We start from the raw sequence: 144,179 nt of genomic DNA on the forward strand, positions 1-144,179 counted from the left end.
CTGGAGGCGAGGAGTGTGTTTGTGTGTGTATGGTAAACCCCCTACATTTTTTCATGTGGGATTTACTTGGTCTGCAGTTAATAGGTGATAAAGTTCAAGGGGGGGGAAGAGTGGAGGGATTAAAGATGGAGTGTCATTAGAGTGCAGTGGGGGTGTGGGGGGATAGAGTGTTTATCCACCCACTGACAGACAGACAGACATGCAGACAGGCTGGGGTACAGTGGTGTTGATGGTAGGCTCTATGCTCACTGAGGTTAGCCAGGGTATGTTGAGATAATGTCAGACCGCTGTTATTGTCTCTGTCTCTCTGTCTTTTGATGAATTGGACTGTGATTTTTCAGGTCATCTAAATCTTTTACTTGGCATCAGATGACAGAGTTCAGTAAGTGCTTTCCTTTGCTGGTTGTGATCAAACAATACCAAACCACTGACATATCTTATAGCCACAATGAGGAATATACAGTAACAAACCAATGAGATTCAATTCAATTTTCAATTCAATTTTATTTATATAGCACCAATTACAATCAAATTGTCTCAAGACACTTTATAGAACCCATATGCCTGACCCCCAGAGCAAGCCAAAAGGCGACAGTGGCAAGGAAAACACTCTTTTAACAGGGAAAAAAAAAACCTCGAGCAGAACCCGGTTCTTTATGTGGGGGGACCCATCTGCCTGCTGGCCGGGCGGGTTGAGAGGGACAGAAGAGGTAGAAGGGTAGAGGGGTGGAGGTAGAGAGGTAGAGAGATAGAGGTAGAGGGATAGAGGTAGAGAGGTGGTGGTGGTGGTGGGGGGGGGCATGTATCATGTCTTATCATGATACATGCATGATAAGACAGATGATACATGCAAAGTACAACTAACATGGAAACTGATTATAGTTTACTGCTATGGTGTACGGCTCTGGCATTAAATATACTACATATATAGCTGGTGGTAAATTCAAAAATATGTTGATGAGCAAATTAGGTATAGTAAGGACAATGTCGAGTAGATTGGTGGAAATGGGCAGATGGAAGCAGTGGGCCGGAGGAAGGTCAGCAGCAGCATCCCACAGGTGGAGACTAGTAGGAGTATCAATACCATGGTATCGATATATCGATACCCGTACATCACCAATTTTGGTATCGACTACTCCATTAAAGTATCGATTACTAATAAATAAATGCTAAATAAAAGTGTGTGTGTCAGTTCTAGATATTTTTAGGTGTCTTACTCTGGTGTTCTGTGCTGAAACACCCCCCAGCCCGCAGCATATTGAACTGGTCCATCAGTCATGTGACCAGAAGAGCCGCGAGTTGTGTGTGTTTACCCTGTTAGCAACAACACGGCACGGCCTGAACAGGTGAATTTGAAAAAACGGAGAAATGGCCAACAAAAAGAAGCGTTGTATGGACATATTTTTCGCCAGCTGATAAAACTTCAGCCAGGTGTGAATTGTGTCACACGAGAGTTCAACACAGCAGCAATACAAGCAATCTATTTAAACACCTTAAGTGTGTGCATCCAGAGGCTCATGCCAAAGCTGAGAAAAGGCAAGAAGAAGCAGAATGCGGCACCTGCACCCACGAGGCAAACAACTTCGAAAGAAAGTTTTAAAAAAGGCAAAGTCTATCCAGGTAAGGTAATGTGTCTGTCTGTGTCTGTCCCTAAATACAGAGACATCATGTGTGTGACAGGACGCTTTACTGACAAGGACTGGCAGATGCAGTCCTGCAATCTTGCAGCAATCCATGTAGCTGTACAGCACCCAGCAGACAACATTTCTGAGCTCCTCGTGACAATCACTGATGACTGGGACATTACTAGTAAAGTTCAAACTGTTGTGACAGACAGTGGGGCTAATATTGTGTCTGCTGTGTGGAAAACTTACTGGAAGCACATTCCATGTTTTGCACACACACTCAACCTCATTGTAAAGGATTCCATAAAGGCAGACACAAGTCTTGAGTCCATCTTGGAGAAATGTGGTGCTATTGTTCGGTTCTTCCACCACAGCACCAAAGCAACTGACAAACTGAAAGAGGTACAAAGTCAGTTGCAGTTGCCACAGCACAGACTAATGCAAGCAGTGGATACACGGTGGAATTCTGTGCTGTACATGCTGGAGAGACTGTATGAACAGCAACAAGCCAACACAACTGCATTTTGTCTACTTGGAAGAAACAGCTTGTGCCTGAATGGGGAAGAGTGGTCCCACATTACCCAGGCCATTGAAGCACTAAGACCTTTTGAAGAGGCCACTAAGGAGGTTTCAGCAGAGCAGTATGTGACTATTTCCAAAGTCATCCCTCTGGTCTGTCTTCTTCAACATTCTGCAGGGCAGAAGGATAACACTCTGGCTTCACAACTTGCAGCACAATACCAGCGGCGCTTTCAAAACATTGAACACAACCACACTCTTGCAGCAAGCACCTCCTGACATCGGAAATGTGGAAACAATTAAATCACGAATCATCAGTGATATGCAAGGCATGGGCTGCAGTGAGAGAGAGATGTTCAGCAGTGAAGCCTCAACATCTGCATCTGTTACTGCATCAACATCAGCAGAGTGTTCACCTTCCCAGGGACGATTGTGGCAGGAGTTTGACCCTCGGTTTTTGGCTTCTCAGAGCAATCACACAGCAAACACAGATACATACATTGAAATGCGCGGATACATGGAAGAAAAAGAGATCCCAAGGAATGAGGACCCTTTGCTTTGGTGGAAAAAAAATGAGAGAGCATTTCCACAATTGAGCAAAGTGGCAAAGAGATACCTCGGAACTGTTGCTACATCTGTTCCAGCAGAGAGGCTGTTTTCTAAGGCAGGAGAGACAGTTAGCCAGAAGCGCAATCGCCTCAAACCTGAGAATGTTAATATGTTGCTGTTCATAAACACCAATCTGAAGCTGTAAAGACAGTGTGCACTTTTTTTTTTTTTACAATTTTATTTAATTCATATTTATGTTATTTATTATATTATATTGATGACAAACATTTTTGTCAGGATCATTTTGTGAAAATAATGCTGCTCAGCCAAAATTCAGAGTAAGTTCAAATGTGTTTTGTTTATTTATTTTATTTATTTTTTATTTATTTTATTCATATTTATGTTAATTATTTGTTTAACTTTTGTATTTTGAACCATGCACATTAAAGTTGTTATATGGCCAGTATTTGACGTTATTTGTTTTTAGGAGAACTAATAGTACGATCGAGAAAAAAAAAATCACCAATAAGAAATTACCAGTAATCAGTATCGGTAATTGGTATTGAATATTTTATGCAAAAAGCAATCAGTATCGTATCAAATCTTAAAAGTGTGGTATTGCCCATCACTAGTGGAGACTAGGCCAGTTGGTGGGAGAACAACCACAGATCTGAAGCATCCAGCTCTGGGACCAGGGACACTCGGAGAAAGGACACAGAGATAATGGGAATAGTAATAATAGACAATAATTTTTATCTGAATTGTGTGCGCTTGTTGAAAATACTGGTGTTTAGGGGTTGAAAGGCTACTCAAACACAGTTTTGACTAAAATTATAGTACATTTTTTGGAATGATCTACATGCAATATTTGCCACCATGAGTATTCCAAAGAGAGGACGAATTAGTTAAAACTGCTGTGATAGGAGTAAAAGGACTGAGTTTTCTTATCTCACAGTCTGCACTGAATACTGCCATCTGATTTGAAAATATCTGACAGCCCACTAGAAACGAATGGACAGAAGTTGGAACTCTAGTTTGGATGCTACTTGCTCACATGCTGTATGTAAAGAGCTTTTCTGGATATCTATTTTTTCATCCCTTCAGCAGGAATGAAAACTGATACGTAAAGTGAGTGCATATAGAGCGAGTACTTTTGCTCTGGTTGTACCAGGAGAATATTGTTGACTGAAATTATATGAAAGGAAAATCTTCAACAACTTCAAATGAGCTCTTTCACAGCATTTCATATGTTATGAATTATTAACTGTTCATTTCATTTTTTTGTGTGTATGGAATATCAATTGAGGACAAAAAAAGTATTACAGCAAGCTTCGTAGGGGAAAATGTGTTTTTTTGTTGTTTTTTTGTTTCTGCTTTTTACACTGCAATCTTCAGATATTTCTAATGCATAAGACAGGAGATTATGCAGTTTATAATCTGAATGTAGCTTTTTGAAAGTCACTACCTTTATGTCTTACTTTGACGGATGTTAAATTTTTAAATATTGCTTTGCATATTATTCTGTTTCTTTTATTTAGAATATTTATCATAATTCTGGAAAAGCAATATTACACAGTAGTAGTCATTGGTTGGAAACTCAACACAAAATATATAGCATAAGGCTTTGCTACTTATGCTGCTTTATAGAAAAAAAATCTGTACCAGGACAGTGTTCATTTTGTCAACAAAAACTATGATAAAAAATATTCTTTGGCAACCATTTTTTCACACTGAAAGCAAAACAAACTCAATTTAAATTATTTTTCAAGAGAAGAATTATGACAAAATGTACCATCTTGCTCCAAATAAAAACTAAATGTTCAACACAGAGAAATTAACAAGTCAGCTAATCACTGCTTTAATGAAAAGAAGGCCTGAGTGATCAGACTATAAATGATAAGCACTGGTGACACTCTTCATCAATAGTAATAAAATAGTTCAATAGTAAATGCAAACTGCCATGGATCAGTCTGGTCGCATGAACAATCTCCAAGCATGTTCCCTCCGTGGCTCATAACCTGTCGCATCCATTGATAATGAAGCCCCTTTATCCTCTGTCACCTTCCCTAGTACAGACTGTGGCTAGTGGGGTTTGGTGGTTGCCCCCATTGGATGGGCTTTGTAGTCAGCAGCCACCTACCAGACCTGATGGACTTGACATTGGGGTGCGTGCACAGTCTGGTGCAGGGGACCCCATCTGGTGACACCTTGTTCTACCAGTCCCTTTACCTCAGTACTGTGCTTGCAGCTACACCTTGGTCACCCTACATGTACTTACACATTTAATTGTTGCAGCCTGCTCCACTTGCTACAAGCACAGCCCAAAATTGTCCACCTGACGATTATGCTACAAGGGCAATAGTGCACATGCTCAGCAGTAGTGTGTATGCACAAAATAATTTTTTAGAACCTACTGCACATGTATGGAATAGAATCTTTCAAGCATACTCACACAAGCAAGAAAAAATAGCATAAAAACATCAGCTGCCTGTCCATAGTTGTCTGCAGCTGTCCTTGTGCACATCCGGAGTATCAACAAGTTGTGTCTTTGTAGCAGAGGGAACAGGTAGCTGCTGCATGGCTAAGGTTAGGTGAGCAGAACAAACACACAGAGAGATTCTGTTCTAACAGACATATTCTGGAAATGATAATGTTGAGTGGATAACACTAAAGAGAGTCCATCTGTTGGATAGGTGCTGAGCGGAGACGCGAGGACACTGAGCCTTTTCCACTCACCATGGATCAGAATACATATGCAGACATGGAAACTGTACACCACATGGTGACAGATGTGTCCTCAAAGGACACAGACTTTAAAATTATACTAAATGTCACTATTGAATACTAGTCTAACATGGCTTTTGTTTTTGTTGACTAAAACTAGTCTAAAGCAAATAAAAATCAAATGACTAAAATTTGACACATCAGATGCCAAAATTAACAATAATCTGCCCTCACAGGCATCCAGCATTTACCTGTTTGAAAATTACACTGAGAAGTCCTGGCAAAACACTCAAGTGAACCAAAGGTGATATGTTTGTGAGTTGCCATAAAGGAAGACAGTGCAGGACAATGTTTATTACTCTGCCAAGGAATGTAGCACAATTATGTGATGATTGGAGTATGTTTACGGACTAATGGATTTGTGTGAAATTTTCAGGGAAGGTCAGCAATGACACAAGGACCAAGTGGTTAGATTTTGGCAGTGATGCGGCTTACAGTCTGGATCTACAGATTTGTTAAAGATTTCTGCATCATTGCAAAATAGCGGCACGGCGTCACTGTAACTATGACAACAAGTGAACACAGTGGAGCTGCCTGCTGACGATCACATGATTGTGATCCTACTACAAATCCACCGCTGCGGACTTATCCAGTGGAAATCATACAACAGCTGAGCAGTAACAACTGTGCTCTCTGAGTGCTTTTCTTGTTTCTTGCTAATTTCCCCTTTTGGGACTAATAAAGGATATTCTATTCTATTCTTACTGAGGCAGTAGCAAGACAATTGTTGCTTTCCAATTTTGCAATCCTGCTGGATTAGCTTTAACTCAAAAATAAAAATTCTGTGACTTTTTATCATCCATTCTGTCCTCGCTACACTCACTGGTCTGTCTTCCTACTCAGTTCAGTTTGTCCTGCCATTCTCCTAAAGTTCCCCCTGTTCTTGTGCTTTCCACATCCTCCCCACAACCCCTCTTACCCTGGAGTCTCTCAGTCCATCCCCTCTCGCTTCTGCCTGCTGCAGGCATTGGATCGTGTCTCTGGGTGTCACGGTGGACTGCTGGACATCGTGATGGTTGGATGTGCCGGGCAGCCCCTCTACTGCTACTACTGATCCTCTCTGCTGGTGATGATACCTGCGTGTCATCAGTCCTGGCACCCTCTGCAAACTTCACAGGGAGGCTGAAAATTAAACAGGGGCTCCCTTCCCTGTCTGTGGCCCAAGGAAATGTGTGTGTGCATGTGTTTTCAACTACGTGAGTGCTTTTATATTGTGAGTAGAGGGTACATGTGGATGTGTGAGTGTGTAAAGATTCATTTTTGGCCTTGAGCCTGCACAGCCACCTTAAGTATGACTTTTACTTATTTCTGTGGCATCACACAATAAATGCTAGTTGTAAGCATTCATGAGGCCTTGTTGTGAAGTGCTAAAAAAAACAAAAGCCTACCCATATACCTCACTTTCAAACCCCCTCCTTTCTTACTCCATCCACTTGGCTTCGGTGACCTCCAACACTTCTCTGCACACAGCGAAAACACCACCAACTTGTCAAGGAACACTGGCAAAGAAAACACAAACACACATGCATGTTGTGCACATGCACACACAGCAGGCTTTTAGCTAGCCAGCACAATAAGCCAAAGCCACACTTCACACCTGGGCTGGCTGGCATTTATTGGGTAAGCTCCCACCCAGCGGGAGGGGAGGGAAGAACAACACCTCACCACTGCTAAAACAATCTCACAGCTCGGTGACTGGGAGGAAAACAAAGGCAGCAGTGCAAAAAGTCAAGAAACAGCAGCCATTTGCCAAATTTGTTACTGGTTAACAGAAAATTGGTCTGAAAATGTAAGCACAGTGTTGGGCAGCAATCCTTGGCTGGCTTATGTTGGTCAAAGACTCTGTATAATCTCACAGCAGGAAGTGGGTTCAATCATCGTGTCATTTTTTTTGTCAAATTTGCAAGTTTTTATGAATCTCGGGTTGACCAAACAATGTTACATAAGAACAGTAAAATCACAGTGTTTGGTGTGAAAGATTTCACTCGTGTAGTGATCAACTTACAGATCTTTATTTATTTATTTTTGGTTTAAAATATTTATCTTATTGTGTTGACCCGGTTTCCTGGTCTAATACAATCTAATACAAGATTTAGATTTTTGCTATGTCCCAGGCCAAGATTTTCTCATCCCATTTAAACAGTAAGCAAATGTGAGATCATTAAAATACCTCCTAAGATTTCTGATGCCCAATAAAAGGTTAAAAATAGATATTTTTGTAACTCAATCATGGAGTTCCATACAGTTTCTCACAAATGAGACTAAAGCCCTATTTCCACAGGACTAGTATTGCTAGTAGTGGTGTAGAAATTACCCTTTGTGCTCTGTGGGGTGGTGTCATTAAGCAGGTAGTCGTTAGTGTTGACAAGTGAAATCTGCGTTTTTCTTAATTTGCTGGGCATTACTTGTGGATAACATATTTAGAGGCTGTGAAACTGTCTTCATACTGTGTAGTGACACTGGCATCCTGAACTTGCCCCCAAATGCTGTTTAAACATTCTGCCTATTCTGGAGTCAGAACAAGAAGAAAGTTGCAGAGAAAACAGAAAACCTTGCTAAAAATAAAAATCCAAAATGACCTCAGGTCATTGAGATTATGATTTAGATGGGACTAATACTATCATAGGACATTTGTGTTTGGCAAAATATTGTGGATAATTTGCAGTGGATTTTTTTCCACAAATTACATGATAGAGTCACACAGGTCAACATGGTTGGTATCATATGAAAGTAGGCGGTTTCCCATTTCCAGCCATGCCAAGCAAAACACAATGTGAGTAAGACAGCTGTTGAAGACCAAACAATAGTGGGAGGGTAAACTTTATAGCAACACAAACAGAAACATATGCACTTGATTAATGCTTTTTAAGAAAAGAATGCTCATATACTTAAAGTGCATAAGATCAGTGCTCAACATTCCTCTGTGATTTTTCTGCTCCAAATGTTACTGACTGATTTCACTTTAGTGATGTCAGAAATGGTTTCTGATCCAGGCAATTACTCTGTTAAGCATAATGTAATCACCACTGGTTTAAATGAAAGCAAAAGCTACACTTTTTTTTTATTATTCATTACATACTTTAGAAAGAGCAGTTTAATAAAATAATCCTAAAATAATCCTATCCTCAATCCTCAAGATTCACTTTTGTCAATCTCAGACTATAAAACTGTCACACATCAATCTCTCTTCTGTCTTCAGCAGTTGATAATGCAGACATTGATACTCTGTTACCTTCTGGATCCAACTCCTCTGTCTCCCTCATCGGCTGTCACCCACTGCTGTTCTCTATTTCTTAAAGCTTTGGCCATGGTAACATCTTGTAGGCTGAGTTTGGCATTAGTAATTTTTCCAGTGGTTTCTATCATTTACATATTATTTGTTCCCATGTGCTGGGTTTAGAGGGAAACAACTGACACTGCTCCGTGACAGATCCAACAACTCTGCTGACCATAAGATACAGGTCCAGAAAGAGTTCAGTAGAGGACTATGAGTTTAAAATTATTTTGTCAGTTCCAGTGCTGTAACTGGAACTCACTCAATTTTGTACACCTATCTTTGGGAAACTAGATGATTTTGGGTCACTTCGTAAAGGTCAAAGTAGTTTTCCTATAGCCTCTACTATGAGTAAAATGTGCACATTATCTCCAAGTGCCAAGACATCTCCATAGTCCTCAAAATGGATCCAATTTGCACTTCCCACTCAGCACTTTATTTTTTATACCCATCCCTTGAGAAGACAACGGTAGAATGTATTAGAGCTTTTATGCAATGGTTTGAGGAGACTTAGTTGTCAAAAATCCTAATATAACACTTGCTCTGATGGAAAATTCACCATAACAACGCCAAGTAGTTTGAAGGTGACCTGTGTTTTATCTATGCTCATTCTCCCTTTTCTTCATGCTGTTGTATTGGAAATGAGTTATGGCAGGGATTGGGGAGAGGGGCGCATGAAGAGCAGGGTATTAACGGGCCTGTGGAGCAAGGACAGGAGGTCTAAACAAAAGAAAGGTTGAAGGGCAAAAGGCACAAGTAGGCAAGGAAATGGGTTGAAAATGTTGTGAGGCTCACAAACAGGTCAAGCAATAGAGAAAGAATGGCAAAGGTGTTAGAACTAATAGAAGAGCTTTGGACTGTGCTGTGTCTGGAGAAAAATGTGCAAATTAAAATGACTCATAGTTGCACCTGTGTTTTATTAGAACTGATAAAATACTAGTATAAAGTCTGACACATGATTAAATCACTGGTAATTTCTTTCAAATATCTCTACCAAATCTAAAAGCATGTTAAAGATACCTATAGTTTCCATGTTATACTCATCAAAAGCTTGAACTGTAATTGTGCCAACTGTTCATGGAAATAAAGACAAACTAAAATAGGACAAATTCAAGTAATGCTAGACTAAAGCACGCTGAGTAGCGCAATCTGAACAATCATTGTTTAAATAGCTTCTTTTTTATGTACAAGTATTGGACACTATGGATGGTTAGATTCTTTCAGCATTTTGGAGTGAGTCCAGGTTTACATGAACACACTGACACCAACTAAATCCACAGAGGAACTGTGGCAAGTTCTAAAAGATGTCTGGAACAATCAGCCTGCCGGGCATCTTGAAATTGCATCAAGGAGAACTGGTGCTGTTCTAAAACATATTGTTGATTAGATTCAGGGTTTCTGCAATTTGTATGAATTTAAGTTACAAAAAAGGTTATGCCATTTTTCTGGAAAATCTCCTCACTTTGATTTTAGTGCCTCAAACTTTTGAAGAGTACTAACTTCTCTGATAGCTTTTACACTGGGGGCCTTATTAATCACACTGTAGAAATACAAATAGATGATGTAGAAATAGCTCTAAATCTGTGCATAAGATAAGCCAGACAAGGAAACTGGTATATATTAGGAGCACATATGGATAGGGTATTCACAGCTCTGTATCATCAATGATGATAAATTCTAAACATTCTATTTGGATGTCCAGTCTCAATTATGTGAGCACACACTCAAGATCAGCTTTATATGGTATCACATTTACACTGAAAAGTCCCATATGGTGAAGACCCATTTTAATCCATTGTGTTTTGTGGTTGTTATAAACTAAGAAGTGTGGAATAAAAGATCTTTAGATATGAAGACGTTTACTTCTGTTGTCCATCAAAGTAAAATAGCCCATTTAGAACAGCCCTTAAACCAGGGGTCATACGGTCATGAAATGAAACATCATCATAATTGTGAGCAGAAGAATTTGAAGACACTTTGTGGAGACTTTGAATAAATTGCTGAAAAGTGTCTCAATGGGGAACCTTCAAATGGTCAATGGCATACTAAGAAAAGAAAAGAAAAATAATTCACTGAAAAGATAATGGTTTTATTTGGCACATTTCCGTAGGACTATCAGAAGAGAAATGGACATGGCCTGCATCCAAGTGGCAAAATAGGACACAGCAACAAACCTATTGTAACAAGAGGAGTTGCAGGTCAGACAAAAGGTATAAAATTAAAAGTTAGTATTTATTAGATTAGTATTTAGGCCAGTGGGTGTAAGTACAATGTTCTGGACAGTCCAACTCTACCTTTTTTAAAATAGTCAGTTGATCAATACCAGACAGAGTCCGCGGAAAATGAAAGTTTGATGGCTGTGTTGTAGCTATTAACCAAATTAAAATATATATTTAAAAACAAAAAACACAGAGGAGTGGAGTGAATTTACAGTAACACTAGAAACACGTCTGCTCCTCTTGGACAACCCAGACTTCAAATACACCACCGCAATTAGAAACAAAACGAGGTGAGCTGTCACTGAAAAATACTCAGACTGACCCTTGTGTACAGTCAACAATAAACTATCTTTTCTTCAGCTTTTGTTCTTGCTTTTTCCTTGTCTCCTTTGCTGCTGCTGCTGCTGTGTGTGTGTGTGTGTGTGTGTGTGTGTGTCTGTGTGTATAACAAGGTCTCTCTAAGTACTAAAATGACTTGTTGTGTGATGTTTACAGTGGCCTCAGAATCGGAGCGACAAATTACACTGTCAGGGACACATCCATGTTGGATGAAGAGGAGGAGTAACTTCAAATGTTCACCACTGAACACCCTCAATGGCTGGTAATACAAGAGGCGTGGCTGCTCCTATTAAAATGTGTGCCTGAATCAATAAGAGGCATAATTAGAGTTGTTAGAGCAAATTATAACATGGCTATTATGTGGCTGTACAATGTTGCTCCGTAAACTGTTATTAAAGGGGGAGAAGCTTTGTGTGTGTGTGTGTGTGTGTGTGTGTGTGTGTGTGTGTGTGTGTGTGTGTGTGCGTGCGTGTGTTGTGTGATAGAGTGAGGGTTTGGGAAGTCGGTTAGAGATGGAGGATTAGATGTGATAGTTGCCTCTTTCTACTCTAATTACTGCTCCCTTTATTGACAGAATGCTCACTTTTCTCTGGCTTTTGTCTAAACTACAATTTCCTCCTTTGTACAGTAGTAATTTTGAAGTGTATTTCTGCAGCAGCGGTGCCTCTTTTTCACTATTTGAAAGTGTTGCTATCCTCACCTCACATAAACAGTAAGCTTCTGCAACTGGCACACATAAACATCTTTCAGTCATTGAGTCTTTAAACATCCACTCTGTATGTACATTGTGTGACAGTGACATATGCTGGGAGTATAACATAATTCCTACATAAAAAGTATTTCTTGATATACTCTCAGTTACTGACTTACCTCTCTGGGGACAGTTGAGACTGTTACTGAGGGGAAAAATATTAACTGTTCATGTCTTATGCCCATAATAATCCACTTGCAGCCAGTAATCAGAGAAAGGCATTACTCTACATTCAGATGTTTAAGTGGGTTGCGTATGGCGCTGGTCTTCCTCCACGGCAGAATCCAATTAATGGTTGAAGATCCCACATTCACTTGAAAATGCTTTCCCTGGAGCCTGTTCTGACCAAACCTGATCTGTCAGACTGAAGAAAAACAAAAACTCATTCTACTTTTGTCCTTCGTGTTCCTCTTTTATTTCAGCTTTTTGGGAAAATGATCCTCTCTGCACCATGTCATCATAGAATCCCTGTGACATAAGTGTTGCCAATGGACCACACAAAAAATACATATGTTGAATGTGTCACAGTGAATACATCAATGCAAAAGATAGATAGATTTGCCTTGGTGAAAATGAAAGACACAACCCTTCCTACACACTCACAGTTAATACATTACCCTTTGTCCTTAATTCTGTCAATTATATTAATATTAATTATATATTATTATTATATATTATGTTATATTAATTATATGCAGCAAAAATGTGTAGCCTAATGCAGCTGTACCGCATAGTTGTAGAAACTACACTTCATGATAAAAACCACACTCATTTATCATTTTTTTAATCTAGGCCATCTATGAGACCTTTATCAAGAATATTTCAAGTTCAATAATCATTGATTAATCAGATCTACTTGTATTGATCAGTCTCATAATCAAAAGTCGTAAACTCTGATTTCATTGACCTCTAGTTCCCAAAACAAAGAAACGCACAGTAGAACCGATAATTTTAGACAAGATAAGATAAGCCCTTTATTTCTCCCCACGCCAGGGGTAATTTACATTGTTACAGCAGCTTATGTAGCAATAGATGTAGTGATATGAATAAAATAATAATAGAACAGTAGTAATAATATTTACAATGTATACAGGGGTGAGAGATGAGGATGAAATAGTATAGTATTGACACACAGACAATGTAATATAAAGTGGCTTAAAAAAAATAAAGTTTAAAAGTGCAAAGATGTAGCAGTGCAATAATGTCTGTGCAAATTTTATGGTTTGGGGTGGTAATGATATGAGTCCAGGTTATGTTAACATCAGCCAGTGATGCTGATGTTGTAAAGTCTTACAGCAGATGGAATGAAGGACCTGCGATAGCGTTCCTTCTTGCAGGGTGGATGTCTCAGTCTGCTGCTGAAGGAGCTGCTTAAAGACCCCACAGTGTCATGCAGTGGGTGAGAGGGATTGTCTATGATGGATGTGAGCTTTGCCAACATCCTCCTCTCACCCACCTCCTCTATGGAGTCCAGGGAACAGTCCAGGACAGAACCAGCCTCCTGACCAGTCTGTTCAGTCTCTTTCTGTCCCTTTCAGTGCTCCCTGCTCCCCAGCAGACCACTGCATAGAAGATAGCAGACACTACCACAGAGTCGTAAAATGTCCTGAGCAGAGTCCTGCACACTCCAAAGGATCTCAGTCTCCTCAGCAGGTGGAGACGACTTTGGCCCTTCTTGTACAGAACCTCTGTATTGTGTGACCAGTCCAGTTTATTGTTGAGGTGAACACCCAGGTATTTGTATGTGTCCACCATCTCAATGTCCAAACCCTGGATGTTCACCGGTGCAGTCTGGGGTGTCGTCCTCCTGCTGAAGTCCACGATCATCTCCTTCGTCTTACTGGCGTTGAGCTGCAGATGGTTTCGCTCACACCAGTCAACAAAGTCAGAGATGACCGTCCTGTACTCCCGCTCGTCCCCTTCAGATACAAACCCCACAATGGCTGTATCATCGGAGAACTTCTGAAGGTGACAGCTCCGTGAGTTATAATGGAAGTCCGATGTGTACAGGGTGAAGAGAAAGGGGGAGAGCACTGTCCCCTGTGGGGTCCCCATGCTGCTGACTACCACATCAGACACACAGTCCTGAAGCGTCACGTACTGTGGTCTGTTGGTGAGGTAGTCGATGGTCCAAGCAGCCAGGTGACAGTCTACTCCCGCTCCTTCAAGCTTCACCCTGAGCAGAGAAGGCTGGATTGTGTTGAAAGTACTGGAGAAGTCAAAGAACATGACACTCACAGTGCTGCCGGGGTTCTCCAGGTGAGTCAGCGATCTGTGCAGCAGGTAGACGACTGCATCATCCACTCCCATGTTCAGTTGGTAGGCGAACTGCAGTGGATCCAGATACTGGCTCACCTGGGGATGGAGGTTCCTGAGGACAATCCTCTCCATGGTCTTCATCAGGTGAGAAGTGAGGACCACAGGTCTGAAGTGGTTAGGCTTCCTGGGGTTCCTGGTCTTAGAGACAGGAACCAGGCAGGAAGTCTTCCATAACAGAGGAACCCTCTCCAGACTCAGGCTCAGGTTAAAGATGTGCAGCAGCACCTGACAGAGCTGGTCTGCACAGTCTCTAAGGAGTCTGGAGCTGATTCCATCAGGACCTGCAGCTTTCCTGATTTTGATCTTTTTAAGCTCACTTCTCACCTGATCAGCTGTTATGGAGAGGCAGGGGGTGGTGGAGGAGGGTGGCAGGGGGAGGGGTGATGGTGGTGGTGGGGGGTGAGACGAGGAGGGGTGATGGGGCTGTATGTGGAGTCTGGAGGTGGTAGAAGACGGGGATCGGAGGAGGGGTGCTGTTGGTGGTGGTGGTAGAGAGCTGAGGTGTGAAGAAGAAGCTGGCTGGTCGGTGCTTTGATGAGAGGGGGGAGGAGTGGGAGCAGAGTCACATCTGTTAAAGAACAGATTCAGCTCATTGGCCCACTCCTGGCCAAACATGTATTTACTAATAATATAAACAATCAATAAACAACAATGAGGTAACAACAACAGACAGTAAATAAATGAATGAATAAATGCAGATAAATTAATTGGCTATGATCATCACTGGAAGCAGTTGGTAGAAAGGTGATGAATTTAGAACTACTTTGGAATTGAAAAGCCAATTGTATTTTGTAATTTCACCAGTGTAGCAGAAGGAAAATGATACTTGTGTAGCCTTTAGGAGGGGAAGGCTGCTGTAGGATGTGAAGCTGTGATGATCAGATGGATGAGTTGATTCAGGAATGCAGAGACAAGGAGTGTCACGGCGTGGGGGTGAACCCGAGCAGAGAGCACACAGACGAGGAACTGAGGCAGGAACAAAGGTGGATTTGTTGGTAACAGAGGCAGAATAATAACGAGGGACAGGTGGGGAGAAACTAAAAGTCCAGGATAATGGAGGTAACGTTTAACAGGGGAGGGTGAGGGGTGACTTTGCCGGGAACCGGCGGCCCGGTAGGCTTCGTCCATTGTGGGGGTGCTGGTCGGCGGCGGAGAGCGGGCAGGAGTGCCTCGTTCCAGGGGGGGGCGGCAGGCAGGATGTTCCAGGGACGAGGGGGACATGGCAGGCAGGGACTTCCAGGGCAGGTCAGGGAAGAATAAGCCGGACTGGTGAAACCGGGCAGCTGGGCCAGCGGAACTAAACAGGGAGAACAAGGTTAGTCAGGAAAAACTCTTCTTAAGAGTACACACAACAGCAGAGTTTACTATCTCGCAGGGTATGGAGTGTGAGACCAGCTTTTATGACTTGGATGATTCACAGGTGTGCTGAACCACAGCTGCCCGGAGTTCTGTGGATGAGAGTGATGGCAGCTGGGGAAGAGCAGCTCTGCCAGGCTTCAGCAGGGGGATGGGGAGAGGGAGAGGAGGAGCAAAGAAGAAAATAAGAGGAAAATAATATGAGGAAAAAAGAGGGAGGATAAGGGAGGTCAGGTGGAGGCTGAAGCTGGGATGGAGGAGGGGGCCCTGACAGTACTGGTGTACTGCAGAGGGGTTGATTATTGATTCTATTTCAAAAGGTCCAATGAAATGGGGAGCCTACTCTTTGGAGGGGACACGGAGTGGGAGATCCTTGGCCTGGAGCCAAACACGCTGTCCAGGGTCATACACGGGGGCAGCAGAGCGGTGACAGTTGGCCTGGTCCTGTATCCTTCTTGAAGACCGGAGCAGGGCGGCATGGGTTTGGCGGCAGGTACGGGCGCAACAACGGAGATGGGCGGCTAAAGAGGGAACGGCAATGTCATCCTCAAGCTTGGGGAACAAGGGGGACTGGTATCCGTGCACACAGTGGAAGGGAGACAGCCCCGTGGAGGCATTGGGGAGTGTGTTGTGTGCGTACTCCACCCAGGGGAGCTGGGAGCTCCGGGAGCCAGGGTTCTCGGATGTGATGCATTGGAGGGCGGCCTCCATCTCCTGCTTCAGCCGTCCCATCTGGCCGTTGTTTTGGGGGTGGAAGCCTGAGGAGAGGCTGACCGAGACCCTGAGCGTTGAGCAGAATGCCTTCCACACTTGAGACGTGAACTGCGGGCCACGGTCCGATACGATGTCCACCGGGATGCCATGGTCGCGAAAAACATGGGTGACAAGGAGGTCAGCCGTCTCTCTGGCGGTGGGGAGCTTGGGCAGGGGTAGGAAGTGCGCCGCTTTAGAGAAACGGTCGACCACTGTCAGGATCACGGTGTTCCTATTGGAAGGGGGCAGTCCAGTGATGAAGTCCAGTGCGATATGGGACCACGGTCGCCTAGGGATGGGCAGGGGCCTCAGGAGTCCTGGGTTGGGTTGGGTGGAGGTCTTATTACGGGCACAGACGGAGCAGGCTGAGATGAAATCCCAGGTGTCTTGGTCCATGGAGGGCCACCAGAACCTCCGACGCAGAACTGCTAGAGTCCTGGAAACCTGTTGGTGGCAGGAGAGGTGGCTGGAGTGGGCCCACTGGAGGAATGTGGAGCGCGTAACATCTGGGACGAACAGGGAACCTGGGGGGGCCCCCTCCTGGAGCCGGCTGCTGCTCCTGGGCCTGGCGGACAGTAGTCTGAATTTCCCAGGTCAAACTCACCAGGTACTGGGATGATAGGATGGGCTCCGGTGCCTGCTGGGCCTCTCCTTTGGCATGAACGTGGGACAGTGCATCTGGCTTGACATTCCTGGATCCAGGGCGATAGGAAAGGGAGAAATTGAAATGACCAAAGAAGAGGGCCCACCTGGCTTGCCGGGACTTTAGGCGCTTGGCTGTCTGGATGTACTGTAGATTTTTATGGTCAGTCCAGACCAGGAACAGCTGCTCGGCCCCCTCCAGCCAGTGTCTCCACTCCTTCAATGCCAGCTTGATGACCAGGAGCTCGCGGTTGCTGATGTCATAATTCCGCTCTGCAGCTGACAGCTTCCTGGAAAAGAAAGCACAGGGGTGTAGTTTACCATCTCCGGGTGCCCGTTGAGACAAGACCACCCCTGCTCCGGTATCAGAGGCATCCACCTCCACAATGAACTGCTGGCGGGGTCTGGTTGCATGAGGATAGGGGCCGTGGTATAATGGGTCTTTAGTTCTCTGAAGGCCGAGTCGGCCTCAGGGGTTCAACTGAACTTCCGGGCCATGGAGGTAAGTGCAGTGAGGGGCCTGCTATGCGGCTGTAGTCCTTGATGAAGCAGCGGTAGAAGTTGGCGAACCTGAGGAACTGCTGAAGCTGCTTGTAGTCCTCGGGTCACGGCCATTCCTCCACTGCTGCCACCTTAGCAGGGTCCAGAGATGATATACTCTAAGAAGGAGACCTTCGGCACATGGAACTCGCACTTCTCAGCCTTGACAAAAAGTCAGTTCCGGAGAAGGCGTTCCAGGACTTGTCAGACATGCCGATGGTGCTCCTGCAGGTTGCAGGAGAAGATCAGGATGTCATCCAGGTACAAAAAGAGGTACTCGTAATGCCCTAGTGGTGTGTTAAACGCCGTCTTCCATTCATCCCCCTCTCTAATACAGACAAGGTGGTATGTGTTTCTGAGGTCCAGTTTGGTAAACACGGTGGCTCTGTGTAGGGGGGTGAAAGCCGAGCTGATGAGGGGCAGAGGGTACTTGTGTCACGGCGTGGGGGTGAACCTGAGCAGAGAGCACACAGATGAGGGACTGAGGCAGGAGCAAAAGTGGATTTTATTGTTTAACAGAAAGTTGAGAAAATACTGGACGGGATGAAAAACTGATAACCGGAGTAACTTAACTAATAGGGGAGGGTGGGGGTGACTGTACCAGGAACCAGCAGCCCGGTTGGCGTTCTTCGTGGTGGGGGTTGGTTGGTGGCGGAGAGTGGGCAGGAGTGCCTAGTTCCAGCGGGGGCGGCAGGCAGGATGTTTCCAGGGACGAGGGGGGAGCACGGCAGGCAGAGACCCTCCAAGACAGGTCGGGGTTCCAGGAGCAGATGGGGGTCAGCTCCGCTGACAGGGGAAGAAGAAGGGTGGATTAATCCAGCTGCCTGGGAGTCTCAGATATAAGCCTCCATCGCTGCGGCTTGGACAGATTATAGAGCCACCCACTAGGCAGGGAAGCTCCATTGAGCAGCTCAATGGTACAGTTGTAGGGGCGGTGTGGGGGGAGGGACAGGGCCTGGTCCTTATCAAAGACTGGAGCGAGATCATGATACTCTGGAGGCACGCAGGACAGGTCTATTGGCTTGGGTGGGGCAGCTGGAGCAGGATTACCGGGGCCTGGGGCGGAGTGCAGACAGGTATTGTGACACTGGGTGCTCCATGTTAGGATTTTCCCCTGGGCCCAGCTGATGGTGGGGATTGTGGAGCTGGAGCCAGGGGTATCCCAAAACTAGTGGAGTGTGGAGGTTCTAGAGTACACAGAATGATAGGCGTTCTTGGTGGTTGCTGGACAGAAAAATGGGGATGGGCATGGTTTGGAGGTGTACCTGGGCCAACTGCCGACCGTTCAGGGCTTTTGCATACAAAGGGGTGGAGAGTGGCTCCTTGGGAATCTCCACCTGGCGGACTAGGGACTCATCTAGTTGCACCCTCTTCACTTCCCTCATTTCTGGAACACCGGTAAATCTGATGAACACTCCAGCCCAGTAGGTGGCGGTAATGAACCTAAAGTCTGTTTGTAGCCATGAAGAAGAAGCACAGGAAGCACTGAGTGAAGTCAGGCATTGGTGAACAGTGAAGGAAGACGAGATTGAGCTTGTTGGGCAGAAAGTTTTCTTTTAAAAATCTTCCCGATAGCTTGGATAAAAGCCTGGTTGTGTGCAAATTGTACAACAAAGAGTTTTCTGATCATTGCGTCACTTCAAGCCGACAGTATCACATCAATGTAAAACATGTTGCTGTTAGCACCAGAGCTAACGTTAGCTATGAGTCATGCTAACAGCTAACAGTGTAACCATCCCGTAATAGACCACTTTTCTAGACAGTGCTTGAGTTTACAGAAAGTCTTAAAATGTTGAATAAAATCGCTATAATTGCACTTAGATTTGCAATAATCTGTGAATGTAGCAGACAGATGAAAAATGCAGATAAATAGAAATTAAACATTTTTGTGGTTTAAGTTTTTACTCCGTCGAGGCTCTGCCTCCTTGGCGGAGGAATAACCTGAACAACAAAAATATCTCTTTTAATAACTTCATTATAAACTTTTTTGTTTATAAAAAAAATTACACATATAAAAATTTATATTCCTAAAAAAAAGAACCATCAAAATTACACCATTTATCAGACCCAGAAAAGATGAAAACAGAATGAATCTCTGGATTTTCAACTTTCTGAAGCTCCTTGAACTACTTATGCTGATTTTATGTGCCATACAGTGGAAAAAAACAATTAAATTCAGGCTTTAACTCATCAAAATCACTTTTTTCTATATGTCCGATTTTCCTTTTTTAAATAAATTTTAAATTATAAACACGCATATGTCTATTCATTGATTCAACTGTCAACCACAATTTTATTTGAATTCAAAAACTTCACTTATTGTGTCAAATATTGCTATTTGACAAAACTACAGTTAAAATTGCAATTAATTACAAAGCCTGTAATTAATTAGATAAATGTTTTTAATCGCATCCCACCACTAATATATATATATATATATATATATATATATATATATATATATATATATATATATATATATATATATATATGTACATATATATGTACATATATACATATATATATTTGTGTGTGTTTGTGTGTGTGTGTGTGTGTGTGTGTGTGTGTGTGTGTGTGTGTGTGTGTGTGTGTGTAAGTAAAAAATAAATAACACAGGGTGTGCAAAACAGTGCCATATATTGAAAAGAATGGACATTTCTATAAAAACAAATGTAAACAAGAGAAGTTGTGCAATGAAACAGTGGCATACATTTACAAGACGGGACATTTCAGTAGCCTACCTACACTCTCTTCATGTTATGTGCCAGGAAGATGAGCATATCTATATTTTCGGCTAAGAGTGAACTCTTGGTTTTGTTCACAATGTAGTCAGCCTTCGAGAAATTATACTCCGACGGGGTGGAAGTGGCCGGAATTTGGCTGCTAATGCCAGTTCAGAATAGGGGGGTCACAGTTTTGTTTCCACAATCGAAGTGGGCCAGACTGGACTCTACTGGAGTCCACCAAATACTGCTCCATCTCTCACTTGGCACTTTAACCCTGCTCCTGGGTGTTCATTGTTGGAGTCCGACAGCTGTAGCATGGATATCTCCGTCTTTGGCATTTTGTCTTCTGTTTACAAACAGGGGCGAATGAAGCGTGACGTCAGAATTAGTAGGTCCGCGTGATACAGTCAGCCAACTGGCCAATCAAAAGTAACGCAGACCCCAGAAGTCACTGCAGTCCACAAGACTGAGATATGCTTCATGATGGTAAAGCAGCTACTTGGGAGGCAGGGGGAAGGTCCAACTATTTGGATCTCAAAATTAATATTTGGATACCACCACAATGACCGAATATTCAGATATTAGGGTCCAGCCCTAATTAAATTATATATTATATTATTAGTTTTGATGTAAATTTAGCCAAAGCCAAGGACAACATTGTGGTATTGTGGGCTGATGAAAAAGTTCAGTTGTCTCCTGGATGGCTTTATCAGATTTATTTACAAGAGAAAAGTTTAGTGTGCACTTCTCAAATTACAATACTTGTAACAAATTAACTGTCTTTGACAATTTGCCAAGGACAACAAAGCCAATCAACCACCATTCCCAACCAGAACATGATACAGGACAACATGCAGTATAATTGTGGAGTGCTTTCTGACAGAAATCAATTTGATGTCTGCTAATAGACATAGTCCTCCACTGGAGAGTGCTCTCATTGACTGGTATGGTGTTTTATCAAGTACCAAGCAAAGTTGGAACAATTACAGTAATCTGCGTGTGGAGTGATGGTCCTCCATGTGGAGTGGGGCTGAGGTGAGTGGCGCTCAGACCTGATCAGCCTTCAGTGACAAAGAGAGCAGGAATAGCAAATAAGATACGACTTGGTAAAGTGTATGATGGGATGCTAATGTTTAACAGAGACTGAAGATATGGACTGAGAAGACTGGCAAGGACTAAAATGTTAGCTCTTATCAAAACTTAAGTTGACAATCAAAAACTAGAGGAGGAGAAGGGTTGTCGTAGCTGGCCAAGTACTCATGTCATCAAAAGTAATTTCAATCAAGACAGTTGTGGGAGAAATGCACAGTCCAGGTTTCTAAAAGACCTCAGTGAAAATGTCCTTACATCGATTTTGTGAAGTTAAATCACATGAGATTTATACATAGTACAGGCCTCTGTTAAGCATAATCAGCTTATTCCTTCCATATAAAGAGTCATATAATAATAGTGCACACTAATGGTTTAAAACAGCATGACCAGAAGATGAAGCAAATCATTGTTAACATTGAATTAGCTGTTTATGTTAAGATCTGTGACATTTTGGGCAGCCAGGGAACAGTTCTTCATGTCAACATGTAGGATGTACGAGAACATGGCAGGTGCGAAAACCTAGAAAGTCTGATAAGGGCCCCATCATTATGGTCTGGGTAGGAGCTTTAACTTAGTGAAGGTCAAACAGTGAAATTTTGTCAGAATTAGAGTATAAACTCTTGAATTATGCCCAAAACATGATTTGTAACATCACAGTAATCTTTCACTTTTGACCACCAAAATCTAATCATTTCCTCCTTGAGTCCAAATGAATGTTTGTGTCAAATTTGAATAAATTCACTAAAAACATTCTTATGAGGATGGAAAAGATGGATATATATATACAGACAATAAAGAAACTTAATGCCACCGGTTACAGCTGACTCTATCATAGTGGCATAAAATAGTACAGAATATGAAAAATGCTCACGTGTAACAGAGTGCAAGTCCTACTTAAAAAAATACACAGTTTAGTACATCAGTTTCCATAATACCTAATGACTATCAGTGATTAAAAGTTATATAAGTTATAAAAAGTTTTATATACTATGTTTTATAAGACCACCACCCAGTGTAAGGTGTTTGCTACCACTGCCATATATTAACAGTATTACTGATTACCAAAATGTGTTTTATATTTCTGTAACGGTTAATCCATATGTGCAAGCTCTTTCATCAAATTGATATATTTAATGCTATAATATAATTATTGTTGTTCTCCATGAATTCATTGTTACACAAAAAAGCAACAAAAAAAGTAATGCATGTTATTATTTTTTGATTGAGATGCCAAATTACAGTTAATTGTTTGCATTCCTAAGCAGATATTTTTTTTTTTTTTTTTTTTTGTGGTTGTATGTTGTTCTAGATTAATTTCTGACTTCTCAGACAATTAAAGTCTGCTGGCTCAAATTTGGGTATAAAACCATGAACTCAGTTTGAATTGACTCCTGTTCAAAATGGTGACGCCTAAGGAACTCTCTGAGAAAGACAGAGTCTGAATTAAAGCCCTTCATGATGCTGAATGGTCTTTATTTCAAATAGGGAAAGACAAAGTGTTCTCACAGTGTGGTCAAGTATACCTTGCACTCGATTGCAGAGACTGCTCCTTACAAAATGCCTCAAGGAAGAGGCCAGAAGTAAAAGCTAACTGAAGCAGATGTCAGGCACCTCAAGATTTTAAGTACTAGAGACAGAAGGAAGAACACTGCTTATTTTCAGGCAGAGAATAATGATTCTACATCAGAATCTGAGAAATTCTCCAGAATGACCATAAGCAAACAACTGAAGGAGCAAGGCTTTAAGGTTTAATCTAGAGTGTGGTGTGCCACAGGGCAGCTGCCTTGGACCACTCCTGTACTCCATTTTCACAAATGACTTGCCATCTGTTTTGCACAAAGCAAGTGTACAAATGTATGCCGATGATTCTACACTGTATTACGCAGCAAACGCTAGCAGAGAGCTAGACGATGTTATGACTTCTGAGTTAGGTTTGGTCTTTGATTGGAAACAATGAAACAAGTTGGTATTGAACATCTCAAAGACCAAATCTATTATTCTGGGATCAAGTCACAAACTGTCATCTAGACCTACAATGAGACTGAACTTGTCTGAACTTATAGAACAGGTTGATAAGGTTAAATTATTAGGTGTTATTATAGTCAATTGTCATGGTCAGAACACATTGACACAATAATTAAGAAAATGGGTAATGGCATCTCTATGGTGAAAAAATGCCTTCCTTATGTTACTGAACACATTTTGGGTCAGGTATTTAAATCTTTAATTCTAAGTCACCTGGGCTATTGGTCACCTGTATGGTTCTCTGCATCAAAAGGTCTGCTGAACAAATTACAAATTGCCCAGAATAGAGCCGCCAGACTTGTTTTACATTGCCCCATCAGAGCAAACACAAAGTATGCATCGTAAACTCTCATGGTTAAAAGCAGAAAAAAGGCGTTCTTTAAAATACAGTCACATTCTATAGTAACACCGTTTCTTCCACCAAACCTTTTTTACACAATCAAATTATCAGATGTAGTCAGATTCATTGTCATTTCACTAGATTAGCAGATGATGGCCAAATTACACTACCATGCCTAAAATCCAATGCTTTGAAAAAGGCAGTTATCTATCATGCCATCAAACTTTGGGATAGTGGGCCCCTTCACAAATGACAATCTAACAGCAAGGCTTCATTCAAATACCATCTTAGAATGCATTACTTAACGGCTGAGCAATAATCTCGTCCGACAAGTACAATGTCCTATTTCTGCGTTGTTTCTTGTTCTGTTGTTCCTATTGATTGATTGCTCTGGAGACTAATATCAACTTGTTTAAATGTAATAAAATGTAAGATTACACAGCACTGATATGCTGTTGTTAGTATTACCATAAACACGATGTATATTAAGATGTATATTTTGACTGATGTGATCTGGAAATAGGACCTTTTGATGTAAGGTTGTTTTATTTCTTCGGACCCCAGGAAGACTAGCTGGTGCCATTGGCATTGGGATCCTTTTCAATAAAAATAAATAAAGGGAAGAATAGCAGCTAAGAAGTCATTATTGAGGCCTGCAACCATCCAAAAATGCCTCAAATTTGCCAGGGAGCACAAACACTGGACTGTAGATGACTGGAAGAAGGGTATCTGGATGGAAGAGTCCAAGTTTGAATGTTTAGGTGAGCATCATTGTGTTTATGTCTGCAGAAAAGCTGCAGAACCTTTTGATGCTAGAGGCATTACACCCACAGTGAAATGCAATGGAGATTCCATTATGGTTTGGGGTTTCATTTGGGGAAATGGCATGGGCAAATTAGTTAAAAATCAATAGCATCATGAACAAAAACGTCGACCACAACATCTTGATACATCATGGAATCCCTTCTAGATTGAACCTGATTGATACTGGGTTTATAACAAGAAGATAATGACCCCAAACTTTCCTCAAAATTGTGCAAAGACTACAGGACCATGAAAAATAATCTGGAGGTCTGGAACTGATGGACTAGCCAAGTCAGAGTCCAGCCTTGAATCCTATTGAACAGATCTGGGATTTATTGAATTCAAAAATAGATGGCACAAAAGTTTCATCCAAAGCAAGTCTCTGGGAACGGCTAGAAACTATAGGGAACTCAATTAAAAAGTTTTTGACAGATTTCTAAAATATTGTACAGTATATATATTAGGGCTAGAAGTTTCACACATGAATTTCAATTATTTGATTACAGAAAAAAATAATGCATTTAAAACAAGAAAAGTACTGAGAAAGCGCAGTACTCCACCAAGGCTGCTCAGTTGACGTATCATTTCCAACGGATGAAATCTTTAATAAAAAAAAATGACCTTGTGCTGAGCACAGGCATGTGTACATAGCATGCATGTGCATGTTATGCATGGACCCCAAATTGCGTGTAAATTACTCTTTTAAAGGTCTGTTGATCAGTTCATCATTTTTGGCAAGCCTTTGTTTTGCTAGTGTTAAAATAACCATTCCCTCCAGGCTTTTATATTGAAGGTGTATTTTTAATGGTACAGGCTTTTATTTTTTCACCATTCCAGCGGTACAGGAAGTGTTTATCTAAGAAGCAGTTTCTTGACATGACGGAGATGCTGCCGAAAAATTCACGTGAAGATGAAAGAAAACGGTTCCACGCTGTTGCTGTCTAGCAAAGGATGTGTATAAACTTTTAAGCACCTAGCTGGAATGGGGACAAGCTTTGATGGTGAAGAAAGGAGTGAAGGAGAGAAAGGTGAATTTGTGTTCAAAATAAGGCTGACGGCTGAACATAAATAAAGGCTTTGTGAAACATCAGGAGCTTCACCATTGTCTGGCTGTGGTTTGCTACATTGTGTACAAGTATGTAGTGGGCGGCAGGAATTGATGGGACTCAGAAACACCCCACAGTTTAATCAATTATTCCTTGTATGATTTCCAACTGATAAAACACAGACAGAGCAAGCTGAGATGTACTCACGGGCATCGTGATCCATTGTGGGCCACCAGAACCTCCAGTGCAGCACTGAGAGCGTCTGTGATACCCATGGGTAGCAGGTTAGCTGGATAGAATGAGCCCAGTGGAGGACGGCGGAGCGGGTGGAGTCTGGAATGCACAGGGTGTTGGGGGGGCCTCCTCCAGGGTCCGAATGCTGCTTCTGAGCCTGGCAGACTGTCGACTCAATCTGCCATGGCTAGGTATTTGGATTGGAGAATGGGTTCTGGTTCCTCTGTAGTCTCCTCTTTAGTATGCAGGCAAGATAGTGCGTCTGGTTTCAGGTTCCTACATCCATGGCGATAGGATCATGAGAAGTTATACCAGCCAAAGGAGAGAACCCACCTGGCTTGACGTGAGTTGAGTCGTTTGGCGGTCTGGATGTACCGGCTTTTATTGTCAAGGAGATGTGACAGGTGTGCTGCATCGCAGCTGCCCAGAGTTCTGCTGATGAGAGTGGAGAGATTGATTATGACTAACAGCAGCCGCTGCAGAGAGCGGCACAGGAGAAAGAGAGAGCAGAGGGGACAGAGAGCGAAAGGGAGGGAGAACTTAGAGGAGTAGAAAAAGGGATGAGCAAGAAAAGAGGGAGAGAGGGTGAAAAAAAGGGAGGTCAGGTGGGGGTGGCTGCAGGGACCAATGAGGGGGCCCTGGCAGATATTGCCTTGGACTGGTTTATGTCATACCTCTCTGGAAGGACCAAGTATGTCAACCTGAGAGGTGCTAAGTCCCAGACACCTCCTGTCACCTGCATTGTCCCCCAAGGCTCTGTCCTCGTTCTAAACCTATTCATTTTATATATGCTCCCCCTTGGCCATGGCATCAGCCAGCATGGGATCTCTATCTATTGCTACGCTGATGACACAGAGCTTTACCTCAGGACTGTCTCAAACCCATCTTCATCATCATTACCATCATCATCATCAACTTCATCAGCACTGTCCATCCTGACCACCTGCTTCAAGGAGACAAAGGTCTGGATGAGTCAAAAATTTCTGCAGCTGAACAGTTCAAAAACTGAAACCATTCTTGTCAGCACTCATCAGGTCCAGTCATCCTCCATAACCACCATCACTGTTTAAGGACAAGACATTCCCCTCTCATGAGCAGTTACCAACCTCGGTGTGAGACTGGACCCTCACCTGACATTCAACAACCACATTAAACATCTGTGCAAGTCTTTATTTTTCAACCTCAAAAATATTACAAAACTCCCTCACCCTCCCACCCTCACCCTTTTTGATGCAGAGAAACTCATCCACGCCTTTGTCTCCTTCAGGCTATATACCCACTGCTGTTGTTAGCTTTTGTTTCAATGAATTGTTTGAGATGAGGAAATCATCAAAACATGCACCTCTCATCACAAATTTCTGTTTATTCATCCAAAGTGCAAGAGTAAAAATACAAAACAGGTGAAGTTAAATAACTAAAAAGTAAAAGAATCTACAAAAAATACAATTTTTTTCTAGAAAAGGCAAAAGAATGCAGTTTATTTCTGTGACAGTCGCTCCAGCACCGACACCGTACGTCCCATCAGTCCAGCCAAGGTGTTTGAATTTTCATCCGTCCTCTGGATGTTCTGGAGCATGGCAGTAGCCAGTTCTTGGTCTCTTCTGATCTGTTCCAAGAACTGTTCCTCTGACCTCTCCAGATACTGCAGCAGATCCACAGTAGGATCCCGCTTCCTTTTTCCTGCATTAAAGCACCCAAAAAGGTATTAGTTGTTAGTAATTACTTTCTATATTCATAAACACAGTTAACTTCAAATAAACGTTCTGTTTTGTGATTTTAGGATGGGCCGAAAGATAACATACTGATCATGTCTGCAGAGTCTAAACAGATCTTACTTGATTTGGTCTGTAGAGAGGAGGACAGCGTGGATGAGCCACAGGACAGGACCGGTGAGCTGCAGAGTAGCGTTCCTGGCAACTGGACCTCATCATCCAAGGCTGACAACTAAATAAGAACAAGACATGCTGTTGATAGCATCTGTAAAACAAATCATTTTCTCCATTAACTGATTAATTGCTTCGTCCATATGATGTTAGAAAATATTACAAAAAATACCTGTAATAATTTCCAACAGTGCTAAATGTCTTGTTTTATTTGAGCAACAACTAAAAACCACCAAAAACATGAATATGAGAAGTTAATGCATTGAATTTCCACATCTGCAAAGCTGAAACCTCAAGAACAATCAGCATTTTACCTTGAAATTATGAAAATAGCTGCAAATTACCAGTACTCTTTACTTCACTGTGTTAATTTGATCATTTGAATCAGTGTTTTAGACTTGTATTAATGATACAAAACATAATCAACACATAAATTAGAATGTGTTCGCAGAGTTCCTTGGTTCTTCAAGTGAAATTTCAATGATTACCATATAGTTCAGTAATATGATTAAATGGGGCATTGTGTAACCTGTGTGAATACAGGTCTTGTAATGAAATATTGCTGCTGCTTTTCTGTTTTATAAGGCATTGTTTAATAGTTGTTAGTTGTTAGCTTACCAGCGGCTAACTGACTAGCAAATAATAGTTCAAAGCCAACCTTTGATCACCTATACTCTGCCCGGACCACATTAGCTGGGGTAACATTCCTATAGTTTTATGAGACGTCGCAAAACTTTCTCGGGGTCCTTCCTTTTTGGTTTTTTTGCCATGTCCCTTCCGGGGCTCCGTAGGAAAGAAAGTCTGAATATATATATAATTTCACTCTGAATATATGGAGTGTAAGTCTGAATATATATAATTTCACTCTGAATATATGGAGTGTAAGTTTGAATATATGGAGCGTAAGTCTGAATATATATAATTTCACTCTGAATATATGGAGTGTAAGTCTGAATATATGGAATGAAAGTTTATATATATGTGTGTGTGTGTGTGTGTGTGTGTGTGTATAATGAAAATCTGAATATATATAATGAAAGTCTAAATATATATAATTTCACTCTGAATTTATGGAATGGAAGTCTGAACATTATATATTTTCAGACTTTCATTCCATATATATATATATATATATATATATATATATATATATATATATATATATATATATATATATATATATATATATATATATATATATATAAATAAGTGTATATATATATATGCATGTGTGTGTGCAGTCAAACGATGAACATTTGTAATCAGATTAATCACATGGTTACTTCGGATTAATTTCGATTAATCGCGATAGATATCAATCATTTTTAATCTATATTAATTGCATTTCATTTTGCATGAGCGAACAGATTCATTGTAGAGTGTGCATATTACTGTAAGTTGGTGGACTCATCCGTCTTTGGGTTTTTTTTGTATTCAAAAAGAGGGCCAAGATGCTGTTTAGCGCAGGCGTATTCAACTTCAATTCAAAGTGGTCCAGTCAGAGAAAATGTATTAAAGCAAAGGTCCAGAAAATCTTAATGTCTAACTTGAATTATTGTAATATATGGTGATGTAGCCTGGTTGTTTTATTAGTGTCTGCATGTAATCAATAACTGACTGTCAAGTCAAATAAATTCAGTACGGTTCAAAAACATTTTGACTGCATTTATTAATAAATAACTTTTGATATAACTGTACATCTGAAAATAAAGTGAAAAATAATGACTGATCAACCTGAAACAACTTATATACATCTTTAACGATACCTAAATCTAAAAAAAAATTAAACAGTTAAACACTTTTAAATTTTTTTTTTCTTATATCACTCCCCTTATACTCCTGCTGCTGAATGAGAGAACAGAGCTGCCAGTATTCTGAATCATGGTCTGAATGGTGTCAGGGTCGTTCTCAAACACATCTGGAGCTCATTGGTGAGTCTGGAACTATATTTAGTTTGGATTATATTCATAGTTGAGAAGCTGGCTTTCAGCTGTATGTTGATCCAAACATTGTCAACATGTGCAGGGCGACTTTCCTCTCAGTGTCGATTTGTTTATTACTCCGCCAAGGAACGCGATGGAGTTATGTGACGATCGGTGTACGTTTGTCAGTGAATCTGTCTGTCCGCCTGCAACATTACTCAAAAACAGATAACGGATTTGGATGAAATTTTCAGGGAAGGTCAGAAATGACACAAGAACAAGTTCCTTAGATTTTGGCAGCGATGCGGTTTATAGTCTGGATCCACGGATTTGTTCAGGATTTTCCATTGTGAGATATAGCGGGTAGCATGGCGTCGCCATATACATGACAACAAGTGAATGCTGTTTCAGTTCCCTGCATCAATTTACTTGACCCGTTACATATTTCGGTCACGCAATTTGGTATCTGTACTGCATAACGTACGCATGTATAACACATTCCTGTGCTCACACAAGTTAATTTTGTATTTATTTAGTTAGTTTGTGGGTCGATCTATTAAATGGCCAGATTCTATGTTGCCGTGATTTCTGAATACAGAAATTGAGGAATGAACAGTCTTGGTGGAGCACTGCACTCTCTGAGTGCTTTTCATGTTTATCTTTTTGTCCTTTTTCCTCTTGTCTGTCCCTCACCTGTTTTCTGAACTCAGCTGTGATGTTTAGCGACTGGAATGCAGAGACCAGCTAATTGGCTGAGTAGCGTCACATGGGATGGCTGAACTCGTATCTAATTGATCTGTGTGTTTCCTGAGCTGATAAACTAATGCCGTAAACACTGGAAAAGCTGCGCTGGTAAAATAGAAGCGACCCATCAAATTTAAAATACCCAAAATGCGCTGCCAGAGATGTTTCAGGGATTTTGAGTCATTCTGCGCTGCAGATGCATTAATTTGGTGAAAATCTTTAATCTGATTAATGTGATTGATTTTTTAATGGATTAATCTAATTTTGACAGCTCAAATATATATATGTACATTTTATATGTATATATATATATATATATATATATATATATATATATATATATATATATATATATATATATATATATATATATATATATAAGCAACTTGCAGCCAATCAGACTTGAATATTCCCTGCATCTATTATAGACACTAATTATGAACAACCTGTATTTTTAAATAGGGTTCTGCATGTTCTGTGTTGTCAAAGTTAAATTGTATTTTGTCACATTGACAAGAATTATTTTCAAATTCACATGAAATATGAATAAATAGTGAACTATCAATGAAGGAATCACCTACATTCCAACTTCTGATTTGCCTACTGTATGTACAAACACTACTCATTCTGCCTTCCTTCCCTCCTGTTACTGGTCCTGTTCTAACTGACGACTGTATCATACTCAGCAGATCAAGGCTCAGCATATAGAGGATAAACAATGCCACTGTCAAACCCATCACTGGGCTGCATCCCCAAATCAATTCCTCACACTCTTCCTGGATTAGCCATGGATGACTTAATTGATTTAGCACAGTCAAGTGATCTTCAAACAAACAGGCTTTTCCAACTTGAAAAGGGAGTGACAGCCACCAAACCTGAACTCTCTGTAGATGACAAATCATTCCTGCAGGGGATAGACGTTATTCTTAACAATGGTGGCTGGCTGCTGCTGGAAAGATATCTCCCCATCCTACATTCCTATAGGCTACTACATAAAATGGGCGAAGAGCGAATCAGAACTGGCGATGGGTCATTGCTGCCGTTCACTAATCGAGAAGTCTTGAAGATAAATTTCTGCGATAACGGATACGCCTCATGGTTGGCACGTGCCTCCGAGCTGTCGGCAAGAGTGAGACAGAGAGTCTTTTTAGGGGTTTTCCTGACTTTGCTTTTACACTACAGTTTAATCTTGCCTTAGAGCGATGGGATGACAGACAGAGCGATTAACACAAGTTCTATCAGAGTCCAGTTAAGCAGCAAACACACTCAGTGGACTTATTGTGCCCAAGCCGTACACAAATACTGTTCTCAATGTGATGCACAGTGAATTTAACTTATTCCCAGGAATATTTCTCAGCTCACTGTCACTCCTCGTGTTCTACATTCAGTACATGGAAAATAATAACTTGATATTATCATATCTGGGTCTCACTGTATTGACAAATCAAACTACATTTCCAATTTCCCCCACAAAATGTAAAAACTTGTCTCAAAAGGAGGCTTCGACAGAGTCCCGGGAAGTGAGTGATATGTATCCACAGCTCTGTAGAATATCATTAGACAGGAAACAGGGAAGTGTTTACTGCTCTGCCAGGAGGATGTGCTCAGACAGGTTTCTCCCACAGCGGGCAGACTGAGCTGGGAGATTGCAGGGGGAGGTAGGAGCTGGATAAAGACGATGTGTCCCTCAGAATCAGCAGCAATGGAAATACTGTCAAAATATCCTCAGACACAAGTAGCCTTACTTTGCTCAAACTTCATATAAGTACAACTGAATTAGCTGGAAGAGAAAAATTGAAAGACAGTCAAAGCCAGGTTAATTTTTTCTCACTATGAACTAGTCTGTGCATAAAAGGATTTTCACTAAACTTTAACTACTACTACTACTACTACTACTACTACTACTACTAATAATAATAATAATAATAATAATAATAATAATAATAATAATAACAACAATAATAATAATAAACATTCTTTCCAGACATTAGTATGATCTACATAAAGATCATTCAACCTGTGCGGACAAAATCTGAACTGCACTTTGACAGTAATAAATCATTTGTACAATTTTCAGGTTTAAATATTTAAATGCTTTTGATATATGCTTTTGATACTATATATGTGTAATTTTAGTTAACATGTGAATAGGGTTTTAATGTGACAACATACAGTATATGTATGGTTACAACATTAGAAAGTGATGATATCTGTTTGACTTGCCTAGCAAAATATCTGAAAGGCCACTACTATTTCTTATTTTCAACTTTTGCTCACTACATAAAATCAATTTTTTGTTAGTTGTTGCATTCACATTTTCACAGCTTTATTTGAAGTTAATTAATATGTAATAAACAATAAGACTCCCTCCCTCAGCCATTCTCATTCTCCCTGGCTCGCATGTTTCGATGAAAACTTCTATGCACAGACGGACGGATGGATGGACGAACGGACTGATGGATGGATGGATGGATGGATGATGGATACAGCTTGATGTCATTCATGTACAGGAGGCGGCTGATGATCATGCTATGTTCGAATCTGTATCTCTGGTCACTCTTTGGAATAATGTGGTTCAGGCCTATACAAAACCACAGCAGGCACAGTGCACCACCTTGGCATATGTTGCACTATGTGCACTAAAATATAAACCCAGGTGTTTTAAATTTGACACAACTTTAAGTTTAACAAGTGTGTTAAACAGTAAACTAATAAAACATTTAAAAGTATTCTAAAGTATCAGTCTTTAACATAGTCTCAGATGTGTTGCCCTTCTGACAGTGCTTTGGAGGAAATTTATAAATCACTGAGCCCAGCCTTAACTATGTTGTTACATAAAGCATTGTGTTAGGTCCCAAATTCACTCAACAAATTGAAAGTAAAAATTTCAGGTTGCATGCTTTGACTTTAGTTATCACTAAATAAAACAAATCAGTGATGGGACTCTTGTTTCTGTTGCACGGCTACACATTCTAGATCATCAAACTTGCTGATTGTGATAATACTAAAAATTAATTCTTATCAAAAATACATGACCTTAACAAGAGAAATACATGTTAATTTTTTCCCCCGTCTGAACTGTGGTGCATTCCACTTTCTGTGTTTTATTTTTGCTGAAGGTTCGGTCCTGGTTCTTCTACAGACATCCTGATTGGTTTCTACTTAATGGAAATCCACTGATTAGCTATTTTTTGCTACTTGGTGACTAAAAGTTTATCACCTTCACAAGAGCATGTTGAGAATGGTGACCATTTTGGGCAAGTATTTGCACCAGCTGGGCCATTCGTTGCCTGACTCATTTTTCAGCTGCTAGATCCCTTAAAATTGTCACTGGTGAGAACACACTGATTGAGGTTTTGAGCAAGTTACCATATCTGTTGGCCTTGTCAGTATTTTGTGGACAAACAATGCCTTCACCACAAAAGTGTTAGTCACGTATGTTGTGCCACTAATGTGACAATGCCTCCTGTTAAGGAGGCATTCAGTAACAGGTGAACATTTCAAACATTTCAGTTCTTCTCTAGTTAGAGTTTGGATTCTAAATAATGACTTATTTTGCAACATTTTTCTTCAAGTGAATCTTTTATTCATCTATTACACAAGACAATCATTTTAGACACACACACACACACGCACACACACACGCACACACAGACACACACACACACGCACACACAGACACAGACTGAAATGAAGCAGGGCAGCAAAGTGACTATCATACTCATTTTAGACATACTCAAGGTATGGAGAACACTGATGTATGACTTGTCCTCATACTGGTTTATGAATATGTTTTCACAAATAGTGCCAAAACTGTTATGTCATCTTGTGAAATACACATTTATACCACTTCTAAATTGTTATTACAGGTAGTGATTTGTCACGGTCTAATTTCTAAAATTATTTAAAGCTTTATCATGTCAGTATGCTTTGAATTTAAAAAAAAAAAAAAACTGATAAAAAAAAATGTCACTTTGGCAGTGCTGTTTTACAAACAAAATCATGCTGATCAAGTTACTGAATTAGGAGCCAAGAGTGGATGGATGCTGTTGACAGTCAGAAGAAAGACTTTACAGAAAATTGGTAGTAAAAAAATATAAAAATCTGGTTGAGCAATGGAGGTAGAAAGGTGAGAGCATCAACATGGGCAGAGAAATAGAGTGAGCTAAGGTGTAGAAAGAGGGAGTGGGTGATAAAGGGGAAGGAGGTGGTGGTGGTGGGGTTTAGTGTGAAAGGGGTTAATAGCAAAGTGGAGGCTCAGAGCTGATCGAAATGCAGAGCGCGTCCCCCCAGCCCTGTGCTCAGTGATGAGTTGGAGCTGAGATCTGGCGCCCGCTATAAAGGAGCTCATTGAAAATAATTCAGAGTGACGGCTGTGCAGGAAGGGAAACAGGGGAAGAGGGGGGCAGCGGTGGTGGTGGCGGTGGGGATGGAGGAAAGGGAGCAGGGGGTGGGAAGAGGAGGAAGGAGGGAGAAAATGGTATAGCTATGAAAGGAGCTATATGTTGAACGAAAACAGTAGAGAGGAAAGAAAGAGAGGTGGAGATTGAAAGCTGAGGGGAGATGGGTATGGATGGTCGTTGATAAGGTGAGATGGGTCAGAGTTATGAAGGAGTCAGGAAAGTAAAAAATTACAATCACTATGTGGGGACAATGTAGCTGTATGTGTGGGGAGGTGTATGATGCCACAGAAATTGTTCAGAACTGCATGTGACACCTGCTCTCAAGCCAAAAGCAAAAACACCACCAATGCAGTCTTATTCAGTAAGCTTCTCATATGGGTTGCTAGATGTCAATGGGAAAGACCCCCATGCTTACAATGTCATCAGACAGGTCAAGATGGCAGCTGCCACTCTTGTCAGGCTTCTGCATTTCAAGCAAGTCCTCCAACCTAAATGGCCAAATGGGCCACAACATCTGATGCAACACATAGAAGCATTTACTGCTCCTACAGATGTGTTTCACTTCTAGTGGGTTAGCTCAACCAAGACCAGTTCATTGTCATAGGCATAGTAACAAGCATGCGGTTGAAGTCCTGGAACTGTCATAGTAAAAAGAAATGCAGACAATGATGAGTTTGAAATGGCCATTCTCCTGACCAACCATCCAGACCTCCTTTGTAGCACTACAGTCCCGTCATCTCATGTTTTCCTTTGCCCATTAGTATGTCTACTCAGGGGTCTTTTTAATGGGAGGACATTTTAAAAAAAACATCAGTTGGATCAGCATCAGTTACAAGTCAAGTCCCTCTTTTATAGGACACCAAAATCAACACAAATGGAGGTAAACATTTTAAGCCAGCTCTAAAAATACTCCACTACTCCACTCCACTACTATTCATTAAACTATAGAGGCACTAAAGGCATAGGCCCCATTGTGCTTAGACAATAGAACAACTAAGACAGAACAAGGATTCAAAAATCAGACATGTAACAAAGTGCCAGTCCCTTGAATTCCTTTAAAACAAACAGTAAAATGACTTTTGATAGATCTGGCGAGCTAGGAATAAGAAAAAATAAATACTGGCCTTCCAGTTTCTGCTATCTGTAAGACTGTACTTAACGTTCTTTGAATCATGCTGTTAATTTGGTTTTAGCATCAAACACATCTGAATGTTCTTGCACATAGAAAATATATTGTTTAGAAATGAGTAATCCATGAAGGGACGAGTAAAACTGAAAGACAACAAGGTCTGGGATGGTTCCTTGAAGAACCCCACTCACAAAATTACAAGAACAGACATGAGAAAGGCCAATCAGGTATATAAGAAGAGCTGTATATCAGATACATTGTGAAATCACTTCTCGAGTCTTACGGTCTTGCTTTCAGCTATTCTTACATTTTTGATTTCAAAATAAAGTGGCTACATACATACATGCTGCATTTATTCGCTGGTGGCTGTCTGCTAAGTTTTTGTTGAGATGTCCTGAGGTGGACCAAAGTGGTACCAGGTTAAGAAATTTGAGTATGTAGCGTATAGAACTGAGCCACAAACTGTGCTGCATCAGGTATGACCACCCTTGTGTATGACAGTCAATCAAGCAAGGAATATCAATGGATCTGAGCAGGAGTAACCTGAAGTAACTTGCTAAAACCAAAGGTCTCTCAGTAAATTCCTTCTTTAACACTATGGCCCATGTGCCAAGGGCTCTACTCAGATGGAAGCTCCAACATATCTGCACAGTGCTGAAAGCAGCACAAGTCGCCACCTTAGTGTGACTGTTTGACCATGGCTGTCAACACACAGAGATGAGAGGAGAAAGCTGTAACCCAGCTGTGGGGTTAAAGTTTGCATTGCACCGCCAGTGTGAAGATGGTCATGTCACCACACCACCAAATGACTTGTCTCGAAAAATAAATAAATAAATAACGAGAGAAAAATGGAGGGAGACAGGGTGTAGGGGTGGGGGGAGTGGTAGGTGTAAGTCATGGCCTCCTCTCAGCGGCCTTACTATATTAATGTGGACTTCTTCAAGACCTCTATTAAACTGTGCAAAGCTCATCTGGAGGAGCAGGCACATCTTTTACGCTAACGCCACTGTGTTAAGCACACAGGGAGCCTGCAGAGAGGCAGGCGGGGGGTTAATGGGGCTTGATGCACTGCAGGGGGGTGAGATGAAGATAGGATGGGTGAGGCTGGGAGATGGGGGGACCACAGCTACACCTCGCTGGGACTTCAACCCCTGTTCCAAAGCTTTTCCCCTCTATAATCATAACTGCTGTGTACATGCTGATTTGGAGAAAGTAGATGGGGGTGGCTTGGATTTGATGCAGAATTAATGACTAATTTTGGTTTAATACTATCATTTTTGTCAGTTATTATTATTATTATTATTATTATTATTATTATTATTATTATTATTATTATTATTATTATTATTTCTTCTTCATGCTAATAAATTGTGTTGGGTGTTAAAAGCTTTTTAAGGTTTCCACCTGTAAAGTTCCTCCTTTCATTTTATGGAAAAGTACACATAATGATTCTAAATATTAATTAGATATGTGCATCAAAAATATTATTTTAAAAAAAATTCAATATAACCGGAAAGGTAATTGTAGGTACATAATAGACACAATAACATTGCACTGAACTTATCAAGTTTCCACTTATTTTTTTGCACTATATGAGATTTAATCAAAAATACATTTGAAATTGAATGACCTTTCTGATGTTTAAAGCTGTGTTAATCTTTTTTTTTTTTTTTTTTTTTGGCCATGTGGGATCAGAAAAACCCCAAACATGCTGAAAAATACATCTAAGCATCCTGAAGAAGTAACATGTTATCTAAATGTTAACTATTTATTTCAAATTGGCCTTGTGTTCACTTGACAAATTTAAGTCCAGTCTCCTTACTTTGACCTTAGTCTCCACCAACTCTGAATGGAAATATGTGGCTCTCTAGCTGTGAAATGGCGCACTATGTTTACCAGCTAATTTCTAACCATGCTTTCCTGCTGTTTGATGCTGAGGGGGTCATGGACATTGGGGTTTTCCACTGAAAACATGTGCCTACTTGTACTGGAAACACAGTAAGTGTGGAATTTGCTGGCTGTGAGGTAAAATGCAGTTGAACTAGTCTTAAATGCTCCATATGACTGTAGATTTGCCTGTTTATTCTGTGTGAAATCACTACATTTCAAAAATATGTTTGTGATATTACAAATACTCATTTCAGTCATTTGAACCATTAGGACATTTAAAGGCATCTTAAAGTAAAATGGACAAATGACAGAGCTTATTAAACATGAAATATCTTTAATTTTTTTCATTAGTAATTCTAGCATTTGGCCCATTTTTGTTGTAATACTTGCTTCTATAGAAATGCTATCATATGAGTAAGCAAAGCACATGAAAGATAATAAAGTACATTTATTGACTTAAAATGCAAATGTAGAGAAGCTGTTCAATCACAGTAATGACAGTGAATTTGCTTTAGCCACAACATTGAAACCTTCTCCTTGATAGTGTGCAGGTCCCCCTTATGCTGGCACAATAACTCTGACAGGTTGGGACATGGACACAGGCTGTGAGATTGTCCTGTGATGTCTGGCACTGAGGCCTTGGCAGAAGATCCTTCGGGTCCTGTGAGTTGAGGGATAGGGCCTCTGTGAATCAGGGTTATTCATCTCATGGGTGCTTGATTGGATTTGGATCTGTGGAGTTTGCAGTCAAGTGCTAGACTTTAAAAAATCTTCAGCAGGGTGTTACATGTCAAAGTAATGTCCACATGATTGCCAGGAGACAAGGTTTCCCAGAATAATATTGCATTGTAACATTGTAACATGATCAGTGTTATGAATGTTACCTGTAAATGTTTTAATGTTGTAGGTGATCATCTGCTTGGCTGCAGCTGTTACCAGACAGGTCAGTGTACACTGATACTACAAGTATGTCTCTATTCATTCAACTGCGGGAACTTTAGCATCTCCGACAAATGAACCATGCTTCTCTTTAAACTGTAAATGGCAAAACGCATGCAGGACTCACAAAAGCACATATTCATAAATCAGTGTACAATGATGCATTCACTGGTCAGTAGGAACACCATACACCCACTCACACAAAGCACGTACACCTACCGAATAGATAGTTGAGCCTTGGCTCACTGCTTGGACCACTTTCTGAACACTACCGCAGCTATGATGAGATATCGAGCTGGGGCTTCACATGGCACTCTGATTTATAAAAGACCATCTCGGAGTATGCCGACATCCTTGCTGTGTATTTCACCACAGCCGCTTTTCAACTTTGAGAGGCGAGGGGAATTCACAAGGGCTGGGGGAAGAAGTGGGAGTGAAGGGGTTGTCCAGAGAGGAGGAAAAAAGTACTTGGAAGTTTACAAATTTGAACTTGGAATAAAATCAGATTAATTCCAGTATAAGTCTAACAAATCAAATCAAACACTTGAATACACCAAACAACTGACAAGCAGCTTTTTGATAGAGATGAAGAAGGGAGCGGGGTTGCATCCGAGCCCCCTCTCTGCAAGTGGAATCAAATCACAGCAGCCTGCTTTTCTTTTTTTTTTTTTCTTAATAGCTGATCAATTTAGCACAACTAGAAACATCGCGGTAAACATCGACAGAGTGATTTTCTGGCATATTAATGTTTACATCCAATCAGCAGGATGTGGGGGCGGCCTAATTAACTCAATCAACTGGAGGAATGCACCAGCAAACGAGAACCCCACCTAGGGACCGCACACAATTGATCACTTCAACTGACTCTCCACTCAATTGTTTCTTGACAGCACTTCAGACTACCTGAATTAGTGTGGGTGCATATGGTGATTAAAAAAGCTATTTTTTTCCCCTTTTCTCATAACCATGTTTGAAAGAGATACTGCCAGCATCATAATCTAAGTTTGTGGAGGGAAGAAATAGTTGGCATAAGGCAGCAGCAGCAAGCAGGGCAATAATCTTCTCAGTTATTCCACCCAGCAGTTTAATTACAACTGGAAGAGCACAAATGATCAAACTGAATATGTTCTCCATTTTGGAGAAATGATTTCTTTCTCTGGCATGAAATTGATCAAGAATTGATTTGGGATGGGATGTGAAGGTGGGATATGGATGATTGCAGACTATCAGTGAGTTACACCAAAGTAATGCTTTTTTTTTTATTTTGAGCTCACCTATCAGCTTCTCTTATGTAGCTCAGCCAGAACATACTGTGTGTGTGTTTGTGAGTGTGTGTATGTTTTATGGGGGGAGGATGGGAGGGGAGGGGAGGGGAGGCTGCAATATCAGACCAAGACAGAAAAAAAAGTCTGAACCCAAACACAATAATAAAACCCTGCTGTTATCTTCTACGTTCCCAACACACATCACCCCTCTGCCTCCATCCTGCCCATCTCTCTCTGTCTTGCTCTCTCGCTTCTTCTTCTTCTTCTTTTTTTTTAAACTAGCCTTGCTTCCTTTTCTTACCACCCTCCCTGCGTATGAAAAATCAGCAAATAAAAAGTTACATTAACCCCGCAATGACCTTTCCCACGTAATACACTGCGCCCTGATGGGCCAACCTGGGAGCTTCATCGAAAAGCTGTCATTCTCTGCTATCCCAAGCACTGCCTGGGGAACATTTACCGGATAATTAATATATTAAATGCATGAAAAATAGTTACACAGGGGCCCCTTTGTCAGCTCTTCCACCGCATGGGGGAAGAGGGATACAGCCTGTGAACCATCAATATACAAGCATCCTACTTCAATGGGCCATCATAAAAACTGCTCATAATTTTATGGCTTCATTCACGGCCCCCGCTGTAAAGGAAGGCCATATTTCCTCGTAATTCACTGGAGCTCGCTGTGGCTGTTTTATGATTTGGGGGGTTTAAGCTTCCGCTGCCGCCGCAATTATGGAGGTGCTCCTGGCCCCGGCGTGAAGGACGGGCAGGGGTCAGTGGTGAGCAGAGGCGTGACGGAGGAAAAACACAAATACACCACCTTTGGCTTCCCGCACCTTGGTGCTGATGCTGTGCAGGTGACACACTGCCGGTCAGCACTGTTGCTGTCCACTCAGTCATTAGAGTTCCAAACATATATTCGCACTAGACTCCAGTGTTAAAGCCAGATAGTTTGGATTCTATGCCCAATTCATCTCACCCACAGGTTAATCCACCTCAATAGTCATTTTGTATTGGTAGATAATAGTTTTAGAGGTGAAAATAACGTAACCACATTTTCTTGACACATTAATGGCACCTGTCAGGTTTTATCTGTACTGTGTATGTGTATGTATTTCAACATGTATTATACATACATACATATTAGGGCTGCGACATTAATGCGTTAATTTCGATTAATTAATTACAGCGGAAAATAAGGCGTTAAAAATAGTAACGCGATTAATTGCGGCCTCCTCAGTTCCCTCATTTCTGGCACACCGGTAACTCTGACGAAAACTCCAGCCCAGTAGGTGGCGGTAATGAACCTAAAGTCTGTTTGTAGCCATGAAGAAGAAGCACAGGAAGTACTGAGTGAAGTCAGGCACTGGTGAACAGTGAAGGAAGATGAGACTGAGCAGAAAGTTTCCTTTTAAAAATCTTCCCGATGGCAGCTTGGATAAAAGCCTGGTTGTGTGCAAATTGTACAACAAAGAGTTTTCTGATCACTGCGTCACTTCAAGCCGACAGTATCACCTCAATGTAAAACATGTTGCTGTTAGCACCAGAGCTAACGTTAGCTACGAGTCATGCTAGCGGCTAACGGTGTAGCCATCCCATAATAGACCACTTTTCTAGACAGTGCTTGAGTTTACAGAAAGTCTTAAAATGTTGAATAAAATCGGTATAATTGCACTTAGATTTGCAGTAATCTGTGAATGTAGCAGACACATGAAAAATGCAGATAAATAGAAATGAAATATTTTTTTGGTTTAAGTTTTTACTCCGTCGAGGCTCTGCCTCCTTGGAGGAGGAATAACCTAAAGAACAAAAATATCTCTTTTAATAACTTAATTATAAAATTTTTCTTCATAAAAAATTACATAAATAAGAATTGATATTCCTATAAAATGAACCATCAAAATTATACCATTTATCAGACCCAGAAAAGATGAAAACAGAATGAATCTCTGGATTTTCAACTTTCTGAAGGTCCTTGAACTACTTATGCTGATTTTATGTGCCATACAGTGGAAAAAACAACTAAATTCAAGCTATAAGTCATCAAAATCACTTTTTTCTATATGTCCCATTTTCCTTATTTTCCTTTTCTAAAATAAATTTTAAATTATACACACGTATATGTGTATTCATTGATTCAACTGTCAACCACAATTTTATTTGAATTCAAAAACTTCACTTATTGTGTCAAATATTGCTATTTGACAAAATTGCAATTAATTGCTATTAATTAATTACAAAGCCTGTAAGTAATTAGATATATTTTTTAAGCACGTCCCGCCACTAATATATATATATATATATATATATATATATATATATATATATATATATATATATATATATATATATATATATATATGTATATATATACACACACACACACACACACACACACACACACACACACACACACCATACACACACACACTACCGGTCAAAAATGTTAGAACACCTAATTTGTTCCAGGTTTTTATTGGAAATTATAAATTATGCATGTTAATGTCTTACTGTACTCTGAAATGAAAGCATAGAACAAATAAGTTTAAAAAAATTACATTTCTACAAGGGAAATCAAATATTCTTCAGAGAGTTCTTCCCAACTCTGTTGCAGAAGTTCCCATAAATGTGCAGCACTTGTAGGTGGCTTTTCTTTCACTCTTCTGTCCAGTTCATCCCAAACCAGCTCCATGGGGTTTAAGTCTGGAGACTGTGCTGCCACTCCATGTTTTCAAGCTCACCGTCTTGTTCTTTTTCCGAAGGTAGTTCTGGCACAGCTTGGACTTATGTCTTGGGTCATTGTCTTGCTGTAGGATGAACCCCTGACCAACTAGAAACATACCAGAGGGTACTGCATGGTGCTGCAGAATGCTGTGGAAGCTGTTTTGGTTCAGGCTACCTCTCACCAACCCCTGAATCCAGCAGAACAGCCCCAGACCATCACGTTGCATACAGAAATCCTGCTTGATAAACCAAACATTTCAAATATTGATTCATCAGTCTCTAATATCTTCATGTCTTCAGTAGTCCATTGGTGGTGTTTCATGGCCCACTACTTTTATGCAGACAGAGGGGATTGGAAGTCATCAAGAAAAGTTGGAACACCTGTGGGATTTGGTAGCACCAACTTTCAAGGTTTGGTCAACCTCCACTGCTGCAGAACAGCTTTAAGCTTGTATATATATATATATATATATATATATATATATATATATATATATATATATATATATATATATATATATATATAATTTTTATATATATATATAATTTATATATATATATATATATATATATATATATATATATATATATATATATATATATATGTTAGTGGTGGGGTGCAATTAAAAAAATAATAATCTAATTAATAAATTACATAGTGTGCATTTTCTGTTCCTCGCTGACACAGTGCTTCAACACCTGTCAGTGAGCAACACTGAGTACAGGAGTACAGAGTATAGGACTTTTATGTATAAATGAGCGTCAGTTTTTGAGGCCCTTGTGAAATGAGTTCACACAATGCTGGTTAAGCACATCAGTATTAACAGTTTTGCATTTGCTTTCTATGGTGACATTCTTCTGCTGGCACAGTGGCAGCAATGTGTTGTGATGAATGTTTGCCCGAACTTAAGAGAGGAGCAACCATAGACAGAGAGATGTAGGCTACAGCAATGGTGGAAGCTATAGTGGAAAGAGTCCATGAAAAGTTTCTGATCCTCAAAATGAAAAGGAACTCACTGTTTGGAGGAAGAATTACAGTGGTCAACCCGGTACAAAAGTGTGTTACGGTAGCTAAACTAGAAACACAAAGATTCCTCAGCAGTTGATTCTGTCTGTTTAAATTGGGTACAGTGAAACACAAGAGAGAGATTTTTAGTTTGTAGAGACCCAGTACAGAGACTGCACAGTAAATTGTCATTCATTTATCTTACACATGAGTGGTATTCTATGGAATTTGACAAACGGCGAAATCAGGTGACCTTCTCTTTGTCTGGTAATAAAACAAAAATATTGCATTTGATTTCTAATACTTTGAGTTCATTATGTATCAACATTGCAAACATGCTCCATTTCTCAGTCTGGTTTTTGTGTGATTAAACAGCAGTGTCCTATTTACATGGAAAATTAACTTGAGACCGTCTGATGGATATTATCCTCCTACAGACACATGAACAAACATGCACATACTATAGTGCACAGACCAGCAGGCGCATGTGCACATAGACAAATATAGAAGCATATGTTTTCTGTTATGGAGTACAAACACACACAGTGTGCTTGTGCACGAAGCACATATTTGCACACTGTTATTGGGAATTGACAGACATAGTCACCCCACTATATATGAATATTTCCTGGCATGTGTTCCTGTGCACATGAATGTGTGTGTGTGTGTTATCTAATTATCAAATTAGCAATTAGTTGTAGTCTTTCATAAAGCAAAGCAAAGAAAAAACATTGTAATTTTAAAGTTAATATTGTGGTGTTATATTAATATGAAAACAAAGTCAATATTGGAGTATTTTATCACTCTTATTGATTTCTAATTATCCAAACAACACAGACACATGACCAGGGTAGTGCCTCAAGAATGTCTCTCTCTGAGTTCCATACTACATACATAATCATGCCTGCTCGCCTATTTGTTACAAAGAAATATACCCTAAGACCCAAACGTTGATAATAGTCCTATTCATTGAATATTATTCTTGTCAAAAGGGTGCTGCGGGTAGAAGGGCATTTCATTTTTGATGAAATACAACCCTGAAGAAAAAGACAGAGATCCTAGAGGAAGCCACATTAATTTTCTGAAGCAAATGCCCCCGATTCCACCAAATGACATTCTATACCGCTAGCATTTTATAATGTGACACAAATGGCATTGAGGGACAATTTAATACCAAAATACTGAGTCAGGAGAGCTTTTCCTGGATTCAGTGATGGAAAATCACCAGAGCAGAAGGTCAAGCTAAGACTCAAGTACTGCTTTGTTTTTCAAACATGTTCACTTAGAAATAACGTATAACCCTAATAACAAGGGGAACATTCAGTTTAGTAGAGTGATTGGCACATAATATGTCTATAGTGGATTACCACAGAAAATGGTGGCTAAGGCAGGTGTCATATCATTTACAGACAGATCTATATACACAGGAAGTCTATTGGTTGGGAGCAATGGACAAAGTCCTTCTTCTCTTACACAGCACTACTTTTTGTAACTTTAAGGTGGAATTACCTTAAGGTTTGTACCTGTAGAGTTGTGTGAAACTCTACAGGTCATGATGTTAAATGTCATTGTGCTTGGTTGCAAAGCTCTCAGTATCCACCATGTAATGTACCATCATCCTCCGATCTGATGTGAAAGGGATGATTACTCCACAAAGGCTGCTCAGTCCTTTCTGATGGATAAGTCCACAGCAGTCGATTTGTAGTAGAATCACAATCATGTGATCATCAGCAGGCAGCTGACGTAGCGTTAACTTGTTGTCATAGCTACAGTGATGCCGTGTCGCTATCTCGCAGTGATACGGAAATCTTTATCAATTCCGTGGATCCAGACTATAAGCTGCATCACTGCCAAAATCTAATAAGGTGGTCCTTGTGTCATTTCTGACCTTCCCTGAAAATGTCATCCAAATCTGTCAGTCCGTTTTTGAGTAATGTTGCACACAGACGGAAGGACAGATTAATAGAGGGACAAATGTACACCGATTGTCACACAACTCCGCTGCGTTCCTTGGCGGAGTAATCAATTTTTATATTGGCATCAAATAATTAATCGTATTTGTAAAGTAGTTTCGATGAATAATTTGCATTTCTTGTCATTTCACTGATATCTTAAGATAGTTACTCAGAGTCATTGGATAGTCTGTAGCGCAGCTCCCCCTAGAAACGTTTTCACTTGATCGTACATCCATTCATACATTCAAACATCTATGGTCAGTGACGTCTCATGATGGTTTGATGCTCATGTTGGATAATCACTCAAAAGCCTGCAATACATTTAATAACATTTTGTGATTTCCAATGTATAAAATTCAGGCCATATTTCTGATGCCCCTCAGTTTATCACTTTATCAAGCTAACTATGGTTTTCTTGAAATAGTGTGTACTGCTTGTTGACTTTAAAGGAACATCAAAGGACTGAGTCCAATTTGCCATTTCATAACTGTCATCACCTCATCCTAAATGTTTCTATCTAATTTCCTCTGTATCAAAGCATGCATGAATCCCAACAAATCTGTCATGGGTCTTGCCAGCCCCCCCCCTTCCGGCCATCCGTTCCCCTGCTGGGGTGTTGCTGGTCTGTGAGGCTCTCTGAGGCTGCTGATTAGTGGATTTGGTGCAGCTGGGAGAGCCTCACACCTGCAGCTCATACCATCTGCTTTAAAGACCGGCTTCACACGGTAGGGGACGTGGGACCATACTGCCTTGCTTCTAGTTCACAGAAGATGCTGCAGCACTGAGGCATGGAACAGTCTGTCTTCCCCCCAGCCGTCCTCCGGTACGAGGACGAGGATTCCCTGCCCTCCTCAAGGCGAGGAGGTGAACCGATCAGCCGGCGTGAGCCCCAGACTGTTGCTCCCCGGTAGCCTGATTTTGCCTTCCCTCACCTGAAGTGAGTTTTTGCCTGAGTGACATAACTGTTTAATGTTGTTAATAAAACCTGCTGACTGTGACCCGCCAACTGCCTGCTTTGTGTGCACTCACCTTGGGCTCAAACCACCCGCAAACCACGACAGAATGGTCCCACCTGAAACATTGAACCCAGCAGGCACACAGTCTGGCCTGATCTGCAGCTGCCCCCCACTGCACACACCAAGTGGTAGTTTATGCCTTGGAGTCTCCTTTCTGGGGGACTCGACTGGCCATTAAGGCCCCTCCCAGGAGACGCCGAGATCCCCGACCTAGATCGGGCCCCCAGTCACCCCGAGAGTGCTTTTCTTCCAGTGAGCTGTGTGCTCTGTTGTTGGATAGAGCCCTTGGGCTGGACCAAGAGTTCACACTCCAGCCCGGTTTCCTGCCTGCTCATGAGCTAGCTAGCTCGCAGCCTGCTAGTACTCCACTCTGCAGCCAACCAGACCCTGCTCTCCTGTGTTCTGTGGAGCCCCCAGTGAGAAGGATCTCCCGTTGTGGCTCCAAAAGACACCTAATCTCGCCAATTCTTGGTGCTTTGACCTCACCGCACCCATGCATCGCTGAGGTTTTGCCACCGAGACTGGCGGAGGCCCCATCGGTTTTTGTTATGGGGGTCTCCCTGTGCCAACCTAGCTCTGCGCCCAGCATTCTGTGGAGCCACCAGTGAGAGAGACCTCCCACTGGAGGTGTGCCCCCAGAAGGCGCCAGACCTCACTGCTCCCATGCGCTGCTTCTCTTTCAGAGCGGATCGACCCACCTCTATTGATTCCAGGCAGGTCGACGCCATCACTGCTTCAGTCCTTGAAGGGCCCAGGGCCGCCCTCTCAGTTTCAGAGATACTCAATGCTGTGTTGTCGGTCGCTGAGAGGCTGGCGGCCACCTTACCTGTCCTGGAGGGGCCCGAGGCCACCTCTTCAGTTGTTGAGGCGCTTAAAACCGCCTCTTTGGGTCTTGAGGAGCTCAAAGTCGCCTGGTCAGTTGACGAGGGGACCATGGACTTCGCTCTGATTCCTGGGGCGCGTGAAGCTGCCATTTCAATCCCTGAGGGCCTCGAGGCCGCCTTCTCTGTCCTTGAGAGGCCTGAGGTCATCTCACTTGTTCCTGAGGGTCCATGTGCTGCCTCACCTCCTGCTTCTGAGGGGCCCTGCACCGCCTCACCAGTTCCTGCTTTGGAGGGGCCCTGCACTGCCTCACCAGTTCCTGCTTTGGAGGGGCCCTGCGCCACCTCAGTTCCTGCTTTGAAGGGGCCCTGCGCCACTTCAGTTCCTGCAGCCTTGGAGGGGCTCAACGCCGCCTCACCCCTAGTCCTTGTGGGGCTCAACGCCGCCTCAACCCCAGTCCTTGTGGGGGTTGGCGCCCTGTCTCCTGTCCTTGTTGGGGCCGCCGCCCGGCCTCCAGTCCTTGTTGGGGCCGCCGCCCCTCTCCTGTCCTTGTTGGGCCCGACACCCCCTCTCCTTTCCTTAAAAGGCTTAAAGCCTCCTGTCCTTAAAAGGCTTAAAGCCTCCTCTCCTGTCCTTGAGGGGTGCGACGCCACCCTCCCTGCCAGACCGCCAGAGCGGCCCTGGTTCCCCGTCGCTGGCCCCCACCCAGTCCGCCGGAGCAGCATCTCCTATGTCTGCCCAGCCGGCCAGCAGGACCGAACTTTTGTTTGGACTAGTTTGGCGTGCATGGAGCCGCCCCCCGTGTGGGACACTTTGAGTTTTGTTTTTTGTGTTTTTTGGACCTTTTTTTTAGACCCCCAACCCTGATGGACCCCTTGGTGTGCCAGGAGGCGCACTTTGAGAAGGGGGTACTGTCATGAGTCTAGCCAGCCCCGCCCCCTTCCGGCCAGCCGTTCCCTTGCTGGGGTGTTGCCGGTCTGTGAGGCTCTTTGCAGCTGCTGATTAGTGGATTTGGTGCAGCTGGGAGAGCCTCACACCTGCAGCTCATATCATCTGCTATAAAGACCGGCTTCACACAGCAGGGGACGTGGGACCAGACTGCCTTGCTTCTAGTTCAGAGAAGACACTGCAGCACTGAGGCATGAAGCAGTCTGTCTTCCCCCCAGCCATCCTCCGGTACAAGGACGAGGATTCCCTGCCCTCCTCAAGGCGAGGAGGTGAACCGATCAGCCGGCGTGAGCCCCAGACTGTTGCTCCCCGGTAGCCTGATTTTGCCCTCCCTCACCTGAAGTGAGTTTTTGCCTTAGTGGCATAACTGTTTAATTTTGTTAATAAAACCTGCTGACTGTGACCCGCCAACTGCCTGCTTTGTGTGCACTCACCTTGGGTTCAAACCACCCGCAAACCATGACAAAATGTCTCTTTACAAAGTGTGTTTGAAAAAAAAAATTACAGCCTGCTTTCTACACTATTGGGATAATTTAGTGACGCAGCATGAAATTTATGCAATCAAACAAAACAAATCAGAAATAATTTTGTTGCTAATGAAAACATTTAGTGACATAAAATAAGCAATGTTTCCAGTGTGAATGAGTTTCAAGGCTTGCTGGTTTGCAGGCTTGTTTACTAGGCTTCTTATTAGGACTTACCTGTTCTGCTGTGAGACATCAGTAAAAATCTGATACTGCAACCAACCAATGTTTTAGTCTATACACATTAATACCAATTCATAAGTAGCATGGCAAATTAACTAAGCTCTACCATTTAGACCTGGATTCGATTGGTGTCTGCCACCTCTCAATCCTCTCCCCTCTGCATATTGGAACCACATTCATATGCTTCCAATTCAAAGATGAAGAGAAGGGAGAAAGAAAGAAAAACAGGCAGTTGTAGCCAAACTGGTGAGCCAGCATTGTGAGTGTACAATATGGAGTATAGGTGATCCCGGAGAGCTCACACTAAGCAAGCTTAATCCTGTTGACTATGAATTGGCACAGGGAGCCATGCCAGCCAGCATTGAGCTGTGGGTATATGGAGCAATGACAAGGGAATTACTCACCATGGCAAGGGTGGTACGCTGGCTGCCAGTGGGCACCAGTGCTGGGACAGGCTTACCAGTTGGCTGGTTCCCTGCCACAAATCCCCACTCTCACTGGAAGTGCTGTAGGCCAAGGCTTTCATGGCTTTGACCTGGAATGTGTTGCATTTCAACAGTGAGTTCTACAATGTATGACATTCTTGTTCAAGTGGTTCTGATAGTACCAGAGACAATGATACCATCTATTTGTATGTTCTGAGTGCTATTAGTTTTAATGAAGACGTATTTTTGGGATTTGTTTTTGTGACTTATATGCAGTTAGGATATTAGAAGTCTTATATATGGTCACAGTTTCAAAACATGAGATGGATGTATGTGAAAATGCCCCCTGCAAATCAGGAACCAAGACTTCAGCCTGTTCTGAACATTTGCAATGGTCCCCCATCAAACTGACATCAGATTAGGATACAAAACCAAAGCTGGGGGCAAAAACAGGCCAGAGGATCAATAGTTTAGTCACCCTAAGGCATAAAACTAAAATATTTGGAAAGTTCTCTCACATTTCAGTCCTGAATAAACTTGAGACATGGAATCACACCATTTCCAGACAATGACACACACATACCCACAGAATTATGTGAACTGCATGAAAAAAGGGGGAGTGGTACTTTCCAGAGCAAATGGGTGAGTTAAATTTCTTTAAGCTCCCCAAATTACACTGTATTTAGTTTTTTCTCACTGTAAGTGTAAGCAATTATATTTCACTGGCTTGTCACAGTGTTTGATTTTCTTGCTATATGTTTGACTCAGCACCGGTCCTAAGAATAATGGCTGGCTATCCAGCTTGGTATCATGAAAAGGTATGCTTTTAACACTGGAACTCATAAAATAACATATGAAATGCCTAAATGCATAGAAATGGCATATGAAATGTGCCAGAAGAGCCATGTTCTTCATGTGCAATTCAATAATATTATGTCAGGACATTATCTCAAAGTCGGGTGCTCCAGCTTCCTTCCAGAGTCCAAAAACATACTGAAGTTAACTGGTAATTCCAAATTGTCTGCAGGTATGAATGTGAGTGTGATTGTTTGCCTCTGTGATAGACTGGTGACCTGTCCAAGGTGTTCTATACCTTCACCCTACGTCAGCTGGGATAGACTCCATCCCCCTGCGACCCTAATGAGGATTAAGTGGTGTATGGATAATGAACTAATGGATGGATCATCTCAAAGATGTCAGTAATAGAGAGGAAACCCAAATAGGGTCATCCTGAACTTCCGTAATAGTTTTCTTTAAGGTATGGCTATATTTACTGAAGCTTTTCTTTAACTGCTTTGGAGACTGAAGTATTACAACTGACCATGACATCAAATAGTCCGAAAAGCAAGACACTGTAAGTCAGTGAAACACATTAAAACACTCAAATGTCATTGTCTTCACTGCATGCTCCTGGAACATATCCCACCAATTGTCATTGTATAATTCTCCTTCAGCCTCAGATCATTATGGAAAGATCATGGTAATAACAATTACATTATGGTGGAATCCTGGACCCAGGTGCCCTAGCCCCCTTAACCAACCAGCCTCAAAACCATCAAAGCCGGTTCTGCGGGACATTACATTTACTGCACACACAATGCCTAGCTTCATTTCCAGTACAGGGGGTAGTATGCTGTTGATGTAGCAAGACAAAAGGTAGGATTGTTCAGGTTGCAGTGCTGAGCAGACAGTGCACCTAAACTGTATGCACAGGACCAGGCTTCACCTTAAACCTAGTAGTCATAGAATCTTTAGTAGCCCTGCACAGACACTGAAAGGAAAGAGCATTTTTTTAAAGAAATATTTGAGGTATTGGTAGATATTAATATTCTATCTGAAGATTGTGTTGAAGCTTCAAGTTCAGTGGAATGTATTTAGATTGTAGCAACTTTACTGTGGCACTCAAACACTCAAGGAAAATGATTTATAAATTAGGGTTAAGTAAAATTACATTATGGAAGCATATCTAAGATCATACACACCTTCAAATCAAAAGTGTAAAATGTTCCTTTTATTATTGTATTATCGATACTGTGCTCATGAGGCATACATTCTATAATAAAATAATAATCATATAATAAAATAAAACGATGTTTTGTGTTTTGATATTTAAAGTTCCAAAATGAAATTATCATAAAACAAACTGGAATATCTCATTTCAGTGTTGCAATGTTTCACAACCCTTCTGCTATTACTGTTTTGTGACTTTCACAAAGATCTTTGAATGCAGCAGAGAGAAAATTGCTCAGCAGAGTCACTTTGATTAGCAGCACAGAACTGGGAACAGCAGTGTACTGTCAGATATTCTAATATTTCAGAATATGAACAGCTTTTACATACCATATTTGTAAAGAACAATCATCTCTGAAACAGGCAGAATACATGAACTAATTCAATACTCAACCCTGCGGTGAAGGTCGGGCTTTAATTATTTTAACTGAGAAAATTTTTTATGGAAATGTGCCAACCTGTTGAAATCTCTCACTTCAGATTAGCGCTGTCTAACCGATTAGCAAATTCTTATGCACGCAGAGCCATAAGGAGCAGAGACGATGTCACTTAAAAGCTACATTGTTCTGCAGAGTGAACATGTCAATCCTAATTCCTTTAGCCGTGGTTAACAGCCCATCAGCAAACTGGCAGTCGCAGATTGAACGCTAGTTGAGTCTTAGTCCTGAGCCGAGATCCTTCTGAGGCATTACACCAGGGTGTCATCCTCTAATACCGTGATCTAGATTAAGGGAGAATACACAAAAGGCATATATTGGACACATTTTCAGTGCTGTGCTGCTCTCTAGCTATACCCTTCACCCCCCCAGCACACCTCTTCACCCTTAAACGACTGATTATGAGCTGGTTAATCAGCTCCACTTGCAGTCAGTGAGGTGGTGCAGACCATCGTCCTCCTCCATGACCACCACGGAGGGGCCTCCGTTTGCCCTTTCACTGAGAGCAACAAGATGGGAGGGACTCCTCGGGGGGCTGTAAGAAGGGATCACCTCCACCCCTCCATTAAATCATTCCTCCCTCCTCGGTTCCATCAGAGGAGACTCTTCTTTATGAGCTGTGTCCTGATGGGCAAGAAGACTACCGGCTAAAGGCTAACCATGCCACTCGGCTGCATCTAGAAGGAGAGTAAGTCAGCGAAAGGGGCAGTTAGTGGTGCAAGCAACACCTCTGCACAAACACACACACACACATGCATTTGAACCAAAACACCGATAGGACGGCAGTCCCTTCCATGTATGCTCTATACTGTAGGCATGTGCTTGTGTGTCTGAAGAGGCACTTGGTCTAGGGAAGTCAGACTCAATGTAGGTTGCACATATGAGCCTATTAACTGATTACCTCAGTCGGCATTTCAGCCCCTTCCACTATCTGTGACTTACAATTTTCAACAACAGCAACATCCATGCAACAAACTACGGCATTAGAAATGAAACTGAAAGAAAAGTTTTTTTCGAGGACTTTGTGCGGTATGGGAGCTCTGCTTGTTTTTGATTTGGATTATCCATTTTTAATCACAGTGCTCATCTTCCTTGCAAATTTCCCACCACAAGAATTTATGCTGTCACTCTTCAATTACACATCAGGGCCGCAATCTTAGCTAAGTCCGCCCATGGCTACTGTGATTAGTTTAAAGAAATACAATCAAGCCATAAATTAAAAAAAAAAAATAAATTTAAAAAAAATATTAAAAAAATAAATGAAAAGTGTTGTTTCCACTGTAGCAGAATGACAGCGTCGTGCAGCCAGACCACTGTGTTCTATAGAGGAGGCTGACAAAGTGAGACTACATCAAGGGCTTCCACTCACAGCCCTGTCATTTAGACTTGGGCTTATTAGGGAGTTAGCATTCACTTTGTTCCAGATTTTTATTTATTTTGTCCAGCCAAATAATTTACATGCACTTAAATTATTTTAATCTGTAATCTTAATAAATTTAATCTAAATTGCAAAGGAAGGCGAGAAAATTTAAGAGCATGGAAGCTAGAGAGTAAAATATGTTTTCAAAATATTGTTAATGAGGTGAAAAAAATTAACGTTTTGTGCAAAACATTATTCACACAAAACATGTGTCAAAGCTCAAAATAAAATGTTTAATCACACAATGTTTTCTGCCCTGTGGAAGTGGATACATTTGTGTGCCAAGAGAAGACTCAATGACAACTGATACTTTTCTTCCATCCTCACATTGCAGTAGTTATCTCTGCTGCTGTGTTCCAACTCTACCAGCCCCAACAGAAAGAATCAATGGAGCAGATTAGTGATCACAATGTCAATATCCCCAACTCCAGTCCAGATGGACACATGTTGCAGGCAAACACACCTCCTGTGACTAATATGTCTGATAAAAACAGAGTGAAGCATGAATACATTTACATCAAGGTAGTAGATTCAGAATTTACCCTCAAGCAGCTTAAATTTATATTTTGGACGCTGATGGGTCAGACAACAAACTAAACGACAAAGCGTGGCATTTTATCATCCTTCTGCCTGTGCTGTTTTGGGTCTGCCTGATTTTGCATTCATCATTTCACAATTTGCTTAAATTAAAGATGACACTTGCACCTTTAAATTTAAAAACAGAAATTACTTTATTTACCGTAGCTAAATGTGGGACAAGATATAAGAACCTAATTTGCGCTTTTTTTAACAGCTCTGAAATTTTGACATTGTCTGGTTCCCACAGTTCTTGGTTAAAAGTCTACTAAAATAAAGATGAGCTACTTTTAAAGATCTAATTATTTGTCATTATTATTATCATCATTGTTATTGTTGTAAATTCCACTAAGGTTTTAAAAAAAATCCTATACACATATTATAAAATGCTTGCATACATCACACAAGATAATAATGTAATAATATTAAACATTTAAAAATTGTTGTATTCTTTTGTTATTATTTACTGATGCAGTCTGATGTAAATGTGTTTATTATATATTTTTCTTTAATCAGTGTTTAATTTGCAGTATCTATTGTAGTCGCTGTGTGTTACATCATTATCTGACTGCTATGCCATTTCCGATTTGCCTCAAGATCTAAATAAAGACTGAACTGAACTAAGCTGAACATTGTGGGTGGTGTGTCGTCGGCTGACATAAGTAATTTTAAACTTCATATGTAGGTGTCTTCCAGGCCATGAAAAGAGTTGAAAGATTCAGCAGAATTTTAGGGTCACTTGGAAAGACGTTGTACTTTCTTCTGATATTAATGTAAAAACCATTGAATATAACAAGTTTAAAACTTTGTGTTGCGTAATACTTAAACTTGCCTGCAAGCTGTGGCTTCACAAAGCTCCACTTCCTGTTCTACTGCGCTGTGAATGGTGTGATTAAGACATGGTCGCTGCTGAAGCCATTGTGCATGAAGCCAGTCATTCCACTGTCACCAAGTTAAGATTGTTAAAACAATGTAAAATTTGGTGAATGTGAGTTGTGTGTGGCAGAGGGGGGTAGGGGCAGCCCCAGGCCGAGCAGCTGTGAGCAGATGTCAGTGTAAGTGAGCAAGGGACTTGGGAGAGAGAGAGAAACGTGGCTGGGCCAACCCTCTAATTTACGCATGAGTGGCGCTGCACCACCGATATTTACATTTAAATTGATGTTTCAGATACTTAATTAAAGACGAGGACTGGGCTCTTCTGGTCGGCAGCAGCCTCTTCCTCATCTTCCTCCTCCTCGGCAGAGTGCACAGACTGCTCACTGGAACCCACAGCACTTCCCTGAGCCCTGTCAACAATATTTCACTGGAGGCCAGTTAGTGACAATGCACCCTGTTTTTGTGTGTATGGTAATTTTCTGGGTGCATTATTGAATACACAATGCCCCCTGGTGGTTTGTGGTACCCAGTCCATATTCACGCACAATGCAACCCCTCCTGCTGTCCTGGGGTTTGTAAATACTGACAGCAATTGGACATGTACTGGGTGTATCAAGAGTGTGAATTGGGCAGTTGTTGTACAGCCACATGTTGGAAAAGGCTTAAAGCTTCTTTTATCAAACCACAAAACTGATGTCCATGTGCCACACAGGTGGATAAACATCTGCATCGTCAGAGGTCTGAAGATTAGTATAATACCTTTGCATGGTTATGCCAAAGTACATTTGATACAATGTACTTGTACAATGTACACAGTGCAGAACATCATCTGTAAATGTATTATTGAATATTTAAAAAAATCCTGACTAAAAGTTTATTAGTTTTATTATATTTAGTTTTGACTATTATTTTGTCTCATTTCATCTTACAGTGAAAAAAAGCATAGATAGATAGATAGATAGATAGATAGATAGATAGATAGATAGATAGATAGATAGATAGATAGATAGATAGATAGATAGATAGATAGATAGATAGAAAAACTATTTGCCTGATTTCTCACACATAAATGTTCCAGATCATCAAACTGATATTTCTATTAATTGGATATTAGACAGTGGAAAATATAAAATGTAGTTTATAAATGATTATTTATTTAAGGTTTATTGAAAACTTATATCGCCCCTGTGAAAAAGTCATTGCCCCCTAAACCTAATAATAACGGTAATAATAAATAAACATGCAAAAAAAAATGTTTTTAAAAACTTAAAAGCATGAATTCAATTACATTTTTAAGTCACATTATTGTTTCTTAATAACACACATTTAATGCAGATTGTCTGTCCTAAGACAAGGCTGATTGTTTTGTTGTTGTTTTTCTCCATAGTGAGTAAATGGAAGTCACTGAATGGGCCATTTACATTGACATCTGTCACTAGTATGGTCTGCTGTTAGATATGGTGTGATGTAATGTTTAAGTGAACTGTTTTAAAGCTGTGTAAATCATTTTTTGGCTACTTGGGAGCAAGACAACACATTCTAGTCACAGGCCTTATATATTGTGACCCTATGAAGTTGTTGTGGTGAATGTGTGAGCAAACCGTGCCTATTCACAGATCCAGCAGACACAGAACAACATCAGCATTCATTTGGAATATCCACCTGATTAATGTTGGTTCAATGTTCCCTCTTTTTAACTCTGTTTTGGTCTCCACCAAAATCTCAGTGCCAAGTAGTCTCTGACCTGCAGTTTGAAGCTCAGCGGGTAGTGTGCTATTAATCTATATATATTTATTTCATGGATGCCTGTCACAGCTGCTGGAAATTTTTCACTATTGTTTTTCACTGTGGGTGAGTCCTTTGACTTATGCAGGGCAGGTTTTGCACTCTTAACTTCAATACATGAACATATTCTGCAAAGTCCACATCTTCTCAGAGGAGTTTTTTTCTTTTAAGAATATTTCAGTTTATTTGCAGTATAAACAGATAAACTGTTTTCTGACATGATGTTAGCCCAAACCTAAGTCCAGTCCAGCATGGTGCTTGTACATACACGCTGTAATGCCTCCTAATGGCTGAAGAACTACAGTACACTGCTCTGTATTAACAGGGTCTCCAATGAGGCCAAAGTCTTAATGCAGTACCACTCCAGCCCTGATGAACCATGTTCCCAGCATGCTCGGTTGTCCTCGTCGGGACCCTCCAATGGGCCGCCTGGCTGCCCACAGGCCAACTCCTCTCCACCACTTGCTCCCAAACAGCCTTTTAATAGGTTTTAAAAGAGGGTTATTAACATCACCTGCTAATTATGTTAAGGACCTAATTAGGGAATGAGAAAAAAGTCCTTTTTGTCTAATTAGGTTTTCTTTCTAAGTACACTGATAACCAAGGGAATGCTGAGATCTCTGTAGAAATGAGAGTGCAATGAGCCAGTGAGAGGATGCTTCAGAAAAAGAGTTAACCCTTTCATCAGAGCCTTGACTCTATTAACAGGCCACTGGCAGAGTGCAATTACCACCCAAATCGTTTATTTGGGACGTGTTTATCTGGAGTGGGAGTCTGCATCATTTAGCGCATTATAAACTCAATAGTAGCTTCATTAGCGATTACAGTCAGTGGGTGGTATTACCTGCCTGATAGCCAACTGCAGCCTGATGATATCAGCCCCCGCTGCTGAATTACAAGGCAAGGACCTAATTTTTCAGCCTATGCTGCTCGGTCCTTGCTGTTTCCTCCACTCAAGCGCTACCCTGCCGGTGCACTGCCAACAGCACTTCACTGGGCCTTCAGCTGCAGCATGGGAATGGAAAGAGACAACATACAACGGCTTAATCACAAAGCAGGAACAAGAGATGCTGGAACAGGGAGAGGAGTGTGTAACACAAGGATTATGTAATATTTCTTGCATATCAAAGCTGGTGACACAGCAGCAGTGTCTAAGTAAACAACAGGTAGAAGTTTGACAGTGAGGCAAAGGGGCATATGAGGGGCAGTAGGAAGGCAGATGAATGGAGTCCCATTCAATTTCTCTCATTTCTTCTTCTTTGTATTTTTTATGTAACCAAAGCCGTTTATTAAATAAAATAATAATAATAAAAATAATGAATCAAGTTTCAGTTGCCTATTTTTCACCTTAACCTTGCTTTTTTTTAACATTCAGAAATATGCCTATTTGCTATTTCAATGCTGTATTATTTGAGGTTTTCTTTTTGGATTTGCACAAGTTAAAATCAAAACTGAAATTTAAAGTAGTGGGCAAACTGATAACAATATGACACTGTTCTTTCTTTAACTAAGTTCTGGCTGAATCAAAATAATCTGCCAAATAGATTAACAGTAAGGCATCTGATGAGTGAAATGTTTGGCCTCTGACATTTCATCAAACACAAAATAAATATCATTTTAAAACTTTGTGTCCAGAGCATACAATCTAGGAAACAGTACTCATTTCACAAAATGTGCTAAATATTCATGCTTAACAAATGCAATACAATAGAGCAACATGGAGTAAACAAAAGTAAAATTATGCATTAACACAACTGCACAACTGTCAAACTTAAAACTCACAAAGTACAGTTTTGATTTTGACAATAATCAATAATGACCAAGTTGACATTAGATATGAGCATTTATTGTCCCACATGAAATATTCATCAACCCCAATCCAAATCTGTTAAGTGCTTGTTTACGGTTATTACCTAGTTAATGAGTTTGACTAAACACGCTGGAACTCCAACTTGTATGTATGGATATTTTGTGGGTTCTCAACGTTAGTTTTTTTTTTTTTTTTTTTTTTTTTTTTGTCATTCTGCAGAGCCTTAACCTTACAGTCTAATTTGGCCAAGTAAATTTGTGTTTTATTTTGTAGGGTTTCACCCATCATATTTCAATTACTCAGGTAAATCCATATTAGAATTACCACTGTAAAGTCTGTGAGCACTTTGGTTGAACAGTTGCTGTTTTAAACGTGCTCTATAATGTATGATGGTTATTTGAGTGTGACAGTATGAACTACCAAACTGCACTGTCTTCACCTTGGGATCAGCAGAAGGTTCACATACAAACATGTCACACATAAAATGAGTGTGGAGCTCCATTTTAATCTTTTTAATAAACTGTAGATTTACAATATTTAGTATGTACACTACCGTTCAAAAATTTGGGGTCACTCAGGCAATTTCATGTTTTCCATGACAACTCACATTTTTATCCATGTGCTAACATAACTGCACAGGGGTTTTCTAATCATCAATTAGCCTTTCAACACCATTAGCTAACACAATGTAGAACACAGGAGTGATGGTTGCTGGAAATGTTCCTCTGTATCCCTATGGAGATATTCCATTAAAAATCAGCAGTTTCCAGCTAGAATAGTCATTTACCACATTAACAATGTCTAGACTGGATTTCTGATTCATTTAATGTTATCTTCATTGAAAAAAAAGTTTTTCTTTCAAAAATAAGGACATTTCTTAGTGACCCCAAACTTTTGAATGGTAGTGTATCAATAGTCTATATGACATCAGTCAATGGGTAAGTATTCTAAATTAATGTTCTGACAAAAGTGCATTTTTTAGGTTCAATATCACTCATTTATGAAGAAAAAATGGTGTTTTTTATTTAACCATTTATACTCATTACAACAATCAAACACTGTGGCTATATCTTAAACTAGTTAAACTATTAATTCAACTATGCAACATTTAAGCAACAACAAAAAAGTGATCGTTGTGAACTCGCTTTTGCATTCAAAGCTGCCTGCTTTTTAGGAGCAGACCCATAACATTTAGTCCTTCTGCCTTGACCTCAGTCACTGGAATGGAAGCTCAGCTGTCTTTCTAGTCTGATGACTTGCTCAACCAGTCGGTTGATCTTTGTGGTGAGCTGGGAATTCATGGGTTTTCTTTTATTTATTTTGAAGTTATTTATTTCATTACATGAGCAGGTCATGCAATAGTCAAGACATCCCATAACCTCTATTCCTTAGATGCACCATGTGTGCCTGTTTTTTTTTTTTTTTTTTTTTTTACTCTTTTATGGTTTTGCATTGTTGGGAAGGTAACTTTTAGAAGTCTTTTCACTGTATGTTACCAAAACATAATGTCATTTGTAATGTATATTTCAATACTTATTCCAACATTGTCATTAATATTGAGTATTTTGGTTTGAATACATGTGTCATTCATACAGCACTGATACCTAATGCAGACTAAAACAAGAAGTCACTCTGGAAGCACAATAGCTGTACTGTGGAGATGGAAGCTCTAAATTCAATTCAACACAAAAAAGTGTGACATTTTGTCTCACAAAAAGATGAAGCACAACTTTTACTTTTCTTCCACAACATTAAGTTAGAGTGAAAACCAGTAAACAACAATGGAATTAAAAGTACATGAATTTACAGTTTCAAAGCAGACATTCTGTTATCTCTGAAGAGCTTTTTGTTGCTTTGCCAGTAATTATATTTATTAAAGATGAGTTCACCTTCTGTTCTCCTACAGCATGAACTGGTTGAAAAATAAATAACATAAAACACAATAATGTAAATTTACTTTTAAATCAAACAAGGTACTTGATTGTCCACAAAGTCAAAAATATTAAATGCTGTAAATTACCTGCTCTCTGTGTAATAGTTTGTTTGTTAGCTGGATCTGCTTGGCATTAAAATTCTAGCAACCTGATCTGTGGTCAATTAGTAATTTGGCAATAAGTAATTATCTTAATGGACAAAGCAGCTTTTTTCCAGGAAAGCAGAGGTTATAATATCCCCTTGTGTTGTATGTAGACAGATGGCTGCGCAGCCTGCTATGATGAAGGTACACTAGTTTTAAATCAAAGGTTTATGAGAAATGAATAAATTCCAGAGCAAAAAAGGCAGATTTTTTTTAAGTAAGCCATTGTAACTGTAACATTATTCTGATTATCACAAATTTAAACTGTAACTAAGTACAGTTATTCATATTCTGTGTTCTACAACACTATTACATTTATTCCATTAATTCAGGCTGTGGTTTTGAGATTCCCCCATGACCAACATGTTTCTGTTGCTTGGTGGGAGCCTGGGCAATAGGCGCAGCTCACAGCTTTAACCCTCACCCTACCCTAACCCACAACCTGACCCTTTCACCATTTATGGTGGAAAATTGGGTGTTATCAAGACAATTTCCTAACCAGACCAAATTCTCAACCATAACCAAAACTCTTTAAACCTAAGCCTTAAGCATCAGCCTACTCCAAACTGTTTTTAGTTGACAGATGAAAACAAAGAAAACAATCTAGATAGATTTGTAACCCTGCCCTCCTAACCTTAACCTAAAGCATATAATCCTCAATAAAAAAAATATAACTTTAACTAAAATGCAATGTCTTTGCTGTTCAAAATGTATCATTAGAGTTAGTACAGTGTCCATTAGAGAACAAAACATGTAAACATGTGAGACAGTCCATGTGCCAGTTAGTAGTTACTAAAAGCACTGGTTTAGAACACTGAGCTGCAAGAGAAAATTTTCAGTCCCAACTCTATTACAAGTCACAGTGTTATCCCTGTTGAATAGCAGAAAAAAGTCAGAGGTTGCACATGGTTAGACATCACACGAGTTTGTATCTGCAGGCGTGGCCTGACATCATTAAAGGTCAGCACATCATCTTTTCCAGGTGCCACAAAAGCAAATAGTATGGTGTAATTTAACAATGACGAGATGGAAGTATAGATAGGAGGGTAACGAGGAATGAAAACGAGCTAGTGAGAAGCCTCCGGCCTCTCGGTAACGGGAGTCAAGTGTTGGAAACCAGCGGCACTGCTTGCTGTGGTGATTACATGTTTAATTTACTTCACATCTCAAAAATTGTCTGCTATGACAGAGCCAATTTACAGTGATTCCCGTGTGAGTGTCAGGCAAACGAAAGGACGACTGTAATGAAACTGCTCTCCACAGCCTCTAATGGAATCTCAATGAACCCCCGAGCCGGTGGGTCCGACAGAGCAGACAGCCCCGCTATTAGAGCCGAGGACCCGCTTTACCCGAACACCCCTTGCCTCGCCCCGTCTGTTATTATCGCTTCACTCTCCCATGGTGAAACACCACCAGGCTGAATGGAAGGAAAAAAGCAGGGGAGAAAAGGGGAGGTTATTCCAACTTAGACCTGTGTACCTTCACATTTGCTAGATCCAGTCTAGCTGGGTGGAGGGGGACAAAATAGCAGCTTTCTAAATTGACAGAGGTGGACACTGTGTTTAAACTGATAGCTGATCACCAGCTAGTGCTGATGTTCAATCTCAATTCCAAACAGTCAAGCAAAGCATGTGGATATTGCACACGGTAATTGTCTATCTGGCTGTCACTTTAAAGCAGGGTATAGAAGAAAAATCCATCTGTGAACAACATTATTCAAATGATTTTAATATTCTGTCTTGGTAAATTCCAGGTCAAATTGCAGAGCTGCAATTGAAGGTTTGTGCTCTTATCTCAAAGTCACAAACATATTGTCTTAAAAGAATCCGCCTTCCACCAAATTCAGTCCTGCAAGATGCAAATTAAAGACTGCCATCAGAACAGCAGCAATACATATGTTAATTCAGTGCTGTTTAAACAAATGTCTAACATTCAAAGTGAGTAGACTTTAACTTTTCCAGCTTTTTATGATTTTATAAAGAACAAATATTCAACAGTGAATTCATAGCTATACAATGATCTAGTTAGCTAACAATAATCTGTCCCTGAAACCTCTAGCTTATATTAGGTCAAGTGACAATTTACAATTTTTTTTTTTTTTTTTTTTTTTGTCTGCAGAATTACACAGCAAGAGGTTGAGTGACATTAAACTAAAAGACTTATCAGTGCACTAATGGTAAGGGAATCCTAGTTAAAAAGTTTATGTGAATATAAAGTGTGAAAGGACAAGCTTATTTCTTTTATGCCAATAGTTAAAACAAGATTCCTATGACAGTATGTATATCAAAACAGTTCTTGGTTTCTGTAACTGTCTCTATTTTTTATAGTTCATAGATATCTGTGAAATCATTACATGGTAAGTGATCGAGGAAAAAATCCACATCCAGAACACTTTGTAACACAGAATGCCATTTGGTCAAAGCTCACAAGAGGTGTCAGTATCTGAGTTAGGCAAATGACAGAGATATCTTACAATAAGCTGCTGTTTGTTAGAATTAAATTGTTGCTTTTAGTTACTTTGCCTGCACTGCAGCTCTGCAAAAAATACTGTCCGGGGAAAAACAAAGAGGAGGATGAAGAAAGTATGTGAGAGCATGATTTATAAAACTGGATGTGAAAATCTGGATTCAGTCTGATTGATTTTTGAATGTGCTTTTGATGCAGACCTTTGCCACAATGCAGTTGTAATAGATGAATGATTGCCAAGAACAGAGAACTTGTGAGTTTCCAAGATGCTTTTACCACAAAGTGACACCTATTTCTTGAATATGAACTGCAAACACATTAGAAAGACTCTGACAGCAGTCACAGATGTAGACCCAATATGGTAGAGGGAGCAGAATATAGAATGTGATGCATTTACAGACATTAAAATTGCCTGAATTTAAAGTAGGCAGTTCAATTTCTTAACAATTAAAAAAATAAAATCAATTTCTTAAACAATCATCATGCCCATCAATTAACTTTCTCCAATATCCACCAAACACACTTTAGTGGTAGAAGATCTCAAGTTGAACAGGAACAAGTTTAGAATTGTGAGTGCTCTAACACACAATATCCTTAAAAACATGCTTTTAATTCAACACTGCATCTAATAAAGCAATGGTGAATTCTCAAGCAAGACGAGCATTTATACAGCAGCTGATTAGGTTTTGACTAAAAGGCTGGTAAACAATGACTTCTATTCCACACACAAAAAAATTGGATACAACAGTTTTAAGCCTCTAGATCAGGTTTAATAATAACATGTGTATTAATTCTGCCCTGCTCCTGTCTTGTGCACTGCTCCATGTCTCTGACAGCTCCATGCTGAAAGTCTCCTTCCTGAACCTGCTGTGAAACCAGCCTGAACGCGTTTCTATCTGCTCTGTGGAGCCATACTTTACTGAGAACAAAGCCCATTCCCGTGGGGGGTGTAGGAGGCAGGGTGCTGGGTGTTTACTGTTTGCCGAGACCGACCCCGGCCACAGAGAGACAAGATGAATTTGACAGCTAATGTAAAAATAACAGACAATCATAAATCAAGGAAGCAGGCATCGTGAGTCGATGATGAGAGTTAATCAATACAGGCCTGACTTTGCCATTGTGTGAAATGGCACTCCATTTATTACAGGGGGGACTTGGAGGAGAAACATTATTCATATTAGAGTATGCACACACTGTTGGGAGAGAGGAAGGGAGAGTGTTGGAGGAGGGAGCTGCTTAGTCATTGCATTGTTCGTACAAAGGGCCTGCACTTAGAGCAAGACTTGACCCCCAAATGAGAAATTACTCACCATTTACTCAACCTCATTTTGTTTAAAACACAACTGATGATTAAACGTCCACACAGGAAGTCAACTGGAACTTCTCCATGTTAACACTCTCCTAAACAGCTAAAGTGGAAAATTTCAGACAGAGCAGTGAATGACTATCAAATTCCTTCAAGTGTTCTGTGGCCACTGTGTTATCTAAAAGGGCAATATTTAGTGGAATTTGTCCCACCCACTCTGGTCACAATCAGGTGGAAGAGTATCTGTGATTCTAAGTGCTTCTCATCATTTTAAACATTTTATGGGGGGACCCTTGACAAAGCATTGCTTGTTCTGTATTCAGGCACTCCTAGTGCTTGGTCACAGAGTGGCACAGTCCACTATATCTGTACACTCATACAAAGTAGGTCCTGGAAGTTTTGTGAATTTGCTGGTTTGGATTTCTTCTCTCCCTTTTAATTTCATTCAACTGAGCCAGCCTCAAAAAGTCAACATAAAAACTACAGTAGTGATTTTTGGAAGGAGTTGAAGTTATGTGTAAGAATGTGAGGCATTTTACATGTATTATTCACTTTGTTGATGCCAGTGTGTGAACAGATTATTAAAGGAGACCTTCCCCCAACTTTCTTGTTGTCATTAACAGTGTATGGACTGACATCTATATAAACGACCTGGAATTAATTCTCTGCGAAAATCCAAAGGATTTTGTAATGAATCCCATCTGGCCAAATACTGAGGGAAGAAATACTTAGTGTTGGTATCATGCAGTTCATGGAGGGACAAAATGGGGCAAGCATTAGTCAACTAATCTAAACTAAGTCTAAAGTCAGCTATGGTTTTGCATAGCTAATTTTCTCTTTGTTGTTTTGCAGCTTTTCTGGTAGCTGATTTTTTTCTTTCATAAAAGGGAATTGTTATTGATGAGTACAATACCAGACCTATGATAATTACTAAGCAATGTGGGCGCGGTCCTGCATTGAGTTGTTCTGTGGTGTCTGATAGCAGGACATTGTCAGTGCTTGTTCTGCCACAATGTAGAAGATATGTGTCAAGGTAACATCTCTATGAATGGCAGGACCCAAGGCTTCTGTGCATAACATTAGACTGTACAGGCGCAGCTCATATTTTTATGATTTAAATCATAAAATGCGTTTTTTTTTCTAAATTTATTTTTTTAAAAAGGTAAATTTTCATCTATAGTGAACTATTTGCAACCTTTTTTGTTTGTTTGTTTGTTTTGATTTTGATGATTTTGGCTTATAGCTCCTGAAAATCCAAAATACATAAATGTCCAACTATTGAAAGGTATTTTCATTTCTACATTTATTATCTGGAAGGGGCTCAGTAACCACAAATTACTGCATCAATGTGGCATAGCATGAAGGTGATCACAGTGTGGCATTACGGGGTTAAAGTCATGAGAGTTGAATGGCCAATCAAGCACAGTAATATCTTGGTCAACAAGTCATTTGGTAGTGGTTCTGGCTCTGTGGGCAGGTGCTAAGTCCTGCTGGAAAAGGAAATCACATCTCCATAAAATTTGCCAGTAGATGGAAGCATTAAGTTCTCTAAAATCTCCTGGTGGACGATGTGTTGACTTTGGACTTGATAAAATACAGTGGACCAACACAAGCAGATGGAATGGTACCAAAAATCATCACAGACTTTAGAAACTTCTCACTGGACTTCAAACACCCTCATCTGCCTCTCCACTCTTCCCCCTGACTCTAAAACTTTGATTTCTAAGAAAATGTAAAATGTACTTTCATCTCAAAAGATGACCACTGAGCTATAGTCCGGTTCTTTATCTCCTCAGTCCAGGTAAGACGAATCTAATGTTGGCTTTGCCTCAGGAGTGTCTTGATATTAGGAATGTGACACTTGTAGCTTCATTCCTTTGTGCCTGTTGATGCACCGACACCAGCCTCAGTCCTTGTGAAGCTCTCCAAATTCTTGAATCAACTGTTCTTGACAACCCTCTTAAAATTTCTGTCATCCCTGATGTTTGTGCACATTTTCCTGAAACACTTTTCCTTTTCAGTCAACTTTCCATTAATATGCTTCAATACAGCACTCTGCCAATGAGCTGCCTTTTCAATAATGACCTTCTGTGGTCTGCTGTCCTTGTGGAGGGTGTCAGTGATCATCTCCTGGATACACAGTATTTATACTGTTGAGTAGTAGTTTAATTGTCAAAATTAAAACAAAACACACAAAAAAGCTTGAAATATTTCACTCTAAGTGTAATGAATATCCAATCCAAGAAAATTAAATTTTTTGAATTAAATTACAAAAAAAACCCATACTTTTTCATCCATCCATCCATTATCTATACACCGCTTAATCCTCACTAGGGTCGCGGGGGGGGGGGGGGGGGGGGGGGGGGGGGCTGGAGCCTATCCCAGCTGACTCGGGCGAAGGCAGGGGACACCCTAGACAGGTCACCAGTCTGTCGCAGGGCCACATACAAAGACAAACAAACACTCTCACATTCAAACCTACGGGCAATTTAGAATAATCAATTAACCTCAGCATATTTTTGGACTGGGGGAGGAAGCCGGAGTACCCGGAGAAAACCCACGCATGCACAGGGAGAACATGCAAACTCCATGCAGAAAGATCCCGGGAAAGCCGGGATGCGAACCAGGGACCTTCTTGCTGCAAGGCGAAAGTGCTAACCACTACGCCACTGTGCAGCCCCCCATACTTTTTCACAAAACTAATTTTTTGGGCTGCGCCTGTTTTGAGATGATAGAAGTTATTTACTTCACCTGTTAGTGGTTTTAACGCTTTGACTATTCAGTGTAGTTCTTTATTATCTTCATTTGTTTTTTGTGTTTTTATTTAGTTTTTGTTGTCTCTACAAGTGTTGAAGCCTTGCACAATTGCAGAATTCAAAATTATTACATCTTGCAGTCATGTGGTTCCTCCAATAGCCATGAAGTTTGTCTTTTAATGTAAATCTGAACCTCTCAACTCTGCAAAAAAATACAAAGAACTCAGTAATTAATTACTTATCTTTAGTGCTGAGCCTGAAGATCATGATCGTGGCCTTCACAGGCTGCCAGAACAGCTTTGATCAGCCGAGGTTTGGAGCCTAAAAGACCTCTCGAAGTGCCCTGTTTTATGAGGCACTGAGACTTGCTCAAACTATAGCCAAAGCAGATCACACTTGTTTCAACAGCGTAAGCTGAATACGCTGAATGGACATAGTTACTGTGACATTACCACTTGGTTTGTCGACTACTGTTGATCTTTTAAAGCTTGACGTAATAAGGCAGGTTAAGATGACTGACATCCTGAGGATACAATGCATGGCTATATGGTAGCCACCTGTCAATCACACAGTGGCCCCATCCTGAAACATACCCTACTTTAAAATGGGTCCAGAATACACAAAATTAACATCATGCTGTATTCAAAAAGCCTTGAAAGTAGCAATCTCTAAAATTAGATTTTTTTTGTGACATATTGGATCTTTGGAACATTTACTAAATTGAAAACATCTAGGAAATTTAGAGGGGGGAAAAAAAATCAATATTTGATGGAACTGTTAACAACTCATAGACATCTAAAATGTGACCCCTGACTGCTTTTTGTAAGAGGCCAGAAAGAATGGCTATCAATAGTTTACTCTCTAAATATGCATTATATTTTTAAAGCTTGTAATATTATCCATTGCATAAAATTATCCTTTTAAAAGTAATTACATACACTACCATTCAAAATTTGGGGTCACTTAGAAATGTTCTTATTTTTGAAAGAAAAGCATTTTTTTCAGTGAAGATAACATTAAATGAATGACAAATCCAGTCTAGACATTGTTAATGTGGCCAATGACTGGCTGATTTTTAATGGAATATCTGCAAGGGTACAGAGGAACATTTCCAGCAACCATCACTACTGTGTTCTAATGCTACATTGTGTTAGATAATGGTGTTGAAAGGCTAATTGATGATTAGAAAACCTTTGTGAAATTATGTTAGCACATGAATGAAAGTGTGAGTTTTCATGGAAAACATGAAATTGCCTGGGTGACCCCAAACTTTTGAACGGTATGTATATAATACAAATGCAGTGGAGTAGAAATTACAATATTTCATTCTGCAACTTTGTAGGGTGGAATTAAAGTAACATAAAATGAAAATGATCAAGTAGAGTATGCTTACTTCAAAGTTGTTCTTATGTACAGTACCTGAGTGAATACACTTTTCACTACTGTGTCTAATATGTCCCAGACCTTGACATGTGCCTTCTTCACCAAATGTGGTCAGATTGTTTTGATTCATTTATTCATTGCATAGTTCTTGTTCACTATGCTCTCAAAAATTACAATTTCCAAAAAGGAAAGTGTGGCATGTTGTACAAGTTTCACTGCAAGGCAATATGGTACCAAAACTTGAATGTGTTAGCAAATGTCAGCATCTGCCATCAGCCCCCACACTTGCTCCACACATCTTAAACAGCACATTTAGGTTATTTGGAGAAGTATTGCTCTTTTGGAGTGTTGAGGCAGATGTAGAGGTAGGAGCAGGAGATTACAGACACCTCTCTGGCACAAGGGCTGATTTGAGTGGCTGTGGCTGGCCTCCTCTGGGGAAATCGGGCCTTAGGAGTGGGGCTTCTGATTTACTCCAGGCTCTGGCATGTCTCACTGATGAGCTCCAGGCAGCCCAGGCCCCATGTGGGGATTGGGTCCGACCAATATGTTCCCTTCCACTCAAAAGGACAGGACTAATGTGCTAGAACCCAGGCTCCGGCACCCCCACAACTCCCCTCAGCAAACCCCCCTTCCACCTTCATTTAAGCCTCTCTCTATCTTGCCTGACTCTCCTGCTCTCCCATTGCTTCTTCTTCATATCAGAGCCTCTCTATCTGTCGCCACTTCTCTCAGCCTCGCTCATATCAGGACCTCTTTTCCCATCTTCCCCTCTTTTTCTCGCCTTTGCCTCTCTCATCCCTCTCTGCTGCTGCTTCCTGGTGCTGCAGTCATTTTTCCTCACCTGAGGCTCATTCCTAGGTCTGGGGGAATATATGGCTTTATTTGTATGGCGCCAGCATTTTATTGGATTCCTATTGCTTTGGAACAGAGGTACCACATTCCAAATTCATCAAGGGCCAATTTAATTCAAAATTCATGAAGTGGGCATTCGTCAAGGTGCCGGCTCCAGTGTGCTTTGTGTGTTCTCAGGGTGCCTCCCTTATGCACAGGAGACCATCAGTAACTCCAGTCCCATTTCCCTCTCTGATTAGAAACTACAGGGTGGTTTCTTTTGGCTCAATACAGGACTTCAACTAAAAAAAAAGAGCTCATTGCTTTTTTTCTGTTGGCCAGGGTACATCATTGCACAAGCCTGACAGACCAGTATCTTTGAAGGCCTGACTCTTACCTAATGCATTCAGTCATCAGTAAAAAGCTGAAATTTAACTTTAAGCTAACTGGAAGCTCATTTGCTGTTACATCTCGATCAAACCATCAATAATACTGTCTGTTTTATTCATTCTATATACATAAAATGCAACATTTTTATGTATCTGAACACGCAACACATCTCTGATTCTTTGCACAGTCGCAGTGATCCATTATGGTGTTAATGACCTGCCAAGATTTTGAAGTACAGTTCTCCCGTCCCCCTCTGGAACTTTTTTGTGTCTGTATCTCTAGACTTCTATCAGAGACTGCCCGCCTTACAAGGTGAGACTGCTCGTTCGGGCAATTTATGGGCCCCTGATGGCTTTCTTGTGTGGATTTAGTAAGCTAATATTTGGAGTTTCAATATGCATTAAGAGTTCCTGGAGGCTGGCTGACTGGTTCTGCTGCAAGGTATAGGTCCAGATATTAAGTACCCAGTATGATGTAGAGCTGAGCAGGGAAATATGGTGCAAGTAAGAAGGCTTTGCATTAAAATGGTGTGAAATGACAGAAAGCATGTTAATCATAACAATGGCTTTAGTGGCCATTGTGTATGTGTGTATGTATATTGAGAATTCCAGCTGCTAGGACGGTGGCCATGAAGTCATTTTGTTGACAGGACTATTAACAAAACATTTTGTTACTGTTTGGCATGTTTGGTTGTTGTGCACTCTCCAATAAACTGGAATACAACTTGCCCTTCTGTGGTTTACAGAGGAAAAGTAACTCTCTGAACACATATTAGTTCATATGAAATAATACAAACCTATGTGCTGTCATGTATACACTGTTGGTACTTCATGTAAGGGTAATATGGTCTACAGTTTTTACTCTTGCTAAGATTTATTTCTCTGTACTGTTCAGACAGCTCTCTTTATCAACATTTTGTTCAGCATGAGAATTAATCTCACATACAAAATACACCAATGCATTCTAAACACTTGGTGCACACCTCAGCACTGACAACATTTGACTACAAGTAATAACACTCATGGAAACATTTACAACACAGTTATTTAGCTTAAATCTAACGCTTAATATTTGTGCTTCTTCGCAATATATGTAACAGAAATAAATCACTCTGGTTCATTAAGCTTTCTTTTTTGACACTTTGCAGAAGTCCAGGTATTGCTGCAATTGAAGCTAAGTTAATTCTAGTAATGCCATGCAAAAACAAATATACATGTTCATTGTCTTTATTTCCAGCTATCAATATCAACTTACAACAGTGTTGAGCACTTTTCTGCATTTTGTTCTCATTCATATAACACCATATACAAGCTCTTGCAGTGTAATAGAATCTTTTTGCAGCACAATCCATCCCTGCAACCTTCTGCACATATATCAAAGCACCGCTTCCAGAACAGATCACAGCTTAAAAAGAAAGAAAAAGCATTGTCAATGAGAAAGACACTATGAAATTAAGTAACTTATAGCCATGAAAATGGATGTTTTACTGAGTTTATACGTAGAGGTCAGCTTACTCATCAAATGCAGCACCTATCAGCCAGTGAAAAGAGTCATATACTACTATTATGGCACTGGAAGAGCTTTCTAAAATCTAAGAAAAAAAAACTCTGATGATGTAATAAAGGTCAAGTTAGACGTGAAACACCAGGCACGTGTAACCTACTTTTAAACTGGAATAGAAACTTGAATTTTATGATTTTGCTCATACTACAAACAGTTGAGGATACATATCGCAATAATTAATGCACCTTTCTCAAGAGACTCAACTTTATGGAGCTTCATGTGGTACTGTTACACTTTAAAACCCAAGCAGAATTATGAATCTTTATTTAATAATGTTATTTCTTTTCATAGTAACTGTCATTCATTTTAGTTTTCCCTGCACCCAATGATTATTTTATTTTATAATGCCACTTTTCATCATGAAGTCTTCATCAGTCACTCAAAGCAAACAAATCAAAGTCGGTTATGTGGTGTGTGCAGTTGGAATGATCAGAGCAGAAATGACAACTAATTCTATGCTTTTTAAAGCCTCTTATTTATATTTGGTTTATCATGTTTTGTCAGTTGCATTATTATTTTATGTTGTCTTATTTTTTTTTTTTTTAAAGTTATTTTTTTGGCCTTTTTGTCGGCTTTATTGGATAGGCGCAGTGAGAGAGAGACAGGAAACAGGGGAGAAGAGTCGGGGGAAGACATGCAGCAAAGGGCCGCGAGCGGGAATCGAACCCGGGCCGCTGCGTTGGAGACCAGCCCCTGTACATGGGTCGCCCGCTCAACGTGTTGAGCTATACGGGCACCCATGTTGTCTTATTTTATTATAAATTATTGTGTTGTAAATTTAAAGTGCCTTGTAAATTTGTTCTTAAAGTTGCTACATAATAATAACTACTATTTTTGTAAGAATCCATCCACCCATTATCTACACACTGCTTAATCCTCATTAGGGTCATGAGGAGGCTGGAGTCTATCCCAGTTGACTTAGAGTGAAAGCAGGGAAAACAAACCAAGATCTGGATGTCCAAGGGTTTCCTCAGCAAGAAATGATCGCATCATGATCGACATGTGCAGGAAAACCACCGAATAGCATCACAGGAGCTTCAGCAGCAGTGGTCAACCCAAACTGGTGTCCAGTGTTCCACCTAAACTGTATGTGGCCAACTTTTAGATCGTGGCTTAAGGTCCTACAAGGCTGTCGAGAAGCCCCTGTTCAATGAGAGACAGAGGTTAGCCTGGCGTTGTTGGGTCCAAGCACACAAGAACTGGACAGCCAGGAATTGGAAGACGATTCTGTGGTCAGATGAGTCCAGTTTCCAGCTTTATCTTCCTCCTACTAATGTGAGGATACGCAGAAGGAGAGGTAAAGCATTATCTCCAGCGTGTACAGTACCTACTGTCAAGCATGGTGGAGGCAGTATCATGGTTTGGGGATACATGAGTGCTGCTGGTGCTGGTCATCTCGCTGTCTAGGTCTTAGAGTGGCCAGCTCAATCCCCGGACATGAGTCCCATTGAAGATTTGTGGTGGATTATCAAAAGGTCTGTTTCAAAGAGTAAACCAAATAATTTAGAAGAATTAAAAGCAGTAATTCAAGAAGAAAGGGACCAGGTTACCCCTCAACAGAGTGAAAGGCTCGTGAGGAACATGCCAGCCAGGGTTAGAGCTCTACTGCTCCTAATGACAGGACTATGAAATATTAACTTGATGATGTGGTGGTTAATTTATTGTTTGTTCAGTTTTGAACACATTCTCTGTTATTTGTTGACTTTGATACCAACCATGTTGAGAACTGACATTTTGAAACTGTCAAGAATTTAGTTTTGTTAGTTTTTCTTGTAAACAATAAACAGAAAAATATAATTTATATTTGTTTGTGTCTGTCTAAGGCAGCCACACTTTTTGAAACAAAAAAGATTTTTCCACAGATATTTCATGATAATATTTGAGATTGTGTAAAATTTTCAGGGTGTCCAAAAACTTTTTTTCCACTGCTATATATACCAGTGTATCAAGCTAGCAGGCCACAGCTAAAAAGTCTGCTGTCTTCTGTCCCTGATACCAGGTCAACAGCTCACATCACTCTCTGTCCCACTCCCACCTCTCCCCCAACCTTTTCTATCCACGATCCAGCTCTTTATCCCAGCTGTCTCCCCTCATTCTGACCTCCAAAGACCATGCTGAAAATTTCACACAATCTCCCTGCACAGCAGTGGTTGCACTAGCACTGGGAGCCAATATGTTGCCATAATTGGGCCTGTAGTGGGGGCAGAGTCCAAGGCAATTAATCCTTTCCTCCTGTTGTTTGCACCCTGGTTGGCAGTGACAGGGTGCAGCGTAATTGGACAGGAGCACACTTGTCCCCTCCATTTTACATTAATATCCCTTCAACTCTAGACTCTAATCCCGGCCAGGTAGAGAATCCCACTTCTGCCACCAATATCCACTCAGTCTCTCTTTTCTGCTCTCCCACTCCCACCTGTCAACTCTCCTTCATCGCCATGCCGGGCTAATCTAAGGCCCAGATGAAGTGAATGGTTAGCTGAGATTGAAGTGGGCAAAATGGGATGAAGTGTGTGTGTGTGTGTGTGTGTGTGTGTGTGTGTGTGTGTGTGTGTGTGTGTGTGTGTGTGTGTGTGTGTGTGTGTGTGTGTGTGTGTGTGTGTGTGTGTGTGTGTGTGTGCAAGTATGTGTAGGGCCTGAAAAGGTAGGGTTTGTCAAAGTGCACAAGCTGAAATTTTGAAGTGAGGTGTGTTTTTTTTCTTCACCTTTTCACCTTTCAGTTCAAACGGTTCTTACTCTAGGACTATTAAAGCCGACATCAGCTTTGGAGGTTGTGATGCCTCTTTTCTTTTCTAATGTGATCACAACAGCTAAAGGCATTTATTTACCGGACAGTTCACATTTTTGTTTGACTGTCTTTAGACATTTTGATATTCAAACTTTGTTAAACACAAATAGCTTGATGAATATCAGGTTGTTCTGAATTTAATGAGATGAATGAATTAGATAAGGTCTGATTAGACAAGGTCTCAAGATCTGCAAAACCTTTAAAAGTGTCCCGCCTTTCCCAAAATCTAAATATTTATGCATGAAAAAATTGCTCAGAAGACAATTTTCAAAGAGGAATTTTAGAATAGTATTCTAGCTTAAACCCAGTGACACTTAATACCATTTCAGTGTTATTTTTCAAAATTAAAACAAGTGAATCAGTGGATGTCAACACATTATAAAGACCTTAGGACATGTAACGAGAACAAACAAAAATCGCTCTCTGACTGAGAAACTTGCTCAAATGTCAACATCAACATACTTCATGTATTACTCAAGTGTCAGTTCTGTTCAAGGGGGATTCTACCTCCTCACATTGAGAAAACTAAATTATCCACAGTAACTTACAGGCTGAGAATAATAAACTGTTGTCATAGGCTGACAGTGTGTTGCCTTGTGAACAGTTAATTTGATTTGCCTGAAAAAAAAATCTGAAGGAACAATATTTGCTAAAAAACAAACAAACAAACAATAAAGAAACTATCGATAGTGCTGATGGTGCTGGATTCATCTGAGCTCAGTCCAGTGATTTCACTGCAGAAATCAACAGGCTGTTAGGAATCTGTGCTGCACCTCAGATATTTGCATGCAGGTCATCAAGGCTACATAAGACCACAGTGACACATCAACATCAAATGGATCAAAGTTCAAGAGTTGAATATGAGTTGGTAATTGAGTGTTGGAGCTGATCTCTGGTAGGGAGTGATCTAAATATCAAAAGGTGGAACTCAGGTCATGTGGGCTCCAGCCCAGTTTAGCCCCAGACACATTTCCTTCAAACAGAGCTGAAGAGATCAGTCACGCCCATGGACTGCATATGAATAATGAACGTAACCTCTAGGTTTGAAAAGTGAAGCTAAGTGACTTAAACTTGTATTCCTTTTAACAGATAGCAGGGGGTGACTTCTCTGGTTGCAAAAAGAAGTCTGACTTGATAGAAGTCTATGGGAAAATAACCCTACTTACGTGATCTTTTAAGTCAGGAAAACATTTTCCCAATGAGTTTGTGGTCTTGATCATTAATTTCAAGTCACTGTATGTTGCGTGACCATGTGTGTTACATCAGATGCTGATACTGATGTATTTCCTGCAGTTAATTTAATGGAGTATCGTGTGTTTTCAGTTCCCTACAGCTAATCTTACTTTGTCGTAAAGAGCTACAAGTTTAGTCAGCATAATTATACTTTTCAATCAGCCTAAAACCCAAAACCTATCATAAAGATGGAATAAAAGTAAAATTAAATCTGTAGAGTTATATATGTATGTGTGACCTGTGTCACGTTTTACTAAAATTAAAGTGATTTCTGGCTGCCTGAATTGGATTTAGCTTTTCCATCAAAATGAAATGAAATCATGAAAGATGTAAGGAATATTTGGCATTTAAACTTTGTGTTAGCTCTTTTTATTTTTCATAGTTTAGCAATATGTATATGTTTAGGTGGATGGTACATGTAAAACATCCACATGAATGTCATGACTTAAGATGATCGATGTTATTCACTTCACCTGTCAGTGGTCGTAATGTTGTGACTGATCGGTGTGTACACACACACACACGCGCGCGCACACACACATATATCTATATATCTATCTATCTATCTATCTATCTATCTATCTATCTATCTATCTATATATATATATATACATAAATACATATGTATGTACTGTATATAAACATGCTGAGGTTAATTGGTGATTCTACATTGTCTGTAGGTGTGAATGTGAGTGTGATTATTTGTCTCTATATGTAGTCCTGTGATAGACTGGTGACTTGTCCATATGACAACACAATGACAGTGTTTTATACATACACACACATAGACACATACTGAGCCTGCAGTCTAAATCATCAAAATCTGTTGCATATTTTCATGTGAATGCATCGCCTGAGTGATGTCAATTTATTTGATGTTGTAATTAGGGTCCGAGCACCACGAAGCGGTGCGAGGAACCTATTAAAACCCTAGGAATTTCTTTTTTCATCGGCCGGGAAATCGGCATTTTTGACGCCCTAAACATGAAACATGAAAATCGCCACACACACCAGGACCGGCAAAAAATTTGATATTTTAAGAGAATGGCACGCGTGCATGCCAGAATGACTCAATATTGCCCCCTAGAAAACTAAGAAAATTCAGCCCCCGGGCCGTGTTTCACCTAGAGCTACAAATTCAGTACACATATGTAACTCGTCAAGGCGCACAAAAAAGCCTCTTGCATCATTACCCATAATACAACAGGAAATTGGCCATTTTGAATTATGAGTCATATTTTGGACAATTTTGCGTCATTTTTGGACATTTTTCAAAATCTATAAACTCAAACAGTATAACACCGACAGAGCTGAAATTTGGCCTGGATGTACTCCAGTCATGGCTGATCAAAAGTTATCAAAATGCTCCGAAAAAGTCTGAGGGCGTGGCCATGGCGACCAGCGGAATGTGGCCATTTTGAATATGATTCATATTTTGGACGATGTTGCCATTTTTGGACATTTTTCAAAATCTATAAACTCAAACAGCATAACACCGACAGAGCTGAATTTTGGCCAGGATTTACTCCCGTCATGGGTGATCAAAAGTTATCAAAACGCTCCACAAAAGTCTAAGGGCATGGAAATGGCGAGCCACGGAATGTGGCCATTTTGAAATAGGATTCATATTTTGTCATTTTTGGACATTTTCGAAAATTATTAACTCAAACAGCGTAACCTGAGAGAGCTCAAACTTGGTCAGGATGTACGCCTGTCATGGGTGATCAAAAGTTATCAAAACACTCTACAAAAGTCTGAGGGCGTGGCCATGGCGACCAGCAGAATGCGGCCATTTTGAATATGATTCATATTTTGGACGATGTTGTCATTTTTGGACATTTTCAAAAGCTATAAACTCAAACAGCGTAATGCCGAGAGAGCTCAAATTTGGCCAGGATGTGCTCCCGTCATGGGTGATCAAAAGTTACCAAAATGCTCCGCAAAAGTCTGAGGGCGTGGAAATGGCGAGCCACGGAATGTGGCCATTTTGAAATATGATTCATATTTTGGACAATTTTGTCATTTTTGGACATTTTCTAAAGCTATTAACTCAAACAGGGTAACCACGAGAGAGCTCAAATTTGGTCAAGATGGACACCAGTCATGGGTGATCAAAGGTTATCAAAATGCTCCACAAAAGTCTGAGGGCGTGGCCATGGTGACCAGCGGAATGCGGCCATTTTGGATTTCTCGCAATGAAACAGGAAGTGCTGTCTAACTAGCCTTTACATGCTCCAATCTGCCTCAAGCTTTACATGTGTGATCAGACTCCAGCCCTGATGAGTTCCATAGACCAATATACAGTGAAAGTGATAGTGCCACCTGGCGGCCATTTTGAATGTCTCACCATTAAACAGGAAGTGTTGTTTAACTAGCCTGTACATGCTCCAATCTGCCTCAAACCTTACATGTGTGATCAGAGTCCAGCCCTGATGAGTTCCATAGACTAATATACAGTGAAAATGATAGCGCCACCTGGCGGCCATTTTGGATTTCCCGCCATGAAACAGGAAATGCTGTGTAACTAGCCTGTACATGCTCCAATCTGCCTCAAACTTTACATGTGTGATCAGAGTCCAGCCCTAATCACGTCCATAGGTCGATATACACTCACAGTCATAGCACCACCTGGCGGCCATTTTGAATGTCTCGCCATGAAACAGGAAGTGCTATATAACTTCAATGTACATACTCCAATCTGCCTCAAACATTACGTGTGATCAGAGTCCAACTCTAATCACATCCATAGGTCAATACATGTTCAGTCATAGCGCCACATGGCAGCCATTTTGAATTTCTCACCATTAAACAGGAATTGCTGTCTAACTAGCCTGTGCATGCTCCAGTCTGTCTGAAATTTTAAATGTATGATCAGAGTCCGGCCCTAATCACATCTATGTGCCCCTGGCGGCCATTTTAGATTTCTCACCATGAAACAGGAAGTGCTGTGTAAGTAGCCTGTGCATGGTCCAATCTGCCTGAAACTTTACTCTCTCAGTTGCAGCGCCACCTGGTGGATATGCATGGGCCAGCCAGGCTGCTCAGATGCGAGGACCTGTCCAACGCTGCTTGCAGCTTTAATTAAAATTGTAGCTTCAAACTTTTTTTTATGTCTCTATGTAACTTATATATATATGTGTGTGTGTGCGTGCATGCATGCGTGTGTATGAAAGATTGTGTTCTCAAATAGAGCAGCTACAACATAACTGGAGTTAAAGATGCGCCTGAAACAGAGAATAATCAGAAAGCAGGTGTTTACAGGCCATAGTATGCTGTTTTGTTTTTTTTATTCAGAAACAAATGTGTGTCTGAGGCCTTAAGGAATACATGCTTCTGAACCAAGATGAGTAGAGTTGTGTCAGGTATTTCAGGTCAGTTGGCACAAACAGATAAAGTTGACTATGTTTTATATAAAACATGCAGTTTAGTCAGTTATCCATTGAATAAGGAGGGTATTATGTCTCTGTTTTTCTCCATTTACTTCAATCTCAGACATTTTGAATGGCATCATCTCTTTCCTTCCCTCCCTCTAATCCCCAAATTCTCATATTACTTTTCTCTCATGAACACCCCCACCACATCCTCACAGCCCAGTTTCTCTTCCCTCCTGCTTTTCTGGGCCATTTCTAATCTCTTCAAGCGACTCTTCTAAGCCTAGGTGTGCTTCAAAAACAAATCAATAGAAGTATAATAGCACTGTGCACGCTTTGTAATTTTTATATCATTAGTTTTTCCCTCTCTTTTTTCCCCACTCGCCATGCTTACTTCTCATGCATCAAGAGAGAGTGGATGGTGTGGGGTGTATACAGTAGAGTGCCTCTTGTAAACTTTATTCAGTATTCTATGAATTTCAGATCAGTTATGTTTCATAATGACACAGCAATGCGGTTTGCAGGTGGAGGGAGAAGGTGTAAGGTGAGGGGGGCAGGTGGAGAGTAGACGGGGAAGGCAGAGGGAGAAAAAGGAAAAATCAATACAACTAGCACACTTTTTTCCCGGCATAGCAAAGAGTGGGGATCTATTGTGGGGGAATGATGATTTATGTCAGGGGTGGAAGGGCCATCAGGGTGCGTTGGGGACGAAGGTGTGCGCCAATAATGATTAATGCCGCCCCTCCATCCTGGAGACAACACAGCCAGCACTCTTTCAGTCTACCCCCACACCCCACCCCATCCCGCCTCCTTCCCCCAACACACCCCTACCCCTCCTCCACCCTTTGACACAGGACCTTTACCTCCCTTTCTAGACTGCAGTGCCAACCTTCTCACCACACATGCAGACATTTGCAGCCGAAACGCATTCCAGATCACAAAAAGAAATAATAATAATACTTAACAAGTAGAGCTAAAACAAAAGATAAGAAAAAGAGCACTTCCCAACAGTAAGTCTAAAAAGATGGGTCTTGAGTTGCTTTTTAAAGGCATCCACAGTCCCCCACAGATCTTCAGTCCAACAGGAGACATTTCCAAAGCATAGGAGCTTTGACTTTAAAGGCACACAATAAAAAGTAACCGAAGGACCATATTTCCACCACGAGATAAAAAAAAAAAAAAAAAAAAATAGAAAATCTAATTTACAGATCCAGTGTCAGGGTCCCTGCTTGGCACTTCCTCCCTCTTGCTTGCGCTCCTGGATGCTGGCAATCAGCGCTCATCTGGGCCAGATGCTTGAGCAGCTCACCTGCAACGCCAACCATCGCTGCTATAAAGCCTGGCTGTGGATTTCACTCTAAATTTCAGTTACTGCTATCAGTACTGGTCCTGGTATGTATTTTCAAGTTCTGAGGAATCCTATTGTAACTCTGGTTTGTTCTGCACACACTGCTGGCTGGACTGCCTAGTTCTGTCTTTGTTTAAGGATCCAGCTGGAGAATCGTTACACCTCTGGAAGAGGCCCTGGACTGCCTTGATGGTGCTGTTCGACCAGGCCACTCACCAGACATCTGGACCTCCCACTCCCCGAGGAGAACCTGACTTCATCCCAGGCCACCGCTTACCGTGGGTGCTGACGTATGCCTCCAGACTGCCGGTCCTTGGGAGGCTGCCTGCCCCCATTCCCTCCCTGTTAGTGAGTTCAGCCTTAGTTTATTTCAGTTAATTCATTCATTCCGAAGCCTGGCTTTCGTTCACCCTGTTGTTTTTTAGATTACTAGTATTGGTTAGTTCCACTCCCCCCTTAGTCTTAATTGTATCTAGTTTTGGTTTGTAGTATAACTTGTTTAATTTTGATCTGCCTCTGCCTGCTCTGTATTCTCCTTTTGGGTTCACCAGTACTGCATGCAGAAGTTGCATGCAGTACTGCTGGGCTGAGTTGACACAATAATGTTAATGATTGCTTCAACTTAATATAGTGTAGTTCAAACTCAAATTTCAGCATTATTTAATTTCAAAATCAATTCAAGTTGAGATGCCTTAATGATATTAGCATAGTAGTTTATTTTTTTTTCACCCTGAGCTCAGGATGTTAAGAACCCCCCCCCTTATTGTAACATGTCTGGGTAATTTTAGATGGTTGAAACTGATAATTAAAGATTCCTTTTGACTATACAGCAAGAGTTATTTCCTGCTGTTAACTAAAAGCAGCTCGTTGTTTGTTGAGCCCAAACCTTAGATTTTAGTGTGGAGTCTCTTTTAGTTTTTGAGGTTGGGGGGAGAAACAACTTACAATTCTGAACTGGTGAAACATGAACTGCCAAGGGAATTATTCACTAACACAAGTAATAAGGAAATTACACCAGTGTAGACAGGATGAGGGTATCTTTTCTGTCTCAGCCTGAGAAATTATATGGCTGAGTTTACAAAGACCCTTCTGTTGGAAAAGCAGGAAATAACCAGTATACATATCTCTCATCACCAGTGATGATCCTCCATATTAGGGTTGGATCATCCTGACTGCTGACTTATGCAGAAAATGATGTTTTCTTCTCTCTTTCAGTTTGAGAACCATGGAGTAATTACAAATGCTTACTTAAAACAAAAACATGTTTAACACGGATTCTGTTGATACAACAGAACAACTGAACAGTGTCACATGACATTCTGACTCATGACAGTTTCCACTCAAACAGGCGACTTTTTAAATCAACTCTTGTGTAATTAGTTCCTGCCACAAAAACAAAATCTACAAAAGCAACACGGAAATCACTTTGACAAAACCAATGCTTAATTACCTGTTAACCAAATCTTTAAGGATCATGGTTTAGTTGTTGTCATAGTTACTCCACCAAGGAACGTGGCGATCAGTGTATGTTTATATGGTCACAACATTACTCAAAAACAGACTAACAGATTTAGATGAAATTTTCAGGGAAGATCAGAAATGACACAAGGTCCAAGTGATTAGATTTTGGCAATGAGGCCGCTTATAGTCTGGAGCCACGGATTTGTTAAGGATTTCTGCATCATTGCTAGATAGCGGCACAGCGGCACTGTAACCATGACAAGAAGTGAACACTACATCAGCTGCCTGCTGATGATTACATGATTGCGGTGCTGCTGCAAATCCACCACTGCGGACTTATTTGGACTTATCCACCCAAAATCATACGATGGAGCAGCTTTGACGGAGTACTGCACTCTGAGTGCTTTTCTTGTCTATATTGCTTTTGGCAGTTTGTTCATGGCAATTCCCTCCTGATGACGTCATGCAGGTCATGAAAGAAAACAATCTGAGTGGTTTACCATGTCTCTTGGTTGACTTGTGTTGGGAATGTATGATTCCATAATCTATTCATGTGACACAGTGAACATGGTATCAGAGAAATACATACATATATATATATATATATATATATATATATATATATATATATATATATATATATATATATATATATATATATATATATATATACATAGTTTTGTAACTGAATAAGTCTGCAGGTACAAAACAAGCAGGCAAGCAACGCGAGAGGGGACACATGACCCAGGATAGAGGCAATTAGGTAAAAACGTTAATAATATTAACAACCAGGCCATAAAAATGTTCAGTGCTCAAAGGCAATCTGGCAGAGACTCATTGATGAACCGTTGGTATACATATACTGACTTACTGACAAGGAAAGTAGATGCTGGTGAGTAAGGAGAAGGAGAAGATCAGAGGATCATGGTTGCTGGAAAGCAAAGAAGGTGGGAGGGTCAGGTATGGTCTGGCAACCATAATGAATGAATGAAGGAATGAATGAAAACTGTGACAGTGTAGTCTTAACATGGCCTTGTGAATTTGTCTTCACCCATTACACTCAAAACACATTTATCATCCTCAGTGTGCTGAACGGCTTGTTCAAGATGAGACATTATCAAGGAGACAAATAGTAAATAAAAATGAAAATGAAGGTCAGGCATCATATTATATTTTTCTATTACATCATGTCCCTTTCCTCAGCGGACCACGCCTCAGTGCCACACCATTTGGCTCTCTTTATTAGGGCAAAAGAAAATGAATCAACTGTGGAGCCTTCATAGCTTCAGATGTTTATTAAATTAATCACAATATCCTGAGAGCTCCAACTATGCCTGATGATTTGTCACGTCTGTCTGTGTTTTCTTGGTGCTGGTCATGCATTAGTGGCATCTTGTCAAATACACAGAGGTTTTGGTCCACTTTTACCCCTTTTGAAATCTTTTTCATTTATATGGATATATATTTAGTAGCCAGTTCAATAAAATATATATATTCCATTGAACTGGCCTAACATACAGCCTGCATCCATCATTCCATTCATCCATCCATCCATCTATCCATCCATCGTCGACACTGCTTCACCCTCGTTAGGGTTGTAGGGAGGCTGGAGTCTATCCCAGCTGACTTAGGATGAAGGCAGGGGACACCCTGGACAGATCACCAGTCTATCATAGGGTTACATATAGAGACAAACATTCACACTCACATTCACACTTATGGACAATATAGATTTAATCAATTAATACTTTTGGACTGTGGGAGGAAGCTGGGGTACCCAGAGAAAACCCACGCTGCACAGGGAGAACATGCAGAAAGATCCCAGGCCCAGGCCAGGAGGCAAACCGGGGATCTTCTAGTTGCAAGGTGAAGGTGCTAACCACTGAACCACTGTGCAGCCTGCATATGTTTTTACTGTAGTGATAAAAACTGTTGCATTTTATTTCTTATGAATTTAGCTTTAAGTTGTAGGAGGAACAATGTGTTTAAAGTCACAATGCCATGCTGAAACACCCATACCCAATTAAAATCCAGTAAATACAGTATTAATATTAAGATGATGATTATTTACCACCGTGTCACTACAGTGTCACATTTATCACAGTTAAGTCTTTTTTGTGCTTCAGCATTTTGAAATGATCAAAAATGGCTTTACCTTTGACACTTGACTTAATATACATATAAATAAAAAACACCAATATGGCACCTCATCAATATTAATTAATTGTCCAGTCCGAAAATGACCTCATCTGAAAATCTGTTTTCAGCTAATATACTCAATTCATATTAACAATGCAGTGTTGAGGTACTTCTTAATTTGCAGAATGTATTGCTGTTAGTCTTCCAGTTACTCTCCTTCCACCTGCCCTCCTGCTTGCACACCCCACCTCCTCCACCCATCCTCCTCTCTCTCCATGCTGCTCTGGGTATGGCATGGGGTGATGGATCTCTGGCTCCCCAGCTGTGTGGCTGCAGGACAGGGGCGGTCACTTTTAAGCCCAGCATCAGCACTCTGTCTCTGCCAGAGCTGTCAGTGCTCACCACTTGCTACAAAGAAAAAGAAGAGAGAAGCAATGAAAGAGGGAGGTGGGAACGACAGAGCGGGCTGAGGGTGAGATGGACAGAGTGAGAGCTGGCCGCCCGATGAAGGAAATGAATAGATGGAGGAGACTCAGCAGACAGGAGATGGAAAGAGAGATGAAGGAGGGGAGACAAAGTGCTTGTCTTTTCTGTCATGCCACAGCAAAGAAAGGCCCTGCAGACACTGTCTACGTGTGTGTGTGTGTGTGTGTGTGTGTGTGTGTGTGTGTGTGTGTGTGTGTGTGTGTGTGTGTGTGTGTGTGTGTGTGTGTGGTGTGTGGGTGTATGTGGTCGTCTGTGTCTAAGTCAGTGGTTCTCAAATTTTTTCTGTCGGGTCCCCCTTCGGAGGACAAAAAGCCCCCCCCTCAATAACTTTGTATATATATATACACACACACACACACACACACACACACACACACACACACACACATATATACACACACAGTGAAAACGTGAATATGCAGGGCTGTGTTATTTTATGATTCCATTTTGTTGTTTTTCACAGTAAAGATCAGGGGTGTCAAACTCATTTTAGCCCAGGGACCACCTAACGCCCAATTTGATCTCCAGTGGACCGGACCAGTAAAATCACAACATAACCTATAAGTAAACACAACTCCAACTTTCCCCCTCTGTTTTAGTTTTAAAAAATACCTTCTGAAAATGTTCACATTTAATGAACTATCTTTTTACAAAACATTTTGAACCTGAAACTTTTTTTTAAGGAAAACAAGTTCAATTTCAACAGTAGCCCATTACGCCTCAGTTCAACATTTACACATGCATTGTAACTGCCAGATCACAGTTTATCTACAAAAACACAAAACATTTAGTCACAGGTATCTGGAACTGAACAATCTAGTATTTTACTTCATGATCAAAACAACTTGTCAAGGTCTAGAAATTATTTTAAATTTACAGTTTTACAAATTTATGATTTATTATTAATGTCGTTGTAATTTTTATCCTTTGTAAAGTCGTCTCACGGGCCGAAATGGACAGTTTCAGTTTCAGCCCGCGGGCCATATGTTTGACATCGCTGGTAAAAATAATCAGAGTAGATGAGTCCAGTACGTGACGTGATCAAGTACGTTGGTGGTCCGACTGCACATTAACGATGCATTCTCCCGTTCTCGGGAGTCTGTACTTCAGAGTCCGAATGGCCAGCACATATACAGTCTATGGGCCAGTGCAATTTCAGTACTGTTGTACCCCGCGAAAAACAGGCCGACGTTAAAACAATAGTTCAGCTAATTAGTTCCATGTAGACGGACCTTTTCCTCCCAGTCGCTCGCACCCCACCTGACATGCCTCTGCGCCCCCCCCAGGGGGGCACGCCCCACTATTTGAGAAACACTGGTCTAAGTGTATGTATTTATATGTCAGAGCACCAAGTGTTGTCTCACAAATATAAGTGTGAAGATAATCCTCCAAAGTGAGGGCATGTTGTTGGTCTACTGTTTGAGTCTGGTCATACTCCCTTGTGCACACAAGACAGTTGCTGACACCATGGACATGTAGTTACTGTTATTATATTACTTTTGTGGTCTGCTTGGAGTCTACTCGGAGAACATCCATAGTGAAACAGCATCTATGTATTCCAGTACGTGCATAGTTGGTGTCCTTGTAGTGTAGTGACTGCACCTATGGTCAGTCATGTCTTAGAATTTTTTGCCTTTCTGATCATTCAGCCCATCATGCAGTTTTTCCTTCTAATATAGACCAAAGGTAATGTTTGCATTTAACTACTTGGCTAATGCATGGCTACATGTATGAGAAAAATCATTGTAGCTGTTGCTGCTCTTTGTTCCCACCACACAGACAACTTAGTGTACAGCCATTTGTAAAGCATATTGATTAGAACTACCATGTATGAAAAATGCTATACTAATAAAGTTAGATTGACCTTAACATACATCTCACAAACACAAAGTGAAGGCACACATGGTAGCCATGATGCACATGACAACTTGTAGTAAAAAATTATTGTTGTTAATGTTCTTCCTTCTAATAATTGTCAGTTGTAAAGAGTCTTAATAGACTTGGTGTTGACAATCTGGAAATAGTAAAAGCTCATTGTGCCCTACAAAAAAGCCTCTGCAACCATGAATGTTTACCATCATGCATTTTTCTAAATTGCATAATGTATATAACAGTAAAGGCAAATCTATGTTTGGGATTTTGACATTATCAACACCAAATAGAATACAGCATTGCAGGAATGAGATGCACAGTTCTACTTTAAATGGAGAATATCAATAAAAATCTTTAAAAGGACAGGGCTGAGTAGAAAATCAGCCATAGCTCATTGGCTATTTGTTCAAGAACCCTATATCCTCCCTCTGCCCAACTCCCCAACACAAAAACACATTCTGTTGTGCTGTAACACCAGCGTCACTTAAAACTAGTATACCTAGCATAAAAAAAGCTGCTATAGTATCTTACAGCAGTGCTTGATAGTCAGTGGATGAGCTAGGGTGAGCGCCCTTTCTCCCCACGTATCCCACGAGCCAGCAAACAGCATCGGGTCAAGCCAGACCTGCCACACCAAGGCCTGACACTGGTCGGCTAGGCAAGACACATGATTGGAAGATGATGCCAGACTTAGGCATCTACTAACTTCAGATCATACCTTGAGCTATGATCAGCCTCACTCCATCTCATTTATATCATCAAGTTTAATGTGCCCTAGGAGGATGCAGTGAAGGAGGCCTACCGGGACAAGAAGCTGAGAGAACTGAGCTTATAGTTAATGTGCAACAATGTCACAGAAGTCAAGGTCCAACTATTTGGACTATCATAATTCTTAGTAGATATGTTCAGACTATGTATGGTAAAAGGTTTACCAAAGTATTTTGAGTCCAACCCATAGAGGTACCACAAATGATCACAGACATTGTGAATAATAGTCACACCTCAGTGCTGCCACTTGTTCTGTCTCATATGGTTTAGGTCCCACCAATAACATTTGGCAATTAGATCCCAGTTCCTCTTTGAATCCATTACTTGCTGTTCAGTTTATAGACTCTGCTTAGCTCTTAAAAACCTTCAGTTCTTTCTGTAAACACAAAAAATAAATACATTATGAAATGTACCACAGTACAGTGCCAATGATGTCAGACAAAAGATTACATTTAAATGGAAACTCAAACCAGCATGTTTAAAGTTAAGGTGAAACATAAGGGGAGTTCCTCACTAATGTATAAAAATGTTTTAAACTGTGTGGGCTGCAGGAAACATCTTACTGTCTCGAGCCAATATGGTTGTATTCGAGGGCTGATCTGAATAGCAATTTCTGGGCTGCGGATATTCAGGCCCAATTAATGACGAATATCCAAATATTCGACTCGTCTCAAAAATGCCCTTCACCTTCCTCTGATATTCGGGTCCAGCCCTCTTATATTACCTTTGAAAAAGTGCACTTTGCCCACGTTCATTTCAATATAGAATTTCCATATGTCCTTGTTTCCATGTTCGTCAATATTCAAAGACTATGCCAGACACAGAGCACATAAAGATATTAGAATGTAGGAGAAAAAAACTGATACACTGGCAATCCTTTTCGATATCACCTTTGGTCCACTTAAAGAACAAGCAGGAAGATTGGATTTCCTGCGAATGATATGGCACACTCAGGAGGCCATTCATACTCGTTACATGTTCTCACTTTGTGTTGGCTATTCAAGAGGAACCTCCATGTGGAAGGCAGCCTTTGGAACAGGCCTTATTATTACCTCTGAAGCAGGGAGAGGCCCTGTGAACTATTCTAATGCGTGAATGGGACATGGGGTTGGTGGGGAGGAGAGCAAAGGGGAATAGAGAAGAACGAAGCAGAGGTGAAGGAATGGAGGCAGGGAGAATGGAGTGGAGAGGGGGGAGGATGGAGACTATTGTGTCCACTGCTGCAAACACTGGAAGATGGCTGTTAATAGTGGCCTCTGCAATGGCCTATTACAACCATTAGGGGGCATCTCGGGGTCCCTGGTGCCCCTAAAGCATTACGACATATACAGCAACAGAGGATAATACCTAAACGTAAATAAATGATGGCCAGTATCTAATTTGCCATGTGGATGCAGGTGTAGATTTTGTTGGTAAGACTAAATGAACGAGGGGGCACTGGGTACAAAGGCTGAGAGGGGAACAGAGGTGGGAGGAGGGCTGAAAACCTCATTTCCACCCTTCACTGCATCCCTCTGCCTCAGTGTAAGAGATTACTACACAGCACACCAACCTACAGCCTGATGACTGTGTATGTGTGTGTGTTTGTCTGATTTTAGGAAAAGGGTATATATTGTTTGCAAGAACAGAGAAGAGTTGTTGCAGGATAAGAATTGTAAGACAACACTGAGCAGGTATAAAAAACAGTAGAGGCTAAATTGTAATGCTTGTTTCTGTTTCCAAAAATATCTGAATTATTGACCTCTAACAACATGAATAACTCAAGAAAGTTGCATTATTAGGCAAAGGATACTATGAATGCTATGAATATCGCAGCTGATCAAATAAATAAGTCACGGAGCACTTTTTTTTAATTTAAAGAAAAAGAAGAACTCAAAAAAATATGTGATGTGGGCATTGAGTTTTGGAACCAAGTTATAATTTCATCACTTAGCAGAAAATGACTGAATTAATACTACACTTTTTCATATAGCAAAATTCTTATTTAAGGTCTTATTTTTTCCTTTCTTGTTCTGAATTGTTGTTGGATATGTCACACAACTGACCATGTTTTTGTCTCTGAGGGTAGTCTGCATTGTATTATGATCCATCAGTACAGTAACTTAGGTAAAGGTTGCTTGATATTGTATATGTAATCTTCACTATAGATTTTTTTCCCACAATACATGCACTACAGACTGAAAACACAGGATTATTAGCAGTATAGTGCTGGAATGACACAGGCACAGGTATGAAAGAGTGCGATGCTGATGTGTGTGGGCGCATGCATGTGTGTGTGTGTGTGTGTGTGTGTGTGTGTGTGTGTGTGTGTGTGTGTGTGTGTGTGTGTGTGTGTGTGTGTGTGTGCGCGTGTGTGTGTTAGTGATGTGTGTGTGTGTGTGTGTGTGTGTGTGTGTGTGTGTGTTAGTGATGTGTGTGTGTGTGTGTGTGTGTGTGTGTGTGTGTGTGTGTGTGTGTGTGTGTGTGTGTGTGTGTGTGTGTGTGTGAAAATGTACATTCAGAAAAAAAATATGTACATGTATGTTGAGGCCCAGCCTTGAGCCTTAGCCTTGGAGATGGAGCTATGGAGCTGGAGTCCAGCCTGCTAATCAATAGCAAATCAGCCCAGTGGGAAGAGGATAGGAGAAGAATAGAAAAGGACAACAAAGGCCTGCCCTGCTCTCTCTATTTCACCCAGCTGCATCTTTCTCTTGTCACCTTGCTCCATCAACCTCTGGCCCCACACAGGCCAAAGAAACTCTCTGAATGTCCCAGAGTAAACACAAAGCTACTTGCTATTCTCCATCTCTTGACTGTGCGAGTGTGTTTGCAGTCCACTGCCCTTCAACCATTCATTACTAACATGGCTCAGCCTGAATTCTTAACAAAATCACAATACGAGCTCAAACTGCTTTCTGCTTTTCAGACAACTGCAACAAAACAGCATTGTTTATTCTCGAGTGTTCCTTATTCTGCACTCAGCAGATTGTATATATTTGAGGGGCAGTTTACAACAATCCTTTTAAATTGAACAGCACTTAACAAGCGCATAACTTCTTGTATTGTTGAATGAATAGGTCGATATTTTGATATGGCAGACTGGCTCAGCAAGGACATCAGTTGATTTTAATCAATGTCACAGCTCTACAGAATAATATATTCTTCAGCATAAAATATGGAGTAAGTGAATGGACAATGTCAAAATTTCTAAATAACCACGAGGTCATGATGGTGCTTCAGTACAACAATCCAGCCATATAATTTGGTGTAAATAACTAAATGACAGGGGACAGCCCTTTTATAAAGCAAGGAAAGCACAAGCCAATACAATAGGTCATAGGCCTGACCACTGCTTTTGAATAAGAATATCTTTATTTGTCATTGTACAATGTACAACAAAATTTTATGCAAACCTAATTCAAGTGCAAAACAGTAATGTGCATCAAGTCAGAGGTGTGTAGGTATACACTCAATGGTCACTTTAATAGGTACACCTGTTCAATTGCATGTCAACAAAAATAGCTAATCAGCCAATCACATGGCCACAACTCAATGCACTTAGACATGTAGACATGGTCGAGACAACTTGGTGAAGTCCAAACCGAGCATCAGAATGAGAAAGAAAGAGGATTTAAGTGACTTTGAATGTGGCATGATTATTGTTCTAAAACTTTTTATTTAACTTTTTGCACAGCATTCACCATGTCGTGTCCTGGTCGTATCAAATATGACAGAGACACACTGGTGAATATTGGTTTATCACCATATTCTCTGACTTTTACTGCCGATGCATCCTGGCCCATCCTGGCGGGGCCCCTCCAACAACAACAAAGGATGCCGGCTGCATAACAGGCTCCGGGGGAAACGAGCCGGCATTAGGAACAGGCTGAAGCTGCGAGCACACCGACCACCACTACCTAGCATCCTGCTCGTGAATGTCCAGCCCCTGGACAACAAGCTGGATGAGCTCAGAGCCAGGATACGGTACCAGAGGGACACAAGAGACTGCAACATCATCTGCCTCACGGAGACATGGCTGACTGCCACGATCCCAGACCATGCCATTCACCAGCGGAGTTCTTCACAGTTCATCGTATGGACAGAACGGCTGAGTCGGGAAAGTCTAAAGGTGGGGGTGTCTGTCTCATGACCAACAACAACCGGTGAGAGATGTTGTTCATCTCTCAAAGTCTTGCTCGCCCAACCTGGAACTTTTAACCATCAAATGGAGGCCTTTCTACCTCCTCCGGGAATTCACCTCTGTCATTCTCAGTGCCGTCTACATTCACCCGTAGGCGGACACGGACGCTGCATTAGTAGCCGAGCTACATGAGGCTATCTCCAGCTACCAGGCTAACCACCGGGAAGCTGCCCCCATCGGTGGCTGGAGATTTTAACAGTACCAACCTGAGGAAGGTGATGCCAGAACTTTGCCAGCAGTGGTCTAAAGTTCAGTCTCCCCACTAGAGGAGATCGAACTTTGGACCACTGTTATTCTCCCTTCAGAGACGACTTTGCAGCAAAGACTCAACCACCATTCCGCAGGTCAGACCATGCCTCTGGTACCTGCTGCCCAGGTACAAGCAGCAGCTGAAGCGAACAGCCCTGGCAGAGAGAGAAGTGACGTGTTGGTCTGACCAATCAGAGGCCGCCCTGCAGGATGCCTTGGAGACAGCAGACTGGGAAATGTTCCAGTGCAGCTCTGGTGATGATGTCAGCGTGTTTACGGAGACGGTTGTGGGCTTTATTGGGAAACTAGTGGAGGACACTATCCCCAAAAGAACCATGAGGGAGTTTCCCAACCAGAAGCCGTAGATGAACAAAAGCATCCGCAACGCTCTGAAGTCCCGCACCTCCGCCTACAACACAGGACTTGCTACCGGAGACATGGGACCTTACCGGGCCACTACGTACGGTGCCTGCAGAGCTGTGAGGGAGGCCAATCAGAGGTATGGGAAGAAGCTGGAGTCACAGCTGCAGCAGAGGGACACCAGGGAACTATGGTAGAGACTAAGAACTGTGACGGACTATAAAACACAGGCATGGCAACAGCAAATTTTGATTTCAGCTGAAAATGCTCGGTATACAATCTTCAGGGGGGTCCGAGAGGTTTTCAGTAAAATAGAGGTGATTTAGAATGAAAAACATGCATAGAATTACAGAAGACTAGATTGTAATGAATAAGTTAATTTAATGAAAAGTTAACTTACCTTTTCTTCAATGTTGTCTCACTGCATTTAGTCCTACAATTTTTACAGTTCTATAGGTCTTTTAACACTATTTACACTGGAGTTCTACACTGGTCACAAAGTCACTTCTAATGTCACAGTTTCCTCTGTGGAGTCAGCTGTGTCAGTTTTTTTTTTTACATTTCCAGAACACTCTTTAAACACTATCAGGGATTCATTTTGCCCTGAGTCATGAGTCAAATACCCAATGTTTTGTTAAATGACTCAAATGACTTTTCTCTCAAGCCAATTCCATCGGAACTTGTTTTTGACACTTTTATCTATTTCTAGCACCGATGACTCTTGATTTTTCGATAAAAACCTCATGATTCCACCAAAAACGATCCCAATAGCTCAAAATTCCAACACGAACATGCCGCCATGAATTGTAACAAAAGAATGCATTGAGCAATTTGATTGGTCCAATCATTGGCAGCTAACCAATTTCGACCAATCGCAAGGCCTTTTACAATGCAGCAGGCGCTAGACTGGTTCTCTTTGTCTGTTACGCTGCGGGAGAAACGCCGAGCGCTTCTCAAAAACCGGGAGCAAGAGTAACAAAAACATACCTCACCCCCCAAAAATTTTCTCAACGGATTTGGACGATTCACAGAAATGATCAATTTGAAAATTAAAATGGCGGATTTCCGTGGAACGGTGGAAAATTGCCATGCCTGAAAACAACACTGTTACCTATGGTGTTGTTTTGGTTTCTTTGGCACATTTGGTTTCTTTGACTTTCAGAGACCAGATCCTGCTGACGTCTGACGTCGGTGGGCGTATTGCGTCACTTCCTGTTGTAGCGCTGTGTTGTGTTCTGTGACTGTTGTAGGTTATCCACTCCATCTAATTTGATATTCATTAAATCTGTGTTGCGGTAATATTTGAATCGTAACATACACTCGTTTTCTTCAAGCACCTTCTCAGTATTTAATTCTAAGTTAATCTGTTATCTCTGTCCGCTAGCCTAGCACTTAGCAGTTAGTATGGCTTCTCCCTCTTCCTCTCCTTCTCTTTCCTGCTCAGTGTGTCACATGTTTAGTTACTCCTCTGCCTCCTTTAGTGATAACGATACCTGTAATAAATGCAGTCTTTTTGTAGCTTTGGAGGCGAGGCTCTCTGAATTGGAAGCACGGCTCCGCACCATGGAAAACACCCCGCTAGCTGTTAGCCAGGCCCCCTTAGCTGGTGCAGACCGCAATAGCATAGCTGCTAGTGTAGCTTCTACTAGCCATCCCCTAGCAGCTCCCGAGCAGCCAGGAAGTCAGGGTAGCTGGGTGACAGTTCGTAGGAAACGTAGTCCTAAGCTCAAGCCCGCTGTCCCGGCACACCACAAACTGCTTCACGTTTCTAATTGTTTTTCCCCACTCAACAACACACCCACTGAGAAACCAACTCTGATCATTGGCAGCTCCATAGTCAGAAACGTGAAGCTAGCGACACCAGCGACCATAGTAAAATGCCTCCCAGGGGCCAGAGCGGGCGATATAGAAGCAAAATTGAAACTGCTGGCTAAAGATAATCATAAATACAGTAAGATTGTTATTCACGTCGGCGGTAATGACACCCGGTTACGCCAATCGGAGGTCACCAAAGTTAGTGTGGCATCAGTGTGTAACTTTGCCAAAACCATGTCGGACTCCGTAGTTTTCTCTGGACCCCTGCCTGATCTGACCAGTGACGATATGTTTAGCCGCATGTCGTTGTTTCGCCGCTGGGTGTCTACGTGGTGTACTGCAAACGACATTGGCTTTATAGACAATTGGAGCTCTTTCTGGGGAAAACCTGGTCTAATTAGGAGAGACGGCATCCATCCCACTTTGGCTGGTGCAGCTCTCATTTCTAGGAATATGGCTGATTTCATTAGAACTCCTAAAGCATGACAACCCAGAGTTCAGACCAGGATGCAGAGTTGTAGTCTTCCACACCTCTCTGCAGTTTCCTCTCAGCTGTCACCCTCCAGGAATTCAGTTAGCTTTATTCAGACTGTGCCTGTCCCCCAACGACCAAAATTCAATAAATTAAACAATTCAGAAATAAACAAAAGACATAGTAACCATAAAAATCTAATAAAAATTAATACCACTATTTCAACTGAGCGAAGAAACAGGACAATTAAATGTGGCCTTTTAAATATTAGATCTCTCTCATCTAAATCTCTATTAGTAAATGATTTGATAACTGATCACCAGATTGATTTGTTCTGTTTGACTGAAACCTTATTGCAGCAGGAAGAATATTTTAGTCTAAATGAATCAACTCCTCCTAGTCATATTAACTATCACGTTCCTCGAATCACAGGCCAAGGAGGAGGAGTGGCAGCAATTTACCTCTCTAGCTTAAAAATGAACCAGAGACCTAAACCTAGTTACAGTTCATTTGAAAATCTCACTCTCAGTCTCTCTTATCCAGATTTAAAAGCTCAGAAACCAGTTTTATTTGTTGTTGTATACCGTCCTCCTGCTCCTTACTCTGAGTTTTTATCTCAATTCTCAGACTTTTTATCTGATTTAGTGCTCAGCTCAGATAAAGTCATTATTGTGGGTGACTTTAACATTCATGCTGACGTGGACAGTGACAGCCTTACGACTGCTTTTAATTCAATATTAGACTCAATTGGGTTTTCTCAACATGTAAATAAACCAACTCATAGTTTTAATCATACCCTTGACCTCTTTCTGACTTATGACATAGAAATCGAACAGTTAACAGTATTTCCCCGGAACCCCCTTCTTTCTGACCATTTTATGATAACATTTCAATTTACAACAATAGATTGTATGGGAGTTAAGAATAAATATCATTACAGTAGATGTCTGTCTGACAATTCGGTGACTAAATTTAAGGAAATAATACCCTGTCTATTTAGTTCAGCACCGCTTATTGATATAACGGAAGGGAAATATTATAATTTTACCCCCACAGAAGTGGATTATATTGTTAATAATGCTGCAGCCTCACTGCGTACAACACTTGATAGTGTTGCACCTGTAAAAAAGAAAGTTCTATCTCGGAGAGGACTTGCTCCTTGGTATAATTCCCAGCTGCGGACTTTAAAGCAGGCGTCCCGAAAGCTGGAAAGGAAGTGGTACTCCACTAATTTAGAGGAAGTTTATGTAGCTTGGAAAAATAGTCTAGTAATTTATAAAAAAGCTCTTCGTAATGCCAGGACAACATATTATTCATCTTTAATAGAGGAAAACAAGAACAACCCCAGGTTTCTCTTCAGCACTGTAGCCAGGCTGACAAAGAGTCAGAGCTCTTTTGAACCTTGTATTCCTTTAGCTTTGAGCAGTAACAACTTCATGAGCTTCTTTACTGATAAAATTGTTATGATTAGAGAAAAAATTAATCTGGCCCTTCCTACAAATGTCACAGATGTATCATGGAGTACAGATGCTTTAGAATTGGCTGTAAGACCAGATGGATATTTAGAATTTTTCACTCCCATACATCTCTCTGAACTAATTTCAATAGTTTCGAAATCCAAACCATCAACATGTCTTTTAGATCCTATCCCAACTAGACGGTTCAAGGAGGCTTTACCTTTAATTAATTCCTCAATGTTAGATCTGATTAATCTCTCTCTAGTAACAGGCTATGTACCACAGGCTTTTAAGGTTGCTGTAATCAAACCTTTACTTAAAAAGCCCACTCTAGATCCAGATGTTTTAGCCAACTATAGACCAATTTCCAACTTCCCATTTCTCTCTAAAATTCTGGAAAGAACAGTTGCAAATCAATTATGTGAACATTTGCAAAGGAATAGCTTGTTTGAAGAGTTTTAGTCAGGCTTCAGAGTGCATCATAGCACAGAAACAGCTCTGGTGAAAGTTACTAATGACCTTCTCATAACGTCAGATAATGGACTGGTCTCTATACTTATTCTGTTGGACCTTAGTGCAGCATCCGATACAATCGACCACAAACTTTTATTACAGCGACTAGAACATTGTATTGGCATTAAAGGGACAGCACTGGACTGGTTTAAATCCTACTTATCAGACAGGTTCCAGTTTCTGCATGTCAACAATGACTCTTCTGAGCATACTAGGGTTAATCATGGAGTTCCTCAGGGTTCTGTCTTAGGACCAATACTGTTCACATTATACATGCTTCCCTTGAGCACTGTATTAATTTCCATTGTTATGCTGACGACACTCAATTGTATTTATCTATGAAGCCAGATGAAACTAATCAGCTGGGCAGACTGCAAGATTGTCTTAAGGACATAAAGACCTGGATGACCTATAATTTCTTACTACTAAATTCAGACAAGACTGAAGTCACTGTATTTGGCCCCAAACATCTTAGAAAATTGCTTTCAAAGCATATAGTTACTCTGGATGGCATTACATTGGCCTCCAGTACTACTGTGAGGAACCTCGGCATTATCTTTGACCAGGACATGTCCTTTAACTCACACATAAAACAAATCTGTAGGACTTCCTTTTTCCACCTGAGAAATATTGTGAAAATCAGGAACATCCTGTCTCAGAGTGATACAGAAAAACTAGTATATGCATTTGTTACTTCTAGGCTTGACAACTGTAATTCCTTATTATCAGGTTGTCCCAAAAGCTCTCTGAAACATCTACAGCTGATCCAAAATGCTGCAGCCAGAGTACTGACGGGAGTTAGCAAGAGAGATCATATTTCTCCTATACTGGTTTCTCTTCATTGGCTTCCTGTTAAATCTAGAATAGAATTCAAAATCCTTCTTCTGACATATAAAGCTCTTAACAACCAATCTCCATCATATCTTAAAGACCTGATATTACCATATTATCCTAGCAGAACTCTTCGCTCTCAGACTGCAGGCTTACTTGTTGTTCCTAGAATCTCTCAAAGTAGAATGGGAGGCAGAGCCTTCAGTTATCAGGCGCCTCTCCTGTGGAACCAACTCCCAGTTTGGGTTCGGGAGGCAGACACCCTCTCTATTTTTAAGACTAGGCTTAAACCTTGCTTTTTGACAAATCTTATAGTAAGGGCTGGCTGGGGGACCCTGATGGGGTGAGCTGGTGTTTTCATTTGCACAACTGACTTCCCCTCTTGACGTCCCTTTAGTTTGCCCCTTGTTCTGCTGCTATAGGCCTAGGCTGCTGGGGGACCTCTCTTGATGCACTGAGCCCTTCTCTAACTACCTATGTATTTACTATATATACCATTATTGCAATACACTCACTCTGTTTTTCCGTGTCCTTTCTCCGAGTGTCCCTGGTCCCAGAGCTGGATGCTTCAGATGTGTGGTTGTTGTCCCACCAACTGTAACCCTCTACCTTCAACCCTCTACTTCTATCCCTCTACCTCTACCTCTCTACTTCTTCTGTCCTTCTCAACCCGCCCGGCCAGCAGGCAGATGGGTCCCCCCACATTAGAGCCGGGTTCTGCTCGAGGTTTTTTCCCTGTTAAAAGGGTGTTTTCCTTGCCACTGTTGCCTTTTGGCTTGCTCTGGGGGTCAGGCATATGGGATCTGTAAAGCGTCTCGAGACAATTTGACTGTAATTGGCACTATATTAATAAAAATGAATTGAATTGAATTGAATTGAGTGCTGACATCTCTCCGGCCGCTGAACTGAACACCTTTTATGTGCACTTCGAGGCTCCCAGCGCAGAGGCACACATCCTGCCTGACAGAGGAGGCGTACCGTGATGTAGCATGACGTGAAGCTTATGTTTCAACGCGTGACTACCAACAGGCTGTGTCCTGAAAGCCTGTGCTAACCAGCTAGCACTGGTGTTCACGGAAATATTCAACCTCTCACTCTCCCTGTGCATCATCCCCAGGTGCTTTAAGCAGTCTGTCATTGTTCCTGTCCTCCAGAAAGCCAAGCCCAGCTGTCTGAATGACTACCGGCCCACTGCCCTTACCTTTATGGTGAATGAAAGGTTTTGAAAGACTGGTAAGATACTTCATCACCTCCTCCCTACCTGCCTCCTTGGACCCCCTACAATTTGCATACCGGCCAATAGATCCACAGAGGATGCCATCAACCGCCTGCTACACACAGCCCTGGCCCACCTTGACACTAGGAAAGGGAATTATGTGTGAATGCTGTTCGTGGACTTAAGTTCAGCATTCAACACCATAATCCTCTCCAGACTGGTCACTAAGCTGCAGGACCTCAGACTCACCTCCTCCCTGTGCAGGTGGGTCTACAGCTTTTTGACCAGCAGACCACAGGTGGTTCGAGTGGGAACATACCTGTCCCACTCACACACCCTCAACATCGGTGCCCCCCAAGGCTGTGTACTGAGCTCTCTGCTGTACTCACTGACTAATGACTAATGACTGCTTCTCCACATCAGATTCTAACACCATCATTAAGTTTGCTAACGACACGGCAGTGGTGGGTCTGATCTCCAACAACGAGGGGGACTTTTTGATGGAGATCTCCCACTTGGAGGATTGCTGCAGAGACAACAGCCTCCTCCTGAACATCAGTAAGACCAAGGAGCTAAACGTGGACTCCAGCAAGAAGCAGCAGAGGGCACACCATCCACTCAGGATCAGCGGGACAGAGGTGGAGAGAGTGGAGAGCTTCAAGTACTTGGGTGTTAACATCACGCAGGACCTGACGTGGTCAGGTCAACATCCTGGTGAAGAAAGCTCGACAGCGTCTCTCAGACGCCTAAGTGTTTTGACTGGGAGTATCACCACCTGGATGGGCAGCAGCACCCAGCAGGACTTCTTGGCCCTAAGGAGGGTGGTCCGCTCAGCTGAGTGCACCATCAGAACCACCCTCCAGAAACCTGCAGGACATTTACAACAAACACTGCAGGTTAAAGGCCAGGAAGATTGCAAGTGAGCCCACCCATGCCAGCCACAGACTGTTCTCTCTGCTGCTATCAGGGCGGCATTACCGCTGCCTGAAGGCAAACACAGAGAGGATGAGGAGGAGCTTCGTCCCACAGGTTGTCCACCAGCTGAACCTGAAACAACAGACCCAATAGACAATCAACATGCAACCTCTGTTTAATATCCATTCACTTTCGCCTTGTTTGTATATATATATATATATATATATATATATATATATATATATATATATATATATATATATATATATATATATATATATATATATATATTAGTGGTGGGACGTGATTAAAAATTTAATCTAATTAATTACAGGCTTTGTAATTAACTAATCACAATTAATTGCAGTTTTGTCAGATAGCAATATTTGACACAATAAGTGAAGTTTTTCAGTTCAAATAAAATTGTGGTTGACAGTTGAATCAATGAATAGACATATGCGTATTTATAATTTAAAATTTATTTTAAAAAAGGAAAATGGGACATATAGAAAAAATGATTTTGATGATTTAAAGCCTGAATTTAGTTGTTTTTTTCCACTGTATGGTACATAGAATCAGCATAAGTAATTCAAGGAGCTTCAGAAAGTTGAAAATCCAGAGATTCATTCTGTTTTCATCTTTTCTGGGTCTGATAAATGGTGTAATTTTGATTGTTCTTTTTACAGGAATATCAATTTTTATTTATGTAATTTTTTATAAACAAAAAGTTTATAATTAAGTTATTAAAAGAGACACTTTTGTTCTTTAGGTTTTTCCTCCTCCAAGGAGGCAGATCCTTGGCGGAGTAAAAAGTTAAACCACAAAAATGCTTAATTTCTATTTAGATGCATTTTTCATCTGTCTGCTACATTCACAGATTACTGCAAATCTAAGTGCAATTATAGCGATTTTATTCAACATTTTAAGACTTTCTGTAAACTCAAGCACTATCTAGAAAAGTGGTCTATTATGGGATGGCTACACCGTTAGCTGTTAGCATGACTCGTAGCTAACGCTATATATTCATATATATGTGAATATACAGTGGTATGTAAAAGTTTGGGCACCCCTGATAATTTTCAAGATTTTCCTTTATAAATCACTGGTTGTTCAGATCAGCAATTTCAGTTAAATATATCATATAGCAGACGAACACAGTGATATTTGAGAAGTGAAATGAAGTTTATAGGATTTACAGAAAGTGTGCAATAATTATTTAAACAAAAGTAGGCAGGTGCATAAATTTGGGCACCCTTGTTGTTTTATTGATTTGAATACCTTTAGCACTAATTATTGGAACACAAAATGTGTTTGGTAAGCTCATTGACCCTTGACCTACATACACAGGTGAAACCAATCATGAGAAAGGGGATTTAAGGTGGCCAATTGCAAGTTGTTCTCCTCTTTGCATCTTCTCTGAAGAGTGGCAACATGGGAGCCTCAAAACAACTGTCAAATGACCTGAAAGCAAAGATTGTTCAACATCATGGTTTAGGGGAAGGATATAAAAAGCTAGCTCAGAGATTTCAGCTGTCAGTTTCCACTGTTAGGAACATAGTGAGGAAATGGAAGACCACAGGTTCTAGTTAAGGCCCGGAGTGGCAGGCCAAGAAAAATCTCAGATAAGCAGAGGGGAAGGATGGTGAGAACAGTCAAACTCAACCCACAGACCAGCTCCAAAGACCTACAACATGATCTTGCTGCAGATGGTGTCACTGTGCATCATTCAACTATTCAGTGCACTTTGCACAAGGGGATGCTGTATGGGAGAGTAATGCAGAAGAAGCCTTTTCTGCGCACATGCCACAAACAGAGTCGCTTCAGGTATGCTAAAGCACATTTGGACAAGCCAGCTTCATTTTGGAATAAGGTGCTGTGGACTGATGACACTAAAATTGAGCTATTTGGACATAACAAGGGGCGTTATGCATGGCGGATGAAGAACACAGCATTCCAAGACAAACATTTGCTACCCACAATAAAATTTGGTGGTGGTTCCATCATGCTGTGGGGCTGTGTGGCCAGTGCAGGTACTGGCAATCTTGTTAAAGTTGAAGGTCGCATGGATTCCAGTCAGTATCAGCAGATTCTTGCGAACGATGTTCAAGAATCAGTGACAAAGTTGAAGTTGCGCCGGGGCTGGACACTTCAACAAGACAACGACCCTAAACACTGCTCAAATTCTACTAAGGCATTCATGCAGAGCAACAAGTACAACGTTGTGGAATGGCCATCTCAGTCCCCAGACCTGAATATTATTGAAAATCTGTGGTGTGATTTAAAGCGGGCTGTCCATGTTCGGAAACCATCAAACCTGACTGAACTGGAGATGTTTTGTAAAGAACAATGGTCAAAAATACCTTCAACCAGAATCCAGACCCTCATTGGAAGCTATAGGAAGCATTTAGAGGCTGTTATTTCTGCAAAAGGAGGATCTACTAAATATTGATGTAATTTTTCTGTTAGGGTGCCTAAATTTATGCACCTGCCTACTTTTGTTTAAATAATTATTGCACACTTTCTGTAAATCCTATAAACTTCATTTCACTTCTCAAATATCACTGTGTTCGTCTGCTATATGATATATTTAACTGAAATTGCTGATCCAAACAACCAGTGATTTATAAAGGAAAATCTTGAAAATTATCAGGGGTGCCCAAACTTTCACATACCACTGTATATATATATATATATATATATATATATATATATATATATACACAAGTGAATGTGACTATACATATATACATATATATATATATATATATATATATATATATATATATATATATATATATATATATATATATATATATATATATATATTCATATTTTCCTTGTGTATTTTTATTCTTTATTCTTGTTTCAGTTTGGAACAGGTGCACAATCCATTTCACTGTGCATTATACCATGTATAACTGTGTTTGTGATAAACAGAAACGTTGAATCTCGAATCTTGGTTGTTGGTGGCAAACAGGCTGGTCAAGGAATTTAAAAAGCTGCTGATCTATTGGGCCAGGCAAGTTTATTTTTATAGCACAATTCATGCACAAGGCAGCTCCAGGTGCTTTACAATGGCAAAGAAATTAATTACAAAGATGATTTAAAAGGTAGACATTAAAAGCATGCTCTAAAATAATAGAAATAAAACATACCTTAAGCAACAAAATCAACATGAAATTTTATGATAATAAAATCAAAGAAATTAAAAATAAGATAAAAAAGAGAGATAAAATAAAATCATTTTTAAAAAATGCAGTGCAGTGTTAAGAGCAACAGTGCAGTGCTGGAATTAAGACAGTTATTAATCAAAGGCAACAGTAAATAAATAAGTCTGGAACCTTGATTTAAAGGAGTTGAGAGTTTCAGCAGACCTGCAGTTTTCTGGAAGTTTGTTCCAGATATGTGAAGCATAAAAACTGAAAGCTGCTTCTCTGTTCTTGGTTCTGACTCTGGGGACATAGAGCAGACCTGTACCAGAGGACCCGAGCGGTCTGGATGGTTCATATGGTAAAAGGAGCTCACTGATAAGAATTAGCCCCTAAACAATTCAGAGCTTTAACTAACAAAAATATTTTTAAAGTCTATCTTCTGAGAGACCAGAAGCCAGTGCAAAAACCTCAAAACTGGAATGATGTGATCAACTTTTTTAAGTCTTGGTAAGGACTCAAGCAGCAGCATTCTGGATCAACTGCGGTTGTTTTATGGTTTACAGAGAATGCTTCGAAAAAGAGAAAATATCCAGTGAGCGGCCGTTGTGTGGACTAAAATCCCTTGTTGATGTGGCAGGTCAGAAGAGAATGGGCTGACTTGTTGGAGATGATAGAAACACAACAGAAACTCAAATAACCACTCATTACAACCAAGGAATGCAGAATACCATCTCTGAACACACAGCACGTTAAACCTTGAAGAAGGGCTACAGCTGCAGAAGAGCACACCGGGTGGCACTCCAGTCAGCTAAGAACAGGAAACTGAGGCTACAATTGATCAATCAATTTGAACAGGCTCAATGAAAGTGGACAATCAAAGATTGGAAAGACATTGCCAGGTCTGATGAGTCTTGATTTCAGCTGTGACATTCAGATGGTAGGGTCAGAATTTGAGGTAAACAACATGAAAGCATGGATCCATCCTGCCTTGTATCACTGATTCAGGCTGATGGTGGTGTAATGGTGTGGGGAATAGTTTCTCGGCACATTTTGGTTCCCCTTAGTACCAACTGTGCATCGTTTAAACATCACAGTCTACATGAGTATTGTTGCTAACCATGTCCATCCCTTTATGACCAGTGTACCATCTTCTGATGCTACTTTCAAATCATCTCAAACTGGTTCTAGAACATGACAATGAGTTCACTGTACTCCAATGACCTCTACAGTCACCAGATTGCAATCCAGTAGAACTCCTTGGTAAAAGGGGGTCCAACCTTTTACTAGCAGGGTGTACCTAGTAAAGTGGCCAAATAATAAAAAAAGTCTTTCTAAACTGATTGGAAAAAAGATTATGTAGAAAGAAAAGGGAACCATTCTAAAAAAGAAAAGAAGTAGAAAAACACAACATACTCAACGCTAAATACTAAGTTAATGGGACGTGAACAGCAAAAAGCTAAAGAATTAAAAGCTGAAAGGCAATAAGACTTTGCTGATACCGAATTTGCTTCAAGTTCAGTGTCAGCAGTCAGTTAAAAATCCAACTGAATGAAAGATTCTAAGGACCAGGGTATAAAAATGACGTATACAAATAATCAAGACAAAACATGAAATGGAGCTTTGTGCTAGTTCATACAAGCATGGAGTCAGTGTGTCACAAGGCCCTTTTATGTCCAGTTGTTTACTATTTAACCCCAGCCCACCCTGTTAGCATACTTTATAACTAAGGCAGCGTTCATTCATTCTGCCCCCTCCACGCTCACCACATCGCTGCAACACCAGCCTCAAAAGACCTCATCAAGCTCAGTGTTTGATTTGTTCTTATCTTCTGACTGGGATCATGCCCGGGTGGCCTGATCTGTCTTCAGAGTCACATTGTTAAAGCAGGACACCCTTGAAGATGTTGTTGATGACATGTCCTAAATCTCGAGCGTCAGCCAGAGCAACCTTCACTGGGAAAAATCCGTTCACCATCCTCAGACTATTTTAAAATCCAGTATGAGCCTCTAGCAGCCAAATCCAACCCCCAGTCGGTGTAAGTCTTCACAGACTTTTGATTTGTTTTGACTACAACAATTCATAACTTCAAATCCACATCCGAAAATGTCGGGTGTCCCAATTCCGCCCATTCCATCAGTCCACCAGCTCCTCTTTCTATTCCCCTTCCTGTAGGAAGATGAATGGTAGCGGAACCAATCATCTTGTTTTGAGACAAAGAAGCATCAGTCAACATTAAGAGCACTCCTCAGTCATATCTGTGCCCCATTTATCCTTGGAGCCATTCTTGCCAACATTTGACTAAACACAATCTGATTCAATACTCGTTCACCTCCATCCCTTCTCGAGTTTATAAACTTAATTTCTGAAGTACATTGTCAAAATCTGTGAAATTTCCTCTGCCGGAATTCCATCAAATATTGTTCAAAGGCCATCAATAGTTCATATTACACATAATCAGTGATAACTACATATAATTGGGGCACTGTTTTATGTCAGTTCATGAAGGTCATCCATGCTTACACAAATCCAAATGACATGCATTTTGTTTGACGCCACTCACAGTCTCATGTCTCACACAGTGTATTTCCTTTGTATCAAGTCACTATAATAGTGTCTCACCAGATGTTCATTTGTGTGCATTCAGCATGCCTCTGATCCAATGCATCTAGATGTGAAGGACGTGCATGCATGCATGAAGTCAAAGGAAATGTGTCATTCTTAACCTCATACATATTCTCACAGTGTATTTCCTTTGTATTAAGTGCCTTACCAGATGTTTCTCTGCTTGCATTCAGCATGCTGCTGGTTCTGTGCATTTAGATGAAAAGGTTATGCTACTTGTATGAATACAAAGGAAATGTGACATGTTTGTCACTACACATAGACTAATCTCATTAAATTTCAAGGTGACTTTGCTCATCTGCTTCCTTCAGGAGTGCAGGGTCCAGGGTTTGAGATCTCAGAGATTGTCTGTGTAGTGCTTGCTCAGATTGTTCCAAAGCATCCCTAGAGCAGACTCACCACCAAACACAAATGCACATCATTCCAACATAAATGGTGAAATCTGACAAAGTGTCCTGTCTGAAATAATTTGAAGTGTACACCAATCAGGCATAACATTATGACCACTGACAAGGCAAAGTGAATAACACTGATTATCTCTTCATTATGGCACCTGTTAGTGGGTTGGATATATTCAGCAGCAAGTGAACATTTTGTCCTCAAAATTGATGTATTAGAGGCAGGAAAAGTGGGCAAGCCTAAGGATTTGAGCGAGTTTGACAAGGACCAAATTGTGATGGCTAGATGACTGGGTCAGAGTATCTCCGAAACTGCAGCTCTTGTGGGCTGTTCCTGGTCTGCAGTGGTCAGTATCTATCAAAAATGGTCCAAGGAATGAACAGTGGTGAACCGCTGACAGGGTCATGGGTGGCCAAGGCTATGTGGTCCGATCCAGCAGGCGAGCTACTGTTGCTCAAATTGCTGAAGAAGCTAATGCTGGTTCTGATAGAAAGGTGTCACAATATACAGTGCATCACAGTTTGTTGTGTATGGGGCTGCATAGCTGCAGACCAGTCAGAGTGCACATGCTGACCCCTGTGCACTGCCGAACATACCAACAATGGACATGTGAGCATCAGAACAGGACCATGGAGCAATGGAAGAAGGTGGTCTGGTCTGATGAAATATGTTTTCTTTTACATTACTTGGATGGCCGGGTTTGGTGCTTACCTGGGGAACAGATAGCACCTGGATGCATTATGGGAAGAAGCCAAGACAATGTTCTGCTGGGAAACCTTGGGTCCTGCCCTCCATGTGGATGTTACTTTGACATGTACCACCCACCTAAGCATTGTCACAGACCATGTACATCCTTTCATGGAGTATTCCCTGATGGCTGTGGCCTCTTTCAGCAGGATAATGTGCAAAAATGGTTCAGGAATGGCATGAGGAGCACAACAAGAAGTTTGAGGTGTTGATTTGGCCTCCAAATTCCCCAGATCTCAATCCAATTGAGCATCTGTGGGATGCTCTGGAGAAATGAGTCCGATCCATGGAGGCCCCTTCTCACAACTTACAGGACTTAAAGGATCTGCTGCTAACATCTTGGTGCCAGATACCACAGCACACCTTCAGGGGTCTAGTGGAGTCCCTGCCTCGATGGGTCAGCGCTGTTTTAGCAGCAAAAGGTGGACCAACACAATATTAGGCATGTTTCGCCTGATTGGTGTATGTCCTATTTATATACAAAGCACCAAACCATTCAGTGGTAATGTTACGGGGGAGTAAGGGAACCCAGGTGCAGACACAGACACTGGCAGACAGGTGGGATGTATAAAAGGGCTTATTTAATAAGACAAGAACTAAAACCAAGAACAAGGGAAACTGAAAAGAGGGGGAATACTAAACCAAACTCAACTCTAAGATAAACAACACTACAAAAACCTACAACATTCTCAACTAAACCCAAAAATGCAAACAGCCAAAAAATCAAAACATAGCAACTAACCAAATTAACTCAATGGTGGGAATGGAACACAAAGGGGAAACGCTGGCTTGGGGAGTATGGAACAGTCCAGTGAAAGTTGGGGCAGAGCTGGCAGAAGACAAGACAGGTTACAACAGACTGGAGACAGAGACGGGGCTGGCGGGAATCCAGGAAAAGAACTGAGTCCATGTGGGGATCTGCAATCTGATGACAAAGTAGGGACAATTGGGAATCCGGGGGAAGAGCTGAGTCCATGAGGCTGTTGCAGTCTATGGTCTGGCGGGGAGTGAATGAATGAACCAGGCTGATGTAAGAGGAGGTGATAACTGACAGGTGAACTGAGTGAGCTAATTGAACTAATCACCATAGCTGAATCTCACTGCTGCAATCAGTAGAGTGCAGGCAGCTTAGGAGATGCAGGGAAAAGAGAGACAGGAAGAGTGAGAGAGAGACACAGGAGGCAGAGACAGGAGAGAGAGAGAGAGAGACAAGAGGGAGATGCAGATGACAGGCAGATAGAGACAGACAGGTCAAAACAGACAGACAGATGAAGAGGGACAAGTAGGGAGAAAGGGGAAAAAAGAGGGAGAAGGAGGCAGGGTAACATAGATTAGTAATGTAATTTCCTTCTTTCTGCCAAGTCATGGCTTACCTTAAGCTGGAAAAGGTCAAAATTTCATTCACATTTGTGTGTCTCCATTTTGCAAGACATCCAGAAATCACTTCTGCCTTTAACACAATACAATACAATACAATAACTTTATTAATCCCCGAAGGGAAATTCAATTGTCTGGGGTCTCATCTGTTTACTTTAGCATTAAATAGTCTCATTGCTGATTGTAAGAAAGATTTTCTGAATCTTTCTGTCCTGCAGCGCAGGGATAGGTGCCGTCCACCACCGATGTTTCGTTGCTCATTGAGGCAGATATGAAGTAGATGATCCATGTTTGTCAGAATGGCCTCTATCTTGCTCATTGCCCATCTCTCCACCTCATCCTCCAGTGAGTTCAATTTGATTCCAACCACAGAGCCAGCTTTTTTAATCAGTTTGTTCAGACGCCTTGCATCCTTGTTTTTTATACTGTCTCCCCAGCAGACTGCAGCATAAAACAGAACACTTGCTACCACAGATTGATAAAACATCTGCAGCGTCTTACTCCAGATGTCTAATGATTGAAGACTTCTGAGGCAAAAAAAAGTCGGCTCTGGCCCTTTTTGTAGATGAAGTCTACATTTTTAGACCAGTCCAAGTTATTATCAAGGTGGACACCTAAATATATATACGATGTCACCGCCCTTTTTGTAGATGAAGTCTACATTTTTAGACCAGTCCAAGTTATTATCAAGGTGGACACCTAAATATTTATACGATGTCACCACCTCGATGTCCACGCCACAAATGTTCACTGACTGAAAAGGGGGTTTGGATCTGCGGAAATCTATGATCATTTCCTTTGTAACTGCTGGTCATTGAAAGAGTTCACACTTCATACTGATGTCCAAAAAACGGTTTAATCTTCATAGAAGTTATATCACTTGATGGTACACCGTGAAAACTATAAACACAAATGTAACAATATCATATTCGAATCATGAAATGATGATAAAACAAATAAGTTTGTCCCTCATCTCTCTCTAAACAAATATACAGTTCTCTGAAATGTATTAAAAATGAATAATTACCGTGTTTGCCAGGATGACCAACAGAAAACAAATAAAAGCAGACGGGATGTAAAATTGGCTGCTGAACCCACCCGATCTCTGTCTCTCTCCCGCACTGCACCTCACATCGGCAGCGTAAGTTACATGACAACTAATACAACTTTATCGACCAGGACAATAAATTAAACAAAAAACTAGGCTAAAAATAATAAATTTTACCTGGGGTCCATTTCACGAAGCAGGTTTAGTGAAAACTCTGACTTTGTTAACCCTGAAATGAGGGAAACTCAGGGTTTTCTGTTTCACAAAGGGAGGTAACTCAAACCAGAGACAGAGGGGTAACTCTAGCCTGTTTCACAAAGAGGGGTAACTTAAGCTCTCGGTCAGTTACCGTAGTAACAGAGTCTATGAATCTAACCTGGTTGGGACCAGGTTTATCTCAGTAAACCTTGAGTTTCTCTCTGTCTCTGCCCTCTTTCAGTCACACGCAATTTGATTTCCTCATTCATTCAGTCAGCTGGCGAGTTTTGGCGAAGTCTAGTTCTGCCGTGTGTCAAAATGTCATGTCCTTTTATTAATGATCCAGTGGATGAAGGCGCAGCATTACTGCACAGAGAATTAAATATTCGTCAGGAGATTGTTATCAGACCGCGCATAGATGCTCTCGCATTTCCGGACAATTATCTTTTAGAGCGGTACCGTTTCACGTCACAGTCCATAATCTACATACACAACCTAATCCGTCCTTACATTTACATTACCAACCGCAGTCATGCTCTCACATCCCATCAGATATTGTGTGATGCGCTGCGATTCATGCGACAAATGGAAGTTTTTTATATAATGTCGGCGATGCAGAGCACTTCAAACAGTCAACAGTCAAACAGCCACTTAATATTTAGGTTACTTTACAATGTAAAACATGATCAAAATGAGGTAGCTCCATGAGATTATGCTGACGTCTTACCTGTTTTAAAAATGTTTTTATATTTCATCTTAAGCTCCTGCCACATGCGCTTCTCTCCTGCGGGACTGCACCTAAATGAAATAACTTAATAGTCTATTATTCCAAGTTTTCCCCTGTAATATTATTGTGATTTAAACTTACGCATTGAGCCGGGCAGCAATGTTGTCCCACGCCGTCTCCCTCTTTTTTGCAGCTGCAGCGGTGCTGCACTTCTTTCTAAAAACGTGTTCAAACTCACTATATAAGCGCATTAAGATTTCCAATTCAAACGGTGTAGTCCTCCGCTTCCCCGCTGCCATGGTGACTCGTCGAATCGGCGCTCCATTGGTACTGGCTTTTCAGAGTTGTGGTGCATGCGCTTAACTCCAGGTGAAACTACTCTGAGTTGATTTAACCAACTCAAATCAGTCGTTGTGAAACCGAAAACTCAGAGTTTTCTATCTCAGAGTAGATCAACTCAGAGTTCAGGGTTATACTCAGAGTTTGTTGAACCTGCTTCGTGAAACGGACCCCAGGACAAAATGATCAAAAGTACAACAGGACAAATATTCTAACACTGCTTTCCAAAATAAAATTTACTTAATGATCATCAATGACCAACTTCCTGTGTTGCCATGGCGACCTAAGGACTCTTAAACAGCGTCAGCTACTCTCCCACCAAATTACCTTTGAATACTGAATAACCGAACACCTATAACAGTAACCATATATAAGATGTTACGTTCTTCATCAATTAAATCAAAGGTAATTTCCAAGTAATTTGCTAAACTCCTCAGAAAACATTACAAACAGGACAATATGCTTGATAAAGGTTTATAACTTTCCTGTTGAAAACTGACCTGCATAACTGTATGTAACAACAGTCAAAGTTTAGACTTTTCCTTGCAAAAGGAGTTAAATAACCACCTTCATATCTCAATCTAGAGAGGGGCTGGTTAATAATGACTGTCAGGATCTCAGTCTTATGTAGAAATTTTAACTGCTTTCTACAAGAACAACAAATTTCTGAATGGATCTTTCTAGTATAGATGGTTTGCTGAGGCGTTCACCACCTTTTCCTAACTTACGCTCTCCAATCTGTATTGTTGCTCTTCATACCAGTCCATCATCATCCTCATGCACCTCAAGAACTCTGGCAAGCTTCCATTCATTTCAAGGGAGCTCCTCTTCCTTAACAATGACAGTGTCATTAACTTTCACATTTCGTTTTGGAGTGAGCCACTTTTGCCTTAGATTGATATGGGCAAGATACTCCTTTCTCCATCTGCCCCAAAACTGCTCTGACAGATGTTGCACTCTTCTCCAACGCTTTCTGGCATACAAATCCTCCTTCATAAATTTGCCTGGTGGAGGCAGTGGAACTGAGGATTTCATTGTGAGGAGATGGTTGTGGGTCAAATGTTTGAAACTTTTTGGGTCAGTGACAGTGTCCACTGTAAGTGGATGGTTGTTAATAATGGACATGGCTTCATAGAAGAACGTCGTCCAATCTACCAGAACTGCTTGCAAGGACAGAGCTCAGTACACTTCTCACTGTCCTAATCTGATGTTCCAATATGCCTCCAACATGACTTGCACTTGGAGTATTCATGCGGAAGTCACACTGCCTGTCTGCCAGAAATACAGCGATTCTGTCTTTGTCCATTTCATTCAGAGCTCCTAACATTTCATTTGTTGCTCCAACAATGTTAGTTCCCTGGTCTGATCTTATATGTCTTATAGCTCCACGAATGGCTATAAAGCAACATAAAGCATTAATGAGTGCATCTGTTGTCATGTATCTTCCAATATCTCCACATGAACTGCTCTGGAGCATAGGCACGTGGAAAGGAGACCATAATGTTTGTGCACCTTGTGACCTTGTTTTGTATGAAATGGGCCAAAACAGTCCATACCGCAGTAGGTGAATGGTGGTGAGGGGTCGACTTGGTCATTGGGCAGATCTGCCATCTGCTGTTCCTCTGATGGCCTGTGAGCTCTTCTGCAGGGAACAGACTGTCTTATGTACTGGGCTACTGCCTTACTGCCACCAATAATCCAGTAACAATTGGCCCTAAGTTCATTTAGGGTTTGTCCTCTGCCTTTGATGTTGTGTCTTTTCATGATAGTGTGCAAGAATGAGGCGTATAACCACACTGTCTTGTTTAAGGATTATTGGTTGTCTAAGATCAAGTGGTGCAGATGCTCTTTTCAGTCTTCCACCCACCCTCATTATGTCATCCTCTAGGTGTGGTTCAAGCTGGTAGAGTTTATGGCTAGGAGGCAACTTTCCAGATTTCTGGCCAAGTATGTGCAACTCTTCTTCAAATGCGTCTAGCTGAGCAAGCCTGACAAGAGCAAGTGAAGCTCTTCTTCTTTCCTCAACACTTAGAGGTTCTGTTTGTTTTACCCTCTTTGCTAGCTGTTGGATTCGAGCAATTGCTTTTATAGCAATAGTCCATTTTGAGAACCGGGACAGTTGCTCTTGAAAACTGACATGCTTTGTAGCCTCGGTTCTCAGCACTTGGGTTGTTTTTACCTTAGGATCTCCCAACAACAGTTCCCCAGTTCCTTGGGTTGCAACAACTTCTGCTTCCCATAGGAACTTTGGGCCAGTAAGCCAGCTTGAGCTGATTAATTCTGCCACTTTCAGGCCCCTTGAGGCATGATCAGCGGGGTTTTCTTTGGTGTCAACATAGAATCACTGTCCTGGATCAGTGGTCTCTCATAATCTCTGAACACAGTTTGCGATTTGTTGATATAACCTAGGACAACTTGTGAGTCGGTCCAGAAAAACTCTCTATCAACTCTGACCTCAAGTTTCTCCTTTAGCACATTGCTCACCACTGCCGAAACCACTGCTGCTGTCAGCTCTAACCTAGGTATGGTGACTATTTTTGTGGGTGCAACTCTTGACTTGCCCATGACCAAGGAACAGTGCACCTTATCTTCCCCTACCAGTCTGATATATGAGCACTGGCCATGGCCCTGACTGCTTGTATCTGAAAAGCAATGCAGTTCTACTTTCAGGACCCTTCCAAAGTTGTCTGGAATGAAACATCTTGGGATCTGAATCTTATCAAGATTCTTTATATCCTTCACCCAACTCTCCCATCTTGGCTCCAACTCATGTGGCAGCGGTTCATCCCAGGCAACACCCTTTTGACACATCTCTTGAAGGATTCTCTTTCCTGTTAAGATGAATGGGGCCAAGAATCCTAATGGATCATACACGGATGTCAACCACTGAGGGGATTCCACATTGTGTAGCTGGTTTCTCATCAAGCAAAATTTTGAAACCGAAGCTGTCATTTTCTGCATTCCATCTTACTCCTAGCACACTCTGCATTGGGAGATCATCATGAATGAGATTTACATTTTTCACCTCAGCAGCACGTTCAGTGGCACAGATGGACTCCATAACATCTTGGTTGTTGGAAATGAATTTGTGAAGATGTAGTTTTCCTTTAGCACACATCATTTGGCTTCTTTCACCAGCTTAACTGTCACATCTACAGATTCCACACTTATGAGGCCGTCATCCACATAAAAGTGCTTCCTGATGAAGCTGGCTGCCAAAGGATACTCGCTCTCATTCTGGCTGACAAGATGCTTCAAACCATAGTTGGCGCAGCCTGGTGATGGTGACGCTCCGAAGAGATGGACCTTCATGCGGTACTCTCTGGGTTCTGAATCTGTGTCACCATTGTCCCACCACAGGAAGCAGAGGAAATCTCTGTCCCCTTTGCTAACATGGAACCTGTGGAACATTTTCTCCACATCACATGTGCTTGCGATGGGATGTTTACGAAACCAGCAGAGCACTCCAGTGGGCCCATTTGTAAGATCAGGCCCTGTTAGCAGATGGTCATTTAAGGAAGTGCCTTCATACTTTGCTGAGCAGTCAGAAACCACACTGATCTTATTTGGTTTTCTGGGGTGGTAAACCCATAGGTGAGGGATGTACCACACATGCCCAGGCTCTGGAGGCTTGTCTGATCTCTCAGCATCGCCATCTTTGAAGATGCCATCCATAAACTTCACATAATCACTTTTAAATTTGGGATCTCTGTCAAGCCTTCTTTTAAAGTGATTTAGCCTGGTTAAGGTGAGCTTTTTGTTGTCAGGGAGATGAGGATGAGCTTTGAAGGGAAGGGGCATCTCAAGGTGACCACATTCATTCTGCTGAATGCTTCCCTTTAAGATCTGCAGGAACTGAATATCTTCCTGAGACATGCTCTTTTCACCAGGTCTGGTGTCTGCAAAGTCTAGCTCAAGCACTTTTATAACAGCGGCTGGTGAAACAGGTGGAAGCTCGTTGACAGACGCACGGTGACATAGACCAGTTACATCTTGTGAGTTGAATTTGTGTGGTGTACTTCCCACAATGGTCCAACCCAAGACTGTTTTAACTGCATAGGGCTCATAGTCACCACCAGTGATGACCTTTCGAGGTGCAAGCGCTTTGGAGCAGTTGTAACCAATGAGAAGCCCTACCTCACAATCCATCAGCGAAGGCATTTCAGGAGCTACTACCTTGAGGTGTTTCCATTTGCTGGCTGTCTCATGAGTGGGGATGTGGGCACGTTCAAATGGAATGAAATCTCTTGTATAGGCAGGAGGCAACTTGATAAAGTTATCTTTAATTAGCTTTAGTTAGCTTTAATTTAACTGGCTCTATTATGACCCTTAGTTTCTCACATACCTCTTTGTCAACAAATGCATGACTACTTTGGGTTTCCAGTAGGGCATACACCAGGATTTCGGAGTCTGGGGTGTTAGATGAGGAGACTCATATTGGCACAATCATTGATGTGCTCCCACCTTCTTCTCCTTTGATACAGCATGATATCGTGGAGGCATTTTCTCCACCTTGTGGGACACTTTGCATAGAAGACTTGTTTGCAGGCAGACGGTCTTCATGCAGTGGAGTTGGATGGTGCCTTTTGCATATGCCACACAGGGCTTTGTTTCTGCAGTCTTTCGAGATGTGTCCTCTTCTCAGGCATGCAAAGCACAGTTTATTGCCCTGAACAAACTTTCTCCTTTCTTCCAAAAAATTTTCCATAAGTCTTTGACATTTATGTACTGAGTGGTTTTCTCCACAACATGGACACTTAAATAGGTTTAAACTGTGTGCTGGTGGCTCAGTTTCTTTGGGTTGTCTGAATCTTTTGACTTATCATAATTGATGGCTTTGGTTGTGTGATTTGCATCTGAGGCCTTTACATTAGTGGCAAAGGTGTTTGCCTTTGGTCTCTTTATTTCTCTAAAGGACTTTTCTTCAGAAGGCTTTAGTGCATGCAGTGACAACACTGGATTGCATGCTATGCGAGCTTCCTTGGAGATGAATGAAGCAAACTCTCTGAAGCTTGGACAGTTTTTGGCATGATCTAATTGCTCTGTGATGTAGCGATTCCATCTAGATGTAACCCAATCAGGGAGTTTGACAAGCAGCTTCTGATTCTCTTCGCAGTCGTTCAGAACCTGAAGACCCTTGACATGAGGCATGGCGTCACTACATGTTTGGAGGAAATCACTAAACTCTCTTAGCTTAACATACTCTTTTGTACCGATCCTTGGCCATTTGTTAAGCTCTGTAGACACGTTGCACTACAAAGGAGTGACCACACCTGGTGTTTAGTTTGTCCCAAGCTTGTTGATAGCCTTCTTCGTCCTTTCTGTAGAAGCTGCCTTTATATACTTTTGTAAATAGAACTACCTGTCTGCAGGATTTGAGCATTGTCTCTCTATAAGGGCTTTAAAAAGCTTGTGCTCCATTCTGTGAACTTAATTGGGTCACCATGGAAAACAGAAGGTTCTGGAACAGGGAGTCGAGTTAGCGCCATTGACTCCTGTAGTGTCTGCACTAAGGTTGCTTCATGTTCTGAGACTTGTCCTTCCTTATATCCTGTGTAAGGATTAAGCAGTCTAGCACACTTAGCCTCACTGCGTGGGGAGCTACTGCTTTCACTTTTGTCTTTTAACTCCTCATCATTGTACACCCTGAGCTTTGCCTCAATGACTCCAATATCTCTTTGGTTTTCCAGTCATTTGAGCTGCTGACGTTGAGCATCAATTGCCGCTTCCATTTCGATTTCAGCTTTCTTTGCTACTAACTGTGCAGCTGTCTCTGCTCTTTTAGCTGAAATGCTGGGAGTTTCATATGAGCGACTTGAGGTGTGGCTAATCGAAGCAGCTTTGGAAACTGAGGAGCCATATGCCATATATGGACTTAGCATATTCATTGTGTAGCAACATGCATAACCTTGTTTCTCTGCCTCTGCATCAAACTCCTCTCCCTCTTCGGTTAGCATTACTTTCATTAGCCCTATTAGATCTGCTGTTACAGTCGTGCATGCATCTATTTTCCATCTGATCTCTTGGCTAGGTGTCATTTGGAGTCTCATGCTGCTGTATAATTCTTTCAGTTCAGTCTCTAGCTTCTCAACTGCATCCATCATATTATATAAATCAGTCTCAGAACATTCATACCTTAATTTTGTACGAACCTCTCTGGCTAGGGTTTTCCATTTTTCATAGACTAATTTGAACTTATTTTCTCTCTTAGCTGATTCTTGCTCTTTAAGCTCCAGCATTTTTGGGGTTAAACGTCGCTCACTGGAAGATTTTCTTAATTTATCCTCATTTGCTTCAGCTAAACTAAGCTCTGTTAGCATTGTTTCAGTTTTCTCAGTTTTAGAATGCTCATCTTCTGTGACACCCTCTGTCAGCTAACTCACCACACTGTGACACAAATTCACTCTGAACTGACATTTTTTGCATGCAAAGTCTAAGCAAGTTGACTTTTAAAGTACAAAATGAGGAAATCTATTAGCACGCTTAACTGCAGCAAAAGAAAATGGAACACTTTGCTCAACTTAACTTAAAATACCCTTAACCTTGATATCCAAATCCTTACAACAGAAAATGACAAATTTAAGCATGAATTCAACGAAAACTTACTAGTTTATAACAGCTTTGTAGCAAATAGATGAGCAACTTAACCACTGTCAACAGGAACATAAATTATTCATTACTTTTAAATGTCTCTTATATGTAGTCTCGAGCCTTTTTAACTTTTACTTTGCAATATGCAGTTTCCTTTTACCTTGTTGTGGGACCGTCCATCAGTTATTGGCGGTAGAATTTTAATCAGCACCGTCTGACCCGAAGACACACACTTTAACCTGTAGTCCACCACAGGAGATGCAGCATACCATAGGATGAGGCAGAGCTGCACGTTGAAACCTGAAATCCGCTGCCCAGGATGGAGCAAATCTGCATGCTGAGACCAACACCACAGGATGAAGCAGAGCTGCATGTTGAAACAGTAATCCACTGCTGTAGAAGATGCAGAACTGCACGCTGAAACCTGGAGTTCACCGAAGGAGATGAAGCAGAGCTGCCCACTAGGATCGAAGTCCACTGCAGAAGAAGCTACACCTCCAGAGGATGGATTAGGTCACGTTTTTACTGTAACTGCTGGTCATTGAAAGAGTCCACGCTTCGAACTGATGTCCACAAAAAGGTTTAACCTTCACAGAAGTTATATCACTTGATGGTACACCGTGAAAACTATAAACACAAACATAACAATATTATATTCGAATCATGAAATGATGATAAAACAAATGCCTTTGTCTCTCACTTCTCTCTAAACAAATATACAGTTCTCTGAAATGTATTAAAAATTAATAATTACCATGTTCGCCTGGATGACCAACAGAAAACAAATAAAAGCAGACAGGATGAAAAATTGGCCGCTGAACCTGCCCGATCTCTGTCTCTCTCCCACGTAGCACCTCACGTCGGCAGCGTAAGTCACATGACAACTAATACAACTTTATCGACCAGGACAATAAATCAAACAAAAAACTAGACTAGAAATGATAAATTTTACCAGGACAAAATAATCAAAAGTACAACAGGACAAATATTCTAACACTGCTTTCCAAAGTAAAATTTACTTAATGATCGTAAATGACCAACTTCCTGTGTTGCCATGGTGACCTAAGGACTCAAACAGTATCAGCTACATCCTTTGTCTTTGAAGTATTGAGTAACAGGCAGTTTTTGTGACTCCAGTTACTGAAGGCACTTATCAGATCCCTGTATTCGGCTTCATGTCCATTTCTGATACATGCCACGATAGCAGTGTCATCAGAGTATTTCTGAATATGGCAGGACTCAGTGCTGTATTTGAAGTCTGATGTATACAGTGTGAACAGGAATGGAGCCATGACTGTTCCTTGTGGAGCCCCAGTACTGCTCATTAATGTCCCAGAAACACAGTTCTCCAGCCTGACAAACTGTGGCTTTCCTGTCAGGTAATCTATGATCCAAGAAACACAGGAAGGATCCACTCCCATCTCTGTGAGCTTGTCTTTGAGTGTGGTGGGTTGGATGGAGTTGAACGCATTTGAAAAAATCAAAGAACATGATTCTCACATGATTTAAATGAATGAAAGAAGCAGCCACATGTATCAGAAGATTATCTACCACTGTGTACATGTTGATACAGATCAAGAGGGAGTTTATAAAGAAGTAAAAAATTTCAATTACCTAAAAAACTAACTAAACTGACGTGTACCTTGTCAAAAGTATTTGCTGTTTGCTTTTGATCTTCTATTAAAATATCCTGCAGACACAACACCTGAATCTAGCAGATCACTGAATTTGTCTTTTAAATGGTTCCTAAAAATCCTCTCCAGTCTTTGATTAAACCTATAACAAACAACTAATCTCTGTGTGTTAAAGTTACATATTTAAAAGTTTTTTATATGAAGAAAAGGCCTCTAGAATGCTATGATCTATGAAGTCCCTAGCCCTGTCTCCACCCACCCCTCCCTCCTCAGTCGCTACGGCTGAAGAACACCAGCTCACCTAAGACTTGGTTCAACCACATAGAAAAACTGCACTTACACATTAGCAAGTTGTAATACTATGATGATTCAGCCATACATGTGCAAACCAGTACCTGACTCTGTACAAGAACATGCATACAGAAAGCCCCACACTCAAAGTAGACAGGTTTGGTGCCTTAGGATTCTTATGTGTGAAACCCTGCAACCCCTGTGTTTTTAGAGACTGTCATTAGAACACTTTCACTGTACACACAAAGTGAAATTTCTCTGCCATAGCATTGATCACTTATTTCGCTGCACCATACGGACTTGCTAACAAGGTAAAACACATGATTTTTACAGGAGGAAGTCTTTAACGTTTATTTATTTTTCAATAGCAATGCCCCAGAAAATATAGACTCATTTGGAAAGTGAACCAGTGTCGTGCTGTTTGGTTCAAGAACAAGGTTCAAGGGCATGGACCAAAGCTTCATGTTCTGGATTTCAGTTTTTATTCCATAACAGATCTGCAATTGTTTGCCTTTCTCTCATTAACTGCTACCACAGTCTTCCCTTAACAATTTTGAGGGAATGTATAATTGTCAGTTGTTGGAAAGAAACAATGGAAAAAGCAAAACACGGTGACAATGAAATGCAAGTTCTTCTTATCATCTGTCATTTTCATATGACGATCTACAAATTAAGCTAAGCACAAATCAGCACATTATAACCTGCCCACACAAGGGATGACTGCAATCTGAAAAAAAAAATGGGATTATCCCATTGGAGCTGAGACATATTCCTGCAGGCAAACTTCCCCATCAGTGCAGCCACAGTAAAAGTCCCTCTTTTCTTCACACATTACAAGAATGAACTACACAGCAGCTAAATATAGAGGTGAGCTTGGTGAGTCTTGAGGGTTGTGGACAAGTCTTATTTGATTATATGACCTCATTTTACTGATCCTATATAACCTTGCTTTGTGGAATTACAAGCAAAGCCACCTACTGAAGGGGCAGGAGGAGGTAGTGGTTGTGTTCATGGAAGGCTAAAAGGGTATACAGTCCACATATGCACAGATACTATCTTTATATTTGTGTGTATGTGCAGTTTTGTAAGGGTAAAAGTCCATACCGCTGTGGCAGCTTCAACCGAGCAAGAAAAACTAGAGCGGATCCCAGTGGTGAGACTATTAGAGCCTGCGAATTATAAAACTATTAACCAGAATGTAGCTCCCAATTAAAAGATGATTCAATATCAAGATCTGATGGCTGAATTTTGATTAAGCGGAGACCCCATTCGGAGCGAAGGGAGATGGACGGCAGTCAGTGGTTGGGCCCCTGCTTAAGAGGCAGTGGTCTAATGCAGATTTGTCTCTTTTTGGGCAAATTAAGGTTAATTACTTTAAATAGCATGGCTGGGAGCGAAAGGAGGGAGAGATGTGTTTTAATTCTCTGGACAGTCGGGGGCAGGTGGAGAAGGTGGACCTGCTTGTCTGCTGGAGGATATTGTCAGCCAAGGGTGAATGGGCACACACACTCACATTTGTTATAACTATACTTAGAAGGATTTTCAATTGACTGTGTTCGTTCTTGAAGTCCCTAAACTAAATTTAAACCTGCTCTAAACTTGATCTTAAACCCTAATGCTATGTTTTTCAGTAGACTGGAAAGAGAGTCTTATATATGGGTTGCCTTTTTTCTCTTTGCCATGGTGTTCATTCTGTAGTTAATGGAAAATGCTGGGGAAATTGTCTTACAATATAAGGTAAAAAAAAAAAAATTAAAAATTGAAATGTAAAAATTCGACATGCTAGTCCTGTTTGTCAGACCACACAAATTATTTAACATCGTCTATCAGTCCATCCATCTTTTCATACATTCTCTTGTTGAAACCAGTGTTACTGCTGACACTGTGCTAATCTATCTATCCATCTCCATTTCCCTGTCATTCATGAACAAGTTTTAGAGATACTTTTTGAGTACTTTTTTTGCTCTAGGCAGCAAATCATCCCCAACCAAGATGTTATCCATTGGTTTCCAGCAGACACCCATGGTCTCAGATTTGGAGGTGCCAACGTTCACACTCGCCCGCAAACCTCTGCATGCATTTAGAATAACAAATCAACAAATTCCATCTTTGAACTGTAGGAGGATAAAAATGATTGTTTGTCTCTATATGTATCTATATGTGATACATTCGTGACCTGTCTAGGGTGTCCTCTGTTCTCACCCTAAGTCAGTTGGGATAAACTTCAGCCCCTTGTGACCCTAATGAGGATTAAGCAGTGCATGCTAGATAAAGGAAGGATGGATTTTACATGCACATTTCTGAAGGTTTTGCATCATTTCTTTCCATACTTGCATGATAGTCACCTCCACACCTCCTGTTACCTGCCTCTGGGCTCAACTCCCTTTGCCTGCCTGCATTCTTTCCTGTAAGTCTCTTTGTGTTTCTGTCTTAGACTTGATTTTGTTTTCCCTTGTGTAGCATACTAAGGAGCAGAACATTCCAGAGCAACACAAAAAGATCCAAAGACTCTCTTCCAAAGCTGTAAATTTGGTAAGACACCATTTCAGAAGATAGCTAACCCCAAATTCATCTCCAAATGGAACATCTGCTGATCAGATGTTTACTACTAAAGGACCATTAACGGCACTTTTGGAGACAAAAGGATGCCTCCTACGTCCACTAGAATCTGATAAGGGTCATAAAGTGTCAACTGTAAGAAAAACCACACCTCTGCAGGATTGGCATTCTGACTTTCTGATCTCCCAACCTAACACACAAAACTTTCTACACAGGAGTGAACAGAACAGTTTAAATCAGAATATTAAAGAAATGCATCATCATCGGAATGACGATCTGGACTCAGTCTCTGATATCAGGTTGATCAGGCCCAGTATAGAAGAACACATCGAATCTGAAGTGTTTGTGGAGAAGAACAAACAAGCCACCAACACCCCCTCCTCTCTCTCTGTCATGCCATAAAAGACACAGACTTTTTACTCTATGCATATATTCTCCCTATGTCTTCTTTTTCTTATTATTAGTGAATGTATATGCTTTTATCTTTAACCATGTTATAAGTTTACCTTCATGTAGCCTAAAGTCTACAATTTGTAAGTTTATTTTCATGTTTACACCTTTTATTATTATCTCAGGAACCATATAAGAAACATATTGTGTTTGGTGTCATTTCAGTCATTTATTCGGTGTTATTTCAGATCTGTGATCATCATAAATATTGAACAATTGGAATTCTGCATTTAAGAAATGAACTAAGAGTAAGTTATAAAGGTATTTGGCCTCTGACCTTTCCTGGACAGTGAAGCTCAACACCACCCGTTTGGAGGAACACACACAGCAAAACCGTCAGTGTACATATAACACTTAGGGTGCTTTCACACCTACGTCTTTTAGTCCGCTTAAAGCGGACTGGAGTCCGCAACACCTGCAAGTACGGTTCGTTTGGGCTGATGTGAAAGCATACCAGATTTTTTTGGTTCGGACTAACGAACCGCACCGAGACCACTTTCGGGAGGTGGTCTCGGTCCGCTTTTATGTGAACTCCAGTTCGGTTCGCTCCTGGTGAGAACACAAACCTGTCTCCATTCGGACTGGCTTGATGGCGCAGCAGATTTTTTGGTCTACGGGAGCTTCCGTAGCAACCTGCACAGGGAATTTTGGGAGGCGCAAAAAAACTCACGCTAGCTAAACCACATTCTCCACACGAGTTTGTTTGAGAGCCTGCGTTTACGATGAACAGGGGACAAACTTGGTCTAAAGAGGAGGTACAGTGCCTCATAGATATTTGGGCAGATGAGCACATTAGTGCTCAACTATCGAGCACCCACAAAAATGCTGAAATTTTCGGGATTTTCAGTAAACAAATGGCAACAAGAACGAACAGGAGAGCATAGTTCATTGTTTACGAATAAACCGCGGTCCATGAAATAAACACAGCCTGTTGTTTTCTTCTGGGATTTTTCCCTCTTCACATGCTGCGCCAATCAGCGTACACCTACGTCATCGTAAACGCCTTGTTTTGTAAACAGCGCCGCCAAACGACCGGGGGGGAGATATAACATTAATTGGAGTAGGTTCAACTGCGAAAACACTGGTGTGAATGCGAACCGAACCAGTTGAAAATAGCAACATTGTAACAACTTTTGGGTCCAAACGAACCACTCTAGCGGACGAACAGGTGTGAAAGCACCCTTAAAGAGTTAATTTCAACACTAAGTCAGTGAACATATGGTCCCAACCCACAAAAAGTGTTAAAGTTACACTGAAAATATTGTTGAATTACAGCTAATATTGTATTTAGTGTAAAACTTGATTAACACTACACTACACTGAGTAGTGTTAAGTTTTACACTATGACAGAAATAACACTCTTAGTGTTGTTTACACTTAACACTAAGGGGTTTTTAGTGTTATTTAGAATTAACTCCTCAAAGAGTGTTAAACCTGATTAACACTCAGTATTGATTATGAAATTACTCCATATACAGTGTTTATTTTTAACTGACTCCTGTGAGTGGTAAAAATTATTTACTCCATAATGTTACTCAAAGTGTTACTCTTACCCTGCACTCAGTTGACTTATTAATGAAATGTACTCTTCAATAGAGTTACACATGAAATTGTATTTTATTTTCTATATTTACTACTATTTTAAAAAAGTATAACTTTGGAAGAAAATACAAACAACATTATACCCATGTCTGGAAAGTGTTTATTATAACAAAAGCATAGCAACCTCCTGCCTGAGCACATTTTAGGCAAAGTGAAAAAAAGAAAAAAACAACAAGACAACCCCTAATATAGAGTTGGGACTAACCTCTCCAAAAATGTGGCAGCTACATCTTCTCCAAACAGCAGGACAAATTCTTGCTCATTCTGAAATTGATTAAACAAGAAAGAGTTTTGAAAGAAACTGTAAAGCAGTTGACCAATAGAAGACAGATGTGTTGACGTCAACACTAACTTGTGTATGGCCTAATGCATTTTTTTTCTGTAAAATATTCAGTTACCAGGCCTTTTAACGTCTTTGAAATGCCATCTTCATTTTCTGCTTGATAGTAGTTTTATCAGTGTAATATTTCATGAAGGATATGGCCTCCTTGCATTGGTCTTTACTCAGGGTCACCTCAGGACAAAATAACACATCTCTTCTGGCTGTTGGCCCTCCACCAGTCAGCTGATGTGACAACCTTCTGCTCTCTGATGAAGCACTTCTTCTTTGTATGGTCTTGAGCCTCCTGGCTAAGTAGCCCATGTCACTTTTACCATCATAAAAATGTTCCTTAAAGATAAAACAGGACTATTAGTTATTTTTTCATAATTATTTTCAGAAATAAAAATGTTTTAGACAGTGGAATATTTAGAAATACCAATTTGTCATTTAAAATGTTTCAATTTTGAGGTCTGTAAAGTGCAACAACTTTAGTGTCATATGTAGCATAATGTGAATTAAATTTCGTCGCAATGATTTAATCCCATTTATTTGCGTTGGTAGCCTTTGCTTCAGCATATATGAACCATTTTCTGTTGATATTCTAACGAGAACACTTAAAGAAGCTTATATATCCATTTTTGGAGTATGGATCCATCAGGCAAGGGATCAACTATACCTCCAGCATACATGTCTCTCCCGCGTGGCAGTGCTGTCCTGATAACAGAATGTAAATATTGATGATTTCAATGCATAAAATAGGTTTCTAAAAAATGTGAATTAAAGAGATGCACTTCATAAATATTGCTATTTTCCCCCAGGCATGAAAGGAAGGTTCAGTATTTTTTTTTTTTAAATTACCCATGAGTGTCAGTCATATCTGCAGCGAGAATGTTAACCATCTGTTGATGTGAGGAATCAGTCAGCCCTTTCATTCGGTTGTATTCCTTGACAACACGGTCTCCATTAGGTCTCTTGGTCAGTGCAGATTCAACCAACTGTGACAGAACAGAGTAGAGTACAAAACAGTATACACTAAATGACCTTGAACAATTCCCCAAAAGATGCTGCCACAAATTAACTTACATGTTTGGCATTTTTATCTCTCTTCTGCCGTTTTCTGGGAGTGTTCTGATCCTCATCCAGGATGATGGTATCATCAGAGTCTCAGGATAAATGATCCAGCGCTGATTTGGTGACATGAATCTGTAGATTGGTAGAGGAAGTTGAGCCCTGGGAACAGCCAGATGAAGCTGTCTCCCGGGAACCTAGATGTAGTTCAGGAGAGAGGGTGAGGAAAGAAAAAAGTTTGGCAGTTTTCACAAAGTTCACTAAAAATGCAACTGGGTCAGCATTCCATGGACTGTACCAAGAGAAACGGGAATCAAGAGATAATGCATTCACCATTGTCAAATTTGATAGCAAATACACCAGCACTGAGCTGCTGTGCTAATTCTTCAAACACATCTGCAGCCACCTCTGTTCCTGTCTCATCATAAACTCTGATGCCCTCACTGACCAGTGGGATGGAGAATTTCACGAAAGCTTGAGGGGAAAAAAATCCATGTTAAATTTTTAAGATTAACAAAATGCTTACCAAAATGTCCTTAGTGACAATTTTTACCCAAAATGTCCTCAGTGACAATTTTTACTAAGTTACTAATCTGGTCATATTGTCTGGCCTCAAAAGACAGTTGTCCTCAGTTGTCATACCAGATTGGTTTGAAAATTAACTAATGACTTATCAGATTTCCCGAATTTATCCAGGCTTGGTTTGCTGATCTCGACACATTTGTGTTCATTGTCAGTTTCTATTCTTCCGCTCCTGCCGTCGCTGCCGCGACCACCGCCCCAGCCCACCAGCTTGCTTCCCAGCTGAACGTACGGCCCCAGGACGAGCAGACGTAGGGTGACGTAGGGTGATTGTGGCATAGATTGTATTAGTTGCCGGTGAGGTTGCCGCCGGAGTTTTTGTAGTTTGGGTTTCGTATGCTTGAGAGTTTTTGCACCTTGTTGTCGTTAATCTGAGTTATTAGTGAGCAGTAGTTGCTCTTTTGTTACAGTTCCTCTGAGTGTTTTTGTAGTGAGCAGCTGTTGCTCCTTAGCTTGATTCTTCTGAGTGTTTCTAGCGAGCAGTAGTTGCTCTAGCTATAGTTCTTCTGGGTCTTAGTAGCTCCTGCCACAGTTCTTCTGAGTCTTTCTAGTGAGCAGTAGTCGCTCTTCCACTACAGTTTTTCTGAGTCTCTTAGTGAATAGTTGTAGCTCCTTAGCCTCGACTCTCCTGAGTTATCTAGCGAGCATTAGTTGCTCCTATAGCAGTTTTCTGAGTTTTTCTAGCGAGCATAGTCGCTCTTTTGTTACAGTTCTTCTGGGTCTTTCTAGTAAGTAATAGTTGTACTTTGCATTTGTTTCTGCTCCAGTCTTGTGTAGCCAACTATAGCCCGTTGAATTAGTTGCTTTTTTAGGAGCTAGGCTTTCCTGCCCAGGTTGTGCCTGCTGCGGGTTAGTCACTGGTGTTTAGTTGCTGTACCTGTTCTGCATATTATTAAAGGAGTTCTAGCTCTTAGTAATTTTGCTTTCTACATCTGTCTTCCCTTAGGTTCTCGTCAATTGGAAAACATATTTCCTGTGTAGCACCCCTATGCAGCCACTCTATTGAGGTAACTACCCCGAGAATGGTGGGTGCTCGGGTTCGTAAAGCTAAATGAAAAGAATAGATATAGATTAGAGATATCAAAATAAAAGATGAGACCCAGAGAAGTTTTTATCCTTTTGGCCAAATTAAGAGAGGCCTGATTTAATACAACACAAAACTATATATATACCAATGATAAATCACAAAACATAGGAGAGGTAACCTAAACTTTCTCAAAAACCAAATTATATGCTAGTTAGATAAGTGTCCCCGGATGGTCCGAATGACCAGTCCCGCTGTTACCTTTTAAAACTAAATCAGAGAACGCAAATATTTCCCCCTACGTTTACCCCCTCAGTCTCAAGGGTTGCCTTACAACACCCACAAAATCACCGAACAATGGAACATCAATCTGTGCTCCATGATTGCACACACCTACACACACACATACATACACGCGGCCACCTGGCCAAGTCTACTCACAGTCCGGGTTCAGTTTGAATCAACAACGTGGTGTAACGCTGTTTGGTCCATAAAACATTGAGTGCGTTGAAACAGTGCTCATAAAAAACATTGAGTGCGGTGGAACAGTGCTCACAGAAAACATTGAGTGCGGTGAAACATTCCGATCCGGAGGACGCTAGCCGCCGAGCTAGCGTTAGCCAAGCTAGCCTCCTCTCGAACTCCTCCTAAACTGCTCCCGCAGTCGGTTCTCCGTCCTCCCGCTCACCATCTGGCAGCGGGGCTTAAAGGTCCTCAGCCTCGTTCTCCAAGCTTCCTGCTTGGGGATCCTGAGTCCGTGCTTGGGTTTTTGTCAAGCCCAAAAGAACCCACGCTGTCCACGCCGCCACGCTCTGCCTCCTCCTCCGCTGAGAGACCATCGAGGAAAAAGCGTTCCTGCACACCTGCACATCTGCACTACTCAGTGTCACTTCCTTGGGTCAAAAGTACCCACCCAGACACACTCACCACCAATCACACCATAGCATACAACCAGAGTAAAAAAAAGCAAGATTGCCTACAGTAATCTCCTAATTACCACCTGGCTGCACCTGTATCTTCAGTTTTTGTAAAATAAACCATTGTGTTTCGCATCTGTCTGCCTCCCTCTCTGTTCCTGCACCTGAGCTCTGAAGAAAAAACCTAACAGACAGAGGAATTGTTTAGCGGCACATTTACATGCTGGGAGGCAGGAACTGTGATTAAAATGGACATTTCTTTGACAACAACTAGCCTGGCTGCCTGGCTGCACGATTCAAATCTTGACAACATTTGAAAGTTTCAGTGTGGTAGGTTGCTAGCCTTGGGGTCGTTGTTTCCTGTAATTATGAGATTTTGAAAACAGTAACATGCAGACACTGGAAGGTATGGAGAAAGCCTTAGGAAATGTATGGCTTATGGCAGGATTATATGTGCTATCTATATTCAGTGAATCAGACTATCTGGATATTGACATCTGATCTTTGGATAATTGCCTTTTACATTTTGTATTTCACTGTATTCCTATGGTCTTGTTCATCCCTGATCATATTTTAGTAAGCAAATCAATTTGGCAAGCTGGCAGTCACAGTCTATAACTTTTCCTCATTGCTAATGTTAATGCCACTACCTGTGGCTAGTGTTGGGGTTCCTTGAGTTTATAGAAAACCGTCAGTGTTAGATGGCCTTTGAACTGAGGTTTTCCTTTGGTATTTGGTTTTGCTGTATAGCAAGCCTGTACATTTGCAAATATGTTCTGGTTGGCCTGATTCCAGTGTGTTCTGTGTGCATCAGATCACATGTTAATGCCAGGTGTAAATGAGATATAAGACAAATGTCAGCGGAACTATGTTTTGTCTCTCTTGTCCTTTTCATGTCTATGCCATTCCCAGAAACATAACATTCTGCTGGTAGGTTATTGAAGTGATGTTAAATAACATGAAAAGTCTTTGGTTCCTTGAAAAAACGTTTTGAGATATAGTGTCTCCATGAGTGTCTCTGCACATCTTGTACGTTCCACTATCTTTTATTCTCGACTGCCATTCCCCTCCAACCCAGGCTGCTAATGAACTGCTTACCAAGGCTGAACTAATCAACGCTGACTGCTCTCTGTCAGTGTCAATTATTCTGTTCACCCTCCCATCGCATCTTCCTCTCACTCCCATCATCTCCCTTACAAAAGGATGGCAGGGACCAGACTCTGCTTCTCTGCTTTAAATTGAAAAGTAACACAAGAATGATGGGATAACACTTCATCAGACACTGGGGTGGAGATGGGAATGGATGTTGGGTCATGGGTGGTTCCAAGCACCCACAAGTTTGCACTCACTAAGTCAGACAAAGATTGAGCTTCTCATGTTTAAAAATCCAGTTTAAATTGTAAATCAACTAAAATTCAACAGATGAGATCACTGTCTGTAACACTGTTAACATTGCACTTGGAAAAATACTTCATATTCAAAATTTTCTGCATGAGTTTGCACATCAGTTTATACTCACTGAAAACATGTTTTAGACTAGTTTATTACTTTCAAATCCCTCAAAAATATGTTTTTAGGCATTGTACTTCAATGTCTAAGTCACCTCAAAAATTCACAAATCTATTTAAATTCTGCAGTACTTTATTACACGCATTTTTGTGAGTATGCATTTGCAATTTCACCACTGATCTCAGATTGAAACTGAGGTCAGACATCATCTTCTTTGTCAGGACAGGTTCAATTCAATTCAATTTTATTTATATAGTGCCAATTACAGTCAAATTGTCTCAAGACGCTTTACAGAAACCATATGCCTGACCCCCAGAGCAAGCCCAAAGGCGACAGTGGCAAGGAAAACACCCTTTTAACAGGGAAAAAAACCTTGAGCAGAACCCAGCTCATTATGTGGGGGGACCCATCTGCCTGCTGGCCGGGCGTGTTGAGAGGGACAGAAGAGGTAGGGAGGTAGAGGTAGAGAGATAGAGATAGAGGGGTGGAGAGGTAAAGGGGGTGGAGGGAGGGGGGGTGGGGGGGAGACAAGAAACATAAAACACACAATTTGATACATGCATGATAGATGATAGAGATCAGCAGATAGATGATACATGCAAAGCACAACTCACATGGTAACTGATTATAGTTTACTGCTATGGTGTACGGCTCTGGCATTAAATATACTACATATATAGCTGGTGGTAAAATTCAAAAATATGTAGATGAGCATATCAAGTATAGATTCAGATTCAGTAAGGGCAATGCAAAGTAGATTGGTGAAAATGGGCAATCTCCATGCAGAGAATCGTCACTTAGCCCAAACAGCAGCCTCTGAAGTGAAAGAGCCTGCAGTTTCCAAGTTCCAGTTTCCTACTGCAGGCTTACTTGTTTCCAGTATTTCTAAAAGTAGAATGGGAGGCAGAGCCTTCAGTTATCAGGCGCCTCTCCTGTGGAACCAGCTCCCAGTTTAGGTTCGAGAGGTGAACACACTACTTTTAAGACCAGGCTTAAAACCTTCTTTTTAGACAAATCTTATAGTTAGGGCTGACTGGGTGACCCTGAGGGGGTCAGCTCGAGTCTTCATTTGCACAACTGACTTCCTCTTCAACATCCCTTAGTTTTGCCCCTAGTTTGCTGCTACGCACAAGGACAAAATTGTTGGTACCCCTCGGTTAATGAAAGAAAAACCCACAATGGTCACAGAAATAATTTGAATCTGACAAAAGTAATAATAAATAAAAATTCTATGAAAATTAACCAATGAAAGTCAGACATTGCTTTTGAACCATGGTTCAACAGAATTATTTTTAAAAATAAACTGGACAAAAATGATGGTACCCCTAGAAAAGACTAAAAATAATGTGACCATAGGGACATGTTCAATCAAGGTGTGTCCTCTAATTAGTATCACAGGTGTCTACAAACTTGTAATCAGTCAGTCGGCCTATTTATAGGGTTACAGTAGTCACTGTGCTGTTTAGTGACATGGTGTGTACCACACTAAACATGGACCAGAGGAAGCAAAGGAGAGAGTTGTCTCAGGAGATTAGAAAGAAAATTATAGACAAGCATGTTAAAGGTAAAGGCTATAAAACCATCTCCAAGCAGCTTGATGTTTCCTGTGACTACAGTAAAAATGATTAAAAAAAAAGCCAGACTGGAATTTGCCAAACTGCACATTGACAAGCCACAAAGCTTCTGGGAGAATGGTCTATGGACAGACGAGACAACACTGGAACTTTTTGGCAAGTTATATCAGCTCTATGTTCACAGATGTAAAAATGAAGCATATCAAGAAAAGAACACTGTCCCTACTGTGAAACGTGGAGGAGGCTCTGTTATGTTCTGGGGCTGCTTTGCTGCATCTGGCACAGGGTGTCTTGAATCTGTGCAGGGTACAATGAAATCTCATGACTATCAAGGTATTCTAGAGAGAAATGTGCTGCCCAGTGTCAGAAAGCTTGGTCTCAGTCACAGATCATGGGTCTTGCAACAGGATAATGACCCAAAACACACAGCTAAAAACAGCCAAGAATGGTTAAGAGGAAAACATTGGACTATTCTGAAGTGGCCTTCTATGAGCCCTGATCTAAATCCTATTGAACATCTGTGGAAGGAGCTGAAACATGCCATCTGGAGAAGGCACCCTTCAAACCTGAGACAACTGGAGCAGTCTGCTCATGAGGAGTGGGCCAAAATACCTACCTCTCTACCGCTTCTGCCCCTGCTGGCCAGCAGGCAGATGGGTCCCCCACATAAAGAGCCGGGTTCTGCTCAAGGTTTCTTTCCTGTTAAAAGGGTGTTTTTCTTGCCACTGTCGCCTTAGGGCTTGCTCTGGTGGTTCAGACATATGGGTTCTGTAAAGTGTCTTGAGACAATTTGGCCTATAATTCGCGCTATATAAATGAAATTGAACTGAATTGAATTGAACTCAAGAACATACATCAAGCAAGGTTGGTTCAAAGAAAATAGTTGTTTTCTTGAACATTCAACAACATGTACCCCCAGGGTTAGATTGTCAGTGTGGAGTTCTACATCTTTAGGGTGAAAATTTGAATGGAAATGATCTGAAGTTTGGGACAAAAGCATTTGGGTGCTAAAAATTGTGCTCAGCGCCTAGTCATAGCATGCTGATTACAAACATGTTTTTGGCCACAGCAACAAGTTTAACCAGGATTACCATTTTGACACAGTGGAGGAGATTCATATGACAGAATGACAACTCTCACCCTGGGGGCCTCTGGACAAGGATCAAGTTGTATCAGTAATAAAAATGGAACCAATGCCATTTTAGGCTGTGGATTCAACAACTACGGTGGCCGAGCGGTGCAAACCATCCATCCATCCATACATTATCTATACACCGCTTAATCCTCACTAGGGTCGCGGGGGGGGGGCTGGAGCCTATCCCAGCTGACTCGGGCGAAGGCAGGGGACACCCTAGACAGGTCGCCAGTCTGTCGCAGGGCTACATAAAAAGACAAACAAGCACTCTCACATTCACACCTACGGGCAATTTAGAATGATCAATTAACCTCAGCATATTTTTGGACTGTGGGAGGAAGCCAGAGTACCTGGAGAAAACCCACGCATGCACAGGGAGAACATGCAAACTCCATGCAGAAAGATCCCGGGAAAGCCGGGACGCGAACCAGGGACCTTCTTGCTGCAAGGCGAAAGTGCTAACCACTACGCCACTGTGCAGCCCAGGTGCAAACCAAATTTACATAATGCAAAACACTTTTACAACCTCCAAGACAAATTTACAAGCGACAAAACACTTTTACAAGTCCAAAAACACTTTTACAAATCCAAATTCCAAATTTACATAATGCAAAACACTTTTACAACCTCCAAGACAAATTTACAAGCGACAAAACACTTTTAGAAGCGACAAAACACTTTTACAAGTCCGAAAACACTTTTACAAATCCGAAAACACTTTTACAAATCCAAATGTAACCGGAAAGGGAATGTCCCAACTCCGGGGTTGAAGCGGAAGTGACGACGAGGAGCGGCTAATGCAACGGACAGCGAGCGGGTGAAGTTTTGCCCGTTTTGTGGGGAAAATATGAACCGATTGACGCGGTTTTGTTTTTCGTGTGGTCGGTCTTTAGAGTGTTTAAATGGCGCAGATCAGACCGACAGAGTGCATTAGCCGCTCCTCGTCGTCACTTCCGGTTCAATCCCGGAGTTGGGACATTCCCTTTCCGGTTACATTTGGATTTGTAAAAGTGTTTTCGGACTTGTAAAAGTGTTTTCGGACTTGTAAAAGTGTTTTGTCACTTGTAAATTTGTCTTGGAGGTTGTAAAAGTGTTTTGCATTATGTAATTTGGAATTTGGATTTGTAAAAGTGTTTTTGGACTTGTAAAAGTGTTTTGTCACTTGTAAATTTGTCTTGGAGGTTGTAAAAGTGTTTTGCATTATGTAAATTTGGTTTGCACCTCTCGGCCACCGTAAACAACATCACTGTATATATATTTTTGAGCATGGAGATAAGGACAAAGAGAATTTTTTTCATGGGTCTCTGATCCATAGAGTCCACAGTCATTGATTTTGACCTCGTGTTATAGCTGTTTCTGACTGATTATGGGAGTGTTTTTGAGGATGAAAATATAAAACAAATCAGAGTCTAAGGGATTAGTTGAATTTAGTGACTGAGTTATACAAGGTGCAATATAGTGCCAGTTCCATTGAGATCTGAGGTGTGCATTTAAGGATAAAGGCAGTGTGGCTTTATTTTGCCAGTTTGACAGTTTGAATAAAGTATAATTTAAAATATAATTTCTTTGGTCTCCATTGTGCCCATTGAAACCAGTCTGTTACAGATCAACTACTGGTTTCAATCACTACACGTGGGCTAGATTTATTTAGCCCATTCATTTTGGTCCTAACTTCCACCTACTTTAATTAAACTCACTGCAGCATATATTTAGACATTCTACATAATTTTCAGTTTTACGTGTTTGCTGGTATCCATCATCAGAACCACGTACATTCTATTGGGTTCCCAAGACCAACACAATGATCTGCTTGATTCTCAGATCACACTGGCTGTGGCTGAGAATGATTCTGTGCTGAAATCCCTCCCCAGGGCTTCAAATGGACTGGATATTCACATGTGATGTTTTGAGTTGAATCTGATTTTCACCTAAATGCATCCATTTCTGGAAAAAGGAATATTTAAGTTGTAGGTTGTATCTACAGAGGAGGTGTAGAATAAGTAGCATTTTATATTTATATCTTTTCAGTACTTTTTAAATTTTATTTGTATATAGTGTGCCTTTGTCTATTCTTTATCTATGGCTGGGAATCACCAATCGTAATTTCGCTGTGTGGAAACACAATGACAATAAAGATTCTTGATTCTTGATTCGAGCAAAGCAAGAGCTTAAATTGTCTTCCAGTGGAATGTTGGAAGTGGTCAGAACATAATCCATGTAGCTGCTCTTGTAAAACACAGAGAAACAGATTGGAGCACAAAAGTACATTTTGAGTCATGTGCAGTGGATTATAGCACAAGTAAGATTTGAGCTGAGATTCAAACTAATACACTTTCTGTGGAGTCATGGTGCCTCTCTTTCCAACTGAAACTACATCAGGAGTAATCAGTTGAGTTTGTTGAACTGCCAGCATATGCCAGCAGCAAATGAGAACAATTTTTTGTTTTCTCTAATGGACTAGGAATTATAGCCCTCATTCTAGAGGTATTTTGGTTTATATACTGTCTGTTTCTCATTGTTAATCTAAATTAATGAAATGTCCAGTTGGGGACAGGAGAAGTGGACCAGAGGAAACTGGCTCCAATCACCCAATGAATAGAACAGCAGTGGAAAGCTGGGAGAGTTTGCTGAGATTCCAGTCAGGCCTGTATTGTTTCTTGTCGTTTGCAGTTAAAGGCAGTAGGGAGTATATTTTCTCTTACTCGTGTTGTGAAAATAATAATATTAATAATAATTGTGTATTATGTCTGGTCGACATTTTTTCCGAATTGGACACACTTGAAATTACACCTGAAAGTGCACTTCTGTCACAGAACATTTGTGTGACTGAGAGCAACACCTTGACTTCTTTTCAGGAGATTTTGTCCTAAAATATACATGATTAGACTCTCTTGTACAATGTCCCTCTTTATGATGGCAGACTTTTAGCTTTTACACTACATGATAATGAGACATCTATATTAATCAAAAGATCAAGAAGAGCTGTCTGTATAAATTTAGTTGGAATTCCCAGCAGTGTTCCTTGTTGATATCAGAGGCAACTCACTTTAAAAAATATATATCAAATTTTGTTTGCACAGCTAAACAGTACAGCTTCAGTCTACATACTGCTTCAGAATGCAGTATATCACAGGTCAAATCTTGATCCTGTCAGCGTTTAAGTCCAGTGACCTGTCCTGAATGAATCGCTCATGGACAGCTTACTTAACTGCAGCTTTACTGCAGCCTTGCAAAAAGGAGGCTATTTAATCTCCAAAATGCAGCTTTGCCTCATTCTAGAATGTATGACACTTGAGACTGAAGGAAAAGCAGTTAAACTGCATTACATCTTGAACACATTACATTACTACTCTAAATGTTACCCCTTTCAGGCATGTGTCCCCTTCTATTAATCTGACAATATCTGAACATGCAGTCTTCCTGTCTGAACAAGCACACTGATCACTGTTCTGTAAAAGTCGAAGTGACCGTGTTGTTCAATTGGATCTAGTAACATGAAAAACACTTTCAACACAGCAGAACTCTGAATGTACACATACAAAATTACAATGTATTGATGTAGGATTCATGTAGGATTTTGGATATGGCAATCACGCGTGTGCTCTGTTTCATCTCTTCTCTGTGTTGTAAGTATGCCTGAATAAAATCATGAAGAAGAGTAATTTAAAATGACAAATGTTGGAATTATGGAATCACTTTAATTGCGAACAATGTTACATATCCCATGAAGGGCTTTTGAAATGATGTCACTGTGTACTTCAAATTCAAGATGTGTTTTACCTCAAAGTGTCATCTTTAACAAATTATCCTTTCTTCGAGGCTAAAGGAGCCAAGTTCAGTCAGTCCTGATGCTGTTTTTGGTGCTTTTTTCCTGTTAGAGATCTTTTTACTCCGGTCAGTGAAACAGATGTAAAGAACGATGCTGATGATGAAAACCATCAAGGTTTCATTTGCAGTAAGGAACATCTTCATAACCAAAAAACATGAAGTAGAGAAACTGAATGGAAAACTGGAGGGCTCTCCCTGCCATGAATAGCAGACACTGTAAGACAAAAGAAGAGCGAATAAATTTCACCCTTGTCTGTTCATAGCAGGCGAGGCAGTGGAGAGATTGCACAAAAGGAGGAGCACATCATAATGTTCTCTCAATGGTGGCTGACGTCAACACCTCTATCCTATTATGGTCTATTGAACAGAATGTGTGGTTGGAGATGAGAGAGCGGATGATAAGGATTACATTACTAAATCAGTGTGTTTGTGTGTGAGCATGTGTGCAAGGAAAGATATTTGGAGTCACTAAAACAAAGAAAGATACAGTCAGGAGGACAAAACAGAGCAGTGACAGCACAGTGAGTAAGAAAGCAGAGGAGATAAGATAGAGGAAAAAAACATACTGAAAAGGATAATATTTAGAATCATCGGGGGAAGGTAGCTTTGTGAAGAACTAAGTATTAGATATTTGACCACTGTGGGGTTTTCGGAGGCTAGAATAGCATTTTTTGCTAATAATCCAAGTCCAATGCAAGACAAAAATAGCTTGCAAACACTAAAGTTCTAGATAACCTTTCTTTTATGTCCCTGCCACTGCCCAGTTGTTCCACACCAGTGGACTGAAACTTTTGTAGGACATTTTCTCTCCAGCTGCAGAGCTTACAATTCTTGATCAAGGACCACATCACCAATGAGATACGTACAATTGTTTATTAAGTGAGAATAAGTGTGATGTTGATTAGACACTAGGCGAGTAGTTGCGGTTATGGGGAAGGCTTTGCTGAGGATCAGCAGCAGCTAGCAGGCTGGCAGGCCCCAATCTAAGAGGAGAAGAGAGGAGAAAGGAGGCAGAAGATGATGGAGGGAGGGTGAAGCATGGCAAATAAAACAAATGTATGTGAAGGACAAGCTGGCATTTATAAACATATGACAGAAATGGAAACATTTGATGGTGTGGGCTAAAACATTTTGTCTCCATTTGTAGGAGAACTGTAACTAAATCTGATGTAAACTAAACAACAAAATGAAACAGAACAGACAGCACTGCAACTACACCATGTAAGACGAGTTATACTAATGTCACAGTTGAAAAATATTGGCGACATGATGCCAAATGTCGATCTTTTAGAATGGATTAATGATGTAATTACTCTAAGGATTTTAAAGTAGACTGAGGCTGTCTACAAGAAGGGCCTGAGCTGGCTCTACTTTCTCAGGAGGCTCAGGTCCTTCGATGCTTTTAACCACATGCTCCTGATGTTCTATCAATCTGTGGTTGGCTGTCAGTTGGTCACCCTGGAGGAGGCAGTGAAGCAGAGGATGCTGACCAAACTGCTGGCCATCATGCACAACACCTCCCACCCCCTCCATAAAACTGTGGACATTCTGAGGAGCAGCTTCAGCAACAGACTGATACAACCCCGCTGCTCCAAGGAATGGTACTGGAGGTTATTCCTTCCAACAGCAATAAGACTTTTCAATGCATCTGCATCGGGCAGAGCACAAAAGGATTCTGTCACTCTGCCAGCTCATTATACCACTGTACATACTGGACACTTTACATTCTAATGTCATTTATTATATACGTAACCTTGTCTGTGCCTACTCATGTCATTTGCACATCTAGCACGTTCTCATTTGCACATTCTGTTCATTTGCACATTTCTACATTACTCTTGTCTAATCTGTGGATTTTTTTCTATATTACAATATCTTCCACTACAACTCTGGGAGCTGTCACCTCCAGAAGTTCTCCGATGATACAGCCATTGTTGGGTGTGTATCTGAGGGGGACGAGCGGGAGTACAGGACGGTCATCTCTGACTTTGTTGACTGGTGTGAGCGAAACCATCTGCAGCTCAACGCCAGTAAGACGAAGGAGATGATCGTGGACTTCAGCAGGAGGAGGACACCCCGGACTGCACCGGTGAACATCCAGGGTTTGGACATTGACATGGTGGACACATACAAATACCTGGGTGTTCACCTCAATAATAAACTGGACTGGACACACAATACAGAGGTTCTGTACAAGAAGGGCCAAAGTCGTCTCCACCTGCTGAGGAGACTGAGGTCCTTTGGAGTGTGCAGGACTCTGCTCAGGACATTTTATGACTCTGTGGTAGCGTCTGCTATTTTCTATGCAGTGGTCTGCTGGGGAGCAGGGAGCACTGAAAGGGACAGAAAGAGACTAAACAGACTGGTCAGGAGGGCCGGTTCTGTCCTGGACTGTTCCCTGAACTCCATAGAGGAGGTGGGTGAGAGGAGGATGTTGGCAAAGCTCACATCCATCATGGACAATCCCTCTCACCCACTGCATGACACTGTGGTGTCTTTAAGCAGCTCCTTCAGCAGCAGACTGAGACATCCACCCTGCAAGAAAGAGCGCTATCGCAGGTCCTTCATTCCATCTGCTATAAGACTTTACAACATCAGCATCACTGGCTGATGTTAACATAAACTGGACTATATCATTACCACCCCAAACCATAAAATTTGCACTGACATTCTTGCACTGCACATCTCTGCACTTTTAAACTTTATTTTTATTTTTATTTTTTCTGTTAAGCCACTTTACCCTCATCTGTCACCCTTGTATATATTGTAAATATTATTACTATTGTTCTATTATTATTTTATTCTTATCACTATGTCTACTGTTACATAAGCTGCTGTAACAATGTAAATTTCCCCTGGAGTGGGGAGAAATAAAGAACTTTATCTTATCTTATCTTATCTTATCTTATCTTATCTATATTTTTATTTTATTTTATTTTATTTTACCTTCACTTTAGATCCTACCCCAGTATTCTGTGTTGTCTTGTTGTTGACTGTTTATTGAATATCCATGCTGCTGTAACAACTCAATTTCCCTCTGGGGATTAGTAAAGCCATCTAAGTCTAAGTCTATTCCATAACAATGTTAGCATAAGTGTGTTTTTGATATTTTATACTAAGTTAGCCATGGCTGAATGACCCAGAAGTAGTAACTATGGCAACAGAATTCAAGGACCACTTATTTTAGCAAGAATTTACAAGTAATTCTTGGTCTTTTGTTTTCTGGTTGGACTGAGTGTTAAACCAGAAGCTATTGACTATTGACATTTCATAGCAGGTAAACTGCTTTCAGTTTCATTTCCAGTGTTGTGACATTAAATTTCTCCTGCAATGAAAAGTCAAACCTGAAATTCATGAGAACATTCTATTTACAGTACATTAATGTAATTTGGAAAATAGCTGTTTTTTTTTGTTTTTTTTTAAACATTAACTTTGATTTTAGTTTGACAAAATGTTGAGTATAACCAATATTCAGCAAATATTTAGTGGAGTTGTTTGAAGTTATGGTCATGTGTGTGTCCAGTTTGGGTAAACAGTATTTTACCAGTCTGTGTACAGAACTTTGTTTCATTAACTGCAGTAGAGGTCCAAATCTAGGTCACTGAGCAGTCTGCAGTCCCTGGCATGAGGAATGATAATATGCAGCAAACCCAGCCTACTAGGATATCCTAACTTTTTTAGTTGTGCATTATTGATAGTAAGAGGCAACATAGTAACAACAGTAAAATTTGAAACTAATAATTGCCAGTACTTAATCATTTTAACCATTTCAAGCATTTTAGTCAGATTTTAGTTTATATATAGATATACTCACTGGGCAACTTTAATCAGTACATCTGTTCAACTGCTCATTAATACAACATGTAATCATGGTAGCACCTCATGCACTTATGTATATAGATATGGTCCAGACAACCTGCTGAAGTTTAACTTGAGCATCAGAGTGTTGAAGACAGATAATTTAACTCATTATGAACATGGCATGGCTATTGGTGTCAGATGGGCTGGTCTGAGTATTTCAGAAACTGCTGATCTACTGGGATTTTCACACACAACCATCTCTATGGCTTACAGAGAATGGTCTGAAAAAGAGAAAATATCAAGTGAGTGGCAGTTTTCTGTGTGAAAATGCCTTGGTGACGTCAGATGTCAGAGGAGAATGGGCAGACTAGTTGGAAATGATAGACCGGCAACAGTAACTCAAATAACCACTCGTTACAAAGTATGCAAAAGACCATCTCTGAACACACAACACATCAAATTTTGTAGCAAAAGGGCTAGAGCAGCAGAAGACGACACCAGGTGCCCGTTCTGTCAGCTAAGAACAGAAAACTAAGGCAACAGTTGGCATTGACTCATCAAAATTGTACAGTCAGTAGAAGATTGGTAAGACATTGCCTGGTCGATTTCTGTTGCGACATTCTGATTGTAGTGTCAGAATAAGGCATAAACAACAGCAAAGCTTGGATTCATCCTGCCTTGTATCAGTGGTTCAGGCTGGTGGTGGTATTGGCTGGTACTAAGTATTGCTGCTAACCATGTCCATCCCTTTATGACCATATTATACCCATCTTCTGATGTTATTTCCAGGAGGATAACGCACCATGGTACAAACTGGTTTCTTGAACATGACAATGAGTTCACTGTACTCCAATGGCCTCCACAGTCACCAGATGTCAATTCAATAGCGCACCTTTGGAATGTGGTGGAATAGAAGATTCACATCATGGATGCACAGCTGACAAATCTGCAGCAACTGCATGACTCACTACTGTCCTGCTTTTTTCTTCCTCATTTAACACCTAATAACAATAAAGAATATGACAGAGACCTCTGGTAGAATCATCACACATTTCTGTTTGAAGAAACTCTGTTAACACCAGGTTTATTGCTAAAATTAGAGATAGAGATGTATCTAAGTTGCTGGCAAGCTAACAGATGATGGATCTTAATTCACTAGGTGGACACAAAAAAGTAGAAACTGTATATACAACTTTAATAGTGTTGCTTTGTGTCTAATAAACACATTAGACACCATAAGCCTATGTCCCAGTGATTAAGGAGGCTGTGTAGCTGTCATCGAGTTATAATGTTTTTGTCCTGCTTAATGGCCACAATTTGAATATGAAATGGTTTTGTGCAATACATGTGTCCCTATCTACTCAAACTACATCCAAGTTGATGAAATTAGTAGGTGCAATATACTGTCCTCTTTCACTAGATCAAGATACCGTATGTCTGTATATCCTCAAGCAGCACACATACACACATTAAATACATACGCATGATGGTGCTCTGAGTCAAACATAACAAAAATCCTCTGAGGCCTGAGCAAGCAGCCGACAAAGGGGTCATCCTGAACAGTTCCATGATCTAAATCCTAATCAAACATAATTTACAGCTTGTTTTATTTGGGGCCCTGGAGAGACTGTCCCTCCCCGCTTTTTACCATGGCAACCCGGCTCTCATTTCAGAAGTGTCATGCCACATTATCATCTGGCGGGCTCACATACACTCCCGCCTGACAACTTCACCATGGACCCTGGTGAAAAATAGCCAGCCTTCTAACACTGCCTCTTCACCTCCCTCCCTCTCGATTTCTGTCTATTCCACTCTTTGCTGTACCTTTACCTATTCACCTCCTCTGTGCTCCTTTCTTCTTTCTGCAGGTAACCAGTGAAGATTGAATGTGTGACATATACCTTTTCTAACTGGAAACAAGCCCAGGCACTGGCATCGGTAACAAAAATAGATAATGATTAGCCAAAAGATGGATAGGACATGTATGGTGTTTAATGCGCATGAAAGTGTAATGATTTTTCATCAAGGTCACACTGAAATGGTTATAATCATACAAACATGCATACAATAAGGTGGTGCTGCTATATTGTGGATTCATTAATCAATGCTGGAGAATAAATAGTCTGGTACAGGCCTAGTTGGTGCTGTAATATATCAACCTGATGATCTAATGCGGAACAATGGGACACACAACTCACATCTGTGTTTGAACAGCAATACAAGAAAATACCTAAGAAGCTCCAGTTGAATTTGTAACGTGTTTAATTTTTTTGATTTAACCAAAAGATCTAAATATAAATGTTTATATTTCCATCCCTTTTAACTGTCAAAAATCATTTGGAAGTATTTTTTTAAATGTGTTATGTAGAGCTTGTCTCTTTAGTGATGGATGACAAATGATCCTTTAGGCTCCTGTTCAGATGTTCTCATATTAAATTTACTTAGAGGGTATAGCAGGAATGGGATGCTGGACTCAAAAATGGCACATTAGTATGTCTCTTTTAGTATTTATTTTCCTGATTGCCACCATCAGGTGATCACCTAGACCTTTGGCTTAAGATGATCTGGTACTAAGTACACTTCAAAGCCACCTCACACATGTGTTGAGTTATGAAACTGCACAGCTCCAAAGTTCTCCCTCCCCTGGACAGATCAGATCACAACCTGTTCCATCTCAAGCCCATTTACATTCCCGCAGTTCAGCAGCAACCAGTGATCACCAGAGATGGGATGTTTTGAGGTAACAGACTGAGATGTTCTCTGTAAGGCTCATGGAGAGGGCAGATATTGACTGACAGACTGCATTACAAACTGTTATTTAATGCGTGGACAGTGTGATCCCAACCAAGACAGTGTACTGTTTCATCATCAAAAAACCCTTGGTTTACTAAGGACATTAAAGCAACCATTGCCACGTTTACATGAATTTTTTAAATTCGGAATTATTAATTCAGAATTAACTCATTCGGAATTAAAGTTTTGTGCTTCGCGTTTACATGGAAACATTAATTCGGAATTAAGGTTTACATGGGCCGCACGTTTATCCCCTTCCTTAATTCCACTTTAACGCTTGGGCGTTGGAAAGGATTCTGATTGGACAGGGAGTGGACGTGACGTATTCCTGTTTACCGGAAGAAAACAAACTCCCTTTGCCATGGCATTTCTTTTCCCCAACAACATGGAGGAACAACTAATAAGCACGCTTTTTGCTTTGCTTTTTATTGTCATTTTGAAACAGCAACTCGACAATGGCGTACTACTTATGTTGCATCACTTGAGAAGGAGAAGAGAGATAGAATACCGGAGAAGGGAGGCAGAAGACCAAGCTGTGTACGTCGCTACGTCATCGCTACGTGAGGAGCCAAGCATGGGCAGAATGACTGGAATTAACTAAAGTGGAATAACTGTATACATGAATAGAACGTACACAGGAATTAGTTTATTTGGAATAAACATCGGAATGAACCAGGTAGTTTATTCGGAATTAAGTTTATTGGGATTTAACTTTTTAATTCGGAATTAAGTGTTTACAAGGAGATTTTAAAGCGGAATTAACTTTAATTCCGAATTAAAGAGGAATTAAAGGTCTCATGTAAACATGGCAAATGAGTAGGAAGTAGGTAACCTTCAGAAGCAGACACCAGGAGGAACTGAATAAAGTATAAAAGGAACTGAAGGACAATATTACTGAGTGCAATGAGAGCTACAGGAGGAGGCTAGAAGCTGAAACCCCAGCAGAATAACATCAGGGAGGTGTGCCTAGAGTCTGCAGTGTCAGGGGTCAGCACACATGGTTGCCCTGTGTTGTGGAAATCTACTTTTCCTTGCTTCCTCCTTTACTGTCTTCATATACTTTACACTTTTCCAGACTGCTTTGACTCATGTCTACACTGTTTTTTTCTTCTTGGCCAAGGTTGCATGCTTTTCTGTATCTGCTCTTTCTTTTGCCTCCATTAATGTTTTAAGTTGCTCCAAAAACTTCCCTTCTCTGGCAAGGCCATTTGAATACCATTTAACAAATTGGCTCATACTTCTAGCATTCTAGTCATTATTTTGAGAATGATACGAAGGACCTTTAAATCTGTGTCAATATTAAGCGTCTCCTCACTGACATGCCAAGTCACCAACTGAGAAAGAGTTGAAATAAGCGCTATTCTCTAACAAGTGCTCCAAGAGAAGTGTTCTGATTTGTATGGCTGTTTCAAGCTTGGGTAAAGGAAGGAATGAGGGCTGACGGGGCGTGCCTGCCCTCCGAGCTTCCGGAACCTCAAGAAACAGGCGTGGTAATCACATCAGCTGAGGCAGTGATGGCACTAACTTAAGGATGGCACCAACCGACAGAATCAACAGGACCGACAGAAGACCCTGGCACCCCTTTAGACACCTACATGCATCCCTGATATTTCAGATGTCTCAGACATAACTCATGTTGTTTCCCATCTCAGTGAATGGCTGCATTAGAAGAAGATCAGAGACTCCAAGAATCCAGATGAATGAAGACAATTCCAATCCTCCAGCGGTCAGTCAAGACCACCAGTCTTGACTGACCGCTGGAGGATTGGAATTGTCTTCGATTGTAAAGTGGCTAATACCCTGGCTAACTATAATCATGTTTGTTTTGCTGATGTGCTGTTTTGTTCCTTGTGCTAATGCTATGATTATTTCTCCGATTAAGTCTACTTCAGGACAGTGTGTACAACTGCCACTTCATAAAGATAATGTTTGATGATGGGGATATACGACTCACTTGATAATTTAGATAGCGATAGAATGGCCAAAGGGGGAATTGTTGGAGCAAACTTTAATGTGTACTTGGATTAAATGTATTTGTAATGTGATGATCACAAACAAGTCTTGGCATGACTGGTAATCAGATCACATAATAGACCTGAGTGAATAGTTATCTCTTGTGTTGTTATGGTATGTGATTATATTGTGACGAGCATCAAGCACCAAAGTGTAATAACACCAAGATCTTGAAGCCTTGGATTATTGTAAATGTAGATACATGTTAAGTGAAAGTCAAAAGTGCATACAGTTTAATCAAATGGCCTACATGGACAGAATGTTAGTGGTCGAAGTAATCTATTTTAAAACTGCTATCATGTTGAAATATCACAGATCATGACACTTTTGTTGGAGGATTCTGCCTGAAGAGGGGACTTTGTATGTGCAGGGATGACCCACAATTCCCACAATACAGAAAAAGTTTCAACTAGCAATTACGTGGAAGTGGATTTTTATTTGGTATACATGGTATCTAACTTCGAACAAGCCTTTGGTTCAAGTCACAACTTCAAAACACTGGACAGTAGAAACACGGGGTAAGGGGGGAGGTTAAGTTGACTTATGTGAAAAGCAATACAGCAAAATTTAAAAACACGCAAGCACCACCTGTACAAGCTATACCAAAATGACACAAAATAAAGTCGACTTTAAAAATATATTGCTTTACTGTCTCTCCCTTACGCTTGTGAGTTGGTCAATTATCTATTTAATTTCAGAAATGAAACACTTAGTCTTTTATATGATGCACATACAACATTCCATTGTTTTATTCAGCTTAAAAATCCTATGTTTTTATAGTTTGCAATGAGAATTTTTTTTCCTTCTTACTTCCCAGCTAAAACACAGGGCTTTTCTTAATGATCAGTAATAATATCAAGACACTCACTCCATGCTTAACACTGATAGTAAGGCCAGTGATTAGCTGCAATTAGCCAAGCTAATTTACTTATTCAGCTCAAACTACAGCTTGTCTGGTCTATATGTCATATAAATATCGACGCGCATGTAAGTTTTTATGTT

The sequence above is a fragment of the Amphiprion ocellaris genome, chromosome 7 (assembly GCF_022539595.1).
Source record: "Amphiprion ocellaris isolate individual 3 ecotype Okinawa chromosome 7, ASM2253959v1, whole genome shotgun sequence".
Taxonomy (NCBI): domain Eukaryota; kingdom Metazoa; phylum Chordata; class Actinopteri; family Pomacentridae; genus Amphiprion; species Amphiprion ocellaris.